The sequence below is a fragment of the Vipera berus genome (assembly GCF_964194415.1).
Source record: "Vipera berus genome assembly, chromosome: W".
NCBI classification, from domain to species: domain Eukaryota; kingdom Metazoa; phylum Chordata; class Lepidosauria; order Squamata; family Viperidae; genus Vipera; species Vipera berus.
Genome location: NC_138210.1, coordinates 2281744 through 2425922, shown reverse-complemented (window position 1 = coordinate 2425922; position 144179 = coordinate 2281744). Strand labels below are relative to the sequence as shown.

The window sequence follows — 144179 nt, the reverse complement described above, 5'->3', positions numbered from 1 at the left end:
TAACGACTCCTATGCAACGAATCAAACCTTATGCATTCTATAGTTCAATATGAGTTAGTGTTTGGGACACATCCTTAAAGCTATAGTTCTCTTTACATGTGCACACACCCCACTTGCATTTATCATACTGATACGCAGAGCTCTTTGTGCTCTGGGTCTCCTCTCTGGAGAAGCATCCCGGCCCGAGTCCAGCTGCATCAAAACAGCTGTGAGATTTAAAAACCCAAAATATGATACTCACAACTCAAAGACAAGTCTGGTTAACAAAAACAAAGATTTATTGAAAAGAAATTGAAAATAATAAAGAAAATAATAAAGAAAGCGTTTGCAAACGCGGCCTCTTAGACCCGTCCCAAGTTGGATTGGGTTCAAAGAGCGCGCTGAGCAAGTTTCAAAGCACGCGCTGAGCAAGTTTCAAAGCAGGCATTTATACTTTCTTTTCTTGATACATGCCCCCCTAAGAAACTTAAGTTAGTCTTTGAAGTCATTTACATTTCTAAAAGATCTTCTTTGAACTTTTACATCCAAAAGACTTATTGTAACAACTTCCTTACATCCCTTACTACATTATCTTGTTTTACTCACCACCTTGAGATGTTCCTATCCTTTTTAACATTTCAAAAGAGCTTTGTTGATTACCATGTGTGAATTCTCTGTCTAAGCAGGAAATAGATGGCCCCACATCTTAGTGTTACATTTGATACAATTCATTGGTGTTACATTTGGTGTTACATTTGGTGTTACATTTGGTACCATTTATAAAAGAATAACCTTTATTTATTTTCCTTTAATTCCACCCTTTTTCTCTTCTACCTGAATTATTCTTTTATACTTTTAGGAATTCATCATTCCCTATTTTTTTTTCAAATTCGTGTGGAAGCAAGTTATTATATTCTGAGTCTTCTTTTCCTAACCCTTGTTTTCCTACCTTCATTATTAACATTGTTTCTTTCTTCCCATTTTCAACTGAAGTTATTAAAGTCATACTTTTCATTGTTCGTCTTATTAGTATTTGTATGAGAGGAATCAAACATGGTAAAAACATAATAGCCAAGAATCCTAGTATTGCAAATTTTGCTAGTTCTTTCCAATTTGCAAACCACCCTCCGAACCAATTATTTACTCCATCTAAGGTGAATCCCTTCCAGGTTTGGACTGGGACATGAGCTAATTTTATCATTTTGTCTGTAATTTCCTTTACTACCATACCACTCTCATCTACTTCAATGCAGCAATTGCTCAAATTAAATTTTCCACACACACCTCCTTCTTGAGCTAATAAGTATTTATTTATTTATTATATTTTTATACCGCCCTTCTCCCGAAGGACTCAGGGCAATAAATATAAAGTATTTATTTATTTATTTATTATATTTTTATACCGCCCTTCTCCCGAAGGACTCAGGGCAATAAATATAAAAACGGAATACAAAAGTTAAAAAACGATTAAATATTATGCCCAAGTTTAAAACAGTAATTAAAAACATATTAAAACCCCAACCCTAACCCATCAAACCAGGTCAGACTGCTCGAATAAATAAGTTTTTAGATCGCGCCGGAAGGAGCGAAGGTCGGGGGCCATCCGGAGCTCAACCGGCAAGCGGTTCCACAGGTCTGGCGAGCCCACAGAGAACGCCCTCCCCCTAGGGGCCACCAATCGACATTCTTTGATCGGAGGCACCCTGAGGAGGCCCTCTCTGTGGGAGCGCACTGGACGGAGGGAAGTTGACGCCGGCCGCAGGTCTTGCCATAGGTAATCCGGACCCATGCCATGTAAGGCTTTGTAAGTCATAACCAACACCTTGAATCTCACCCGGAGGACAACCGGCAGCCAATGCAACTCGCGGAGCAAAGGTGTAACATGGGAGTATCGGGAGACTCCCAGCACAACTCGCGCGGCTGCATTCTGCACCAGTTGGAGCCTCCGAGTGGACTTCAAGGGCAGCCCCATGTAGAGAGCATTACAGTAGTCTAGACGAGAGGTCATGAGCGCATGAGTGACTGTACGCAAGGCATCCCAGTCCAGATAGGGTCACAACTGGCGCACCAGGCGAACCTGGGCAAAGGCCCCCCTAGTCACAGCTCCAATATGCTCTTCTAAAGAGAGCTGTGAGTCTAGAAGGACCCCCAAGTTGCACGCCCTATCTACGGGGGGGGTAATAGCTCACCCCCCATGGCAAGAGATGGAATAATCGGAATTTCCCGGGATGCCGGCACGAACAGCCACTCAGTCTTGTCAGGGTTGAGCCGAAGCCTGTTCCTCCCCATCCAGACCCGGACCGCCTCCAGGCAACGGGACATCACGTCGAGGGCATCACTGGGGTGGTTTGGGGTCGAAATAAAAAGTTGGGTATCATCAGCATACTGATGATACCCAACTCCAAAACCACGAATGATCTCACCCAGCGGCTTCATATAGATGTTGAACAGGAGAGGCGAGAGGACCGATCCCTGAGGAACTCCACAAATGAGAGGCCTCAAGGTCGACCTCTGCCCCGCTGCCAACACCGACTGCGAACATCCCAGAAGGTAGGAGGAGAACCACTGAAAAACTGTGCCTCCCACTCCCAGCCCCCTGAGACGTCGCAGCAAGATACCATGGTCGATGGTATGGAAAGCTGCTGAGAGGTCTAAAAGGACTAGGACAGAGGAGCAACCCCTGTCCCGAGCCCGCCAGAGATCATTCACCAGCGCGACCCATGCCGTCTCCGTGCTGTACCCGGGCCTGAAGCCCGATTGGTACGGGTCTAGATAATCAGCTTCATCCAAGAACAAAGGGAGCTGCTGCGCCACCACGCTCTCAACAACCTTCGCCAGAAAGTTGTTTAATATTGCTGGGTCCAAGGCAGGCTTCTTGAGGAGGGGTCTCACCACCGCCTCCTTCAAGGCGGCGGGAAAGCTACCCTCACTCAAAGAGGCAGTGATCACTGCCTGGAGCCAGCCTCGTGTCCCATCCCGGGCCGCATAAATCAGCCAGGAGGGACACGGGTCCAACAAACACGTGGTGGAGCTCAGCTTCCCCATGATCCTGTCCACTTCTTCAGGAGTCACAGGATCGAACTCCTCCCAGATAACATCGACAAGACTGCCCGTATCCTCATCGTCAGACTCTGCCCAGTCGGAGTCCAGACCGGTCCGGATCCGAGCGATTTTGTCCGACAGAAATCGACTAAACTCCTCGGCTCGACCCTGCAAGGGCTCCTCCCTCACCTCCTGATTAAGGAGGGAGCGAGTTACTCTAAACAGGGCGGCCGGGTGATTATCTGTGGACGTGATGAGGGTGGCAAAGTGATTAGACCTTGCCACCCTCATCGCTACGAGATAGGTTCTCGTGAACGACTTTAGTCGTAACCGGTCGGATTCGGATCGGCTGGATCTCCAACAGCTCTCTAGGCCCCGTCTCCGACGCTTCATCTCCCGGAGCTCCATGGAGAACCATGGAGCCCATTGGAATCTGCGCCGGGTCAAGGGCCGCATGGGTACAACTTGGTCGAGTGCCTCTGTGGCCGCCCTTTCCCAGGCTTCCACTAGGGCATCGACCGAGCTGTGGGCAAAGGAGGCAGGTGGGGGCCCAAGCGCCGCCTGGAACCGCTCAGGGTCCATCAGGCGCCTAGGGCGGAAACATCTCATTGGCTCAGCAACCCCACGACGGGGAGTGGCAAAACGGAAGACCAGCCGCAGGAGATGATGATCGGTCCATGACAGGGGTGAAATAATTGGGGAATCCCCCCCAAGATCATCTAACCACCGTCCGGATAGAAAAACCAAATCGAGCGTGTGACCCCCCCCCATGAGTTGGGCCCTGAATAACCTGCATCAGGTCCATGGCCGTCATGGAAGCCATGAACTCCCGAGCTAACTCAGATGATCCCCCCAGGGATGGTAGGTTGAAGTCACCCAAAACCATAAGTTTGGGGAACTCAACCACCAACCCTAAGAGGATATTGAGAAGCTCAGGCAGGGCTGCTGCTACGCGACTAGGCGAAAAGTAGTCTAAGGCTAAGGCTAACCGATTCTGCATAATGTAAGTTCGAGACTTTACACTTTCCTTAGCTAAATGCGTTAGAGTACTTACAGTGTCATTGGTAATTACTTCAAGCACTGCTTGTAGCCTAATCACCCTATTTAGAATATAGATGGGCTCTCTGGCACCTAAAGTGCCATCTTCCGCCCATGTAGCTGGTCCATAATAGTTGATGATCTTCTCTGGAGTCCAATCATCATCTTTCCAGATTCCAATTTTCATATTGCTTGCTTGTATGGCTCTTTTCTCTCAGACTTTATCTGATAAATCATCATATACAGTTAGTCCCAGCAATTGTTTTTGTTCGATGGGGAGAAGGAAAAAGCTTGGCTTTATTATTCCTAAGATACAAGATCCATACCACCCCTTGGGTAGATACCCATCGGCATATTTTCCACATATCCAATACATACCTTCCGGGGCTACCCAGTCCAGGGTGTCGTTTTCAGGATCTTTTAAATAAGCCATCTCAGTTATTTCACTTAATGTCTCTTTCTTTGATATTCCACTTCCTCCCCACCAACTGTCATTGTTCCATACAGTCAAGCAAATCATGTCTCCTACTGCTGCTTTCCTATTCTTTCTTTGTCTTTCATAACATACTTTCCCTACTAAATTTGTGGTTAATGCCCATGTTCCCTCTTTTCCTTTTGTGAACTTGAGAGTTTTATTTTTCCACATTTCCACCACAATTTCATGTTTTAATTCTTGAGCCTCCCATGGCCATTGTTCTCCCATATTTGTTCCTCCGCAAACAAAACAATTACTCACTGTTAGAGTCTTAGCAATTTCTTCAGCCAATTGTACAAACATATTCACTGTTTTCTTAGGAAATTCAGGTAATTCTAATTTTTCGAATTCCTGATAATATGACCAAAAGATACTTTTGCGTATTGGTTTTACTTTAGTGGTTTCTATTTTTAATACTAGCCACCCCCACGGGTCTTTTCCAGTTCCATCAATTCCTATTCCAAAGTTCTTATATTGAATTCCTTTTTCTAATGACTGATTTATATGTACACACATTGGGTTACATTTTCCTTGAGTGCAATCAGTCCTGGTACTCCCGATACTAATATTCACTTCCTTTGGACCTATACTTCTCTCATTTGGGACTGTAGTAGTGTACCAATAATCATAGCTTGGAGCAAAGGCAACAGGTCCTGTACTTAATATATGCGCTCTCTGAAATAAATACTTCCTTTCTTTTATATAACTTCTTTCCCACTCTAAGTTTTCTCATCTCACCCCAAATGAGTTATCAGATCCTTGTCCATTATTAATAGCTTGGCAAGCATCAAAGCACACACCCACACTAGTTTCGCCCCTGGTTTCATTATGGGCTATGTAACCTCGTCTGATTTGACTTAATGAGAACATCTGAAATGCATTTCCCCCTCCTTTATAAGCATACACCCACATTTTTGCAGTTACTGGTCCTATTGCTTTTGGGTCATAACATTCTACCCCTATGCTGGTGGGGCAATGCTTATATTGTGTGTCATTCTGAATGCAGTCTGTTAAGTCAGTTTGTAAACATTCAGGAATCATAGTATGGTATATCATTGTTTTCTCAATTTTCCCTTCCCTTTTTGTCATTTTTACACATTGCGTACATGGTTCTAGTGGTTGGACAGGTTTTAAGAGTATAATAATAAGAACTCTCAAGTACCACCCAGTAACGTTCCAATACATGTTCTATGCTCTTAATATCACACTCTTACACCCCGTACATAAAATGCAATCAATATAATGGGAGCAACAACAACATCCACAAAGGCACTTACTGTTGTGAGTCAGGGTCAGCCTGTGGGTTCGGCAGTTGGGTCGGACGATTCAGAGGAGGAGGAGGAGGGGGGTGTTGGAGAGCCTGCAGAGGACAGCCCTGAGGCTTCGCAGAGCCCTCAGCCAGGCCCCTCTCATCTGGTCACTACGCAGACCCAGCTGTGTGAGCCTGACAGCGTGGATGAAGATGACCCACAGCTGGCCCTGTTCAAGGACGCCCGACGCAGGAGGCAGTCAATCAGGAGTAAACAGAGGAAGGCAATGGGGCACCTCGGAAGGAGGCAGAGAGAAGCCACGCCTTGAACTGTTTAAAAGGGGAATGTGTGGGAGGGCTGGTTTGCTGAAGGCAACCGTTTGAATAGCTCCTGTTTCATGGTTCGTGTTTTGGTTTTGCTCTGTTTGCTTTGTTTTGTGTCAATAAATTTGGCAGGCTTAGTTCCAGCCTCTTGCCTTTTTGTAAAGGGGTTGTCCCTGCCTTTTCTGCAGGGCCGGTAGTAGGCTGGTACAGAACACTTACAAAACCAGCACCTCTTGGAGGTATTGGATTTTCTCAATCTTGGCTTTCTCTGGTCGGAGTGGAAGCATCAAAAAAATGCAATGTTTAGTCCTTATGCCTGTCTACCCCTCCTTCTGTCAAGAGTCCATTAGGTCCTTCGAAACTTTAACTTCAGTGGATCTCCTTGGTGAGATTCCACCTTCCACCTCTCTGGGACTGGCACAGGCCCTTTCACTCGGGAGTAATGAGTCCAACCTCTTTCAGCTGTCTGGATGGCTGTTTCAGTGGTTAACAAGACAATGTAAGGTCCCTCCCAAGTTGGAGTTAGTTTTTCATCTTTCCAGGCTTTTATCAACACCCACTGCCCTGCTTTGTATCAGTGTACTACAAAGTCCAAGGGTGGAGTTTGAGCAAGAATGCCTTTCTGTCGCAAGAGAGAAAAACATCTGGACAGCTCAAGTACATATTATCTTATTATTTTATCTTTCAGTTCAACTCGTGGCAATCCCTCCTTCCCCATATAAGGTACTCCAAACATGAGTTCAAATGATGACAATCCAATATCTTTACGTGGTTGTGTTTGTATCCTTAATAAGGCCAAGGGGAGGCATTTATTCCAGAGTAAATTTGTTTCCTCCATTAATTTAATCAAAGTTTGTTTTAATTTTTGATTTGCACATTCAGAAATCCCAGAACTACTGGGGTGCCAAGATGTGTGATAATCCCATTTAATTTCTACGGCCTCATTAATTTTACTACCCTTGCCGTAAAATGCGTCCAATGGTCACTATCTATTACTTCAGGAAGACCATACCTGGGTATTATGTTTTCTAACAATATTCTACCCGTGGTGCTAGCATTTGCATTCACACATGGAAAAGCTTCCACCCATTGAGTTAAATGATCCACTATGACAAGCAAAAACCTTATTTTTCCTGCTTTTGGTAATTCAGTATAGTCAATTTGAATTCTCTGAAAAGGTCGTATTGCCAACTCCCTTCCCCCCATTGGTTGTTTTCTTAGCACTGCTTTATTTGTTTTTAGACAGACCATACATTTTCTAACCATTTGTGTATACGTTACCACCTTCCTTTCCCAGTTCCTTCAGAGCCATTTTTAATGCATATAATTCACAAGTCTGAGCAGACCACTGACTTGGTAATCTCTCAGCTAGCACAGTTTCCCATGTTTCCCCTTCAACTATGGCATAGGCACTTCTTCGCTCCCCCTCTATTACCCTGGAGCTTCCATCTATAAACAAAGTCCTTAATCCTCCTATTCGACTTTCTTTCAGATCATCCCTCACTTTGGTCTGATAATCAATTGCTTCTAAGCAATCATGTTCTATTTCTTGTGAATCTCTTTCTCCACTTAGAAACTGAGCTGGGTTTACATTAGCTTCAGTCACGATCACTAAACTTGGATCTTCTAATAAAATGCTTTCATACTTCATTAACCTAGAATTTGTCATCCACTTTTGAGCTTGCTGATTCAAAATATTCCTTACTTGGTGTGGACTACTCACTACAATTGCCCCTCCAAAACTTATCTTCCTGCTTTCTTGAACTAGCAAGGCAGTAGCCGCAATTGCTTGTACACAGACCGGCCACCCTTTTATTACTGGATCCATCAGTTTTGATAAAAATGCTACAGGTTTCTTTAGTCCTCCCCATTTCTGGGCTAGAACCCCTTTGGCTACTCCATTCTCTACAGCGACAAAAAGATGAAATGTTTTTTCTAAGTCTGGTAATGATAGGACAGGTGCCTTTTCTAATTTCTCCTTTAGTTCCTGAAATTTCCCTTTCTCTTCCTCCGACCATTGGATTACCCATGGTTCGGAATCTATCAGTTTTGAGTACAATGGTTTAGTTGTTTTTGCATAATTTACAATCCATTGTCTACCATACCCTACTAATCCCAAAAATTCCCTAAGGGCTTTTTTATCCTTTGGCAGTGGTTGTGTTATTATTCCTTCTATTCTAGAGGGAGTAATTTTTCTGCTGCCTTTACTTATCAAGTGCCCTAAATATTTCACTTCCCTTTCGACATACTGGAGTTTGTTTTTAGATACTCTCAACCCTTGAGATGCTAAATAATTTAGCAAGTCGTTAGTTCCTTTCTCTACATCCTGTTTCTTTTCCACTGAGAGCAATAAGTCATCCACATATTGTATCAAAGATAATTTTGGATCTTTTTCAAATTTTTCCAGAATTTGTTCTAGGATTTGGCCGAATAAGTTAGGACTTTCAGTATACCCTTGGGGCAACACTGTCCATCTGAGTTGGCTGCATTAACAGAGGGATAGAATCAAGATCACGTGAAGTATTAATACCACTTTACAATGCTTTGGTAAGGCCACACCTGGAATACTGCATCCAGTTTTGGTCACCACGATGTAAAAAAGATGTCGAGACTCTAGAAAGGGTACAGAGAAGAGCAACAAAGATGATTAGGGGGCTGGAGGCTAAAACATATAGGGAACGGTTGCTGGAATTGGGTATGTGTAGTTTAATGAAGAGAAGGGTGAGGGGTGACATGATAGCAGTGTTCCAATATCTCAGGGGCTACCACAAAGAAGAGGGAGTCAAGCTATTCTCCAAAGCACCTGAAAGCAGGACAAGAAGCAATGGATGGAAACTAGTCAAGGAGAGAAGCAACCTAGAACTAAGGAGAAACTTCCTGACAGTTAGAACAATTAACCAGTGGAACAACCTGCCTCAAGAGGTGGTGAATGCTCCAACACTGGAGGTTTTTAAGAAGAGACTGGACAGCCATTTGCCTGAAATGGTATAGGGTTTCCTGCCTGAGCAGGGGGTTGGACTAGATGACCTCCAAGGTCCCTTCCAACTTTTTATTATTATTATTATTATTATTATTATTATTATTATTATTATTATTATTATTATTATTATTATTATTATTATTATTATTATTATTATTATTATTATTATTTTCTTCCTGTATCTGGATCTTCCCACTCAAATGCAAACACATCCCGAGATTCAGGATCAAGTGGACAAGCCCAAAAAGCATCCTTTAAATCAATTACACTAAACAATTGATGCTCTGGAGGGATTCTACTCAATAATGTGTAGGGATTAGCAACTACAGGGTGTTGAGATACAATTATCTTGTTGACTTTTCTCAAGTCCTCCACTAAGCAAAAATTTCCATCAGGTTTTTGAACTGCTAAGATAGGAGAATTATATGGAGACATGGCTGGTTCCAACAATCTGTCTTGTATTAATTCTTCTATTACTGGTTTTAACCCTCTTCTTCCTTCTAAACTAATCTCATATTGCTTCTGCCTTATGGGCTCTGTGTTTTTAAGAGTAATCTTTATAGGAGTTACTTGCAATCCTCCCCGGTTTCCCTTTGTGGCCCAAACTATTGGAGTTATTTCTTCCTCATTTTGTTCAGTCAATATTAACATCTGTTCCCTAAGTATTTGTATTCTCCACTCCCAGCATTTGAGTACGTCCCTTCCTAACAAATTTACTCCAGCCACTGGGACATATAATGGTTGAATCTTAGTTTCATAGTTTTTCCATTTAAGAGTTATTTCTTCTATTTGAGGGACTTCAAAAGATCGTCCGGCTACCCCCAAAATTCTTATTGTACTATTAATTAAATGGCAGCCTTGGGGTATATTTGTCAGAGATGTCCTAGAAGCCCCGGTGTCTATTAGGAATACTAATTCCTGTTTTTAGGGTCCCACTTGTATGTTTATCAAGGGCTCTTGGTAGAACCTTAATATCAAGGGCCCCTGACCCCCCTATTCTTCATCCTCATCCATTAGCCTATATACTTGCTGCTCTCTTTCCCTTTCTCTCATTAGCTGTGGGCAATTTCTTGCGAAATGCCCTTCCTTTCCACAACTGAAACACTGGTTCTTGCTACCTAATCCCATAGTTCTCCTGCCTTTTCCTCTTCCTCTCTCTTGATTCCCAAATTCTCTTCTTTGTCCCCTCTTATCTCCTAACTTCTTATCCATCATTTGTCCTACTGCTGACAATAACACTTTCTTATCCTCTCTTCGCTCTTGTATATCACGATTCACAAATACTTTCTGAGCCTCTGCTAACAAATCCATTATACTCTTTTCTCCCCATCCTTCCATCTTCTGTATTTTTCTTTGGATATCTCCATATGCTCCTATCACAAACTGACTCTTTAATAATTGTCTAAAACCTTCACTTTCTTCTCTCATTCCTCTGTATTTCCTCATCTGGTCTCTAAGTCTCTCTAAGTATTCTCCTGGTGACTCTTCCTTCTTCTGTTTTACATTAAAAGCTTTACTGATATTTTTGCTTTGGGGCACACAGTTCTGAATGCCCTCTATAATTATTTGTTTTAAATCATCCATTTGCTGCCTATGGGCGGGATTGTTATTATCCCAATCTGGTCTTTGTAATGGAAACCTTTCCTCAGGAGTTGGATCATTTGCCCCCGAATGATGGTCTTTCCAATATGCCATAGCAGCATTTCGGATTAGATCCCTCTCTTCCAGGGTAAATAGAAAACCCAGAGAATACTGGAGTTCATCCCACGTGTATGTATTGGGACCTAAAAAGGCAGAGAACTCCTCAGCTACTGTTTGGGGTTCCTCTTGAACCTTCTTTATTCTTTGCTTAAATTCTCTCAATTCAGTAGCTGTGATATTTACTGCTACATAACCCATTACTGGCTGTCCCTGTGCATTTATGCCCTGAGGGACTTGCCGCAAAGGATATAATTTTTCTTCTTTTTCATTTTCTCTCTCTCTCTTTTTTGTGTTCTTTCAGCTATAGGTTGTTCTTCAACTCCCCCTACTGCTCCTTGATCATCCTCTAAGGCTGGAGCATTTGGTATTACTTGTGGAGGGGGAGCAAGAGGAGGAGGTGAGAAAAGGAGGCATTCTAAAGGATCCCATCCTGGTCTTTCCTCCTTCAATTTAAAAATCTTATCTTCCTCTGGTGGTACTGGTCCTTCCCAATTCACAAAATACCATGGCTTTACGTATGGTATTTCACTGCTTAGGGTAGGTCTTTTAAGAATATATTGCTCTAACTTTCCTATCCAATATTTATTTGGCTCTCCCAACCGGTCCCAATGATAATCAGGTGGGCTAATTACATAATGAGGCCATTTCTTTAAACACAAAGTTATCATTCTGCTCTTTGTTATCTTACAAGTCCACGCTTCCAAATTTTCATCATCCCACTGACTTAGTAATTGTCGTAATGGACTATCAGAAGGAATTTCTATATCTCGATTAGTTAATTTTATAGTTTTTTTCTTTTTTTTAGGTTTGCAACAACAACTACAACAATTGCCCATCTTCTTTGAGAGTTTCCCTGATTATGGTTCTCGATTTTATGGCCACTCAAAATTTTCAACACCAGTTCGCTTCCCTTCAGGCTGTCCTTTCCCCTCGCGGGTTAAGGAAATGCAACCTTTCAGGTCCGCACTCGCTTTGGACTCACCAGTGTTCCCAGAACACAGCCCATCACACTCACACAGCCATTATCGCAGAAACCTCCCACAATCGCTCTCCTGACCACCCAGGTACAATTGCGTGTTTCCCTCCTTCGGGGCAAAAGTTTCTTACCTGGGCCAGTGCACTGGGTTACCTGGTCCTGGGCCTCAGTTGTTGACTCTCTTCCTTTTTCCTATTCTTTGATTTTGTAGACCAGAATTGTTAATTTAGTTTGGCTCGGAGCCTGCAATGGGAAGCTAGATCTCAGACAATTCCAGGCAGTTGAAATCAACAGGCGCACCCCTGGGCTTTACTGAGAACAGCTCCTCCCTAGAGGCTCTTTCAAGCCCCACGTTTGGTCACCAAGACTGTGAGATTTAAAAACCCAAAATTTGATACTCACAACTCAAAGATAAGTCTGGTTAACAAAAACAAAGATTTATTGAAAAGAAATTGAAAATAATAAAGAAAATAATAAAGAAAGCGTTTGCAAATGCAGCCTCTTAGACCCTTCCCAAGTTGGATTGGGTTCAAAGAGCGCACTGAGCAAGTTTCAAAGCAGGCATTTGTACTTTTTCTTGATACATGCCCCCCTAAGAAACTTAAGTTAGTCTTTGAAGTCATTTACATTTCTAAAAGATCTTCTTTGAACTTTTACATCCAAAAGACTTATTGTAACAACTTCCTTACATCCCTTACTACATTATCTTGTTTTACTCACCACCTTGAGATGTTCCTATCCTTTTTAACATTTCAAAAGAGCTTTGTTGATTACCATGTGTGAATTCTCTGTCTAAGCAGGAAATAGATGGCCCCACATCTTAGTGTTACATTTGATACAATTCATTGGTGTTACATTTGGTACCATTTATAAAAGAATAACCTTTATTTTCCTTTACAGCTATCTACCTTAGGGCCTCCTATGTCAAGACAACCACCTGCCACGCCCCTTTGCGACCGCAGAAGTCCCTTTTATGATTTATCTCCATTATGCACAGGTCGAGCCTTTGTTTTGCAACGACCACCACGAAAAAAAGGCGCTCCCGGGCCAGGCTTCAACCATCGAGGAAAAGAACCTGATTCCCCTTTTGACTTGGGGACGCGTCTCCCCTCGCAATAATTTCCACTAAAACAAAAATAACTCCACCGACCGGCTTAACTACTGCCCGTGTAACCAGCCATGCTTAACCCCATCGCCACACCCCATGCTTTTAGCACCTTCTTGCACTGACCTCTCCCCTCTCCCAACCTTTTCTCACCACGATGAACTTTCCCCTCCCACTCATGCAAATCTCGCGAGACAATACGCATTTTCACAAGCAGTGTTTCCGCCGTTTTTGCACAAATCGATACCGGGCTGGGCTTAAAAATGACTAAGTAAAGAGCGGGGGAAAGTGGAGGTGTAGCGAAGGGGGCGAGTGAAATGTGTGTGGAGGGTGCCCCTCCCCTATCGATCGCAACTTGCAATTTCTCTTCCCCCCCACACACACACCTGACTACCCTTGTTTTGTACTCCGCTCTCCCATCCCACCCCCTCCCTTTCCTTCTGTAGTCTGTTCCTTGGGGAAAAGGAGGTGAAGAGTTCCTCAGTCCTCGCGGGAGCGAAGCTACCTTTGCCGGGTACAGAATCTACAAGAGGCCGAGGATTTTGCGGCCTGTATTTCGGTCTCTTAAGAGGACACTGCAGCTGCTTCTCCCCCCGCAGTCCCCCCTTCTCTCCCTCACTATCTTCTAGTGGCAAAAATGGCCCCGCAGCCGGCTAGCTAGGAGTGAAGCCGAGCCACCACAGGTGAGACCGCGTACCGTGAATCCGTCCCTCGTTTCTACGTTGTTGGGAAACAAAAAGGACTCGCTTCTCTTCATAGCCATCAAGACCGAGGCTGGTGGGCGGGTGAGCAGGCCGGTCTCCTTTCTGGTCTTCCTAATAGGCCTAGGTGTTGGGGACGTGGTGCTCCTGTAACTACCGAGGTAACCCTCTTTGGGGGTGATGTGCGGTTTTTTTTCCCAAGGGAGGGGGACGCAGGCCTTAAGTTCGGTTTTTCTCCTATTGCACCCCGTTGCCCTATACCGGCAGGGACGAGATTGCTGCCCGACTGTCCAGGCTTCGGAACCCCTCGCCTGCTCGCTACGATAGTAGCTATGTGGAGGGAAGGGGTGTTCGCCCCCCCGTGCTGAGCCTCAGAAATGGGGTTCTCGTTGCTATGGTAACGTTATGGGGGCATACCAGCACACGCTTCTGTATTTTATAGGCCGCGGGTAGAGAAAAGCTTAAATGTGTTTTAAAAAAATCCATTGGAGAGGGGAATATTATTTGGGGGACGAGACTGAGAGGTATTCATGGCGGCCAAATTTGCCGCCCCGCGTGCGCTCCTTGGGGCGGGCCTACATTGCAGAATTAAAAGGGGTGCATCTGAGGGCTTGGAGAGGACGAGTTATGCGGGGCGAACGCAAGTGCCTGGTTGTTCCTGTGCAGGGGTCTTCAAACTTGGCCCTTTTATGACTTGTGGACTTCAACTCCCAGAATTCCTCAGCCAGGCATGCTGGCTGAGGAATTCTGGGAGTTGAAGTCCACAAGTCATAAAAGGGCCAAGTTAGAAGACCCCTGTTCCTGTGGGAGCGTTCTGATAGGTTGGGGTGGGGGAAGGAGAGACTAGTGTCATCACAATTATTTTCTCGGCGAAAGGCGGGGGATCGCTCTTACTCTTTGAGCGAATCGGTGTGTTTGTGTGCCGTTAAAGGTTGGCTGGGCCTAGGTTGAAGGATCGAATCATGGCCTAGAAGTGTGGGGCTGTTGGGGTGTGTGCTGTGGGTAAGGGATAGTTGCGACCACATCCTCGAGAGGGGAGTCCAGCAAGAGTGGCAGTCACTTCAGCTGGAAGTTTGGGTAGGTTTTTGGCCAAGTGTTACATAATTGAGGTTCAAAAAAGGGTTCAAAAAAGGGGTGAGACTGCCCCTCCGTTTCTAACTAGACTCTAGAGTTTTAAATTACATGGATTAATTCTCGTTTCAGTGTCGATGAGTGGATTTGGAACGAGCAATTTTAGGAATTGATGCACCCCTTGGTAACTTCTCCCTGTTAAGAATTTGGGGGAAGGGAGTGTGTTCTATTTTCTCTTAATGAAAATGATTTGTAGTGTAGTAGCCTAGTGTTTCCTACAGCTATATAAGTCTCAAAGGCCTAGCTTGTACAGTATTGTATTACCTTTAAGGTCAATCAGTACCTATGAGAAATTTGTAAGTGACACATGAATGGTATATCTTAGGAAATCAGGTGAAATGAATGTTTGCAACATATCTTTGGAAATTAAACATAAGAAATGGAAATGAAGAATACAGTAAATGTACTTAAGAAAAGAGCTGAAAAAGTTTGATGGCCAATTTTAAAGCTTGATAGGGATTGTGTTTTCTTATCAGTGCCTGAACATGAATCTACTAGCTTTCTTCAGCTTGGTACTCTCCAGAAGTATTACATTGGAATCCCCCAAATTCATAGAAAGTGTGGTATGCTGTTTGGAAATCTGAAGCTGTAATCCCAGCACATGTGGGATTACACTAAATTGGAGAATGCTGAAAGAATACACTCTTTTCCACCAACACACTGCCTACCCCCATCCTACAAACATACCATGGCTTCAGTTTCTCAAATTTTATTGTCACAGATTCTGATGGGGATGAAGAGGAATAATTGATTAGGTCTTAGGTCTCCTCAGAATAAAACATTACTGCAATTTAAGAAAGGATTTATTTAAATATTCTGTGATCCCAAATTTATTTATTTGGAAGTTATATACAGAAAAAATACCTTAGATAATTATGTTTATAAGGCTTTGTTCATAAATTCATTAAATGTTCCCCACACTATCACTGGTAGTATGTTCTGGTTTGTAATTATTTGTATCTGTTAAAATAGTTGAAGTGAATAAATTAACATAAAATATCAGACAATTCATTAGAGACCTGTGCCAGAAAATTTGGGAAACCAACACATGGCCACAGGACTGGAAGTGCTTAGTGTTCATTCCACTGCAGAAAAAGGGTGACTAAAGATTGCTCCAATTATTGCATAATTGTTCTCATCCCTCACATCAGTAAGATTCTGCTTAAAATTATACAACAATGTCTAGCACCAACCATTGAAAGAGACTTACCACATATCCAAGCTGGCTTCCAAAGGGGTCATGGCACCCACGACCATATAGCAAATCTGTGCTAGATCATAGAAAAATCTACTGAATATCAGAAGATCATTTACATGTGCTTCATCGACTACAAGGAAGACTTCGATTGTGTTGATTATGAGAAGCTATAGAGAGTCCCACAAGACCTGGGGGTACCAGCACATCTGGTCAAGTTGGTGCAGTCACTGTACACAAATCAGGAAGCCATGCTGCCGGCATCAACCTCCCTGTGCCCTGTGCGTTCCCACAGAGAGGGTCTCCTCAGGGTGCCACCGATCAGAGAATGCCGATTGGTGGCCCCCAGGGGGAGATCCTTCTCTGTGGGCGCTCCGGAACTATGGAATCAGTTACCGGTAGAGCTCCGGATGGCGCCCGATCTTCGCTCCTTTCGCCGCGATCTGAAGACGTTTTTGTTTGCACAAGCCAGCCTGGCCTGATGGGGGATTGGTGGGGTTTTTATTCTTGTATTTTTATTGTTGTATTTTTGGGGTTTTATAAATGTAGTTTATTAATTGTTTTAAAATCGGGCAACTATTTAATCTCCTTTTAATGTTTGTAACTTTGTATTTTATTCTTGCCCTGTGAACTGCCCTGAGTCCTTCGGGAGAAGGGCGGTATAGAAATATTAATAAAATAAAAAAAAATTAAAATGTGAACGCCATATGGAGACACTGATTGGTTTAAGATAAAGGAGTGCAACAAGGTTGCATTCTCTCCGCTTTCTTATTCAACCTGTATACTGAAATGATCATGAGGAAACTAGATCTTGAAGAATCAAAAATCAGGGTAAAGATTGGAGGAAGAAACATCAACAATCTTTGATATGCTGAAGATACAACTGTCAGAAAACAAAGGCCTGGAACCTCTGATCAAGAAAATCGAAGAAGAAAGTGAGAATTTTTGTCTCTTTCTGAACATCAAAAAGTCCAAGCTCATGGTCACTGCAAGGAAGGAAACATCAAAATACAAATTGACGGTGAAGATAGAATGTGTGGAAAAATTCACTTTCCTAGGATCGCAGATAGCTCAAAGTGGTAAATGCAGCACAGAAATAAAACATTGGCTTGCACTCAGTTGCACAGCAATGATGAACATGAGCCAAATATGGAAAAGCAAGGACATCAGCCTGGCAACCACATGTAGGTTAGTTCACACTATTGTGTTCCCCATAGCTACCTATGGTTGTGAAAGTTAGACCTTTAGATAGATAGATAACCTTTATTGTCATTTTTATTGTGAGCACACTGGCACACATTTAAAATAAAATTCTGTTTCCCTGCTGTCAAAAAAAAGTATACACCCATACATAACACACATATACACATGATATATATATATATATATATATATATATATATATATATATATATATATATATATATATATATATATATATATATATATATATATATATATATATATATATATATATATATATATATATATATATATATATATATATATATATATATATATATATATATATATATATATATATATATATATATATATATATATATATATATATATATATATTTTAAATGCTTGTTAACTATTTAGATTACCTTGCTAGGCCCCAAACATGGGACAAATCTTTATTTCCTGTTTCAGCCTAACCGAAGGCCATCGACAGGCAGTAGTCACAACAGTGACAGCTCATATTTGTGTAAATTTTTTTTTAGATTGCTAACAAAGAATTAAAGGGAGACTGATATGCATTTCAAACTTATTTGTTTTCATCAGTCTAAAAAAAATTTACACAAATATGAGCTGTCACTGTTGTGACTACTGCCTGTCGATGGCCTTCGGTTAGGCTGAAACAGGAAATAAAGATTTGTCCCATGTTTGGGGCCTAGCAAGGTAATTAAATAGTTAACAAGCATTTAACACATATCTCCCTTGCTTCTCAGCTAACAAAGTGAGATAGAGCTTGTGGCCTAGAGGTAAAAACAACTGCCTAATGTGCAATCAGCCCAGGTTCGAATATCAGAAGGGTATGGCTGACTGAGATATATATATACAGTTGCAAGAAAAAGTATGAACCCTTTGGGATTACGTGGAGTTTTGCATGAATTGGCCATAAAATGGGCTCTAAACGTCATGTAGGTCACAACAATAGAAAAACACAGTCTGCTTAATATAATACTACACAAACGTTAGCTGTTGTCATGTTTTAATTGAACAGAAGATGGAAACATAGTGCAGGGTGGAAAACGTATGTGAACCCCTAGCCTAATGACTTCTCCAAGAGTTAATTGGAGCCAGGAGTGAGCCAACCTTGACTCCAATCAGTGTGATGATATTGGATGTGTTGCTGACAGCTGTCCTGCCCTTTAAAAAAACACCTGTTTTGGGTTTACTGGTCTCAAGAAGCACTGTCTGATGTGAACCATGCATCGCAGAAAAGAGCTCTCAGAAGACCTACGATCAAGAATTGTTGACTTGCATGAAGCTGGAAAGGGTTACAAAAGTATCTCCAAAAGCCTTGATGTTCATGTGTCCACGGTAAGACAGACTGTCTACAAATGGAGAAAGTTTAGCACTGTTGCTACTCTCCCTAGGCATGGTCGTCCTGTAAAAATGACTGCAAGAGCACAGCGCATAATGCTTAATGAGGTAAAGAAGAATCCTAGAGTGTCAGCTAAAGACCTACAGAAATCTCTGGCACATGCTAACATTTTTGTTGACACATCTACAATAAGGAAAACATTAAACAATAATGGAGTACATGGGAGGACACCACGGAGGAAGCCATTGCTGTCCAAAAAAATATTGCAGCACGTTTGAAGTTTGCAAAAGGGCACCTGGATGTCCCACAGCACTACTGGCAAAATATACTGTGGACAGATGAAACCAAAATTGAGTTGTTTGGGAAAAACACACAACACTATGTGTGGAGAAAAAAAGGCACAGCACACCAACATCAAAACCTCATCCCCACTGTAAAACATGGCCGAGGGAGCATCATGGTTTGGGGCTGCTTTGCTGCCTCAGGGCCTCGACGGATTGTTGTCATTGATGGGAAAATGAATTCCAGAGTTTATCAGGACATTTTGCAGGAAAACGTACGACCATCTGTCCGCCAACTGAAGCTCCGCAGAGGATGGGTGATGCAACAGGACAATGACCCAAAGCATACAAGTAATTCAACAAAACAATGGCTTCAACAGAACAGAATACGCCTTCTGGAGTGGCCCAGTCAGAGTCCTGACCTCAACCCGATTGAAATGCTGTGGCATGACCTTAAGAGAGCGATTCACACCAGACATCCCAAGAATATTGCTACACTGAAACAGTTTTGTGCAGAGGAGTGGTCCAAAATTACTCCAGATCGTTGTGCAGGTCTGATCTGCAACTACAGGAAACGTTTGTTTGAGGTTATTGCTGCCAAAGGAGGGTCAACCAGTTATTAAGTCCAAAGGTTCACATACTTTTTCCACCCTGCACTGTGAATGTTTTCATCTTATGTTCAATTAAAATATGAGAACAGCTAATGTTTGTGTAGTTTTATTTTAAGCAGACTGTGTTTTTCTATTGTTGTGACTTACATGACGTTTAGAGCGCATTTTATGGCCAATTCATGCAAAACACGTAATCCCAAAGGGTTCACATACTTTTTCTTGCAACTGTACATACATATATACACACACATATCTTAATCATTGTCCTTTTTGAATATATAGCGGCAAGAGGAAACGAGAGTACATAAGGTTGATACTGTATGGAACAAAGCTGTGACTGAATCTAGATCAGGGGTCCCCCAAACTGTGGGACGTGGCCCGGTAGTGGGCTGTGGCCTACTGGCCACCGGTCCGCAGGACAGGCTGGCCAGTGTGCGAGCATGTGCGTGCACACCCCCTCACTTGTGCTACTGCTGCTGCTGTGGGGTGCAAAAACAGGATGTTGCACCTTGGGGTGTGAAAATGGGCCGCCACCATTCCGTGGGATGCCTAACTGGGTGCCTCTGCACCGTGGGGCACATAAACAGGCTGCTGCTGTGCTGCAAGGTGCTGAAATGGCGCTGCTGCGGGGCGCAAAAACAGGCCGCTGCCACGCTGTGGAGAGCAAAAATGGGTGCCGCTGGCCTGTGGCGCACAAAAATGAAGTCAAAAATACAAGAAGGAGCAAGACCGAGAGACCAGAGACAAGATCAACTAGAATATTGAGACCTGATGTCAGAATCCAGTTATATTTCATTTCTATCTATCTTCTCTGATTTAAAACCAATCCTTACTATCTCCTGGATTCTGTCATACTAAAAAAGGGGAGGGGGTATGCATGGGGGTTTTACTACTTTTACTACTTTCACTTTCTGTATACAATACAAAGTAACCTTTTGTTGATTCACTTCGGGTCTGCTAACCATAACAATGTAGCCATCTGCCTTTCATCCTATGCCTCTCTGAAGCTCTTCTCTTTACTGACAGTGAGAGAAAAGGGGAGGGGGAAAGATGAAACACTTGGAATCTGAGCAATAAGAGGATTGAATGATTGTGCCAATGGAGCTGGACTGATGTTATTTTTCCTGAAGTTAACACCTAGAAATCTGCCGGTTTGAATCGCCCGGAAGAACTGCGGGTGGGGGGGGGGGCTGCTTGGGAACACTTTAAAACATTGAATGGTGGGGGGGATCCCCCAGATCCTGTCTAGCATGCCTTCAGTTCATTTCTCTTAATAAAAATTCCTGTTGGAAGAAACTGTTTCCAAGAGTTCTGTTTTCTTAAGATGTAGATTGAAGTAGGTCCTTACACCTAGATATAATTGAAAGAGATGGAGGAGACTGGGTTTTTATCAATAAATATAAATGGACTAAATTCTCCTTTAAAAAGGAGAATTTTTTTTACAAGATTACAAAAATTAAAAATGGATATAATTTGCCTCCAAGAGACACACATTAAGAGACACTTCAATATCGTAGAACAACCGAAAATTGGCAAACTCTTATTTCGCACGTGCATCTCAAAAGAAAAGAGGAATAGCCCTTTATATTAAAGAAAAGATGAACCCTAAACAAATTTATGCAGATGAAGAGGGGAGAATACTAATGGTGGAAATTATGGTGGATCAAAAACAGATACTGATGGTAGCAATATATGCACCTAATGATAAGCAAGAGCAATTTTATCAACAACTACACAAGAAAATACTAGACTTAAATTAGCAAAATCTTTGTATAATGGGAGACTTTAATGCAATAGCAGATGCAACTTTGGACTAAAAAAGCCATAAGCAAGGGAGAAAAGGAGGAAATATACTACCTAAAGTGTTCTCAAAAATGAAAGAATTGTGTATTCAAGACATTTGGAGAGAGAAACCCAGAAAAACCACAATACACATTCTATTCAAATAGACATAAATCATGGTCTAGAATTGATATGATATGGACATCTTTCGACTTGAAAATGATAATACAAGATGTGAAGATAGAAACTAATGTTTGGGCAGACCACAACCCAATAAAAATGACTTGGAAAGGAACTAAGAAAAAACTAAGGTGCTCTCTGAATAAATCTATATTGAAAGAAAAAGAATTCTTGCAACTAGTGACAAAGGAAATGGAATTCTTCTTTAAAATAAGCAAGAAAGAAGAAACATCCCTTCAAAATGTATGGGATACGGCCAAAGCATACTTCAGAGGGTTGGCTATAACCTATGCTTCAAAGAATAAAGAAAAGCGATTACAGTTAAAGCTGAGAGAAGAACTTAAAAAATTGGAACTAGAGCTACAAACAGACCCACAAAAGAAAGCCCTTAAGAAACAAGTGGACATAATAAAGCATAAATTAAATTTGGCTGAGGCGGAAATAATGGCTCAACAGATTAAACGGACTAAACAGAACTTTTTTGAAAACGCTAATAAGCCAGGGAGATGGTTAGCATATAAATTTGAGGAAAGAAAAGGAAAAAAGAATGATAAATAAGCTACAAGATCTGAAAGGAGAATTACACTTCCAAAATGATGCAATGAAAAAAATTATCAAAGACTACTATGAGACACTTTATAAGGCAGAGGAAGTTCCTAAAGAAAAAATACAGTTGTATTTAAAAAGAGCAGGTTTGCCAAAAATCCCGGAGAATATCCAAAATATACTAAATGAAAAAATATAAATGATGGAGATTTATTTATTTATTTTATTAAATTTATATACCGCCCTTTCCTGAAGGACTCAGGGCAGTTTACAGGGCACTTAAAACAGCCAATACAAAAGTTAAAAACAAATTTAAAAAAAAGATTAAATCATCCCTAGAATTAAAAACCCCAGTTAAAAATTCTCAGCCTGGGCCGGAGAGCTCAAAGAGCCAGGTTTTCAGGTCCCGGCGAAATGTGCGGAGGTCGGGGGCAGTCCTAAGCTCCACGGGCAGCTGGTTCCAGAGGGCAGGCGCACCCACAGAGAAGGCCCTTCCCCTGGGTGTTATCCGCCGACAATCTTTTATCGGCGGCACCCTGAGAAGACCCTCCCTGTGGGAGTGCACTGGACGAAGGGAGCTTGATGCCGGCAGCAGGTGTTCCCTCAGATATCCCGGACCCAAGCCATTCAGGGCTTTATAGGTCATCACCAGCACCTTGAATCTCACCCGGAGGGCAACTGGAAGCCAATGCAGCTCGCCACTCAGTCTTGGCGGGATTGAGACGAAGCCTGTTTCTCCCCATCCAGACCTGAACCGCCTCCAGGCAACGGGACATCACGACGAGGGCATCGCTGGGTTGGTTCGGGTGGAGAAAAACAGTTGGGTATCATCAGCGTACTGATGATACCCCACCCCGAAACCACGAATGACCTCACCCAGCGGCTTCATATAGATGTTGAACAGGAGGGGCGAGAGAACCGACCCCTGAGGAACTCCACAAGCGAGAGGCATCGGGGTGGATCTCTGCCCTCCAGTCAACACCGAGTGCGAGCGGCCCAGGAGATAGGAGGAGAACCACTGTAAAACAGTGCTCCCCACTCCCAACCCTCTGAGACGCCGCAGAAGGATACCATGGTCGATGGTATTGAAAGCCGCTGAGAGATCTAATAGGACTAGGACAGAGGAGTAATCCCTGTCCCGAGCCTGCCAGAGATCATTCACCAGCGCGACCAATGCCATCTCCGTGCTGTACCCGGGCCTGAAACCCGATTGGTACGGGTCGAGATAATCAGTTTCCTCCAGGAACAGAGGAAGCTGATGCGCCACCACACTCTCAACAACCTTCGCCAAAAAGCGAAGGTTGGAGACTGGACGATAGTTATTTAAAACAGCCGGGTCCAGGACAGGCTTCTTGAGAAGGGGTCTCACCACCGCCTCCTTCAAGGCGGCGGGGAAGACACCCTCCTTCAAAGAAGCAGTTATTACTGCCTGGAACCAGCCTCATGTCCCCTCCCTAGCCGCATAAACCAGCCAGGAGGGGCACGGATCCAACAAACAGGTGGTGGAGCTCAGCCTCCCCATGATCCTGTCCACATCATCAGGGGAAACAGGATCGAACTCAGTCCAGATAACATGCTCAAGACCGTCCGATTCCACCACATCAGACTCCGCCCAGTCAGAGTCCAAGCCGGCCCGGATAATAGAAGCTATAAAAAGGCAAAAAAGAGATAAGACTCTGGGTCCAGATGGGCTCCCCGTAGAATTTTATATAGCATTACAAGATGTATTAAGCCCGACTTTGAAAGAACTGTGTAATGAAATACTTTTGGAGACTTAAATACCAAAGACATGGACCGAAGCTAATATTACTTTAATACCTAAAGAAGATACTGACCTTACATAAATAAAAAACTATAGACCGATATCACTATTAAATGTGGATTGTAAAATTTTTGCTTCAATAATGATTAAGAAATTTTTGACTGAATTTATACACACAGACCAAAATAGCTTTCTACCTAAAAGACAGATAAAAAATAATGATTCTGAACATTTTAGAATATTATGAAAACCACCCAGGGAAACAGATGGCATTAATATTTCTTGATGCACAAAAAGCTTTTGATAATTTAAACTGGCAATTTATGTTCCAGCAATTGGTAGAAATGGACTTTGGAAAATTTTTTATAAATGCAATTCAAACAATCTATTATAAACGGCTAGAATAATTTTAAACGGAGATTATACAGAAAACTTTGATATTGAAAAAGGTACAAGACAGGGATGTCCATTATCCCCGTTATTATTTATACTAACATTGGAAGTATTGACTAGAAATATCAGACAAGATATAGAAATTAAAGGATTGGAGATAAAAGACCAAAAATATAAATTACAAGCCTTTGCGGATGACTTGGTTTTTATTTTGGAAGAGCCACTTGAAACAACTACGAAATTATTGGAGAAAATAGAAAAGTTTGGAGAAGTGGCAGGCTTGAAAATAGAGAAAAGACTAAAGTATTAACAAAGAATTTAATAGACAAACAGAAAAGTCAACTTACAAAAAGATGCGCAAATAGCTAAAAACGTTAAGTACCTAGGAATCTACTTAACAGCAAGATGTGTAACACTGAAAGAAGAGAATTACGAAAGACTGCTAAAACAAATAAAACTGTACTTGGAAAAGTGGAAAAAGTTTCAACTGTCACTGTTAGGAAGAATAGCTACAGTGAAAATGAATATTCTACTGAAAATACTCTTATTTCAAACAATTACTGTAAAATTGGGAAAGGTCTTCGACGAGCTAAACACAACAGTATTGAGATTTATTTGGCAAGAGAAAAAAAACACGAATTAAAGTGAAAATGCTACAAGAAGCTAAAGATAGTGGTGGATTTGGATTCCCGGACTGGAGGCTATATTATCAAGCAGCCATCTTACCATGGCTTAAAGAATGGATAAGGACTAAAAAGGTGAAGATTTGTGCAAGAACTATCTCTGATCATAGTCCAGTTTGGCTAGAGATTGATAAGGAGAATAGAGACAGGCGCTCGTGGCGCGTAAATGAGAATTTGTTTAGAAATCAGAGAAATGTGGAAGAATGCAAACAGCGGATGAAGGATTTTTTCGAAATTAATATGAATAAGGGTACCTCTATGGATATGGTTTGGGATGCTAGCAAGGCCTACATGAGAGGGGTGTTGATATATATGAATAATAAACATAGACGTGCTGTGGAAGCTAGGAGGAAAGATCTGGAGAATGAAATAAAGGAAAAAGAAAAGGCTTTGATTTTGAATTCAGAGGATTTGAAGACTAAGGAGGCTATTAAACTGTTAAGAGGACAATTTGATAAATTAATGGCTGACCAAGTGGCAACCAATTTGCGGTTTGCCAGGCATAATACTTTTTGCAACGCTAACAAACCAGGTAGATGGTTAGCTTATAAATTGAGGAAAAAACAAAGGGCTTCTAATATAGACAAAATTGAGTATAAAGGAAGGGTTGTGTTTCAACAGGACCTTATCAAGGGTGCTTTTGTGGATTTTTATTCTAAATTATATGCTAAGGAGAAGATTAATGAAAAAGACATTGATATATATTTGGAGAATGCTAGCATCCCGGTTCTTACGCAAGTACAAAAAGAGGAGATTAATCAATTAATTACAGAAGAAGAAATTTTTACAGCAATTAAGGAATTGAAGGTGGATAAAGCACCAGGCACGGATGGTTTGTCTGCGGCTTACTACAAAAATTTACAATTAGAGATGATGAAACCGTTAAAGGAACTGTTCCAGACAATCCAGAGGGGGGGAAAGGTGCCACCGTCTTGGAGAACAGCTTTTATTTCTTTGATTCCGAAGGAAGACCAAGATGCTACTCAAGTTAAAAATTACAGACCAATATCGCTTTTAAATACAGATTACAAGATATTTGCTAAGGTTTTGGCTAATAGATTGATGAGGGTTCTGCAACAGGTGATTCATGGGGACCAAACGGGGTTTATTAGTGGTAGGCAAATGAAAAATAATGTGAGGCATATAGTTGATGTGTTAGAGTTTTTGGAAAGGAACAACCAGATCCCTGCGGCGCTAATTTTTCTAGATGCTGAAAAAGCTTTTGATCAATTGAATTGGCAATTTTTGATGAAAGTTTTAGATAAAATGGATTTTGGGGAAAATTTTCTACAACCGATTAGGGCATTATATCAAAAACAAACTGCCCGAATCATAGTTAATAATAGTCTGACAGAAGTATGTAATATTGAGAAGGGCACAAGGCAAGGGTGTCCGTTATCGCCCTTGTTATTTGTGTTAACATTAGAGATATTATTGGTTAAAATACGGAATTCGGAAAAAATTAAGGGGATACAAATTAGAGATCAGGATTATAGATTGAGAGCATTTGCAGATGATCTGGTTGTTACAGTGACCCAGCCAGAGAACTCTGTTGTGGACCTCATGGAGATAATAACACAATATGGGAAGGTTTCTGGATTTAAAGTTAATATACAGAAAACTAAAATTTTGGCCAAAAATATGACAGTTTCGCAAAAGGCTCTCTTAGAAGGATTAACTGGATTTGAGATTGTTAAAAGGGTTAAATATTTGGGGGTGCTTTTGTCGCCCTCTAATACAAAGTTATATAAAAATAATTATGAAAAATTGTGGGGGAAAATTCAAAAAGAATTGGAGAGTTGGGGAAAATTGCAATTGTCTTTGTTGGGACGGATTGCAGCAGTGAAAATGAATGTCCTGCCTAAATTTTTATTTTTATTTCAAATGATACCGATTCTTAAGAAAGATTCTAATCTGGAGGAATGGCAGCGAGGTATCAATAAATTTGTTTGGGCAGGGAAAAGGCCACGAGTTAAACTTAAGATTATGCAGGATACTTGTGAGAGAGGTGGTCTCAAAATGCCTAATTTTAAACTATATTATGAAGCTGCTGCATTAGTAGGAATAAGTGATTGGATTAATTTGTCACAAGAGAGATTATTAAATCTTGAGGGCCACGATTTGTTGTTTGGCTGGCATGCATATTTGTTGTATGACAAGAAGGTAGACAATGTGTTTAGAGTGCATATTTTAAGACAGGCATTGTTGAGAGTTTGGAAGAAGTATAGACATAAGTTAGACTGCAAGATACCATTGTGGGCAATTCCAAAACACGCAATAGAAAATATACATGCTGGCTTCAAACATGATGTGACTACGTACAAGGAGATCCTAAGCTTGGAAAGAAATGTTTGGTGTTTGAAATCATATAGCCTCTTGCGAGAAGAGAAGGTTGTTCAAAATTGGTTTCAATATACTCAGTTACGGGCCAGGTGGAAAGAAGACCAGAAAAATGGATTTACAATGACTGATGAAAACTTGATAAAGCAAATCAGAAATCAGGGACCAGCACATATTAAACGGATATATCTTGCGTTGATAGAGATTGATTCAGAAACAGAACTTGTTAAGGATTGTATGATAAAATGGGCCCAAAACATCCAGGAAGTTATTACAATGGACACATGGGAAAAGATTTGGGTGAGGAATGTAAAATTTACTCAAGCTCAAAATCTAAGAGAGAATTTTTACAAAATGTTTTATAGATGGCATTTAGATCCTAAAAAGCTTGCAAGTATGTATCCGAATTATCAGCCTAAATGTTGGAGGTGCGGTGATGAAGACGCAACATATTTTCACATATGGTGGACTTGTAAAAAGGTTAAGGCCTTTTGGATAAAAGTCTGGTGGAACATGCAGAAGATTTTTAAACAGAGGATAAAGTTTTGTCCGCAACTTTTTTTGTTGGGAATAATTACAGATGCTACAGTTGTGGACACTAAGTTGATGTTGAATTTAATTACGGCAGCAAGACTTTTGATAGGTCAGTACTGGAAGAAAGAGGAACTGCCGACCATAGAAGAGTGGACTTTAAAGGTTTCCGACCTGGCTGAGATGGCGAAGATTTCGGCCTATTTGAAAGATCACTCGCAAGAACGCTATATTATGGAATGGAGAAAATGGATTGAGTTTATCCAGAACAAGTATAGGGTTAAGAAGTTTCATGTAGCATTTGAATAAGTCTTCTTTCTTTTCTTCTTTTTCTATTTTTGTTTTTCTATATATATTTAATATATATATATATATTATCCTATATAAGCTAGAGAGTGATGGATTTTAGAGTTTATGGATGTTAGTATATGGTTGTTTATGATTGTTTTTTTTTATATACCTTGTATTTAGCTCTGGGAAGTCGGGGGGGAGGGGGGGAGGGGGGAGAGGTAGGGGGGGAGGGAGAAGGGAGGGGGAGGGGGGATTTTTAAAGGAAAAATTGTATGTTAAAACTTTTTAATAAAAAAAAAAGAATGGATAAGGCTGAGAAATAAAAGACTATTGTACCTCGAGGGGCACAACATACAAATTGGTTGGCATTCCTTTCCTGTGGTACGGTGTTGTGATTCAGGGTCAGCCTGTGGGTTCGGCAGTTGGGTCGGATGACTCAGATGAGGGGGAGGAGGGGGGTGTTGAAGAACTTGCTGATGATGGCTTTGAGGCTCTGCAGAGCCCCCAGCCAGGGCCCTCCCACCTGGTGGAGACCCAGCTGTGTGAGCCTGACAGCGTGGATGAAGATGACCCACAGCTGGCCCTGTTCAAGGATGCCCGACGCAGGCGGCAGTCAAGTAGGAGTAAACAGAGGAAGGCAATGGGGCTTCTCGGAAGGAGGGAGAGAGAAGCCACGCCCTGAACTCTTTATAAAGGACTTGTGTGGGGAGGGCTGGTTTGCTGAAAGCAACTGCTCAGATAGTGTTTCAAAGCTCCGGTATCTTGGTTCGTGTCTTGTTTGTTTTTGTAATAAATTTGGCAGACGTATTCCAGCCTCTTGCCGTCTGTAAAGGGGTTGCCTTTTCTGCAAGGCCGGTAGCAGGCTGGTACAGAACATACGGGAAGAATAAAACACATACTTTCAAAACCATTTTATAAGGAATGTACTTCTATTAGAATGGGAAAGAATACAGGAGAAAATTTATATTAAGCTGTGAATGGCTTTCAACAATGGAAGCTTTTGCTTACCCAAATTTAATTAACTATGATAAAGTTGTGACTTATAAAGATATCTTGGATAACAAAGGGAAATTGAAAGATAGGCAAGATTTACAATAACAAGGTAAGAAACTTTATAGAACCTGACGAAGGTTTGCCAAAACGTAGCCGTGAATTGCACCCCTGATCCGAAATGATCTGCCAGGGCATCCCATGTAGGCAGTATACATGCTGTATGAATATTTTAGATAACCTTTGAGCTGACGGTAGCCTCTTGCATTGAATGAAATGGGCTTATTTTGAGAACAGGTCCACACCGGTCCAGATTACCATGTACCCCCGACTCTGGTAGCTCTACAACAAAATCCATCCCAATATCTTCCCACGGCTGGGATGGGTTTGCCACCAACTGCACCAGACCAGCTGGTTTCCCCGTTTGGTGTTTTGTGGTGGCACAAATATGACAGCCCCAAACATACGCCTCTATGTCTGTTTTCATGTGCGGCCACCAGAACTGGCGTCGCACGAGGTGCAGGGTCTTGAGGAATCCAAAATGCCTGGCTTGTTTTGTGTCGTGGCATCGTTTTAGCACCCCTTCCCGTAAAGTTTGCAGGATGTACAGTTTATCTCCCTTCCAGGCAAGCCCGTCACGTCTGGTCAGGAGACCTGAGTGTTCCAGTACCCAGGGATTGCTCTGGACTGCCTCATGGAGTTCCTGAAGCATGTCAACAGCCAGGCTATGGGGTACTGCCCGTGCTTCTGTCTTGTCGGTGAGAAGGTATGAGTGTTTGCACCACCTCCTCCCGTTTACTTTTATATTGTGGCATCCGCGAGAGCGTCAGCAAGGAAGTGCTTGCCACCAGGTACATACCATAGCCGGAACCGGAACCGTTGGAAATATTGTGCCCAGTGGACATGTTTGGGAGAAAGGCGTCTGGGCGTTTGCAGCACCTCAAGGTTTTTGTGGTCTGTCCACACCTCGAACGGTTCTGCTGCCCCCTCCAACAGATGCCGCCAGGTCGATAATGCCCACCAAACCGCAAATGCCTCCTCCTCCCAAACAGCCCAGCCTGTCTCGGTGTTCGGCAATTTTCAGGATGTGTATGCACACGGTTGCAACATCCCCTTCTTGTTCCTTTGCAGTAAGACCGCTCCTACTGTAACATCGCTGGCGTCAGCCTGAACCACAAAGGGCTCTTCGGGATTGGGATGCAGTAAAACTGGCTCCCTAGCAAACAGGTTCTTCAAATCCTCGAATGCCTTTTGGCATGCCATGGTCCACTCTACCGGCTAACTGGGTCGTGGTTTTGTCACAACACTTTTTTTGCGGAGTAAGTCCGTCAGGGGCAGGGCCACTGCTGCAAATGATGGTATAAAGTGCCTATAAATATTAGCGAACCCCAGGAAACTCTGCAACTGGTGATGAGTTCGAGGGGCTTGCCACTCCAACACAGCTTTTACCTTGTTTGGGTCCATTTCTACTCCTGCCCCTGATATCCTGTAACCAAGGTAATAGAACTGGGTCTGGTGGAACACACACTTGGGGAGCTTGACAAACAGGCGGGCCTTAAGCAGTTTTTCCAGCACCTGTCTCACCAGTTTCACATGTTCGTCTAGGGTGTTAGTGTAGATTAGAATATCGCCCAGGTAAACAAGCACCCTGCGGTACAAATGCTCATGCAACACATCATTAATCAATTGCATAAACACCGCGGGGGCCCCCTGCAACCCAAAAGGCATCACCCTGAATTGATAACTCCCCAGTGGACAGTTGAAAGCTGTTTTCCACTTGTCTCCTTGCCTTATATGAACCCGGTAATACGCCTCCCTTAGGTCTAGTTGGGTAAACACCTTCCCTCTTGCTAGATGGGCCAGTAAATCTTTCATGAGAGGCAGGGGGTACAGGTTCTCCACACAGACGCCGTTCATGCCATGGAAATCCACACATAGCTGCAATGAGCCGTCTTTCTTTTCTCTGAAGACAACAGGAGCCGCTATCCGGGAACGTGCTGGCTGAATCTTTATCTTTATCTTTATTAGACTTATATACCGCCCTTCTCCCGTAGGACTCAGGGCAGTTCACAAGGTTTTTAAAATAACAATACAACAATTACAAAAATTGGACTTCTGGTGGCGACGCGACGCTGAAGACAGCCATCTCCGGGCTGTCCGCTCCGCGGCTTCGTAGAACTGCTGAAAACAGCGGCGATCAGCTGTTTCAGCAGTTCGGAAGCCCCCTCGGGAGAAGAGGAGGGGGTGATGCCCCAGGTAGGGGTTGAGCTCTCCGGGGCCGCCTGAGCTTCTAGTTCGGGGGGCTGAAGGATCGAGCCCCCCCGAAGCCTGGGTTTGCTCCGGGCTGTGCAGCGTTTCTGCTCCGTGCTTTTGGGAGCAGAACCAAGCGTTAGCAACCACCCCTGCCAGAAGGAAGGACTTTGGAGTGTGAAGAGGCAGGCAGAGCGATACAGGAGGTCAAGGTGAAGTGGATTTTTGTTCTCTAGTTCAATGGATTTTATGGACTTTAAAAGTGAAAGTGCGTAGCAAGTGAAAGTGGGGGAAGGTGGCGGCTAAAACTTCTAAAGTTCTCCGGAGTGCGGGGGCTTCCCAGGTGCAACAGTCCTCGCTGCAAGCCTTATTGCCTCCTGCACCTGCTCCGGCACTGACGGTTAAAGATTTACAGGATGCTTTGGAAAAGCACTCACAACAAATAGCAGATATTATAGATGAAAAGATGGAAAAGCTGGAGGAGAAGATGGAAAAGCTGGAAGAGAAGTTTACAGCAATGAGGGCAGACATCTTGCCTGCACTTCAAGGTGTGGCTTCATGTATTCAATGCTTGGACGAAAAAATGGAAGATCTTAGCCAGAAGAATTCCAGATTAGAAGCAAAAGTGTTAGAGAATGAAAATGTGATGGATAAAATGGACGGTGATTTGACTCTGGTCCAGTACCACCAGATGGAGTTTGCTATCAGAATCAGAGGTTTAAAAGAGAATCCTAAAGAAGATTTAAAGCAGATAGTCTCTGAGGCTTTGGAAGTGGTACTGGGACAGCCAGCAGCTGAAATTGAGGGAAATATAGACAAAATCTTTTGTGTGAATTCATGGATTGCAAGACAGAGGAAGCTACCTAGAGATGTGGTGGTTTATTTCACAAAGAGAGCAATCAGGAATGAAGTTATCCAAGTTTCTTATGATACTAAGCTTGTGGTTGCTGAGCAAGAAGTTTTGGTTTTAAAAGAGATTCCTCCAAGAATTTTAAGGAGAAGGAAAGATTTTGCTTTTCTGGCACAGGAACTTAAGAAACGCGACATCAAGTTTAGATGGGAGATACCAGTGGGCATGGTGGTGATGCATGAAGGCATAAGACACCGTTTGGTCACAGTGATCCAGGCACGTGATTTTTATAGCAATGTTTTAAAAGCAACCTCTTTACCACCTTTGGAATCTGCAAAGAAAAATGGCGAGGGAAAGCCTCAAGATGCTGAAGGAACACAGACAGATGAGAAAGCTACTGGAGGGGATCAAATTACAGCTTCATCGGAAGATGCCAGAGAGCAGAGGATGACGCGTGCTGCCTTGAGACGAGCGAGACAAGAGCAAGAGCAAGACCAGCAGAAAGTTATGGAACCTCCAAAGCGTACCTATAGCGAAGCTGTGGGAGGGGCGCGGCCTAAGGAAGTTAAGGGACTCTTGACAGACGTGCTCCAGAAGCTTCAGGCCGCTAAGGATGGCGACTAAGTTTCTAACTTGGAATGTCAATGGCTTAAACTCACCACAGAAGAGAAAGAAAGTTTTTCAATACTTAAAACAATTTAAGATTGATGTTATTTGCTTGCAAGAAACACATATTAGGGTTATGGACCAAAAGTACCTATTGAACTCTAGATTGGGTACACAATTTAGTGCTTCAGCAATGAATAAGAAAAATGGAGTGGTTATTTATGTCAAGAATACTGTGACAGCGGAGCTAATAGAAGCAGATAAACAAGGAAGATTTGTTATAATAGATTTGCTGTTAGAAGGCAAAAAAAACGCTTTTGGTTGGACTGTACGCTCCTAATCAACAACAAGCTGACTTTTATAGTTTATTACACAGTAAGATTACTCAGTTGGATTATAAATCTTTTATTTTTATGGGAGATTGGAACGGAGTCTTGGACGTACAACTGGACAAAGGTGGCTCTTTTAGGCATATTCGGAGCCACGCTAGATTACCTAAATCTTTTTTTGAAATGAAGGATGATTTGGAGTTGCGAGACATTTGGAGAGAAATACATCTACAAGAAAAGGATTATACTTTTTTTCTGATAGACATCAATCTTTTTCCAGGATTGATTTTATATTATTGACTAATGATTTTTTTTCCAGGATTAAAAAGATAAAGATTTGTCCAAGAACTATGTCTGACCATAGTCCAGTTTGGTTAGAGATTGATAAGGATAATAGAGATAGGCGCTCTTGGTGCTTAAATGAGAACTTGTTTAGAAATCAGAGAAATGTGGAAGAATGTAAAAAACAGATGAAGGACTTTTTTGAAACTAACATGAATAAGGGCACTTCTATGGACATGGTTTGGGATGCTAGTAAAGCTTATATGAGAGGGGTGTTAATATATATGAATAACAAATACAGACGTAACTTGGAATTTAGGAGGAAGGAATTGGAGAATGAAATTAGAGAAAAAGAAAAGGCCCTAATTCGGAATTCATCGGATGTGAAGATCAAAGAGGTTATTAATCTGTTAAGAGGACAATTTGATAAGTTGATGGCTGATCAGGTGGCAACTAATTTACGGTTTGCTAGGCACAATACTTTTTGCAATGCCAATAAACCAGGCAGATGGTTAGCTTACAGGTTAAGGAAGAAGCAAAGGGCTTCTAATATAGATAAAATAGAACATAAGGGTAAGGTTGTGTATCAACAGGATCTTATTAAGGAAGCCTTTCTGGACTTTTATTCTAAATTATATGCTAAAGATAAGATTAATGAAGCAGATATTGATGTATATTTGAGGAATGCTAACATCCCGGTTCTTACACAAGAACAAAATGAAGAGATTAATCAACTGATAACAGAAGAAGAAATCCTTTTAGCAATTAAACAATTGAAGATGGATAAAGCGCCAGGCACGGATGGACTGACTGCGGTGTACTACAAAAACCTACAATTGGAGATGATAAAGCCACTAAGGGAATTGTTTCAGACAATTCAAAGGGGACGAAGGGTGCCTCCGTCTTGGAGAACTGCCTTTATTTCTTTCATTCTGAAGGAAGATCAGGACGTTACTCAAGTAAGAAATTATAGACCAATATCACTTTTGAATACGGACTACAAGATATTTGCTAAGGTTTTAGCTAACAGATTGATGAGGGTTCTGCAACAGATAATTCATGGGGACCAAACTGGGTTTATCAGTGGTAGACAAATGAAAAATAATGTGAGGCATATAGTAGACTTGTTGGAATTTTTGGAAAGGAACAACCAGATCCCTGCGGCGCTGATCTTTTTAGACGCCGAAAAAGCCTTTGATCAATTGGATTGGCAATTTTTGATGAAAGTTTTAGATAAAATGAATTTTGGGGATAAATTCTTACAACCAATTAGGGCATTATATCAAAAACAAACTGCCCGAATAATAGTAAATAATAGTTTGACTGAAGTATGTAATATTGAAAAGGGCACAAGACAAGGGTGTCCGTTGTCGCCTTTATTATTTATCTTAACATTGGAGATATTATTGATTAAAATACGAAATTCAGAAAAAATTAAGGGAATTCAAATTAGAGATCAGGATTATAGACTGAGGGCGTTTGCAGATGATCTGGTTGTTACGGTGACCCAGCCAAAAAATTCTGTTGTGGACCTGATGGAGATAATAATGCAATATGGAAAGGTTTCTGGATTTAAGGTCAATATACAAAAAACTAAAATATTAGCCAAAAATATGACAGTATCGCAAAAAGCCCTTCTAGAAGGGTTAACTGGATTTGAGATTGTTAAAAGGGTTAAATATTTGGGGGTGTATTTGTCACCCTCAAATGCAAAGTTATATAAAAATAATTATGAAAAGTTATGGGGAAAAATTCAAAAAGAATTGGAGAGCTGGGAAAAATTGCAGTTGTCTCTACTGGGAAGAATTGCAGCAGTGAAAATGAATGTTTTACCTATATTTCTATTTTTATTTCAAATGATACCTATTCTTAAAAAAGACTCAAATTTGGAGGAATGGCAAAAGGGTATCAATAAATTTGTATGGGCAGGGAAAAGGCCACGAGTTAAATTTAAGATTATGCAGGATACGCGTGAAAGAGGTGGTCTTAAAATGCCCAACTTTAAATTATATTATGAAGCTGCTGCGTTGTCAGCGATAAGTGATTGGATTAATTTAACACAAGGGAGATTATTAAATCTGGAGGGCCATGATTTGTTATTTGGCTGGCATACATATTTATTGTATGATAAGAAGGTAGATAATGTGTTTAAAGTGCATATTTTAAGACAGGCATTGCTGAGAGTTTGGAAAAAGTATAGACATAAGTTAAACTACAAGATACCTTTATGGGCAATTCCAAAACATGCAATAGAAAACATAAATGTTGGCTTCAAACATGATGTGATTACATACAAGGAGATCTTAAGTTTGGAGAGGAACGTATGGTGTTTGAAGCCGTATAATTTTTTACGAGATGAGAAGATTGTTCAAACTTGGTTTCAATATGGTCAACTACGGGCCAGGTGGAAAGAAGACCAGAAAATTGGTTTCTCAATGATTGAAAATTTGGTAAAGCAAATTAGAAATCAGGGTCCAGCACATATCAAACGGATATATCTTGCATTGATAGAAATTGACTCAGAAACAGAACTTGTTAAAGATTGTATGATAAAGAGGGCTCAGAATATTCAAGAAGTTATCACAATGGACACTTGGGAAAAGATTTGGGTGAGGAACGTAAAATTTACACAAGCTCAAAACTTAAGAGAGAACTTTTACAAAATGTTTTATAGGTGGCATTTAGATCCTAAAAAGCTTGCAAGTATGTATCCGAACTATCAACCTAAATGTTGGAGATGTGGTGGCGAAGACGCAACGTATTTTCATATATGGTGGACCTGTAAAAAGGTTAAAGCTTTTTGGATAAAAATTTGGTGGAATATGCAGAAGATATTTAAGCAAAGGATAAAGTTTTGTCCGCAATTGTTCTTATTGGGCATAATTACAGATACTACTGTTGTGGACACCAAGTTGATGCTGAACTTAATTACGGCAGCAAGACTTTTAGTAGGTCAATATTGGAAGAAGGAGGAACTGCCGACTATAGAAGAATGGACTCTAAAAGTTTCTGACCTGGCAGAAATGGCAAAGATTTCGGCTTATTTGAAAGACCATTTGCAACAACGTTATATTACGGAGTGGAAAAAGTGGATTGATTATATCCAGAACAAATATGGGACCAAAAAGTTTCATTTAGCATTTGTATATGTTTTTTTTATGTGATATTAGTATTGCTTGTAGTCATTTCATATGAGCTAGAGTGCGATAGACTTAATAGTTTATTGTTGTTAACATATGGTTGTTTATGATTGTTTCTACTTTTATACCTTGTATTTAGCTCTGGGAAGTCGGGGAAGGGGGGGAGGGTTAGGGAGGGTTAGGAAGGGTTGGGTGGGGGGAGGGGGGAGGGATTGTTAAAGATAAAATGTATTGTAAAACTTCAATAAAAAAAACAATTACAAAAATTAAGAACAGTTAAAATGATTACATTTAGACCTTGAATAAATATAAAACCCCAATTAAAATCCAATTAAAACCCCAATTAATACTCTCAGTCCAGGCCAGAAAGCTCAAAGAGCCAAGTCTTCATGTCCCGGTGGAATGAGCGAAGGACAGGGGCAGTCCTAAGCTCTACGAGCAGCTAGTTCCAAAGGGCAGGCGCACCCACAGAGAAGGCCCTCCCCCTGGGTGTTATCCACCGGCAATCTTTTACCGGCGGTACCCTGAGAAGACCCTCCCTGTGGGAGCGCACAGGACGAAGGGAGCTTGATGCCGGTAGCAGGTGTTCCCTCAGATATCCCGGACCCAAGCCATTTAGGGCTTTATAGGTCATCACTAGCACCTTGAATCTCACCTGGAGGGCAACCGGAAGCCAATGCAGCTCGCAGAGTAGAGGTGTTACATGGGAGTATTGGGAAACACCCATCACAACCCGCGCGGCTGCATTCTGCACCAGCTGAAGCCTCCGAGTGGTCCTCAAGGGCAGCCCCATGTAGAAAGCGTTGCAGTAGTCCAATCGGAATGAACCCCCTTGCCATGTTCTGGTCTATGTACCGTTGTAGTTCCTCCAGTTCCCGAGGCATCATGGCGTACATACGTAGTTTTGGAAGTTTGGCACTGGGCACAATATCGATGGCACAATTGGTCGACCGGTGAGGCGGCAGGACATCGCATCTTGTTCGCTAAACACTTCTGCTAGGTCCACGTATGTGGCAGGATAGGAGCCCTTTTCCTCAACACCCCCCCGATTCCCATTGGCTACCTCCCCCTCTGTCATACCGTTCCTCTTTTATTCCTCGTTAGGGTGCTGGGGACCAGTCCTTATCCTCAATTTCCGGTACCCTCCCTCCCACCAAATGGTGGGGCCTCATTTATCCAACCATGCCAGCCCCAAGATCATGGCCTCAGTCATGGAAGGCACCACAACGAACTGGAGCACCTCCCAATGTTCCCCCATCTCCAGCCAAACATGGGTATCCGGAGCCCCTCCCAGAAGGGACCCATCCACCTGTTCGAATCTAATGGGGCTGGCTAGCTGGTTTACTCTGATCCCGACCTCTGCCACCACGGCCTGGCTGTTCAGGCAATGGGTGCATCCGGAATCAATCAAAGCCTTGTGTTCTACCTGCCGGCCTGTTTGCGGACTCGTCAAAACAATTGGTGGTGCAAAAGGGCCAGGACCCTTTCTGGCCAGGACCGCAGTCTACTGGTGGCTCATCTGAAGTCCCGTATGTACTCCGCCGCAGGCCAGCCTCGTTTTATCGTCAGGAGCTCCGCCTCAGCCCGCTGGACCCTTGAGACATCCTCGAAACGGGACCTCAGTGCTTCCAGGAAAAGCCCCATGTCAGCCATTTCCCTGGCATGTTCGGTATACAGGTCAGCCGCCCAGTCCGCTGCTTCGCCTTGCAAACCCATTGTTAGAGCCACAACCATAACGCATTGTGATGGGTAGAGGCTGGCGTACCGATCCAGGTGGTTGACAGCCTGGCTCAAGAACATCGCCAGGCAGTTTGGGTTACCATCAAATGTGGTTGGAATGCAGGGGACCCCAGGCCATCCCTGGACCCCATGGAACTCCATCCCCGGTCCCACAGGAGCGGGGTGTTGGCCTGTTGTTTGCTGGCCCGAAGGACCAAGGAATCTGGCTTTTGACCCCGTGGCCTCTCTGCCAGTCTCTGTCGCCATATTACCTCCCCACAAAACCCTTGCTTGTTCACTTGGGCCGCCTGATCCAGAGCCACCATGCTGGGGTCCAGTCTGAGCCTGGGGCTAGCCAAATGAAACCGGGATGGGCCTGACTTGGTTGATGGTGCTTCCAGGCTGGGCCATGAGGCCGTCCCATGCCTTGCCTCCCATCTAGTCCACGACGGTGGGTCCTGGAACCCAGCCTCACCAAACCTCTCTCTAATGATATCCATGGTGGTTTGGCCAGACGCTGTGGAATAACTCCAATCCCCATCGTCCTCGTCGGTGACTTGCCTCTCCACTCCATCAGGGGTCTTGGAGGGGCCGGCGTGTGGGTTTGGCCGCCGCCTGGGTTCGTGAGTGCCGATCTATGCCACCATTCACTGGATTGCCCAGGGGCACCTGCTCCCTGGCCCTCACCAGGGCTGCCGGTTCTACATCCTGGATTTTAGGCTTTACCACTGGCTGGGCCTCTCCTTCAGCAGGAACCGCAGGCTCAGTAACCTCAGTTGGACTGTTTTCTGCAACCACTGGTGTGGCCTCTTGCGTTCCCTCAGCCATACCTCAAAAAGAGAACTGGTAAGGGTAACAAGGTAGAGGTGAGTGCTAACTTTACTGTTATGTCCATAACAGTCCTGGTCTCTCCCCACACCAAACACAAGAAAGAAACACACAGGAAACCGGGAAACAGGAACAAAGTTTTAACAGAAGCTGAAAAAGCAAACGAAGTTAGCACTGGGAGTGGTTTGCTCCCAGTGCTCTAAATATCCTGCCCCTGCAGCTCCACCCAGCTCCACCCTTCCCTTCCCAACAAGCCAGCATCCTGGTGGGTGGGTATAAATCCCTCCCCCCTCCCTAGATACAGCCTTTGGCTGTCCCCTGCTGTCCATGCAATGTTCTATCCTGCCGTCAATTCCACCGCCCGGTGAGTTCCTTTATTGTCCCTTATTGTCCTCGGGAGCCAGCTTCAAAGGGAAGGAAAATCCAGTTCCAGTCTGCCCCAGGGAACACAGCTCCAGCCTGTCACCTCTGCATCTGTATTGCCTCTGTATCTTCGGAGCTTCACATGGCCGGCAAGTAAGGCGGCGGTGAGACGGACGGCTCCCCCCCAGCTGAATGTTGAGCCTGGAGCTTGACACTAAATTTAAAGATGGAAGAAGAACAAGTAAAAGAAACAATGATAACATGGGCAAAAAACTTTGGATATTCTATAGATTTGGAAGATTGGCAAAAACTATGGGACACAACTATTAAATTGACTAAAGCAGCCTCATACAAAGAAAATTTGTATAGAATGTTTTATAGATGGCATATGACACCAGTAAGATTAGCGAAAATGTTTAAAAATACTTTGAATAATTGCTGGAAATGTAAACAAAGGCCAGCTACTTACTGTCATATCTGGTGGACATGCCCTAAAGCAAAAAGGTTTTGGGTTAAGATACATGGTTGGAAAAGATGACTAAAAGACAGAATTTAAACCAAAATTGTTTTTGTTAGGAATATTAGGACCTAATTATGAGAAGGAGAATGAATATTTAATATTGCATGTACTAATAGCGAGAATAGCATTTGCCCAATACCGGAAAAATGAAAACTTACCAACTGAAGAGGTTTTAAGAAAATTTTAGAATGTGCAGAAATGGATAGTTTGACGTTAGGGATTAAAGAGAAAGAGGATTCCGTTTACTATAGAACATGAGATAATTTTAGCAATGGCTATGAAAACGAACTAGTGATAAATGAATGTGATATGTTATTTTGAATATATATGCCCTCGACGTGATGTCCCGTTGCCTGGAGGCGGTTCGGGTCTGGATGGGGAGGAACAGGCTTCGACTCAACCCTGACAAGACTGAGTGGCTATGTGTACCGGCATCTCGGGATATTCAGAATATTCCATCTCTTTCTATGGGGGGTGAGTTATTACCTCCCCGATAGATAGGGCTCGCAACTTGGGAGTCCTCCTAGATTCACAGCTTTCTTTAGAAGATCTTATAGTAAATGTGACTAGGGAGGCCTTCGCCCAGGTTCGCCTTTGCCCAGTTGCGGCCCTATCTAGACCGGGATGCCCTGCGTACGGTCACCCATGCGCTCGTGACCTTTCGTTTGGACTACTGCAACGCTCTCTACATGGGGCTGCCCTTGAGGACCACTTGGAGGCTCCAACTGGTACAGAATGCAGCCGCGAGAGTTGTGTTGGGAGTTTCCCGATACTCCTATGTTACACCCCTGCTCCGCGAGCTGCATTGGCTCCCAGTTGTCTTTTGTGTGAGATTCAAGGTGCTGGTAATGACCTACAAAGCCCTTCATGGCATGGGTCCGGAATACCTCAGGGAGCACCTGCGGCCGGCATCAACTTCCCTCCGCCCAGTGCGCTCCCACATAGAGGGCCTCCTCAGGGTGCCACCGGTCAAAGAATGTCGACTGGTGGCCCCCAGGGGGAGGGCGTTCTCTGTGGGTGCGCCGGATTTATGGAACCATCTTTCGGTTGAGCTCCGGATGGCGCCCGACCTTCGCTCGTTCCAGTGCGACCTAAACACTTACCTGTTCGAACAAGCCGGCCTGGCCTGATGGGCGATGGGTTTGGGTTTTTATTGCTTTTTATCTATTTAACTTATTGTTATAGTTCTTGGGCATCTTGTTTAATCTCTTTTAATTTTTGTATTCTTGTCTTTTAACATGTATTGCCCTGTTCACCGCCCTGAGTCCTTCGGGAGAAGGGCGGTATACAAACAAAATTATTATTATTATTATAAATTATTATTAGTAAGAAGAATGGTATGTATTGCCTGACTGATACTGTTTTTGATTATCGTTTATTACATTTACCATACTTATCTATTACTATATTAAGTATTGTTAATTGAACATATATACCCGGACAATAGCTTGTTTGTTAAAATTTGAAAATGTTTTTGGGGGATAACCCCAATGTTAACCCCAGCCCTGTCCTAATCCCAATCCTGATCCTACGCCACCCTAAACCTTATTCCCTATCCCAATCCTATTTTATCCCCTACCCTATAAAATTCAATAAAAAATAAAAAAGGGCGACTGCCACGCTGCAAGGTACAAAAATGGCTGCTGACATGCCGCAGAGTTAAAAAATGAGGTGCTGCACCATGTAAGAGCGGGGCAGGGTTAGTATCATGGCGCAAGCCCTGCCCTGTTTTCAGCACATGCATGCTCACAGCCCTGTGCACACGCGTACGCATGAGCACATGGAAAATGCTTCCCCTCCCTTTTCTTCCAGTCTGCCAACCGACAAAGGTTGGTGACCTCTGATCTAGATGTTCTGTTTCGTATACCACAAGGCCTCCTCCTGGAAGGTAACAGAGAAAACTGGTCATGGAAAGGATTTGTAGCGTCCCCGACAATACAGTGGACCCTACTCAAGTATCGCTTATGTGCTATGTCCTGGATAGAAGGAAGTGAACTACCAATAATCTTTTCTGCCATCCTCATCACTCTGTACCGCCTTCTTGTCCAAAGCACTAACGTTTCCAACCCAGACAGTAATGCAATATAACAGGATGCTCTCGATCATCCCTCTATAGAAAGTGGTAAGGACAAGGGAAAGAAGATGCACATTTCTTGTGCAATGCAGAAAGTGCAGGCACTGCTGTGCCCGCTTCACCAGTGTCACTGTTCAGTTTCTGAAGGGGTCATGGGGTCATAATTAAAGTAAGGAAAATCAACTTGTTTGAGCTGTGGTACTGGAGAAGGCTCCTGCATATTCCTTGGACAGCAAAGGTGACTAACAAGTACTGGAGCACATAACACCAGACATGTCACTAGAAGGCAAAATTATGAAACTGTATTTCACTCTGGCCATGTCATGTGGGGGAATTCACTGAAGAAAGCAATTATGTTTGGAACAGTTAGTGGTAAAAGGAAACCAGGCCATTGAAGAACACGGTGGCTGGACACCATCAAAGCTGACACCAGCCAGAGCATAGAACAACTCAACTAGTGCAAGATTGGACTCGACTGAATGGATAACATCAGCATCATCAGACAGAAAGACTAACAAGAGTAGAGGGAATAGAAAAAACTTCCAGTTTGGTTGACGGGACGACTGGAAAAAGCCAGTGCTCCGGCTTTCCAGTCTGTTTTCACCCAGTGACCCTTGGGTCGGAAAGTTGCCCTGCAGGGGCAATGAAGAAGGAGGGACACTCCAGGAGCTCAGATCAGGCGGTGGCCGATCGGAGCAGACTGAAGACCCCTCTGAAAAGGCGGAGGAAAGGCTGCCGGGTGAGGCAGCCCAAGTCATCTGCCGGAAGGGAAGCACCGCAAAACAGCTGACTGTCAACTGCGTGCTGAGGCTGGGTGAGCCAGAATTTTCTTTCCTTCTTTTTGTGGATTATAAAATGTTGAGCACCTGATGGGAAAGACCTGAAAAGTAAAGATCCCCAGAAGGACTAATTTAAAAGCAGCGAACAATTACAAAGAGGGGAAAGTGTTCTATTTAAGAGTATCGGACATTGTTAAATAAGCCGAGGAGGACATCTAGTGGCGAAAGAAGAAACGACAGCACTAATAGTGAGAAAAAAAGAAGGAAATGGAAAAAATGTTTTCATAACAATGACCTTGAAGAGACACCTGCAAATAACATGCCTTGTGAGATTGCAAGGGAAAAGACTTTTTAAAGTTTCCGCGGCCGCTCCGGTATGGTGACCATGGCCTGGTGGTGGAGTGCGGACGCTTATGCCTTGGATGTTTGCGAGGCACAAATTAGTTTCTGCGCTGCCAGAAATCGATTAAACCATGTTTTGTGGCCCTGTTAAAGTACTATGGGTCCTGGTTTCCTCCTCTATTGGCCTGACTATCATCTGGTCCTTCCCATGACGTGAAAATGAACTTTGTAACCGGAGCTTCTCTTACCATTTTGTGACTCTACAGGCTCTTTAGCCCTAACTTATCTCGCTGACTCTTTTGCCCTAACGCCCCCCTTTCCTCTCCCCTATGGTTTTGGAAGGCCCGGGTGTAAAACCACTGTGGGAGAGTGGTTAAAATTTTCCAGCTGCTACCTTCCTAGAGGTGAGAGCTCTAGGCGGTATTGCCTTCCCCGGTTGTATGTTCCATGCTGCTCCTCGGTCCTGACCGTCGTGAGAGGGTGGGGATTGATCTGTTCCGGGGTTACCCAGCTCTAGTGGCAGTGGAGCTGGGCTTGCAGTCTGGACACTCTCCTTCTATCTTAAGATCCTCCCGTTTCGATCTGGGTCTGCCTTTTTTTTTGCTGGATTTGCTTAACAATTACTATGCGCCTTAATTACCCTAGCACAGTTTTGTTTGCCCTCAGGGGGCCCCCCCATCCTTGGTGCGACCCGCCTCACTTTCCACTCTGCCTCTTGATGAAGGGCCCGATTGTTGGGACCCTGAGAGATGGCTGGGCAGGGACAGGGGCCTCCGGCATAAATTTAATAAGAGGCCCCTGGTTACTTTTTAGTCAATTTTTTGTGGGGTTAGGGAGGGGGGAGGGTTGTGGTTGGTTGGAAATGGGGGGTAATCCACCAACTGTTGTTCAGGCCAGGTCCGGGATCGATTGCGGGGGGGAGGAGCCGGGGTTGGATGTCTCCGGAGCTCTGCAGCGGGTCGTGGGACTACCTATTCCCACGACGTTAGGGAATGGCAGCAGGTGTATGAACAGAGGGCCGTATCGACATCCGGGAGGGCATCTCCGCTATTTACAAGCGGTGAGGCGCTCCGACCCTCTGCTTTCGCCCCGAGGTCCCGGGAGCGAGGATGTGCAGCCACCTGAGCTCTGGCTGGTGTACTTGAATGCCAGGTCCGTTGTCAATAAGGCTCCTCTCATCCGAGATCTGGTTGAGGGTGAGCATGCAGACGTGGCTTGCATCACGGAGACTTGGTTGGGCCCAGAGGGTGGTATCCCTCTGGTTGATCTTTGCCCACCAGGTTTCCGGGTGCTGCACCGGCCTCGGGCTCAGGGTAGGGGCGGGGGAGTGGCGGTGGTTATGAGGGAGACCTTGCGTCCGCAGGAGGCCACCGTTCTCCAGATAGTCGGGTGTGAGTCTCTCCTCCTGAGATGTGGTCCTAGGGCGCAGTTGGGCTTGCTGCTGGTGTACCTTTCACCTAGTCGCGCAGCAGCAGCCCTTCCTGAGCTTCTCGATATCCTCTCGGGGCTGGTGGTTGAGTTCCCCAAACTTATGGTTTTGGGTGACTTCAATCTACCATCCCTGGGAGGATTATCTGAGTTAGCTCGGGTGTTCATGGCTTCCATGACGGCCATGGACCTGACGCAAGTAATTCATGGACCGACTCGTGGGAGGCCACACCCTTGATTTGGTTTTTCTATCTGGACGGTGGTTAGATGATCTTGGTGGGGGCTCCCCAATTGTTATGCCCCTGTCATGGACCGATCATCATCTCCTACGGCTGGTCTTCCGTTTTGCCACTCCCTGCTGTGGGTGTGTGGAACCAACTAGATGGTTCCGCCCCAGGCGCTTAATGGACCCTGAGAGGTTCCAGGCAGCGCTGGGGTCCCCACCTGCCTCCTTTGCTCACAGCTCGGCGGATGCCTTAGTGGAAGCCTGGGAAAGGGCAGCCACGGAGGCACTTGACCGAGTTGTACCCTTGCGGCCCCTGACCCGGTGCAGATCCCAGCGGGCTCCATGGTTTTCCGCGGAGCTCCGGGAGATGAAGCGTCGGAGACGGGGCCTAGAGAGCTGTTGGAGATCCAGCCGATCTGAATCCGACCGATTGCGACTAAGAACCTGTATTAGGTCTTATCTCGCAGCGATAAGGGTGGCGAGGTCTAATCACTTCGCTACCCTTATCGCATCCGCAGATAATCGCCCGGCCGCCCTGTTCAGGTTGACCCGCTCACTCCTTAATCAGGAGGTGAGTGAGGAACCCTTGCAGGGTCGTGTCGAGTTTAGTCAACATCTGTCAGACAAAATCGCTCGGATTCGGACCGGTTTGGACTCCGACTGGGCAGAGTCTGACTGTTCTGTACCAGCCTGCTACCGGCCCTGCAGAAAAGGCAGGGACGACCCCTTTTTCAAGAAGGCAAGAGGCTGGAATTACGCCTGCCAAATTTATTACTACAAAAACAAACAGAACATGACAAACCAAGAAACCGGAGCTTTAAGAAACATGAACCATCCGAGCGGTTGCCTTCAGCAAACCAGCCCTCCCCACACATTCCCCTTATATAGAGTTCAGGGCGTGGCTTCTCTCTGCCTCCTTCCGAGAAGCCCCATTGCCTTCCTCTGTTTACTCCTAATTGACTGCCTCCTGCGTCAGGCGTCCTTGAACAGGGCCAGCTGTGGGTCATCTTCATCCACGCTGTCAGGCTCACACAGCTGGGTCTCCGTGGTGACCAAATGGGAGGGGCCTAGCTGAGGGCTCTCATCAGCAAGATCTTCAACCCCCTCAGCAAGGTCTTCAACACCCCCCTCCTCCTCCTCTGAGTCGTCCGACCCAACTGCCGAACCCACAGGCTGACCCTGAATCACAACACTATCCCGCACCGCAGGGCCCTTCCCCCGGGTCTGCCGATCCGGATGCGGTCGGGATGGAAATTGTTCATGAAAAGCGGTCACCAACGCAGGGGCATGAACGGCGGTCGCGTCTTCCCAGCTGAAGTTCTCTGGTCCGTAACCTTTCCATTCAATCAGGTACTGGAAACGACCTTTCAGCCAACGGGAATCCCTGATGCTGGCGACCTCGTACTCGGGGGTGCTGCCTCCATCACGAGGTCCTGATGGGGGAGGTTCTGCTCGGCGGAGTGGACAGGCCGGTTGCTCGGGGACCAACAGAGACCGATGAAAGACTGGGTGCACGCGCAGGGAACGTGGCAGAGTTAAGCGATAGGCGACCGGATTGATGACAGCCTCGACTGGGAACGGTCCTAAATATCGGTGATCTAACTTTCTCACCGGCCGTGTTGACGGTAGGTTCCTGGTGGACAACCAGACCCGATCTCCCACCGATAGTGGAGGCGTATCCCGTCTTGACCGATCAGCAAACCTTTTGTAATCGGCCTTGGCCTTCTCTAACTGACGTCGCACCAATCGATGGATCACCTGTAACTCTGCCATGAAGTCGTTCGCTGCCGGCTCCGGTGAGTCCACGGGAGAAAGGGGGAAAAACCGGGGGTGATATCCCACATTGGCCAAGAACGGTGTCATCTGTGTGGAGGTGTGCTGCGAATTGTTAAATGCAAACTCAGCTATGGCCAGATAGTCCACCGAATTGTTTTGCTGCAGATTGACGTAGCAGCGCAGATATTGTTCCAGGATACCAATGACCTTCTCGGTTCCCCCGTCAGTTTGGGGATGATGCGCAGACGAGAGGCAAATCTTGATATCCAACGCATGCATCAACTCCTGCCAGAAGCGGGCTGTAAACTGGGCCCCCCTATCAGAGACGACTCTATCAGGGAGGCCGTGCATCCGAAACACCTGCTGAATGAACATACGACTAGTGGCGCGGGCTGACGGTAAGCCGCGACAGGGGATGAAGTGCGCCATCTTGGTCAGCATGTCCACCACCACATACACTGTCGTAAAACCAGAGGATGGGGGTAAATCCGTCAGAAAGTCCATGGACACAGCCCCCCAGGGTCTTTTGGGTGTCGGCAAAGGCTGCAGTAATCCAGGTGGGGCCCCTGTCGCTGACTTGGCCTGCCTGCATGGGATGCAGGAGGTAACATAGGACTGGACGTCGTGTCGGACTCGGGGCCACCAGAAGGTACGGGAGACCAGGTTCAGGGTCTTGAACAGGCCAAAATGCCCCGCCGCCGGGTTATCGTGACACTGGCTGAGGATGAGTCCCCTGAGTGGCCCTCCCGGAACGTAGAGCCGGTCACGATAATACAAGAGTCCATCCGTGACCATCCAAGGAGAATCTGGCCCCACCTCCTCCTTCCGCTGAGCCACCCACACCTCCTGCTGCTGTGCCTCCCGGATCCGAGCCCGTATATCAACCGGCTCCCGTACCGCAGCAAAAGACTCGACGGGGATCACTGTCCTGGGCAGAAGCTTGTCTTCCACTCGGGAATATTCGGGCTTCCTGGACAGAGCATCCGCTCTTTGATTGTGCCCGCTAGGTATGTACCGAACCCGGAAGTCAAACCTCGCAAAGAAAAGAGACCACCGGATCTGGCGTTGGTTCAAATTCCGAGTGGTCTGCAGGCTTTCCAAATTCTTATGGTCCGTCCAGACCTCGATTTGATGCCGCGCTCACTCCAGATGATGCCTCCAGGCCTCGAACAACACTTTGATGGCCAGCAGCTCCTTCTCCCAGATTGTATAATTGCGCTCTGAAGGGTTCAGTTTTCTTGAATGGGAAGAGGGTACCGCAAGGGAAGAGGGTACCGCTGGGCGTCGTTGCCTGGAGTAACACCGCCCCAATGGCAATGTCGGAGGCGTCCGCCTCCACAACAAACGGCCGTTGCGGGTCAGGATGCTTCAAGATGGGCTCCTTCATGAAGGCTTCCTTCAAAGTCTGGAAAGCCTGTTGTTCTAGAGCGTTCCACTGGAACCGAGTCTTCTTCTGCAGGAGCCGGGTGAGGGGGGCGGTCAAGACAGCAAACCCAGGGATGAAAGTTCGGTAATAGTTGGCGAACCCAAGAAGTCGCTGAACATCCTTCACGCGACGCGGGGGTTGCCAACTCTGCAAAGACTCAACCTTACTCGGCTCCATGGCGATGCCCTCAGGAGAAATGCGGTGACCCAGGAAATCGATGGTCACCCGGTAGAACTGGCACTTCTCCAACTTGGCAAACAGCCGATGTTCTCGGAGTCGCTGCAGGACCTGATGGAGATGCTGATGGTGCACCTCACGCGACGGGGAGTAGATCAGGATGTCATCCAAGTAGATCACGACAAACTGATCCAACAAATCCCGGAAAATGTCATTCATGAAATGCTGAAACACAGCGGGGGCGTTGGTCAGGCCAAACGGCATCACCGTGTACTCAAAATGTCCATAGCGAGTACCAAACGCCGTCTTCCACTCATCACCCGGCCGAACCCTGACGAGGTTGTAAGCTCCACGAAGGTCCAGTTTCGTGAAGATCTTAGCCTCCCGGAGTCGGTCCAAGAGTTCGGGGATGAGGGGCAGCGGGTAACGATTGCGCACCGTAATGGCATTGAGTTTCCTATAATCGCAGCAAAGCCGCAATTCGCCCGACTTCTTTTTGACGAAGAGCACGGGTGCAGACACTGGCGAGGACGAGGGCCGGATAAAACCGCGAGCCAAATTCTTCTCCAGAAAGTCCCGCAATGCAGCCAACTCGGGGTCCGACATGGAGTACAAACGCCCCACTGGGAGAGGCGCATCAGGGACTAAATCAATGGGGCAGTCATAGGGCCTGTGCGGGGGTAATTGATCCGCCTCTGTCTCGCTGAACACATCAGCAAAGTCGGACAGTTCGGGAGGCAAGGAAACCCCTGGGGAACCCTCCACCTGGCCGGCACAGATATGGCGGGAGTGGTCCACACACTGCAAGCTTGGGAAGGTGACCAAGTTCTGTGACCAATAGATCTGTGGGTCATGCGCCCGGAGCCACGCCAGTCCCAAGACCACGTGGAAATGCAGATCTGAGGTGATATAGAACTGGATGGCCTCCACATGGGAACTGATGGCCATACATAATGGTTGCGTGGCGGCCGTAATTGGCCCAGACAGGAGCACTCGACCATCGATAGTCTCCACTAACATGGGCGGATCCACCGGGCACTGGGGAACAGTCCATTTGGCCACAAATGCTGAGTCCATAAAATTTGTGGTGGCCCCAGAGTCAATTAAGGCATGGACTGGAATACCCTCTGGCTTGCCAGGAAGGATCAGACTTGCCTCCAAAATCAGATGCCGTGGAGGTCCACAGGCAGCATCGGAAAGACGTCACTCAGTGTTGTTGTGGGATGCCCGATCTATTACACCGTCTAGATCGGGCTCGGGGCGTTTCCCGACAGAAAAGTAGGGGACTTTCTCGGGGCAGACTCGGTCACTGATGCCCGCTGTCGCTTCTTTGGGCAAAAAGCAGCCAAATGCCCAGGGTCCCCACAGTAAAAACACAACCCCCCCGATCGTCGTCTGTTCATTTCAGTCACCGATAGACAAGACCTGGCGGCACCCAGCTCCATTGGCTCCTCTCTTTGAACTGGGGGCTCACGCACAACAGGGGCTGCAGGGGTCTGTGGGGTGGCACGGCGACTCCTTCGCTGCTGCAACCGAGCATCGATCCGCAGGCAGAGATGGATCAGCCCATTCAGGTCTGAGGGAATATCCACACGGGCCAGCTCATCCAACATCTCCTCCGACAATCCATCCTGGAAGGCATCCACGAGCACAGCCTCATTCCAGGCGGAATCCTGGCTAAGCAGCTGGAAATCGCTGATATAGCCCTGCCTCAGAGCTTTCAGGCGTCGAGTAGCAGTCTGCATCTTAATAGGGTCCTCATACATCAGACGCATATGATCACAAAACCCCACAAAGTTGTCCAACAATGGGCTAGGTTGAGCCAGCAGAGGCGTGCCCCAACGAGCTGCATCACCCGAAAGGCTTGCTTAACACAAACCCCACCTTATCCCGGTCAGTGGGGAAATCAGCTGCTCTCATGCTGATAAAGAGCTGGCATTGTCCCAGGAAAGCAGGAAACAGTTCTGGAGTGCCTGTAAATTTATCCGGCATCGCAACTTGGCATTTTCTCCTGGGTGGGGGTGATGGTGGGGGTGCAGCATGAACCTGAGCTTGCAGTTGAGCCACCTGAGCTGCCAGCAAAGTGAGTTGCTGGGTGAGCTGGGCATTCTCAGCACGTAGCTGCTCCATAATATTAGCAAGGGGTGGGAGGCTGAAGGCAAACTGTTCTGTACCAGCCTGCTACCGGCCCTGCAGAAAAGGCAGGGACGACCCCTTTTTCAAGAAGGTAAAAGGCTGGAATTACGCCTGCCAAATTTATTACTACAAAAACAAACGGAACAAGACAAACCAAGAAACCGGAGCTTTAAGAAACATGAACTATCCGAGCGGTTGCCTTCAGCAAACCAGCCCTCCCCACACATTCCCCTTATATAGAGTTCAGGGTGTGGCTTCTCTCTGCCTCCTTCCGAGAAGCCCCATTGCCTTCCTCTGTTTACTCCTAATTGACTGCCTCCTGCGTCGGGCGTCCTTGAACAGGGCCAGCTGTGGGTCATCTTCATCCACGCTGTCAGGCTCACACAGCTAGGTCTCCGTGGTGACCAAGTGGGAGGGGCCTGGCTGAGGGCTCTCATCAGCAAGATCTTCAACCCCCTCAGCAAGGTCTTCAACACCCCCCTCCTCCTCCTCTGAGTCGTCCGACCCAACTGCCGAACCCACAGGCTGACCCTGAATCACAACACTGATGATCAGGACACGGGCGATCTTGTCGATGTTATCTGGGAGGAGTTCGATCCTGTGACTCCGGAGGAAGTGGACAGGATTATGGGGAGGCTGAGCTCCACCACATGTTTATTGGACCCTTGCCCTTCCTGGCTGGTTTTTGCGGCTCGGGAGGGGACACGTGGCTGGTTCCAGGCGGTTATATCTGCATCTTTGAGTGAGGGTAGTTTCCCCGCCGTCTTGAAGGAGGCGGTGGTGAGACCTCTCCTCAAGAAGCCTGCCTTGGACCCAGCTGTGTTAAATAACTTTCGTCCGGTCTCCGACCTTCGATTTCTTGTGAAGGTTGTTGAGAGTGTGATGGCGCATCAGCTCCCTCTGGTTCTGGATGAAGCGGATTATCTAGACCCGCACCAATCGGGTTTCAGGCCCGGGTACAGCACAGAGACAGCATTGGTCGCTCTGCTGAATGATCTCTGGAGGGCTCGGGACAGGGGATATTCCTCTGTCCTAGTCCTATTAGACCTCTCAGCGGCTTTCGATACCATCGACCATGGTATCCTGCTGCGGCGTCTCAGGGGATTGGGAGTGGGAGGCAAAGTTCTTCAGTGGTTCTCCTCCTATCTCCTGGGACGTTCACAGTCAGTGTTGGCAGGGGGGAGAGGTCGACCTCGAGGCCTCTCGCTTGTGGAGTTCCTCAGGGGTCGGTCCTCTCGCCTCTCCTGTTCAACATCTACATGAAACCGCTGGGTGAGATCATTCGTGGCTTTGGAGTTGGGTATCATCAGTATGCTGATGATACCCAACTTTTTATTTCGACCCCAAACCACCCCAGTGATGCCCTTGACGTGATGTCCCGTTGCCTGGAGGCGGTTCGGGTCTGGATGGGGAGGAACAGGCTTCGACTCAACCCTGACAAGACTGAGTGGCTGTGCGTATCGGCATCTCGGGATTTTCAGAATATTCCATCTCTTTCTATGGGGAGTGAGTTATTATCCCCCGTAGATAGGGCTCGCAACTTGGGAGTCCTCCTAGATTCACAGCTTTCTTTAGAAGACCATGTAGTAAGTGTGACTAGGGGGGCCTTCGCCCAGGTTCGCCTGGTGCGCCAGTTGCGACCCTATCTAGACCGGGATGCCCTGCGTACGGTCACTCATGCGCTCATGACCTCTCGTTTAGACTACTGCAATGCTCTCTACATGGGGCTGCCCTTGAGGACCACTCGGAGGCTCCAACTGGTACAGAATGCAGCCGCGAGAGTTGTGCTGGGAGTCTCCCGATACTCCCATGTTACACCTCTACTCCGTGAGCTGCATTGGCTCCCAGTTGTCTTCCGGGTGAGATTCAAGGTGCTGGTAATGGTCTTTAAAGCTCTACATGGCATGGGTCCGGAGTACCTTAGGGATCACCTGCTGCCGGCATCAACTTCCATCCGCCCAGTGCGCTCCCACATAGAGGGCCTCCTCAGGGTGCCACCGGTCAAAGAATGTCGTCTGGTGGCCCCCAGGGGGAGGTCCTTCTCTGTGGGCGCGCCGGATTTGTGGAACCGTTTGCCAGTTGAGCTCCGGATGGCGCCCGACCTTCGCTCCTTCCGACGCGATATGAAGACCTACTTGTTCGAGGAAGCCGGCCTGGCCTGATGGGTGATGGGTTTGGATTTTAATATTGTTTTAATGTATTTTAACTTATTGTTGTTAGTTTCTGGGCACCCTGTTTAATCTTTTTTAATATTTGTATTCTTGTACTTTTAGATGTTTGCCCTGTTCACCGCCCTGAGTCCTTCGGGAGAAGGGCGGTATACAAATAAAATTATTATTATTATTATTAAAGTAAACTTGAGAAAGTAAGTCGAGAAATCCTGGATATAAAGGCAAAATTTGAAGCTCAAAATCAAATGATAATTAAAAATGAACAAAGAATTCAGAAAGTGGAAGAAAAATCAGAGGACATTGATAAAAAGATGGAAATGATATTACAAGAAAACAAAAAATTAAAACAAGCAAACCAAGACTTAGAGGGGACAATTAAGATCCTAGAAATGGAAAAAGCGGAACACTATTTGAGATTTCAAAATATCCCTGAGGACAGAGAAGAAAACAGCAGTGGTGATTATTGACATCCTGGCAGAGGCTTTAAAGGCAGAAAGAGGAGAAATTCAAATGGAGGTCGATGAAACATTTCGCATGAACTCAAGCTATGCAAGAAGAAACAAACTGCCAAGAGAAGTACATGTAAGGTTCATAAAGAAAACAACGAGATGAAGTGTTGAGGAAAGTCAGAGATGAGCCAATACAATATAAAAATAAAGAAATTGTGGTTTTAAAGCAGATACCTAAGAGAGTAAGAGATACTCAAAGACTGTTCTGTTCCCCAACAAAGACATTACCATTTCTTAACTACAAAGCTGATTGCCAAAGGCATAAACTTCAGATGGCTGATGCTGGAAGGCATTTTAATAAATTGGAACAATACAAGACATCAATTGGATTCAGTCTGGAAAGCAGAAGATTTTGAAGTAAGGAATAGAGCAATTCTAGATGAAGGAGTGAAACAGACAAGGGGAGAGTAAGGAGCAGAAGCGAATTGTAGAGATGACTCAAGGAGCAACTGCACAAATAGAACAGAAAGAGAAAGATATATCAAGAGGGTGAAGGTGAAGGACTTGCCAGAGAACAGAGGATTACTAGATCGACTAGACCTAAATATAAATAATGGAAATGGACATGGAGAAAGAAAATGGAATTTTTTCAGTAAATATAAATGGACTAAACTCCCCATCAAAAAGAAACAAAGTTTTCAGGAAATTACAGAAATTGAACATAGATATAATTTGTCTGCAAGAAACACATATAAAAGAACAGCATTATAAATTATTGGAATATCCAAAAGTTGGGCAACTTTTATCACACATCAGCACATCAGAAAAAAAGGGGTTGCTGTATATATTAAAGAGACAATAGATTCTAAATTGGTATATTCAGATAAGGAAGAATCTTAGTGGTAAAAATATATCTGCACCAAAAGAAAACACTGCTAGTGGTAATTTATGCACCAAACAAGAATCAAGAAGAATTTTATAAAAACCTACAGAGAAAAATAATAGAAATGGAGTAACAAAATATTTGTTTAGTAGGAGGTTTTACCGCGATAGTAGATGGAAAAATTGACCATAAAAGTAATAAAACAGGAAAAAATGGAAGATGATTACCCAAGACATTTTTTTGATATGGCGGAGGAAATTGGAATCCAAAATGTCTGGAGGGAGATCAACCCACAATAACTGCAATACACCTTTTATTCAAACAGCCAAAAATCAATCTATATTGAAAGAAAGAGAATTCATAGAGCTAGAGAAAAAAGAAATGGAATTTTTTTCAAAGAAAATAAGATAAAACATTACAAAATGTATAGGATACAGCTAAAGCGTACTTTAGAGGCATAGCTATAACATATATGGCAAAGAAAAACAAGACAGCAATATGTATTACTAAAAGAAAAATTTGGAAAGTTAGAATCAGAACTGCAAAAAAATCCACAAAAAAGACTTTGATTAAGAGAAATGGACATAATAAAACATAAACTAAATCTGTTGGACTCAGAAAAAGAGGCAGAACAGATAGAGCGAAACAGAACTTTTTTGAAAATGCCAATAAACTAGGAAGATGGTTAGCTTATAAACTTAAAAAACAGAAAGAGAAGAAAATGATACATAACTTACTAGATGGGAAAGGCCATTTACAATTTAAAAATGAAGAAATAAAGATAATCAAAAAATACTACAAGGAACTGTATGATAAAGAGGAAACCTCAAGAGAGAGAATTGTTAAATATCTGGAAGAAAATAATCTTCCAAAAATCCCAGAGACATTTAAACTCTATTAGAAGAAAGTGTTACAATGATGGAAATACAGAGGCCATAAAAAGACAAAAAATGTGAAAACACTGGGTCCAGATGGGAGTTATATAAAAATCTTCAAGATACAATAAGTGAACTGCTGAAAAATGTTTGTAATGGACTTCTATTAGAAGCTAAACTCCCATCTACATGGATGGAAGCAAATATTACTCTAATACCAAAAGAAGACTTCAATTTGACCCAGCTTAAGAACTATAGACCAATGTCACTGCTCAATATGGATTATAAAATTTTTACATCAATAATGGCTGAGAGACTGAAAAAATACTTAGTTGAATTTATACATCCAGATCAAAATGGCTTTTTACCAAAGAGACAAAAACAACTTAAGTTATAATAGACGTATTAGAATATTATGAGCTACACCCAGGGAAACAATTGGCACTAATATTCTTAGACGCCCAAAAGACATTTGACAATGGTTCCTGGCAATTTATGACTCAGCAACTACAAATAATGGACTTTGGACAGAACTTTATAAATATGATAAAAACAGTATATAATCAACAGCCAAAGTGATTGTGAACAGAGATTGTACTGAGAGCTTTGAGATAAGAAAAGGCAAAAGGCAAGGATGCCCACTGTCACCTCTGTTATTCATCTTCACTTTGGAAGTTTAAAATAGAAATATTAGACAAGATACAGAAATTAAAGGGCTGGGGATAAAAGGTGAAACATATAAACTACAAGCATTTGCTGACAATCTAGTATTTATTTTGGAAGAACCTCTGGAGATGATCCCTAAACTGTGGGGAAAGATAGAACAGTATGGAGAAATGGGATTAAAAATAGAGGAAAAAACTAAGGTAATAGTTAAGAATCTTACAGATAAGCAAAAAAAAAAGAATGTCAGAAACTATAGAGGTACAGATAGTGAAAAAGGTCAAATACCTGTGTATGTACTTACCGGCCAAATGCTCAATAATAAAAGAAGACAACTAAGGCTATTGAAACAAAATTGGACTTGGAAAAGTGGAAGAATTGGCAATTGTCAATACTAGGAAGAATTGCTACAGTCAAAATGAATATATTGCCAAAGATTTTATTCTTATTCCAAACAATTCCGATAAAATGTGAGAAAAAAATCAAGATTTAAATTCATTAATTTTGAAGTTTGTTTGGCACGAAAAGAAAGCTAGAATTAAGATGAAAACGTTACAAGATGCTAAGGAAAATTGAGGTTTTGGGCTACCTGAGTGGGCTTTGTATTAACAAACATCCATATTAACATGGGTGAAAGAATGAATAACTCTTAGAAATAAAAGGTTGTTATATTTGGAGGGACATGACTTACAATTGGGATGGCACGCTTTCTTGTGGTATGGGAAAAATAAAATTCATAAGTATTTCCAAAATCACTATAAGAAATGCTTTGTTAATAGTATGGGAAAAAACCTAAAATATATGTAAAAATTCCAGGGTGGTTATGAACGATGGAAGCTTTTCTACATCCAAACTTGGTAGACTTCGAAAAAATTTGGACATATATTCGAAATACTGATGGGAATTTAAAATCGAAACAAGAATTGGAAAATCAGGGCATCAACCTGTCATGGTGGGTACAGCTACAAATACAAAATAGATATGAAAAAGAGGTGAAACTGGGTTTTATAAAGAACAAACTGTATTTGACAAGATATTGTTAAATTCTGATGAGAAATTAAGAAAATGTATAACTTTTTGTTAATTTTGGAGATGGAAAGTGAACAAGTTAAAGAATTATAAGGTCGGCAAAAACTTTGGTTATAGTATAGAACTAGAAAAATGGCAAAAATTATGGGAGAGAAATTATAAATTGACAATGTCAACTTCATATAAAGAAAATTTATATAAAATGTTTTATAGATGGCACTTGCCACCAGCAAGATTAGCAAAAATGTTTAAAAATATGTCAGATAGATGCTGGAAATGTAAACATAATTCAGGCACGTATTACCATATTTGGTGGACATGTGGCAAAGCAAAGGCTTATTGGAAAAAGATACATGTTTGGTTAGAAAAAATGTTGGGAGAACATGTTAAATTTAAATCTGAACTTTTCTTATTAGGTGTAATGCCAGAAAAGACTAAAAAACAAAGCTTATATTTGATTCTACACGTCACAACAGCAGCAAGAATAGTCTTCGCGCAATATTGGAAAAATGAAGGATTACCACCAGAGGAAGAAATAATTAAAAAAATATTGGAATGCGCAGAGATGGACAGATTAACTATGAGATTAAAAGATAAAGAAGAAACAGAATATTACCAAATCTGGGATTCATTCTACAAATGGTTAGAGGAAAGACCCAAGGATTAGGAATTGACTATGTATTAGCACCTTTGAATCCAGACAGCACGCTGGTTGAAAAATTAATATATGTATGTAAGAGAAAAACTTAATAAAATCTTTTTTTAAAAAATAGAATAATAGATGGTTGATGGGGAGAGGGAATTTTAATGCACCATTTGAAGTGCCAATGGGATGAGGTGAATCTTCTTAGGGAATTCCAAACAGACAGCATGATAACCCAGATTAAACGTAGCTCTGATGTTAACAGGTCTTATCTGTCCAGAAGATGTTAGTAAACAAGGGAGAAGATGGTCCATTAGGTGTTCTGTTTTACTGCTTTGTGTCAAATTATAAAGATATCTCCCTGTTTTTCTAATGGCCAGTGAACTTTAACAACATCCACAGACGGTTTTCTTCTACAGCAGTCTCCAGAGAAGTGATGTTAGGGTAAAATAGAGAACAATTGGTGTGATGTCAGTGTGCGTGTTTTTCCCCCCTCTAAAGGGCAGTTGCTGCCCTTCAAGAATATTTCTCCTAAGCATGTGCTAGATGCTGAATGATTCAGTGCCTTATCATTTGGTTGGGGCAATGAAAATAGAACAAAATATTCTGCAAATAAAGTGTTTGGAAATGTATGAATTAGTCAATCTGATACTTCTCAATTATGCCATTTTGCTTAAAATCAGCTGTTCACTTATTTCAATGAAACTAAGCAAAATTTTTCCAACATGTCCACTTGTTCAGTAACTAAGATGTTCTCTAAACTTTGCAATACTACAGTATACCCTAAAATAATACATTAATTTCTGTTATTCCCCATGAATAAAACTAAAAAAGATAAAAGAAAACCCTCTCATGATTGGTGAATTGTTCTGACAGATGGCTAGACCCACTGATTTAGCTATTCCTCAAAGCTTCCTCTGGGCCTTGCCTGTACAAGCAGTGATTACAATGCACTTCAGGGTCTGCTGCCTGCTTTGCCACTGCTCCCATTATTGGTTTGCCCAAGCAAAGCAGGAGTGACTTGACAGTGCTCCAGCTTTACTTGCATAGGCCTTATCAACTTTAAACTATTTGGTGCTTCCTTGTAAATTGTTGGCAACCCCATGAGGGTCTATGACAGGGGTGTCAAACTTGCAATGTCACGTGACGTGTTGTGACGTGTTGTGACTTTTTTTGCCATTGCCGGCAATGGGGTGGGTGCAGTTTTGCTATGATGCATCTGGCCTATGGGCCGGCAGTTTGACACCCCTGGTCTAGGACAACTTGCCATAGCCAACTCACTGTAACCAACTCACCATGATGAACTCGCCATGGCCAGCTTGCCATTCACGATGGCCAACTCGCCGCAGGACAACTTGCCACAGGACAAAAGTTATATATGAGGGCAATTCAGAAATAAACCTCCATTTGGTTACCAATGACAGACACAGATACAGAACTTTTATTATACACATTAGAAAACTACAACATTACATTACTTTTCGATATAATCATTCAAATTGAGGCACTTGTCATAACATCTTACAAGGTTTGAAATTCCTTACAGTGGTCACGGTGCCAAATCTGGGCTATGTGGGGGTGATCAAAAACATCCCAACAGAACTGCTTCAAAAGTTCTTGGGTGTGTCTAGCAGTGTGCAGGCAAGCATTATTGTGAACCAATACCACACTGGAAGTCAGCATGCCCTGACACTTGTTATGGATGGCTCGTCTGAGTTTTCATAACGTTTCACAGACTTCTGAATTGATGGTTGAACCACGCTCCATGAACTTCACTAGCAGTACTCCTTTGGCATCTTCACATTTGGTGGGATTTTCTATGGCACCACTTCCAGTGTGGTGTTGGTTCACAATAATGCTTGCCTGCACACTGCTAGATGCAACCAATTGGGATGTTTTTGATAACCCCATAGCCCAGATTTAGCGCTGAGCAACTACTAAGGAATTTCAAACCTTATAAGACGTTATGACAAGTGCCTCAATTTGGCGATTATGTCCAAAAGTAATGTAATGCAGTTTTCTAATGCGTATAATAAAAGTTCTGTATCTGCGAGTGTCATTGATAACCAAATGGAGGTTTATTTCCGAATTGCCCTCGTAATATTGAAGAAATGGTGAAATAGAATTATTAAAGGATGAAAAAGGAGGGACAAAATGAAATGTGAATGACAAAATATTCTTTTAATTATTTTAAATAATTAAATAAAATTGTGTTCTGTGGTGAGTTTTCCTGTGGCTGTGGTAAATTCTCTTGTGAGCTGGCCACGGCAAATTGGCCATAGTGAATTGGCAGCGGTGAGTTGGCCGCAGTGAGTTGTCCCATTCCGACCTCACGAAGAGTCACAAAACACAGTTTGAGAATCTGTGCTATCACTGTTTAATACTTTGGCAATACATTCTTGGTAAAGCTGACTGGAATTTCATCAGCTAGTAAGAAATGAAAAGTAAATGCTCCTTATTAGCCATTCATGCTTTCATTTATGTTGCACTTTGTAAAAAAATTAGAGGTTCCCAAATAATTACATAATGGAGGACATATGGTAACTACAGGTGAAACTCGAAAAATTAGAACATTGTGCAAAAGTTCATTTATTTCAGTAATGCAACTTAAAAGGGGAAACTAATATATGAGATAGACTCATTACATGCAAAGCAAGATAGTTCAAGCCGTGATTTGTCATAATTGAAAACCCCAAATCCACAATCTCAGAAAATTAGAATATTACATGCAATCAATAAAACAAGGAGTGTACATAGAACAATATCGGACCTCTGAAAAGTATAAGCATGCATATGTACTCAGTACTTGGTTTGGGCCCCTTTTGCAGCAATTACTGCCTCAATGTGGCGTGGCATGGAAGCTATCAGCCTGTGGCACTGCTGAGGTGTTATGGAAGACCAGGATGCTTCAATAGCGGCCTTCAGCTCTTCTGCATTGTTCGGTCTCATGTCTCTCATCTTTCTCTTGGCAATGCCCCACAGATTCTCTATGGGGTTCAGGTCAGGCGAGTTTATTTATTTTTATTTATTTTTATTACATTTATATCCCGCCCTTCTCTGAAGACTCAGGGCGGCTTACAAGCGTAGCAGTAGCCTTCATTCTATGTATATGCCTGCTTGTTAGGGCTTTCACACACACCCCAAGCGGCATTATTACAAAGTCAGCTTATTGCCCCCAACAATCTGGGTCCTCATTTTACCTACCTCGGAAGGATGGAAGGCTGAGTCAACCTTGAGCCTGGTGGGATGCAAACCTGCACTAATTGCAGGCAGCTGGTATTACTTAAGGAGGCATCAGCCCACTGCTCCACCAAGGCTCTTTGCTGGCCAATCAAGCACAGTAATCCCACAGTCATTGAACCAGGTTTTGGTGCTTTTGGCAGTGTGGGCAGGTGCCAAGTCCTGCTGGAAAATGAAGTCAGCATCCCCATAAAGCTCGTCTGCGGAAGGAAGCATGAAGTGCTCCAAAATCTCCTGGTAGATGGCTGCGTTGACCCTGGACTTAATGAAGCACAGTGGACCAACACCAGCAGATGACATGGCTCCCCAAATCAACACAGACTGTGGAAACTTCACACTGGACTTCAAGCATCTTGCAGTGTGTGCCTCTCCATTCTTCCTCCAGACTCTGGGTCCTTGGTTTCCAAATGAGATGCAAAGGTTGCTCTCATCAGAAAAGAGGACTTTGGAGCACTGAGCAACAGACCAGGTCTGTTTTTCTTTAGCCCAGGTAAGATGCTTCTGACGTTGTTTGTTGTTCAGGAGCGGCTTGACAAGAGGAATACAACATTTGAAGCCCATGTCCAGGATCCATCTCTGTGTGGTGGCTCTTGATGCACTGACTCCAGCCTCAGTTCACTCCTTGTGAAAGTCCCCAACACTTTTGAATGGCCTTTTCCTGACAATCCTCTCCAGGCTGCGGTCATCCCTGCTGCTTGTGCACCTTTTTCTTCCACACTTTTCCCTTCCACATAACTTTCTATTAATGTGCTTTGATACAGCACTTTGGGAACATCCAACTTCTTTTGCAATTAACTTTTGAGGCTTTCGCTCCTTATGGAGGGTATCAATGATGGTTTTCTGCACAACTGTCAGGTCAGCAGTCTTCCCCATGATTGTGATTCCTACTGAACCAGACTGAGAGACCATTTAAAGGCTCAGGAACCCTTTGCAGGTGTTATGGCTTAATTAGCTGATTAGAGTGGGACACTTTGAGCCTAGAATATTGCACCTTTTCACAATATTCTAATTTTCTGAGATTGTGGATTTGGGGTTTTCATGAGCTGTACGCCATAATCATCACAATTATGACAAATCACGGCTTGAACTATCTTGCTTTGCATTTAATGAGTCTATCTCATATATTAGTTTCCCCTTTTAAGTTGCATTACTGAAATAAATGAACTTTTGCACGATATTCTAATTTTTCAAGTTTCACCTGTATTTGGTCTATGAATATGTTTGCATTTTAAATTTTAAAAATGAATACTTGCTATATTGTAATTATTTCACAAGGATCATGTCAGTTTCAGAGGGGAATGTGATTAAGAATTGATTTTCTATTAATGTGCAATTGCTACTGTGTTTATAATGTCACTTTGTGGTTACACAGTTTCATATATCAGGTTGCTTATGTTCCTGGTGTTGGAACTTGTCCCTTCCAGTTAATTCTGAACAATGAATCTAAGGAACATAGCAGAAAGGAGTCCCTTCAGAAGAGATCTGGCTTTTTCTATTTATGAATATCTTGGATAGTAAAAGCAAGTCATGTTTTCTGTGAAGCATAGTTAATGATAAGCAGTATTTGATGCAAATGCAGAATCCTTAGTGTTCCCTTTTTGCAAGGGAATATCTGATAGGTACATTTTTTAGGAGACATTGAAGACATTTTAGAGTACATAATGGTACTCTGTATCTGTACAATTGTATCATTTCTCTGCAGTTATGCTATAGGTCTCTAATTAATGCTGCAGTATTTTAAGCCTCCTTTTTCTATACTATTTTTTTAACCGCATTGGTCTGCAGTTGGAATCCAATAGATCTCCATCCTTAATTTCCTAATAGAAAGTAAAGAGATGTTTGCCTACTAGAATAATTCTAATGTAAAGGATTTTATTGATATTGGATTCCAAAAAAACCACAGTACATATAATACGAAAGATAGAGGCTTGTTGGAGACAACAGTGTTGACAGTTCTAGAGAAGAAAATGCTGCTCTTATAGTCTTTTGCTATAGGAAAGGAGATTTAAGTCACTTTTAGACTAAGTTAGTTTGCTTTGTTTTACTATGCTGTGTGAACACAGCTGATGAGGTTTATAAACATGGCTTTTGGCTTAGCATGTAGAGCAAACCTGGCCAATGATTGTTTATTCAGTAAACCATATGTAAGTGAACCATGACTGAATTTTACAAATCCAGTGCAATTACGATTAATGAGCAAGGGAGTGATCTCATTCAAGGTACGAGATTCCCACGAGTTTTCAAGTTACGAGTGGAATGGGCAGGCTCCATTACACTCGTAACTCGAGGACTACCTGTATGTTCGTTTAAATGGAGATGGTAATTGTACCATATTCTTATACTTGTATAATGTATGCAAATTTATTCACTAAACTTGAATAAATGAATGTTTAACATAGAAATGCAAATGCTACTTTGATATATCTATTTTAGTGGTATCACTATAAAATAATATTTGGACCATGAAAAAGCCCTTGTGGGTAGTTTTGTAAACAAGTTCATATTAATACAACAATTCAGCAATCCCCAACCTTTCATGCTTTGTGGACTGGTGGGGGGGGAGGGAGAGGGAGTGGTTATGTGTGAGTGGCAGGTGAGCATGCACACGCAGCTCCATTTGCGCGACCACACAAATGGAGCTGTGCGTGTGTGCTCACCCATCACTCGCAAAAGTGGAGCTGCGTGCATGCATTCACCTGCCACTTCCCAGCCCAGTTCTGAACGGGCCAAGGCCTGGTAGTTGGGGACCCCTGCAGTAATTAGAAGAGAGATATTATTAATGAATTATTAATTTTGATAGCATTGACTGTTCTTAAAGTGTTCTATTTTCTTTATTAGCAGATATGGAAGAATTGCATAGCCTAGATCCACGCCGGCAGGAACTGTTGGAGGCCAGGTTTACTGGAGCAGGTGTTGCTAAGGTTAGTTATGTGCACAGCCAGTTGACTACATGTACACTTCTGTATGGATTTAGTAACATTTTATTAGATGGGAAGATTATGTCAAAAAACAGGGATATGGTCAAGATGTACACAATCATATTTCACACACAGGAATTGATTAAAGTCATATTACCAACCCTGTTGATATTTCAGTGATAAATATGATAATAATTGAACTTGCCTGAGCCGTATGAGTTGATGGTCTATTGAGTTGCATCATCAAAAGCAAGATAATTGTGACTGGCACTTTTAAATCATACTTTAAGCAGGCCTGTGCAATTAGTAAAAGGCCACATTCATCAAATAAAAATAATCAAAACATAAACAATGCAGCTAAAATTCAGCTAATAAATGCCAAAATTTAAAGTAAATAACTGCATTTCACAACCCTCTAAAAGTTCTGCTTTCTAACGTATTGACCCTGTTAATTTCCACCCAATATTCAAGCTTATCTACATTGTTTTCAGTCTTCTTTTTTATAAATATTTTATTCATTTTCTAATTTTACAATCGTAAGTACTTAATAAACAATGTGTTGTCTGGGTCCATTGGTAATTCAGTAGTACATAGTAGTACTTTCTCAGTCTAGTTCCAGTCTACACCATCCAGTGCTTCCTTGGTCCTCTTCCGGTGGTATGCATTTTTCCACACTGGGCAAATACAATTCTTGTTATTGTTAATACATTTACAATTAAATACAGACATCTTCATCACATTTTTCTGGTATTATACATAATATCGATAGTGTAGTTTATAATATCTTTTCTAGCCAGAACATATCTCAATTGCATTTCCACTTAAAATCCATTTATTCAATCAATATCCTGTTTTTTCTGCTTTTTTAAATTTTAATTTCCCATCAATGTTCAAAATAACTCTATCTCTTATAATTTTCCCATAATAAATTATATTTGGGTAACCAAAAGTTTCCCTTATTCAAACCCTTTTAGAATTTTCATATTTCCCATCTCATAACAAAGTATAATATTCTAGTTACAAATCCTATACTTCTAATTATAATACTTTTATTTCTAACAGTTACCCATTTTCTTACCCATATTCAAACATCTGTTTAATAGTATAATATCCCATCTAATAGGACAAAACCTCTATTTTCTTCAGTCTTACTCTAGCTTTCTTCCTTTGTCAATTAACTTTCTAAGTCAGTGCATTTGAATCATCAAGTAATTCTTCCTCTGTTTTTGTATATATTGTTTGGAATGAGGCAGAGAATTTGAAGTATTTTTGGAAGAACACTCAACCCATTTATATGTTTAGAGATATAGTAATGAGGCAGTATTGATCATGCTTGTGAATGACTCTGGTGAGTTTGGGATTGGGGGGGGAGGATCCATTCCTGGCCCTACTTGATCTCTCAGTGGCTTTCAATGCCATTGATCATGTTATTTTTCTGAGGGGGTTGGAAGTGGGAGGCATAGTTCTTCAGTAGTTCTTCTTCCTCCAAGGCTGGTTCCAGTCAGTTGCATTTGGTGTGTCTGTGTGTCTAGATGTAGGCCTATGCTTTGTGGGGTTCCACAGGGCCCACTCTCTCCCCACTCCTATTTAACATCTACAAGCAACTGCTGAGTGAGGTCATCTGTCAGTGCAGGGTAAAATATCAGTATGCTAATGGTGGTCAGCTGTGTTTCTCTGTCCCAGGCCATCAAATGGACACTGTGGAGGTGCTTTCTCTGCTCCTGGAGGTTGTATGGGTCTGGATGGGGAAGTATTGTCTTTGACTCAACTCTGATAAGACAAAGCAGCTATGGGTTTTAGGACTCCCTATATCTATGGTTTGCCATATTTAACTTGGTGTCACCACTCCGGCTGATGATCCCAACAAAGCAGACACACCTAAGACATTGCAATCTCTAATCCCAGACTTTATTAGGAAATACATACTGGCAGTAATGATCTCCAAGTCAGCTCTGATTAAATTGGCGTGAAAGCAGTATAAGCAAAGCATAGCAAAGCATAGCAACTCCCTTCCCCCCCTGACAGTGCAGGTCACATTACCCAATTAAGCATCAGACAATTATTATGAAAAAGAAACTTCAGTTTCCAAAACAATATCTACAGCTGCAGATACAACCCACGTTCCATTCTCCCCTTACTGTCTCTGTTGGCAAGTCAAGGAAAGAAAGAATCTGAAACAGCATGGAGTTTTTTCCCAAATTTGACAGGCTGACCCCCCAGAAGTTGGAAGGAACCTGGAAAACAGGATAGATATACATTATATCGTGTTACCTCATCCCCTGTGGGGCCCCAGGCTTCTGGAGATACTTAACGTGGAATCGCTTCACCAAACGATCCGCTTTTACATGATCAGCCTTTATCCATCTAACGTAGGGCTCAGCAACCTGAAACAGTGAAAGAGCCACTCGGAACCGGTTCCCTCACAAAAGGAAAAACTGGGAGCTGCAAAAAATGTGTGTGCATGTGCATGCGCAGAACAGGGTTTGACTGAAGAGTGGAGCCAAGGCGAGATATGCACCTACCCTGCATATTTGAATTGATTGGTTGAACATTTTTAGTCCCACTTTTTTTTTTGGACTGCACATGGCAGAGGAGTGGGAGCCGCAGGAGACGGCTGAAAGAGCCGCATGCGGCTCCGGAGCCGCGGGTTGCAGACCTGTGATCTAACGTCTGTCAATGGATAGCCCTTCCATTGAATCAGGTATTGTAACTTCCCTTTGTGGATTCTGGAATGCAGAATCCATTGGACTTATAGTGCATCTCCCCCCCCCCCACACACACACACACCATTACCCACCATTATTGGACCCGGGACTGCTGTCCCCACTGGCCTCATTGTGGAGTCTTGAAATGGCTTCAGCAGGCAACAATGGAACACTGGATGTACCTTGCCTAGTATTCTAGGTAATCTCAACTCCACTCTCACTGGGTTTATAACTTTCACAATAAAAAAGGGCCGATGTATTTTGGTCCTAGTTTTTTGCATGTTTGTCTCAATTTGAGGTACTTAGTAGATAGATACTGTGATGACCCAGGGCAAGGCACAGAGGCAACACAGCTGGCAGTTCAAACCGCCCCTTTATTGCTTCAAATGTTCCCCCAAATGCTCCCACGTTTCTGGCAAGTCTCAGAACAAGTAAACACACACACACACACACCCCTTCAGCAGCTTCTGACTGCAAGTCGTTTCAAAAGTTTTTAGAACAGCAATTTACTGAAGGCCAAGTAGAAAACAAATAGCCTTCAAGCCGTCCCAATCCTGAAAGGCCCTGGCCTGCCTCGGCCTGCTCCTTCCCATATTCCTCCAAAGTCAACGACACCTTCCCCTCGATCTCTGTCAGCTTCAGTTCCAGATCATCTTCCTCAGCAGATTCAGGCTCCGATGGGGCATGACACTATTCCCCCCCCGCAGGGCCCCCTCCTCTGGGACCATGCAGACTGGGACATTGCAGGAACTGGGCATGAAAGTTGTGGACCAGACAAGGGGTGTGGATGTCAGCGGCATCAACCCAGGTGAAGTCCTCTGGTCCATAACCTTTCCATGCCACGAGGTACTGAAACCGGCCCCAAAACCGGTGGGATTCCCAAATGCTGTCCACTTCATACTCCGCTTCTCCATGAGGGACTACCGGTCCCGGTGGCAGTGGAGCCAGCTGATGTGGACAGTCGGCCGCTACTGGTACTAGCAACAACCTGTGGAAAACCAGGTGAATCTGCATGGTCTGCAGCAAGGATAAGCAAAATGCCACAGGATTGATCACCACGTCGACCGGAAATGGCCCCAAGTAGAGATGATTGAGTTTTTTCGACGGCTGTGCTTTCTGCAGGTACCGCGTGGAGATCCAAACCCAATCGCCCACAGAATAACGGACGGACGTCTCGATGACGATCTGCGAATCATTTGTAGTCCTCCTTGGCTTTCTCCAGCTGGTTTCGAACCACTTGGTGCACGGCTTTCAGCTCTTGGAGGAACATATCCACAGCCGGAACCGGGAAGTCAGACGGAGCCAACAGGAAGAGCTGTGGATGGAAGCCGTAACTGGCAAAGAATGGCAACACATGGGTGGATGCATGCTGGGTGTTGTTGTAGGCAAACACCGCCACAGCCAGCACCTCCACCCAATTGTCCTGCTGGGTTTTGCTGAAACAGTGGAGGTACTGTTACAAGATGGCGTTCACCCTCTCTGTGCCCCTGTCAGTTTTGGGGTGATGGGTGGACGACAGACACACCTGTACCTGCAGTTCCGTGATAAGGACTGCCAAAAGCATGCCATAAATAGCACCCCCCCCGGTCTGACACAGTCCAGTAACCCATGCAGCCGAAATACCTGGGCGATGAAAAACTGGGCCGTCGTCCGTGCTGTAGGGAGACCCACATACGGAATAAAATGGGCCATCTTGGTGAGCATGTCCACCACCACCAAGATGGTTGTTGCACCCTTTGATGGGGGCAACTCGGTAATGAAGTCCAATGAGACCGCCCCCCACAGTCTTTCCGGCTGTTGTGATTCAGTGTCAGCCTGTGGGTTTGTTCTGAACCAGCCCTCTTCTGGCCTTGTAAAGGCAAACCCCTATTTAGAAAGAAGAGACTGGAGAGCGTCCAAGGCTAAAAGGCATCCGCCAAGATTTATTACGCAGTTAACAAAAACACTAGAGCTTGTCTTCTCAAGCGGAAAAGTTGCTTTCAGCAACCAGCCCCTCCCCAAACACTCCTTTTATAGAGAGCTCAGGGCGTGGTCTCCCTGTGCCTCCTCCCGAGGAGTCCCACATTCTTTCTTTGTTTGTTCCTGCTCGACTGCCTCCTGCGTCGGGCGTCCTTGAACAGGGCCAGCTGTGGGTCATCATCTTCCGCACTATCGGGCTCACGCAGCTGAGAAGAGGGCCCCGGCTGGGAACTCTGCCAAGCCTCCACACCATCATCAACCGGTTCGTCTCCCACACGGTCCTCCTCCCCCTCATCTGAGTCATCCGACACATCTGAGCCGGCTGCCGAAACCACAGGCTGGCCCTGAGTCACAACACTATCCCGCACCGCAGGGCCCTTCCCCCGGGTCTGCCGATCCGGATGCGGTCGGGATGGGAACTGTTCGTGAAACGCAGTCACCAACGCAGGGGCATGAACGGCGGTCGCGTCTTCCCATGTGAAGTCCTCCGGCCCGTACCCTTTCCACTCGATCAGGTACTGGAAGCGACCTTTCAGCCAGCGGGAATCCCTGATGCTGGCGACCTCGTACTCGGGGGTGCTGCCTCCATCACGAGTTCCTGATGGGGGAGGTTCCGCTTGGCGAAGTGGACAGGCCGGTTGTTCGGGGACCAACAAGGACCGATGGAAGACGGGGTGCACGCGCAGGGAACGTGGCAGAGTTAAACGATAGGCGACCGGATTAATGACGGCCTCGACTGGGAACGGTCCAAGGTAACGGTGGTCCAGCTTCCTCGCCGGCCGAGTGGATGGTAGGTTCCTGGTGGACAGCCAGACCCGATCCCCCACCGATAGTGGAGGCGTATCCCTTCTCGACCGATCGGCGAACCTCTTGTAGTCGGCCTTGGCCTTCTCCAGCTGCCGTCGCACCAACCGATGGATCGCCTGTAACTCCGCCATAAATTCGTTCGCTGCCGACTCCGATGAGTCCACGGGAGAAAGGGGGAAAAACCGGGGGTGATAACCCACGTTGGCCAAGAACGGTGTCATCTGCGTGGAGGTGTGCTGCGAGTTGTTAAAGGCAAACTCGGCTATGGCCAAATAGTCCACCCAATTGTCCTGCTGCAGGTTAACGTAGCAGCGCAGATACTGCTCTAAGATGCCGATGACCTTCTCGGTACCCCCGTCGGTCTGAGGATGATGCGCGGACGAGAGGCAAACCTTAATGTCCAACGCCCGCATCAACTCCTGCCAGAAGCGGGCTGTAAACTGGGCCCCCCTATCGGAGACGACTCTATCGGGAAGGCCATGCAGCCGGAACACCTGTTGGATGAACATGCGACTAGTGGCGCGAGCTGACGGTAAGCCGCGACAGGGGATGAAGTGCGCCATCTTGGTCAACATGTCCACCACCACAAACACTGTCGTGAAGCCGGAGGATGGGGGTAGATCCGTCAGAAAGTCCATGGACACAGCCCCCCAGGGTCTCTTGGGTGTTGGCAAGGGCTGCAGTAAACCAGGCGGGGCCCCTGTCGCTGACTTGGCCTGCCTGCAAGGAATGCAGGAGGTGACATAAGACTGGACATCGTGTCGGACTCGGGGCCACCAGAAGGTACGGGAGACCAGGTTCAGAGTCTTGAACAGGCCAAAATGCCCCGCAGCCGGGTTATCATGACACTGGCTGAGGACAAGTCCCCTGAGTGGCCCTCCTGGAACATAGAGCCGGTCACGATAATACAGGAGTCCATCCGCGACCGACCAAGGCGAATCTGGCCCCACCTCTTCCTTCCGCTGAGCCACCCACGCCTCCTGCTGCTGCGTCTCCCGGATCCGAGCCCGTATATCCACCGGCTCCCGCACCGCAGCAAAAGACTCGACGGGGATCACTGTCCTGGGCGGAAGCTTGTCTTCCGCTCGGGTGTACTCGGGCTTCCTGGACAGAGCATCCGCTCTCTGGTTGTGCCCGCTTGGTATGTACCGCACCCGGAAGTCAAACCTCGCAAAGAAGAGGGACCACCGGATCTGGCGTTGATTCAAATTCCGAGCGGTCTGCAGGCTTTCCAGATTCTTGTGGTCCGTCCGGACCTCGATCTGATGCCGCGCCCCCTCCAGATGATGCCTCCAAGCCTCGAACGCCGCCTTGATGGCCAGCAGCTCCTTCTCCCAGATGGTATAGTTGCGCTCCGAGGGGTTCAATTTCCGAGAGTGATACGCGCAAGGGAAAAGGGTACCGCTGGGCGTCGTTGCCTGGAGTAACACGGCCCCAATGGCAATGTCGGAGGCGTCCGCCTCCACGACAAACGGCCGTTGCGGGTCGGGATGTTTCAAGATGGGCTCCTTCATGAAGGCGTCCTTCAAAGCCTGGAACGCCTGTTGTTCGGGGGCGTTCCACTGGAACCGAGTCTTCTTCTGCAGGAGCCGGGTGAGGGGGGCTGTCAAGGCAGCAAAGCCAGGGATGAATGTCCGATAGTAGTTGGCAAATCCAAGGAGTCGCTGAACGTCCTTCACGCGACGCGGGGGTTGCCAACTCTGCAACGACTCGACTTTACTCGGCTCCATGGCGATGCCCTCAGGAGAAATGCGGTGACCCAGGAAATCGATGGTCACCTGGTAGAACTGGCACTTCTCCAACTTGGCAAACAGCCGATGTTCCCGGAGGCGCTGCAGGACCTGACGGAGATGCTGATGATGCGCTTCACGCGACGGGGAGTAAATCAGGATGTCGTCCAAGTAAATCACGACAAACTGGTCCAACAGATCCCGAAAGATATCGTTCATAAAATGCTGAAACACAGCGGGGGCGTTGGTCAGGCCAAACGGCATCACCGTGTACTCGAAATGTCCATAGCGAGTACCAAACGCCGTCTTCCACTCATCACCCGGCCGAACCCTGACGAGGTTGTAAGCTCCATGCAGGTCCAGTTTCGTGAAGATCTTAGCCTCCCGGAGTCGGTCCAAGAGCTCGGGGATGAGGGGCAGCGGGTAGCGGTTACGCACCGTTATGGCGTTGAGTTTCCGGTAGTCACAGCATAGCCGTAACTCGCCCGACTTCTTTTTGACGAAGAGCACGGGCGCAGACACTGGCGAGGACGAGGGCCGGATGAAACCACGAGCCAAATTCTTTGTCAGGAAGTCCCGCAATGCAGCCAACTCGGGCTCCGACATGGAGTACAAACGCCCCACTGGGAGAGGCGCATCAGGGACTAGATCAATGGAACAGTCATAGGGCCTGTGCGGGGGTAATTGGTCCGCCTCTGACTCGCTGAACACATCAGCAAAGTCGGACAGTTCGGGAGGCAAGGAAACCCCTGAGGAACCCTCCACCTGGCCGGCACAGATATGGCGGGTGTGGTCCACGCACTGCAAACTTGGGAAGGTGACCAAGTTCTGAGACCAATAGATCTGTGGATCATGCGCCCGGAGCCACGCCAGTCCCAAGACCACGGGGAAGTGCAGATCCGAAGTGACGTAAAACTGAATGGCCTCCACATGGGTACTGATGGCCATACACACGGGTTGCGTGGCGGCCGTAATAGGCCCGGACAGGAGCACTCGACCATCGATGGTCTCCACAAGCATGGGCGGATCCACTGGACACTGGGGAAAAGCCCATTTGGCCACAAAGGCCGAATCCATAAAGTTAGTGGTAGCCCCAGAGTCAATTAAGGCATGGACCGGAATCCCCTCTGGCTTGCCAGGAAGGATCAGTCGTGCCTCCAAAATCAAATGCCGTGGAGGTTCACAGGCACCGTCGGAACGGCGTCGCTCGGCGTGGTCGTTGTGGGTCGCCCGATCTTTCACACCGTCTAGATCGGGCTCGGGCCGTTTCCCGATAGCAAAGCAGGGGACTTTCTCGGGGCAGGCTTGGTCACTGACGCCCGCTGACGCTTCTTCGGGCAAGAAGCAGCCAAATGTCCAGGGTCCCCACAGTAAAAACACAACCCCTCCAATCGTCGTCTGTCCATTTCCGTCACCGATAGACGGGACCTGGCGGCACCCAGCTCCATTGGCTCCTCCCTCTGGACTGGGGGCTCACGCACAACAGGGGCGGCAGGGGTCTGTGGGGTGGCACGGCGACTCTTACGCTGCTGCAGCCGGGCATCGATCCGCAGACAAAGATGGATCAGCCCATTCAGGTCTGAGGGAATGTCCACGCGGGCCAGCTCATCCAACATCTCCTCTGACAAGCCATCCTGGAAGGCATCCACGAGCGCAGCCTCATTCCAGGCGGAATCCTGGCTAAGCAGCCGGAAATCGCTGATATAGGCCTGTAGAGGGCGCTGACCCTGCCTCAAAGCTTTCAGGCGTCGGGTGGCAGTCTGCGCCTTAATCGGGTCCTCGTACATGAGGCGCATATGGTCACAAAACCCCCCAAAGTTATCCAACAAAGGGCTAGGCTGTGCCAACAGAGGCGTGCCCCAACGAGCTGCATCTCCCGACAGAAGGCTCAACATGAATCCCACCTTATCTCGGTCAGTGGGGAAATCAGCTGCTCTCACGCTGATATAAAGCTGGCATTGTCCCAGGAAGGCAGGAAACAGTTCTGGTTTACCAGCAAATTTATCCGGCATAGCTATCTGACATTTCCTCCTGGGTGGGGGTGCAGCATGTACCTGAGCTTGCAGTTGTGCCACCTGAGCTGCCAGCAAAGTGAGTTGCTGGGTGAGCTGGGCATTCTCGGCAAGAAGCTGCTCCATCGTAGTAATAAGGGGTGGGTGGCTGAAAGCAAACTGTTCTGAACCAGCCCTCTTCTGGCCTTGTAAAGGCAAACCCCTATTTAGAAAGAAGAGACTGGAGAGCGTCCAAGGCTAAAAGGCATCCGCCAAGATTTATTACGCAGTTAACAAAAACACTAGAGCTTGTCTTCTCAAGCGGAAAAGTTGCTTTCAGCAACCAGCCCCTCCCCAAACACTCCTTTTATAGAGAGCTCAGGGCGTGGTCTCCCTGTGCCTCCTCCCGAGGAGTCCCACATTCTTTCTTTGTTTGTTCCTGCTCGACTGCCTCCTGCGTCGGGCGTCCTTGAACAGGGCCAGCTGTGGGTCATCATCTTCCGCACTATCGGGCTCACGCAGCTGAGAAGAGGGCCCCGGCTGGGAACTCTGCCAAGCCTCCACGCCATCATCAACCGGTTCGTCTCCCACACGGTCCTCCTCCCCCTCATCTGAGTCATCCGACACATCTGAGCCGGCTGCCGAAACCACAGGCTGGCCCTGAGTCACAACAGGGTTCGGCAGTTGAATCGGACAATTCTGAGGAGGAGGAGGAGGGGATTGGAGAGCCTGCAGAGGACAGTTCTGAGGTATCACAGAGCTCTCAGCCAGGCCCCTCCCGTCTGGTTCTTCCTCAGACCCAGCTGTGTGAGCCTGACAGCTTGGTCGAAGACGACCCACAGCTGGCCTTGTTCAAGGATGCCCAAAGCAGGAGGCAGACAAGCAGGAGTAAACAAAGGAAGGCAATGGGGCACCTCGGGAGGAGGCAAAGAGAAGCCACGCCTTGAAACTGTTTAAAAGGGGAATGTGTGGGAGGTGCTGCTTGCTGAAGGCATCCGTTTGAACAGCTTCTGATTTGGTCATGGTTCGTATTTGTTTTGCTCTGTTTGCTCTGTTTTGGATCTGTTTTGTGTAAATAAATTTGGCGGGCTTACTTCCAGCCTATTGACTTTTGAAAAGGGGTTGTCCCTGACATTTCTGCAGGGCCGGTAGTAGGCTGGAACAGAACAGCGGCATGGGTAGCAGCTGCAAGAGACCAATGGGTGCACTAGTAGTATACTTGGCCTGTTGAAAGATCCCGCACGATGCCACATATCCCGACATCATGCCGGAGTCGCGGCCACCAAAGTGTCCTGTAGACGAGGTGCAGTGTTTCAAAGTGGCCTGCCGCTGGGTTGTCATGACACTGTCGTAGAATGAGGCCATGAAGGGGTCCTCGAAGTATGTAGATGCGGTCTCAAAACTGCAACAAGTCCTCCGTATATGCCCAAGGGGTCTCCTGTCTCCCGTCCCCATCCAGCTCCCAATGACGAGCTGTCACGAAGGCATCCTGCCGCTGCACCTCCTGAATCCTAGCTCAGAGGTCCATGGGCTCCTCGGTGGCCGCAAACCACTCCAATGGAATCACCGTTTGAGGTGGGATTTTTGTCCTCTCTTCGGGTATACTCGGGCTTCCGGGACAGCGCATCAGCACATTGATTCCACCCACTAGGAACATAGGTCACTCGGAAATCGAATTGAGTGAAAAATAGTGACCATCACACCTGGCACTGTTTCAGTGTCTGGGTCATTTGTAAATGTTCTAGGTTGTGATGGTCCGTCCGAACCTTGACCTGGTGGCGAGCCCCCTCCAGATAGTGCTGCCATGTCTCAAAGGCAACCTTAACCACCAACAGCTCCTTGTCCCATATAGTGTAATTTTGCTCCAGAGCCGACAGCTTCCAGGAATAATAGGCACATAGGAACAAGATGCCTGCGGGGGCATAGGCTTGTAGGAGTACTGCCCCAACGGCCACATCCGATGCATCCGTCTTCACTACGAATGGCCAGAATGGATCAGGATACTTAAGGATGGGCTTGGAGGCAAAGGCGGCCTTCAGGACATCAAAGGCTCCCTGCTCCTTAGCACCCCAACAGAACTTTTCCCCTTTTATGAGCAGATTGGAAAGGGGAGCAGTCAAGGCAGCGAAGTGGGGAAAAAACATGAGATAATTCACGAACCCCAACAGTCGCTGCACGTCCTTCACCTGCCATGGAGGTTGCCATGCCTGCAGTGACTTCACTTTCTCCGGGTCCATATCCATACCGGCAGGCGAAATATAATGACCTAGAAAGTCAATCGTTTGTGCGAACTGGCACTTTTCTTGCTTTGCAAGTAGGTGGTTGTCCTGCAAGCTTTGTAGCACCAGCCACACATGTTTCCAGTGATCTTGCGGGGACGAGTAGATCAGGATGTCATCTAGGTAGACGACAAACTGATCCAGCCAATCCCTGAAGACGTCATGCATAAAGTGCATGAACACGCCGGGCACGTTGGTCAAACCAAACGGCATCACAGTATATTCAAAGTGGCCGTAATGCATCCGGAAGGCCGTCTTCCACTCATCGCCGGCCCGAACTCGAACCAGGTTATAGGCACCCCGCAGGTCCAGCTTCGTAAAGACTTTGGCCTGATGAAGCCGCTCGATCAGTTCAGGGATGAGAGGAAGTGGGTACCGCTTCCATACTGTGATTGCATTCAATTTCCGATAATCACAGCACAGTCGCAGCTCCCCCGACTAAGTCTTGACAAAGAGCACTGGTGCAGCCAACGGGGAGGTAGAAGGCTGGATAAACCTCTTCCGAAGATTCTTCGCTATGAAGTCCTGTAATGCCATCAACTCCGGTTCCGACAGGGAGTAAATCCGGCCGACTGGCAGTTTGGCATCGGGCACCAAATCAATCGGGCAGTCATAAGACCAATGCGGGGGCAACCAATCTGCCTCCTTTTCCCCAAACACATTGGCATAGTCCACCAACTCCGCAGGTAGGTCCAGGTCCACGTGTATAGCCACACCCCCTGCGCAGGCATGCAGTTGATGGGTGGCACACTTCTTGCCGGGGAACCGCACTGCCCCAGACGACCACATGATATGCGGATCATGAGCCCATAACCACTCCAGCCCCAGCACCACCGGGAAGTCAGGCACTACAGCAACATAAAACACGGCTTCTTCCACATGTGGCCCAATGTGCATCTGAAGGGGTCTGGTGGCAGGAACCACAGGGCCTGAACAAAGGGGCTGACCGTCAGTCGTCTCCACCAAGACCGGCGGTGACACCTGCTGCTGGGGAATGGACCATTGCACGGCAAAGTCCACCAGGGCTTGGATCTCCACCGCTCCCTGATCAGGCACGAACACACTTGCTGATAACATGAGGTGCTTCACAAGAGTTGACTGTGGTGGAGGTGGCTGGTTTGTTACCAAGTGAGCCCAACCTATGGAGCCCTCTAGGCCGGGCCCTGCCTGTTTCTTGCCGCTGCTTTGGGTGCCTTAACTGGACATTTGGCCACCATATGGCCTGGAAGTGGCTTTGCTCCATATCAGCGTGCCATCAACCTGCTCAAACTTGACAGGTTTCTTGAGCTTCCTCACATGTAATCCTAGTCTCTGCACCACGGCTTGATTAATTAGGCAACAGGAGCAGCCTGAGTCTACGAGGGCCTTCACCATCCCCCTCGCCCCTGAGCGGAATGCCTTGAGGTCTACCCTAACTTCAAGGTGGTTGACAGGTCCACTCACCATTGGGTCGTCCTCTCCCTCAGTTTCGCTGTCATAGAGGAGCATTGGCGGCTCCTTTTCGGTTGGAGTTCCATCCCCCTCGCTCTTTGAGGGGGAGACCTCAACAACCTGGGCTGCAGCTCACGATTTCTCGTTTCCTCTTTTCGGTGGCCTCTCAGGCTTCGGAGGGGGAGGGGCAGTGGGACCCGCTCTGGACATTGGTGCTGGGCATACCGCTGCCTGATGGCCCTCCTGGCTGCAGTGGAATTCGGAGCTTCAGCAGAAGCAGGGGACACCATGGCCAGCTGCTTTCCTCCTACCACGCGCCTTTCTTGCCCCCTTTTTGGCACGTCTCAAACCCTTTGTGATTTTTGTACAATGTGAGGTCTAGCTCCACAGTGGTGACCAGCTGGTACAATTGTTGAGCCGGTCCGGGATCCCTCGGGCAAGGCACAAGTGGAACAGGTCATGACTCAGCCTTTCTTGGAAGTACTGGGTTAGGAGTCCTTCAGGCCAGTGTCTTAGTCTCCCTTCCTGAACTCTGTGATGTACTCCGCTACGGTTCTGCTTTCCTGCCTGATGGTTCGGACTTCAGTCTAAGCATGTCAGGTTTGCGTGGGGTCGCCAAACAGGGCCCTGAGCTCTCCCAGGAATGCATCCGAGTCTCCCTGCTCGGGTGCTCCCTCGTCATGTAGGGCGACCACCCATTCCACGGCTTCTCCTTCAAGGCTTGCCACAGTAACCTCCATGCAGGCCTCGTTGTCAGGATACATCTGGCTGAACCAGTCCAGGTGTGACCACACCCAGTTCAGGAAGAAGGCCAGCTTCTCTGGAGTCCCATCAAAGGTTGCTTTTAGCGATGGGGGCTGCTGGGCTGTGAGCACAGGCCAATGTTCTGGGACCCACTCCTCTGCAAGGAGGAAAGGTCCAGGTTGAGTGGCTGGTCTCGGCAGTTGCAGCAATGGCTGGCTGGCTGTGCTGGGCAGTTTGGCGACAGTTGGTGGAGGGCCGGCAGCCCCAGGTTGCAGGCTCGCACTGGACTGAGAAGTGGCAATCCCCTGGGGGCTGGCTGCCTCCCCAGTTGCAGTACTTGCTGCCCTCAGGGTGGATCAAGATGACAGGCTCGGCATGACTGTCAGTAGTTGGCTGGACCTCGCCTGGGGGTTCCACTCCCATTCCCCAGCCAGCTCCTCTGCCTGCCATTCCAGGTCACACCTTCTCTTCCATGGCTGCTCAACTGGCTGACTGCTGCCTACTGCAAAATGCCTCCAGTCCACTGGTCCTTCCCATTCTGAAACTTGCCGCAGGTAGCTGGAGGGAGAGCCGAGTGAGCAAGTAGGCAGAGCAGTGGCGGCTTCCCATTTTCATGCCTCCCACTGCCACTGCCATCATGCCGAGCTCCAGACCAAAGAAGCTGGGAATAACAGGCAGTGGGGAGACGGTGGCTGGGGGCATCCCATTTTCACACCATTTGCTACTGTTGTACCGAGCTCTGGGCCGAAGAGGCCAGGGACAGTGGTGGTGGTGAGCGGAGCAGGTGGCAGGGAGGTGGTGGTGGGCGGAGTGTCTCATTTCCACACACACTGCCATTGCTGTGCCAAACTCCAGGCTGAAGAGGGGAGGCAGGGAGGTGGGGAGGAGGTGGCCAGGGCAGTCCCATTTTTGCACCCTTTGCCGCCACACCAAGCTCCAGGCCAAAGAGGCTGGGGATGGCATGTGTGCATGAAAATGGGATATCCCTAGCTGCTGCTGCTGCCTCCCCGCTGCCTGCCCTGCCCACCCCACAGTGTCACCTGGTGGGGCCTCGAAAATGTGTCTTCTCTGAAATGGTGCCTGCTTTGTGTAGCAGCTTCCACCTCAGAGATGGTCTCAACTTTGTTGACCTTCAGGAAAGCAGTAAAGACCTTATTTGACTCCCAGGCACTGGGGCTGGGATGTTGATGCAGCCACCATGTTGTGATCACTGGATTCAAGTTTTATTAGCGTTTCAATGTTTTAGTTGTTTTAATTATGATGTGGTTTTGATTCTCTAGGCAACTATATAAGTTTGTCTAATAAATACAGGTGAAACTCGAAAAATTAGAATATTGTGCAAAAGTTCATTTATTTCAGTAATACAACTTAAAAGGGGAAACTAATACATGAGATAGACTCATTACATGCAAAGCAAGATAGTTCAAGCCGTGATTTGTCATAATTGCGATGATTATGGCATACAGCTCATGAAAACCCCAAATCCACAATCTCAGAAAATTAGAATATTACATGCAATCAATAAAACAAGGAGTGTACATAGAACAATATCGGACCTCTGAAAAGTATAAGCATGTATATGTACTCAGTACTTGGTTTGGGCCCCTTTTGCAGCAATTACTGCCTCAATGCGGCGTGGCATGGAAGCTATCAGCCTGTGGCACTGCTGAGGTGTTATGGAAGACCAGGATGCTTCAATAGCGGCTTTCAGCTCTTCTGCATTGTTCGGTTTCATGTCTCTCATCTTTCTCTTGGCAATGCCCCATAGATTCTCTATGGGGTTCAGGTCAGGCGAGTTTGCTGGCCAATCAAACACAGTAATCCCACGGTCATTGAACCAGGTTTTGGTGCTTTTGGCAGTGTGGGCAGGTGCCAAGTCCTGCTGGAAAATGAAGTCAGCATCCCCATAAAGCTCGTCTGTGGAAGGAAGCATGAAGTGCTCCAAAATCTCCTGGTAGACAGCTGCGTTGACCCTGGACTTAATGAAGCACAGTGGACCAACACCAACAGATGACATGGCTCCCCAAATCAACACAGACTGTGGAAACTTCACACTGGACTTCAAGCATCTTGCAGTTTGTGCCTCTCCATTCTTCCTCCAGACTCTGGGTCCTTGGTTTCCAAATGAGATGCAAAACTTGCTCTCATCAGAAAAGAGGACTTTGGACCACTGAGCAACAGACCAGGTCTGTTTTTCTTTAGCCCAGGTAAGACGATTCTGACATTGTTTGTTGTTCAGGAGCGGCTTGACAAGAGGAATACGACATTTGAAGCCCATGTCCAGGATCTGTCTCTGTGTGGTGGCTCTTGATGCACTGACTCCAGCCTCAGTCCACTCCTTGTGAAAGTCCCCAACACTTTTGAATGGCCTTTTCCTGACAATCCTCTCCAGGCTGCGGTCATCCCTGCTGCTTGTGCACCTTTTTCTTCCACACATTTCCCTTCCACATAACTTTCCATTAATGTGCTTTGATACAGCACTTGGGGAACATCCAACTTCTTTTGCAATTACCTTTTGAGGCTTTCCCTCCTTATGGAGGGTGTCAATGACTGCTGTCAGGTCAGCAGTCTTCCCCGTAATTGTGATTCCTACTGAACCAGACTGAGAGACCATTTAAAGGCTCAGGAACCCTTTGCAGGTGTTATGGCTTAATTAGCTGATTAGAGTGGGACACTTTGAGCCTAGAATATTGCACCTTTTCACAATATTCTAATTTTCTGAGATTGTGGATTTGGGGTTTTCATGAGCTGTAAGCCATAATCATCACAATTATGACAAATCACAGCTTGAACTATCTTGCTTTGCATGTAATGAGTCTATCTCATATATTAGTTTCCCCTTTTAAGTTGCATTACTGAAATAAATGAACTTTTGCACAATATTCTAATTTTTCGAGTTTCACCTGTAGAGTGAGTGTTCTGTTTCTATCATATATTGCCCTGGAAATGATTCCAAGTTTATTTGCATCCCATATCAAAAGTGGTTTTTCTTTGGGTAATGACACACAAACCCATTATCCAATCACAACAGGGAAATTTAAATTGACTTAAAGTGTTTTACCTTCATTGGGTAAAAAGATTTTTTGATGAGCAGTTTGGGGTAATGAAAGAAAAAGTTTGGGAAACACTGATCTAAGGTTTTGAAAATGCTGGCCATTGTACTAGAACAGGGGTGTCAAACTGCCGGCCCGCGGGCTGGACATGTCATGCGGAAGCCGCACCCACCCCATTGCTGGCAATGGCAAAACATTCCCGATACGTTGCGCGATGTCACGTGACGTCGCGAGTTTAACATGTCTGTACTAGAAGGAGAACTAACAATCTGTATTGTCATAATTTATATTTTAATTATCAATAACTTTTATGCTCAGATGAATACAAATGTGCAGCTGATTTAAAGAAGACAACATTTCCTTCTGATAATACTCTTTCCTTTCCTTTACACTAGGGTCCCTTGAACAGTGAATCTTCCAATCAGAGTTTGTGCAGTGTGGGTTCTCTGAGTGACAAGGAGCTGGAGGTAACTTAAAGTGATATTTTCCAAACGCTCCTCATAGAGCTGTAAAACTTTCAAAGATTTTGAAACAAGGAAGGCAAGTTGTGACTTGGCAGGGAGGATCCCTGCAGAAAAGGAATATTTGGGAGAAAATTAAAGTATATGCATTATTATTTTAATATCTTATATAGTTACTTTGTTAATTTGAAAAAAATGTGTCATGCAAAACTTGGTTTCTCAGAAAGGTATTTTTTGAGACAATAATTAAAATTTTACTATTTGTATATAAGGACACTTTTTAGTTTTTTTAACAAATGGAGTTACAAATACATTTTCATTTTTGCCAAGTTAGAATAAGTAGGAAGGCAATAAAGCTAATACCACCCATATTATACTAAAACAGATTTATCTATTCTGAATAAAGGAACTGTTAATTTTTAGGAATATTTTGTGCAGAAACAAGTCTTATAGTAGTATCACTATCAACAGTTTCTGTTTATACAGCTTTCTAAAAGTGTGAATTTGCTAAAATTTAAACATTTTGTGACAGGCTTCTCTATTTCATTTAGCTTATTTTTTGAATTGTTATATTTTACATAAAATAAATTACAACTAATATAATTTATTTTGCATTTTTATCTTTTTTGTACCATTTAAAAAGGAAATATTAAATATTTCATAGTTCATTTTCTTCAGTTTTTTAAGGAGATTAGGAAAAATAAGAAAATATAGTTTTTGCCCCTAGGCTTTCACATCTTTAGGACTGATCCAATCTGACATAGTTCAAGATAGAAAAAATATGGAAAGGATAAGTGGGAAAAAAAAGAATTTCCTGGTGGGAGATGGGGCCCAAGTGTAGTTTACAGCCAGTTCAAATGATAGGAGAAAAACAATAGCATATGCTAAATTTTCTCCTTGATTGAGATAATTTTTCCTTTAATGTTGTCTGAAAACATTAGAATGAAGCAAAAAATTTAAGCAAGAAGGATAACTTACACTCCAGTTGTCTATGGAAATTCTCAGTCATCCAGTTCATAATTGTCTCAAAGATGCTTTTTCACGAGGCAATTGGACTTTCTTGTTTTTCTTTGAAGACGTTTCGCTTCTCATCCAAGAAGCTTCTTCAGCTCTTCAGCTTCTTCAGAGCTGAAGAAAATTCTTGGATGAGAAGCGAAACGTCTTCAAAGAAAAACAAGAAAGTCCAGTTGCCTCATGAAAAAGCATCTTTGGGTTACACTCCAGTTGTTTTCATCCATGTCAAAATAGTTAACACGTTTCTGTTATATCAGTTATAAATAAATAACTTTTTGAGCAATTTAATTTCCTGCTACATTTAGTCCTCAACTTATGACCACAATTGGGACAAGAACTTCACTCACTAAGTGATGTCATTAAGCAAGTCATCACTTGACCAGACCCAATTTTACAACCATTTTTACTGTGGTTGTTAAGAGAATCACTGTGGTCATTAAGTGAATCACACAGTTGTTAAGTGAATCCAGCTTACCCAATTGACTGCTTGTCCAAAGCTGGCTTGGAATGTCACAAATCTTGATTGTGTGAACACAAGATGCTGCAACTACAGGTAGACCTTGACTTACAGCAGTTCATTTAGTGACCATTTGAAGTTACAACAGCACTGAAAAAGTGACTTATGACCATTTTTCACACTTATGACCATTGCAGCATCCTCATGGTCACACAATCAACATTCAGATGCTTAGCAACTGACTCATATTTATGGTAGTTGCAGTTTCCTGGGGACATGTGATCCCCTTTTGCAACCTTCTGACAAGCAAAGTCAATGGGGAAGCCAGATTCACTTAACAACCGTGTTACTAACTTGAACTGCAGTGATTCACTTAACAATTGTAGCAAGAAAGGTCGTAAAATGGGGCAAAACCCACTTAACAAATGTTTCACTTAGCAACAGAAATTTTGTTCTTAATTGTGGTTGTAAGTTGAGGACTACCTGTATTTCAGATAACTTTGACCAAAAATGTCTTAATCTTTGGGAGTGAAAAAATATATGTTTAACTCAGTTCTGTTGCAGCAGCTTAACTAAATAATTAATTTACACTGTCCAGTAATTGGTTGTTTGTTGAGTATGGTGTTCCACAATTGCATCTAAAAATGCCAAAAAGGGAAATGTAACCTGTTTTGAAAGTTAAAATACCTGTGGAAGAGTTGCTGATAACCATATATCATTTTTTAAAAAGTTGCAACCTTAAATCCTTCAATGTTTGCAGAAATTCATTTGAGATTTTCTCTACTCTTCCCCCTTAAGATTACTGAAAAAAAACAGAATGAACAGCGCAACAGGAAGAGGAAAGGTGAACCCTTTGAGACCAGTCAAGGTAGAACCTGTAATTAGGATCTGTAATTAGAGTTCTCGAAAAAGTTGATGGTTTTCTGCAGGTATACACAGAACACATGCAACAATATTCTAATATATCATGAAATTATGTTATACAGTATTAGATAATAAAATTACATAATACACTATGCTATATTGTGTAATTTTTGTTTTCAGCATTTCTGGTAGAAGTTATATTAAAATGGGCTCTATTGAATATAGTAAATTAAAGAATGTTAATTTAAACTGTAATTAATAGTTAAGTGAATGTGTCTCTTCTGCTGCTTTTTTTTTGTAGCTATAGTATGGTTGGTAAAGATAAGCCAGAAGCTCTTAAATCCAAGAGTTGTATTCAGCAGCCTTTTCATGTTTCTATGGTCTGCCATTGTTGCTATTTTTTTAAGTTGTTTCCCTAATGCCTTCCTCATATGTCTCTTCATTATTTTTCTTTCCCCTTTCCACTGACCAGCTCTACATGAGCACACTCTTTATTCTTTCTGTTCTTGCGTGTGCCCTTCTTTTTCCTTTCCTTATAGAATTAGTCTTCTATTCCTTATAGCATTCTTCTAAGAGGAGGCTAAGGGAAACCATGAGAGGAAATTTTGTGTTTCAGTTTATCTCCTGGGAGCTATTTTTGGTTGCATGTTTCTAGAGTTAGTTTGATCCATGTGTACAGGCTTATGTCTCAAAATCGAAACAATTTCAGTAAAAAAAATATTCTAAAGTATTGTAGTGTTTTCAAGTTGTTTAATTTAATATCACTTGATTACGATAGTGCTGTTTGTTTTTTCTTCCAGGCAAAGTTACTCCAAGGGGGCATAAAATTAGTGACTATTTTGAGGTAAGCCAATTTTACAACTTATATCAGAGAATTTTGTTTTTCAGTGCCTGTATGTATATGTTAAACTAGTTTAAGAGACAGTCACTAAATTCTGTGTATACTCCTCAAGAGTAGGGCCTTGAAAATATATGATTAAACTTTCCAGGCAATTTGTCTTGATCATTTTGCTTACTCCCTTTGCAGGCATGATTTTGTTGTACTTCTACATTTGACTCGTTGTACAAAACTTTCCTGAAGTAGCTGATATTTTTCCTTCTTCCTTCTCCCTTTAGTTTGCTGGAGGAAGTGGTCCAGGAACAAGCCCTGGAAGAAGTGTGCTACCTGTTGCACGATCATCACCACAACATTCCTTATCTAATCCCTTACCTGTAAGTATTTGACAGAATAGAATAGTATCCTGAGAACTTTCTGAGCACATTTATACATCTGTTAATATACAGCAGGCGTGTCAAACTCGCAACGTCATGTGACGTCGTGTGACATCATGTGATGTGTGACATCATGTGACGTCGTGTGACGTATCGGAACTTTTCCCCATTGCCGGCAATGGGGTGGGCGCGGTTTCGGCGTGATGCATACGGCCATCAGTTTGACATGCCTGATATACAGTGAGGGAAAAAATTATTTGATCCCCTGCTGATTTTGTTCGATCTGTTCGATCTCCCACTTGATGCAGAGTTTGTCTCCCAGTTGATATCAGAGTAAAGTCTCCCATTACTACTGTTTCCTACAGTTCCATGTTTCTTCTGTTTGGTTGGGTAGCCTGTAGTATACGCCTATAACAATGTCATCCCCCCCATTATATTAACCCATATGGATTCTACTGTAGGAGGTTTTCATCCTTGGTTTTTGTATATTTCTGTAGAGATGCAGTGATCTTTTATATATAATGCAACTCCACCTCCTCTTAGGTGTGTTTCTTTTGAATGGTTTGTATCCTTCCATCAGTACTTTCCAGTCATGAGTTTCATCCCACCAAGTTTCAGTAATGGCAACTATATCATATCTACCTTCATGTACTAATACTTCAAGTTCATCCTGTTTGTTCCCTAAACTCTGAGCATTGGTATATAGGCATTTGAGTCCTTTATGGGTCTTGGGTATGTTTCTTATATCTCCTACTTTGTAACTGGGATTTCCCTCCTTCCCATCACTCTCTACTTTGTTACATTTTTCTTTTTTTCTTCTTTCACTTTACTCCCTACCTCCTTATATGATTGGTTATGTAGTGGTTTTTGTTTGGAATTAGGTTCTAAAGGTCGTGAAGATTGCCCCCCTCCCCCCTCAATTTTAGTTGTAAGCCCTTTTGATAAGATGAGCCAGTCGTTTTCCGAATATATTCTTTCCAGTTTTTGTGAGGTGCAGTCCAGAGAAAGAACAATATATACATACACGGCAAATACACAAAGGCAGTCAAAACCACTCAGAAGGGTTCAGACATGAGTAGATTTTCTGGATTTGCAGCTATACCGCAAATCGCTTTCTTGAGGAAGCCCCCATCATGTTTTTGTTATACAGTGAGGGGAAAACATTATTCGATCCCCTGCTGATTTTGTACGTTTGCCCACTGACAAAGAAATGATCAGTCTATAATTTTAATGGTAGGTTTATTTTAACAGTGAGGGACAGAATAACAACAAAAAATCCAGAAAAATGCATTTCAAAAAAGTTATAAATTGATTTGCATTTTAATGAGTGAAAAAGTATTTGACCCCTTCGCAAAACATGACTTAGTACTTGGTGGCAAAACCCTTGTTGGCAATCACAGAGGTCAGACGTTTCTTGTAGTTGGCCATCAGGTTTGCACACATTTCAGGAGGGATTTTGTCCCACTCCTCTTTGCAGATCCTCTCCAAGTCATTAAGGGTTTGAGGCTGATGTTTGGCAGCTCAAACCTTCATCTCCCTCCACAGATTTTCTATGGGATTAAGGTCTGGAGACTGGGTAGGCCACTCCAGGACCTTAATGTGCTTCTTCTTGAGCCACTCCTTTGTTGCCTTGGCCATGTGTTTTGGGTCATTGCCATGCTGGAATACCCATCAATGACCCATTTTCAATGCTCTGGCTGTGGGAAGAAAGTTCTCACGCAAGATTTGACGGTACAGGACCCCGTCCATTGTCCCTTTGATCCGGTAAATTTGTCCTGTCCCCATAGCAGAAAAACACCCCCAAAGCATAATGTTTCCACCTCCATGTTTGACGGTGGGGATGGTGTTTTTGGGGTCACAGGCAGCATTCCTCCTCCTAACAAGGCGAGTTGAGATGATGCCAAAGAGCTCAATTTTGGTCTTATCTGACCACAACACTTTCACCCAGTTCTCCTCTGAATCAGTCAGATGTTCATTGGCAAACTTCAGACATGCCTGTACATGTGCTTTCTTGAGCAGGGGGATCTTGCGGGCACTGCAGGATTTCAGTCCTTCACGGCGTAGTGTGTTGCCCATTGTTTTCTTGGTGACTGTGGTCCCAGCTGCCTTGAGATCATTGACGAGATCCTCCCATGTAGTTCTGGGCTGATTCCTCACCATTCTCATGATCATTGAAACTCCTCAAGGTGAGATCTTGCATGGAGCCCCAGACCGAGGGAGATTGACAGTTATTTTGTGTTTCTTCCATTTGTGAATAATCGCACCAACTGTTGCCACCTTCTCACCAAGCAGCTTGTCGATAGACTTGTAGCACATTCCAGCCTTGTGTAGGTCTACAATCTTGTCCCTGACATGCTTGGACAGCTCTTTGGTCTTGGCCATGGTAGAGAGTTTGGAATCTGATTGATTGATTGCTTCTGTGGACAGGTGTCTTTTATACAGGTAACAAGCTGGGATTAGGAGCACTCCCTTTAAGAGAGTGCTCCTAATCTCAGCTCGTTACCTGTATAAAAGATACCTGGGAGCCAGAAATCTTGCTGATTGATAGGAGATCAAATACGTATTTCACTCATTAAAATGCAAATCAATTTATAACTTTTTTGAAATGCATTTTTCTGGATTTTTTGTTGTTATTCTGTCTCTCACTGTTAAAATAAACCTACCATTAAAATTACAGACTGATCATTTCTATGTCAGTGGGCAAATGTACAAAATCAGCAGGGGATTGAATAATTTTTCCCCTCACTGTATTATTTGGTGGAAACAGTGCAGATAGATTTTCAAGGGTTACTATAGTAGGATCTCTTTGCCTTCCTGTCCTGTCCTTCTCTTAATTCTCAGCTTTCACTATCTGTATAACAATAGCAGCTCTTGTATGTGTGTGCTATGTACAGGTGAAACTCGAAAAATTAGAATATCGTGCAAAAGTTAATTTATTTCAGTAATGCAACTTAAAAGGGGAAACTAATATATGAGATAGACTCATTACATGCAAAGCAAGATAGTTCAAGCCGTGATTTGTCATAATTGTGATGATTATGGCTTACAGCTCATGAAAACCCCAAATCCACAATCTCAGTAAACTAGAATATTGTGAAAAGGTGCAATATTCTAGGCTCAAAGTGTCCCACGCTAATCAGCTAATTAAGCCATAACACCTGCAAAGGGTTCCTGAGCCTTTAAATGGTCTCTCAGTCTGGTTCAGTAGGAATCACAATCATGGGGAAGACTGCTGACCTGACAGTTGTGCAGAAAACCATCATTGACACCCTCCATAAGGAGGGAAAGCCTCAAAAGGTAATTGCAAAAGAAGTTGGATGTTCCCAAAGTGCTGTATCAAAGCACATTAATTGTCAGGACCCACCCCAAACCACGTCTTAGGAAGACAAAATTCTTGGAGTAAAATCTATTCCAAAAAGAATCTTTACTATGACATGCTTGGTTGTAGGAAACGAGACAGGACTTAATATTTCCACGAAGTAAACCCTTATAAAGAGTTCCCGGTTTAACCCCCCCTTAATCCCCATTTGGTCAGTCCCCCATCCTTCCTCTCGTATCATCCATCTCGTGGGAAAAAGGAAGTTAGGACCCTTCATGTTTATTGCTCTCTTCCGTGACAAAAGCCAGATGCTAGCCCCCCCCCCTTTTGTTTCCCCAGTTCAAAAGGCTTCTCCTTTCCTTTGAAATGCCTATTGCCGGTTCAATACACATTTATTCTCTTCTCTTCGGGAGATGGCAGAATCCATGGGATAATGTTTGAAACATTCCATTTATGAATATGATATAAATGGATTCTGACAGTCCGCTCTCCTTAGAAAAAAGATGTGTCCGATACGTCACACGGGGGAGAAAAGAAAAGAGAAGAAAAAAACATATGTAAATGTTAACTCGGTTTGTTTGGATATTCTGTATGAAATCTCTTAAGCAGCTTTGGTGCTTTAACGTGGTGTTTGCTGACCCATTCATTTTCTGAGGAGGGGAGGTGTTTCCAAGCCACTAGATATTGAGTTGTTCCATGATGTTTCCTGGAATCCAGAATTTCCTTCACCTCGAAACGTTGTTCTCCTTCCACCATGATGGGAGGTGGTGGTGGTGGAATTTTTGTTCGTAGGGGAGATTGTTGTTCTCTCTTTATTAGACTGCAGTGAAAGATTAGGTGTATTCGTCTAAGATTTTTAGGTAGTTCTAATTCAACTGTTCCTGGGTTTATGATTCTTTTAATTGGAAAAGGTCCAATGTATTTTGGTCCTAGTTTTTTACAGGGTTGGAGAGACTTAAGGTATTTTGTAGACAGATATACCATCTCTCCCACCTTGAACGGTGTGGGATCAGCTCTTTTCTTGTCTGCCTGTGTCTTGTGTGCTAATCTAGTCTCTGTTAATGCTTTTCTGACAATAGGCCAGGTGTATTGTAACTGAGCAATCCATTCCTTTAGTTCTGGAATTACCGGTTCTTTTGGAGTTAGATCAGGTATGGGGTTGAAGCTCTGGCCTGTGGCTACTTGAAAAGGAGTGTAACCTGTGCTGGAGTGAACTGCGTTGTTATATGCCACTTCTGCAAAAGGCAGTAGATCCGACCAGTCCGACTGTTGGAAGCTTATATAACATCTTAAATATTGCTCAAGTACAGAGTTAGCCCTTTCCGCTTGCCCGTTACCCTGAGGATGATGACTAGATGTCAGTCCTTGGGTAGTTCCTAACAGAGATAAAAATTCCTTCCAGAATGCTGAGGTAAATTGCACCCCCCTGTCAGATATGATGCGTTGTGGTGCCCCATGCAATCTGTAAATATGTTGTACAAAAAGTTTTGCTAATGCTTTTGCAGTTGGAATTTTTGGGCAAGGTATGAAATGGACTTGCTTAGAGAACAGATCAGTAACAGTCCAGATAACGGTGTTTCCGTTGCTTTCTGGTAGTTCCACAATAAAATCCATGGCTATTTCTTTCCATGGGGCTGAGGGATTCGCCACTGGTTGTAACAGTCCTGGCGATTTCCCTTGTAACCTCTTGGCCATTGCGCAAATTTGACAACTACCCACATAGCTTTCTATGTCCTTTTTCATAGATGGCCACCAAAATTGCCTTTTAGTTAAGTGTAAAGTTTTTACAAAGCCAAAGTGTCCTGCTGATTTTGTATCATGGCACAGTTGCATGAAATTGATTCTCTGTGTGGCCGGTATATATAGCTTCTCCCCCACCCATGGCAGTCCATCTTTAATTGTGCACACATGTTTATTTTTCTGGAACCATTCATCACTTTCCAAAGATTTCCTGAATTCTATTCCAGTTTGGCTATCTACCTTCGGCTTCATTTTTTCTTGTGCCCTGCCAGTTGTTGTTCCGGTACAAGTGGTTTAAAGTCAGTAACTCTTGTGCTGTTATATTGGGGCATGCGGGATAATGCATCTGCCAGGAAGTTCTTTCCCCCCGGTAAGTGTTTGAGAGTGAAATTGAATCGGTGAAAGTGTTGGGACCAGCGGGCTTGCTTAGGAGTGAGCTTCCTGGGCGTTTTTAGTGCTTCTAAATTTTTGTGGTCAGTCCAGACCTGGAAAGGTATTTTATTTCCTTCCAAAAATTGACGCCAAGTTAATAATGACCACCTTAATGAGAATGCTTCCTTCTCCCATATTGGCCATCGTTGTTCAGTTTCTGTAAGTTTCCTGGATGTATATGCGCAAGGTTGCAACGCCCCCTCATCATTTTCCTGTAGTAATACGGCTCCGACTGCTACGTCGCTCGCATCTGCCTGTATTACAAAAGGTTTGTTGGGATCTGGGTGTTTAAGTACAGGTTACGCAGAAAAGAGTCTCTTTAGCCTCTCAAATGCTGCTTGACATTCCATTGACCATTTTAGAGGCTGGCTGGGTTTCACGGGTGACCCCCCCTTCGTTTTCAACAAATTTGTGAGGGGCATGGCTATTTGGCCAAATGCGGGGATGAATTGGCGGTAGAAATTTGCAAACCCCAGGAAACTTTGCAATTGCTTCCGTGTGCGGGGGGGTGCCCACTCTAGTACTGCCCTGACCTTCTCAGGGTCCATTTCGATGCCCTCTGGGGATATGCGATATCCCAGGTAGTCGATTTTTTCCTGATGGAATTCACACTTCGATAATTTAGCATATAAATGGGCAGCTCGCAATTTCTTCAGGACTGCTCTGACTAGTTTGATATGTTCCTCTTTGATTTCTGTGAAAATAAGGATGTCATCGAGGTAAACCAGGACCCCCTTATATAGGTGCTCTCTCAGTACGTCATTAATTAATTGCATAAAGACTGCGGGGGCCCCTTGCAGTCCGAATGGCAATACTTTGAATTGATAGCACCCCATTGGGCAGTTGAATGCAGTTTTCCATTCGTCTCCTTCCTTAATCCTAATACGGTAGTATGCTTCCCTCAGGTCTAGTTTGGTAAAAATCTTTCCTTTCGATAGGTGGGATAGCATATCCTTCATTAGGGGAAGGGGGTACAGATTACATTCACTAATTGTATTTAGGTTCCGGTAATCTACGCACAAGCGAAAAGACCCATCCTTCTTCTCCCTGAACAGAACCGGGGCGGCTACTTTGGGTTTGGCGGGCTCAATAAATCCTCTTTCTAAGTTTTTCTTTATGAATCTTTCCATTTCTGCCATTTCCCTTGGGCTCATGGCATACATCCTGGGTTTTGGGAGTTTTGCCCCAGGTTTGAATTCTATGGTGCAGTCTGTGGGGCAGTGGGGGGGGGAGCTCATCTGCTCTTTCCTCACTGAAAACCTCAGCCAGGTCCCTGTATTCCTCCGGTATCTCTGGTAGCCCCTTCTCTTTCCCCACCGCTGCTGTCTCCTCCCTCTGGGTTGGGGGGGTGTTTGGGGGTTTTACGTTTTCCTGTTCCCCTTTTGGGAAGTTGAGTTCTGCAGTCCTCCAGTTTATCCCGGGGTTCCATTTCTTCAGCCATTCCAGTCCTAAAATCATTGGGCATTCCATGCCTGGGGCCACTATAAACGTTATGTCCTCCTCATGGGACCCCAGGGACATGTGGATTGATAGAGTGGCTAGGGTAGCTGGTCCCCCCCCTGCTATAGACCCGTCTAGTTGACTGAAGGAGATTGGTTGTTTTAGCCTCCTCACTGGGATGCTCAGTTCCTCCACCAGCGTTGGGCTGATGAGGCAGCGGATGCAGCCAGAGTCTATCAGAGCTTTTATTTCATTGGCTTTTGGTGCAGAGGAAGCTAATATAGTCACTGTCTTAAGTATGGGTGGAAGAGGTCCACTTACCAAAGGTTCTCCCTCTGAGCTGTCTTCCGAGGTGTCCACCGCCCCTGCAGTGTAGGCCGGAGTCCAATCCCAGGTTTTGGCAGGAATTGTGGACTCTACAGCCTCTGTCCCCTTCATGGAAGATTCCTTTGGGTTGCCTTGAGACTTCCCCAGCTTTTTGGAAGATGGTGCCTCTGTTTTGCATGGAGGGGCTTTCGAACGACATTCTGCAGCATGGTGGCCCTCTCTCCCGCAATTGAAACATCCCTTTGATTTTTTAGCCGTGGCCGGTGGGTTTTCCCCCTCACGTGTTTGCTCGAGTGGCGGGCGGCCCCAAGGTTTTCCTCTGTGTTGTCTCTTCAATAGGTCTATTTCCACTTCCTCTGCCAGGACATACCAGTCATCGAGATGGTAGGGGTCTCCCCGAGGCAGGCAAGCGTCATACAGGTCGTAGTTTAGACCGTCTTTGAAATGGCTGAGGAGGATGTCTTCTGGCCAGTTCAGCTTACTGGCGATGGCTCGGAATTCTTGGGTATATTCGGCCACTGTTCTCCTGCCCTGCCTCACCGTCTTGATTCTCTCCTGGGCCTTCCGGTCAGCCAAAGCGTCCTCGAATCGTCGCCTCAAGGATGACATGAATCGGTTGAAGTCGTTGAGTTCTGGGGCGTTGGAGTCATGCAGGTTCACCACCCAGTCTGCAGCCGTCCCGTCCAGGGCAGATTGCACAATTCGGATGCGTGTTTTGTCACTGGGAATGTCCCGTCCGTACTCTTCCATGTAGCTGAGGACTTGGGTTAGGAAAAATCCCAGTCGTGATGGCTCCCCCTTGAACTTTGCTTCCAGGGGTGGGAATCTTTGGCTGGATCGTTGTCTGCGCCGCAGAGTGTATCGCTCCTCATCTCGATCCCCGTCTGTGGGTCTGGGGGGGGTGGGTACCGCTGAGTCAGCGGCTCCTGTTCCATTGGACGGCCCTGGGGTTTCAGGTGTTGGATCCCTTCCGTTACCCCTCCAGTTGCGACCCCAGGTGTTGTGGTTTCCAGCTCTCTCCTCCTTTAGTGAGCTCAGGGTTGTTTTCATCAAGTCAAGAGCTTTTTCCAGAATCCGCTCTTCCTCACTGGCGTGCAGGGAGTTCTCCATCTCTTGTTTCCATTCCGGTTGGTGGTCGCTCCGTCTCAGGGTCACTTCTCTGGAAGCCTTTTCCCACTCACTTTTCCTTCCAACGCCCATCGACCACCGGGGTTTTCGTTCGTGCTGCTCCGCCGTTTCCTCCCAGGAGGAATATGATGCTTCAGCTTCCCAATGTTTCTGGGAATTCGGCTGGGAGGAAGGCTCCTTCTCCGTGGGGCTTCCTTCCCTTCTTGCTTCATCGTCAGACATCATATTTATTTGCAAAGTCCCCCGGTAAGGTTCTTCTTCCCGGGTTGACTTTCAGTGCAAGTCCTGTCTAATGTCAGGACCCACCCCAAACCACGTCTTAGGAAGACAAAATTCTTGGAGTCAAATCTATTCCAAAAAGAATCTTTACTATGACATGCTTGGTTGTAGGAAACGAGACAGGACTTAATATTTCCACGAAGTAAACCCTTATAAAGAGTTCCCGGTTTAACCCCCCTTAATCCCCATTTGGTCAGTCCCCCATCCTTCCTCTCGTATCATCCATCTTGTGGGAAAAAGGAAGTTAGGACCCTTCATGTTTATTGCTCTCTTCCGTGACAAAAGCCAGATGCTAGCCCCCCCTTTTGTTTCCCCAGTTCAAAAGGCTTCTCCTTTCCTTTGAAATGCCTATTGCCGGTTCAATACACATTTATTCTCTTCTCTTCGGGAGATGGCAGAATCCATGGGATAATGTTTGAAACATTCCATTTATGAATATGATATAAATGGATTCTGACATTAATAGAAAGTTATGTGGAAGGGAAAAGTGTGGAAGAAAAAGGTGCACAAGCAGCAGGGATGACCGCAGCCTGGAGAGGATTGTCAGGAAAAGGCCATTCAAAAGTGTTGGGGACTTTCACAAGGAGTGGACTGAGGCTGGAGTCAGTGCATCAAGAGCCACCACACACAGACAGATCCTGGACATGGGCTTCAAATGTCGTATTCCTCTTGACAAGCTGCTCCTGAACAACAAACAACATCAGAAGCATCTTACCTGGTCTAAAGAAAAACAGACCTGGTCTGTTGCTCAGTGGTCCAAAGTCCTCTTTTCTGATGAGAGCAACTTTTGCATCTCATTTGGAAACCAAGGACCCAGAGTCTGGAGGAAGAATGGAGAGGCACACACTGCAAAATGCTTGAAGTCCAGTGTGAAGTTTCCACAGTCTGTGTTGATTTGGGGAGCCATGTCATCTGCTGGTGTTGGTCCACTGTGCTTCATTAAGTCCAGGGTCAACGCAGCCGTCTACCAGGAGATTTTGGAGCACTTCATGCTTCCTTCCGCAGACGAGCTTTATGGGGATGCTGACTTCATTTTCCAGCAGGACTTGGCACCTGCCCACACTGCCAAAAGCACCAAAACCTGGTTCATTGACCGTGGGATTACTGTGCTTGATTGGCCAGCAAACTTGCCTGACCTGAACCCCATAGAGAATCTATGGGGCATTGCCAAGAGAAAGATGAGAGACATGAGACCGAACAATGCAGAAGAGCTGAAGGCAGCTATTGAAGCATCCTGGTCTTCCATAACACCTCAGCAGTGCCACAGGCTGATAGCTTCCATGCCACGCCGCAATGAGGCAGTAATTGCTGCAAAAGGGGCCCAAACCAAGTACTGAGTACATATGCATGCTTATACTTTTCAGAGGTCCAATATTGTTCTATGTACACTCCTTGTTTTATTGATTGCATGTAATATTCTAATTTTCTGAGATTGTGGATTTGGGGTTTTCATGAGCTGTACGCCATAATCATCACAATTATGACAAATCACGGCTTGAACTATCTTGCTTTGCATGTAATGAGTCTATCTCATATATTAGTTTCCCCTTTTAAATTGCATTACTGAAATAAATGAACTTTTGCACAATATTCTAATTTTTCAAGTTTCACCTGTATTCTGACTTGCTTAAAAAGATTAATCTTGGAAGTACAACTAGGAAGTATTTTCATTGCTTATTCAAAGAAATGAATTGAAGAAGAGTGTTCATCTTCATCACCTTTTAAGCAAAATGTTACAACACTGGAGGTATATAAGTACACAGGTCTATAGTTGCAAAAACACGCCAACTTGTATATGTATCATGATATTGCAGCTATCCTTCATGGTTATTGTCAGGTTTTTTGCATGTAATTTCCTATATCTGCCTCTTAAGCAGGGGATACCACTGGCAGATTATGCCACCCAGATTCACCTTATTGGGGAGATGGGTAGCATAAAAATGTAATAAATAATTTCCCAATATTTTGTTTAAGTACAGGTTTGTTTTTCTCAGGGTCCAGGATGTGGCCCTTTACTAAGCCTATTACTATGAGAAAAAAAATGAGGTGATAGATGGTATTTGAGGATGCTTGTCTAAACATTTTTTTTTAATCTAAATCATTTACCATGTGGTCTTTTCACATCCCCAGAGAATGCTCGAGTCCAGTAGAAGATCCAAAGGATACAGGGGGCAGTAGAGTCTAAGAGTTTTTGTTTGCTATACTCATGTACTCTGTGTGTGTGTTAAAAAAACACAAAAGTATAAAGACATTTTAAAAATTCAAAATTGAAGAATTCCAATCAAACCTTTGTTTTGTAAAAAAGAAAAAAGTATTTTCTCATCGTTTTCTCTCAGTAGATATAAAGGACAACAAATTCTTTCAAAGGTTTTGCTTCCTGAAAAAAACTTAGTTATCATGACAAACCCCTTCAAACTGAACACAAATATAATTTTAGAATAACTGTATCATGTAGGAAAGGGACGCAGTGGCTCAGAGTGAGCGCCTGTTACTCGTCCCAGCTTCTGCCAACCTAGCAGTTCGAAAGCAGGTAAAAATGCAACTAGAAAAATAGGGACCACTACGGTGGGAAGGTAACAGCATTCTGTGCACCTTTGGTGTCTAGTCATGCCGGCCACATGACCACGGAGACGTCCTCGGACAAGCGCTGGCTCTTCGGCTTTGAAACGGAGATGAGCACCGGCCCCTAGAGTTGGAAACGACCAGCACACATGTGCGGGGGAACTTTTACCTTTACCTTTATCATGTAGGAATCTTGAAAAATATGAAATTTAATGACTGTAATGTATTTAATTGCATAATGTTTCCATCATGCTGCATGAGTTCAACGGGGCTAAGAGTGTTTTGTTGCTGATTTTTGTTTGTACTTAGTGTCCGATGCATATCACTGCAGTGTCTTCAACAGTAGTCAGCCAGCATTGATGGTACCAGTTACCCTGATACTGTTTTTCTGTTGTAGCAATGTCCTGGTGAAAAGTTTCACCTTGCTCGTCACTGACTGCACCTAGATTTTGGAGAAAGAAGTCCAAGTGTGAATGCAGAAAATCTTCAGTTATATGTTGCACTTCATGGTCTTGTATGCTGTAAGACTTTTCTCAACCAGCTGAAAATTCTCAACTACATCCTTGAATGCTTTCCAGGAAATTTTCTCTGGCCTCACTAACACATCTTCGAACCACTTGTCATTGATGATGTATCTGATCTGTGGTTCAATAAACTTGCCTTCCTTAACCTTGGCATCAGTTATTCTTGGAAAGAATGTGTCTTGAATAACAAAAAGCTTCACCTTCCTTGTTCATTGCTTTCACAAAAATTTTCATCGGTCTGTGTTTTATATGAAGCGGAGGCAAAAATATCTTTACTGGGACAAGTGCTTCATATGCCCCATTTCTTCTGTCCTGGAACCAAATTCTTTCGGCATGACCATTTCTTTTTAATGTAGTGTGACTCTCTTGCACAGCTGTCCCATTTGCATATGTAACAGCAGTACTTGGCACATCCAAGTTGCATTCGAAGCAGCAGAGCCACTACTTTCAGTTCTCCACAGATATTCCAGTTTTACTTGGTGCACTGGATTTGCTTCCAGAGTTCCATGTTTTCATATGTTTCTTCCATGTGTGTAGCATAGCCAATAGGTACGGAAGGGTGTACATTTTCATTGTGTAACAAGACAGCCTTGAGGCTTAAATCTGATGAATCAATAAAGAGATGCCATTCTAGTGGGCCATGGTCACAACCCAAAGCTGTGAACAAACTGTCAATGTCAGTATAGAAAACAAGGATGTGCAAAGAAATTTGTTAAATCATGTTGGCAGCTTCGAAAGACAGAAATTTTCATACCTGGTGAAAGCAGACACCATCCTTGCAGTCTTGAACCCAATAGATTTGATTTTGACAAACCTTAGTCCTTGATCAAGTCATTTAATTCTGCCTTGTGTCACCAAACATACACACTTCAAAAACCAGATCATTGTCACTGTCCGTGCCTAGCTGGTGCATTACAGTATTTTTGTTTCATCTAAGCTCCATTTGTGGCTTTGGTACTGGCAGATTGTCATCACGTGATGCTAATCTCATGTCTGAAGGCAGATTGGGGCATTTAATTGATTTCTTATTTTTAGCAGAGAAACCAGCGACATTAATCAGACAGAAGTAACAGAAGTGTGGCAGGGACTGCAGCACCTAACCAACCACAAGGGCAATACGAGGAACACGGTTAATACCAGTGCCTCATTGGAAGAGGAGCTGAATATCTTCTTCACTCGCTACGAGGTGAAAAGGCCAGACCCCATAGCCTCTGCTGGCCGGCCTTCTGATTCTCAGCCACTCACCCTGTGTGTACATCAAGTGAAAGCTGTACTGAAGGCTGTGAATCCCAGCAAAGCTGCAGGCCCAGATGGGGTGCTGGGGATAGTGGTTAAGAACTGTGCCGATCAATTAGCAGGGGTCCTGACAAGGATCTTTAACATCTCCTTGCAAACAGCCTGTGTACCATCATGCTTGAAAGCAGCTACCATTGTCCCAGTCCCGAAGAAAACAGCAGTTGAGTGCCTGAATGACTACAGACCTGTTGCATTAATGTCTGTAGTGATAAAATGCTTCGAAAGACTGGTTCTTCAACATCTTAGGACATGCCTCCCACCGGACTTCGACAAACATCAATTTGCCTACAGGGGGAACAGGTCGACAGACGATGCCATAGCTACTGCTCTACACTCTGTAGCAAGCCATCTAGAGAAATCTGGAAGCTATGTCAGGATGCTTTTCATTGATTACAGCTCAGCTTTCAACACCATTCTGCCAAGCATCCTTATTGAAAAGCTGACTGACTTGAAATTTTCCCCCTCCATCTCCGATTGGATTAAAGACTTTCTAAGGGACCGGCTACAAACATTGACGGTCGGGTCTGTTTTATCCACCCCCCTGAAGCACTGCACGGGATCGCCACAGGGCTGTGTGCTTAGCCCCTCCCTGTACTCATTGTACACATACGATTGTGTATCGTCCGACCCATCTACTGCGATAATTAAGTTCGCAGATGATACCACCATAGTGGGTCTTATTACAGGTGGAGATGAAACAGCGTACAGTGGGGAGATACAAAAACTATTCTCATGGTGTCTAGCAAACAACTTGCACCTGAACATCAGCAAGACAAAGGAGATGGTGCTAGACTTCCGGAAGAAAAGAGAGGAACCTGCCCCACTTTACATTGGGGGGGGCTGTGTGGAGAGAGTTTCCTCCTTTAAATTCCTGGGAGTCTACCTCTGTGAAGATCTTAACTGGAAAGCCAATACAACCCAGGTGGCCAGAAAGGCCCAACAGAGACTCCACTTTCTCAGGGTCTTGCGGAAGAACAGGGTAGAACAACGGCTAATGACCTTCTTTTACCGGTGTACTATAGAGAGCGTCCTCTTGCATTGTATTGTGGTTTGGTATGCTGGCCTGACAGCCGCGGATAGGAAAGTATTACAGAGGGTGGTTTGCACAGCACAAAACATCATGGGCTGTCCCCTGAAACCACTGGATGACATCGCCAGGGCTCGCTGCCTTGGAAGAGTGAGGAAAATTCTCAGGGGCGACTCACACCCTGGTTGGTACCTCTTTACTTTCCTACCATCGGGTAGGAGATACGGGAGTATAGCCAGCCATACCAACAGGCTGAAGAACAGCTTCTATCCATGGGCTGTTAGGCTCTTGAACGGGAAATAACTATGTATGATTGACTTGCGAGGCCGGTGTGTTGTGTGCTATTAGCTCACATGGTGTAACAAGATGGTGGATTTGTTGCCACTGTGAGTTGGGGGGGGCACGGAGGGAGGCTCAGCCAATGTCAATGTATACATGGTTGAACTTTGACAATAAAGGTTCAATTCAATTCTGTTGGGTGATCATTCTGTTCTCACCATATCATTGGAACAGGAAATGGCATTGACTTCCAAGTTCCTCTGAGCCAAGCTCTAAGATCAGCAGCACATCTTGTACAACAAAATGTGAGGAGCTCAAGCCTTGTCTTGATCACCAATCTTACAACCAAAGTACAGGTCATACGCTTTCTTAACAAGTCCAGTCACTGTGTGTCTTTGAGGCATTAAGCGTGCACTCACCACAAATGTAGGAGAACACCTGATTTTTCTATCTGGACAATGGTTGGATGATTTGGGAGGGGGCTCGCCATCTGTTGTCCCCCTGTCATGGTCCGATCATTATCTCCTGCGGCTGGTCTTCCATTGTGCCACCCCCCGCTGCCGGGCTGTGGAACCGACCAGATGGTTCCGTCCCAGGCGCCTAATGGACCCAGAACGGTTCCAGACGGCGCTTGGGTCCTTACCTATCTCCCTCACTCACAGCCCGGTCGATGCCTTGGTTGATGCCTGGGAAAGGGCGGCTACCGAGGCACTCGACCGTGTTGTACCCTTGCGACCCCAGACTCGGCACAGATCCCATTGGGCTCCATGGTTTACTGTGGAGCTCCGGGAGATGAAGCGTCGGAGACGGGGTCTAGAGAGCGGTTGGAGGTCCACCCGGTCTGAATCTGACCGATTGCGACTAAGAGCCTTCACAAAGTCTTACCTCGCTGCGATGAGGACGGTGAAGTCTAATTACTTCGCTGCCCTCATCGCGTCTGCAGATAATCGCCCAGCCTCCCTGTTTAGGGTGACTCGCTCTCTCCTTAATCGGGAGGTGAGGGAGGAACCCTTACAGCGTTGGGCTGAGGAGTTTAGTCATCATCTGGTGGACAAAATCGCTCAGATCCGGACCGGTTTGGACTCTGACTGGGCAGAGTCTGGCATGGAGGATTCAAGCGGTCTTGAGCATGTTATCTGGACTGAGTTTGACCCTGTTTCTCCCGATGACGTGGACAGGATTATGAGGAGACTGAGCTCCACCACTTGTTTACTGGACCCGTGCCCCTCCTGGCTGGTTTATGCGGCTCGGGAGGAGACACGAGGCTGGTTCCAGGCAGTAATAACTGCTTCCTTGAAGGAGGGTATCTTCCCCGCTGCCTTGAAGGAGGCGGTGGTGAGGCCCCTCCTCAAGAAGCCTGCCCTGGACCCGGCTGTTTTAAATAACTATCATCCGGTCTCCAACTTTCGCTTTTTGGCGAAGGTTGTTGAGAGTGTGGTGGCGCATCAGCTTCCTCTGTTCCTGGAGGAAACTGATTATCTGGACCCGTACCAATCGGGTTTCAGGCCCGGGTACAGCACGGAGACGGCATTGGTCGCACTGGTGAATGATCTCTGGCGGGCTCGGGACAGGGGATGTTCCTCTGTCCTAGTCCTTTTAGATCTCTCAGCGGCTTTCGATACCATCGACCATGGTATCCTGCGGCGTCTCAGTGGGTTGGGAGTGGGAGGCACCGTTTTACGGTGGTTCTCCTCCTACCTCCTGGGCCGCTCGCAGTCAGTGTTGACAGGAGGGCAGAGGTCCGCCCCGAGGTCTCTCGTTTGTGGAGTCCCTCAGGGGTCGATCCTCTCTCCCCTCCTGTTCAACATCTACATGAAACTGCTGGGCGAGCTCATTCGTGGTTTCGGGGTGGGGTATCATCAGTACGCTGATGATACCCAACTTTTTCTTTCCACCCCGAACCAACCCAGTGATGCCCTCGACGTGATGTCCCGTTGCCTGGAAGCAGTCGGGGTTTGGATGGGGAGAAACAGGCTTCGACTCAATCCTGCCAAAACTGAGTGGCTGTGCATATCGGCATCTCGGATAAACCAGGTTGTTCCACCACTAATGATGGGGGGTGAGCTGTTACCCCCCGTCGATAGGGCTCACAACTTGGGCGTCCTCTTGGATTCACAGCTCAATTTTGAAGATCATATAGGAGCCGTGACCAGGGGGGCTTTTGCCCAGCTTCGTCTGGTGCGCCAGTTGCGGCCCTATCTGGACCGAGATGCCCTACGCACAGTCACCCATGCGCTTGTGGCCTCCCGGCTAGACTACTGCAACGCTCTCTACATGGGGCTGCCCTTGAGGACCACTCGGAGGCTTCAGCTGGTGCAGAATGCAGCTGCGCGAGTTGTTATGGGAGTTTCCCGATACTCCCATGTAACACCTCTTCTCTGTGAGCTGCATTGGCTTCCGTTTGCCCTCCGGGTGAGATTCAAGGTGCTGGTAATGACCTATAAAGCTCTAAATGGCTTGGGTCCGGATTATCTAAGGGAACACCTGCTGCCGGCATCAACTTCCCATCGTCCTGTGCGCTCCCACAGGGAGGGCCTTCTTAGGGTACCGCCGGTTAAGGAATGCCGGTGGGTTATCCCCAGGGGAAGGGTGTTCTCTGTGGGCACGCCGGCCCTTTGGAACCAGCTTCCCACGGAGCTTAGGACCGCCCCCGACCTTCGCTCATTTCGTAGGGACTTGAAAACTTGGTTTTTTGAGTTGTCTGGCCCAGACTGAGGGGTTTTAATTATTTAATTAATGGGGTTTTAGTTAAGTTCAGGGATTAATTTAATCTTAGTTTTAATCGTTTTTAATTGTATATGATGTATTTAACTTTTAATTTTCCCTGTAAACCGCCCTGAGTCCTACGGGAATAGGGCGGTATATAAATTTAAATATAAATAAAATAAAATAAATAAATATCACGGCTGTTTGGACATTGGCTTGAGATTTCTGCTGTCACCAGTCATCCTATAGCAAGTCTATAACTGGGTTACTTGTTAGGTAAATTACATGTACTGTACATAGGCAGTGCTATGCCTTGAAACAATTGTATCAAAATACATGGACATTGATATCAACCAAATGAATAGCATTTGTGCATGCGAGCTGCTCTCATAGCGTTTCGACGCAGCATCCATCCAGCCCAGCCCAAGCATGTCTAGGCATGCCCAAATTGTACCAGTTCCACATGTGTTATGCAATATGCCCTGAGTGCATGCCTGGACCTGCATGAGCTACACAAAGCATCTTACAACACAAGTGAAAATTAGTAAAATTAAGTAAAATTTACACAGCTTAAAATGTTATTCCTGGCCTCTTAACGGGCCTTTGGGTGTAGAACTAGTAAAGAATTGGGTATAAAACAACCTCTTAAGGCTGACCAGATTCAGCTAGTTAGCTTAAAGCCTTTTCTTTCAAGTAACAGTGGAGAAGAATGTGTTTTGTAAAATACTGTACCTACAGATTATATGCTACATCTTTTCTTATTACAGGCCCAGCAAGTCAATCCTTCATCAGCAGTTTCAGGGAACACAGAGCATTCCTGCACCTCTCAAAAACAGATTTCCATCCAGCACAAACAGACACAGGTACAAGGCAACTGAATAACATAGTGCAAAATTCTATCTTACTAAAATCAAATATATTGTCCATCTGAGAAAGAAATGGAAGTATACTCTGGTTTCTCTTCAGATCATGAAAATCTTTTGCCTTTTACTAGAGAAAGAAATGAAAGCTTATGAAGTAAGGACATAACACTGCCAGAAGAAACTTCAAACTTAGTAATTGATCATTTCTTCCAAGAATGCTTAGCTTTAGGGGGCATTGTTGAAGTAAAACAGTCTCCATTGGATAACAAATTCCAGAATATTTTTGATGTTGTTCCTGCCTCAACCTTCCAACTTCTATTTTATTCTGTAATCAGCGGCTTCTGCCCTTTAAACAATAAATAAAATCTTTTGTTTTTCTTTAGCAATGAAAATATTGTTAGTCCTGATTTTTCCCCTTTGTAAAATGGATATTCAGTTCAATTATGTCCTAAAGATTTTCTCATTCTTTAGTATGCATGATGTATTTCTACTTAGGCTTCTCAGTTTTTTAAAATATTCATTCTTGCTAAGAACACCTGGATCAAGACAAACATTGAACATCTTTTAAAATTCAAGGAACCCAGGAAGTTCCTTCACTTTTGTTTTTTGCTGTTGATTGCTTTAAATTATAAATTTAAATTCCAATTCATGTAAGGCTCCATTATAGCCTTATGTAGCTGAGGAGATGCAAGGCACATTTTTCTGTCAGAGGACAATGTGTTTTAGGAAACCAAGCTAACTATTTTCAGAATATTTAAAAATTACTTGCTTTTGTAAGTGAAAGCCTGGGTCTATTACATATTGTTTAACTTTTTCTCTTTTCCCAAGGCTAGAACTTGTATCAGACTTTGTCCTTTGCTCTTTTCTTTAGATTGTTCATTTGTTTGTTTTTAATGTTAGCTGTGTTTCTTTAAACCTCCTATTTCTTTTTTCCTCTGTCTGAGGCATCTGGCTATTTGGAAGCATTTAAATCCCCAAATGTCTAAAGTATATCCCTCTGTCACTTTTCCAGTGAACACTAATGTTGCTTTTTTGGGACAGGTTAATTGTGAGCTCACCTCAGCCACTCCACCAGAAAAGAGCAGAATTTCATGTGCTAGTACTCATTGCCATGTGTACAAAAATGAAGATTCAAATCCCAGTTCAGCCTACATTTAGGTTAGCTTGGTGAAGAATATTATCAGTGATCTTGTAGTACTGTAGCCTAGACATGCTGGCTCATACTGCCACCAGTAGGGCTTCTAATTGGATCGAAGTGATCAAGTCTTTCACAATTTTATCTGCTTGCCAAGTTTTCAAGAGATACTGTTTTATCTGTAAACCACCCAGAGGCATGCAAGTGTAATGGGATAGATAGATAGATAGATAGATAGATAGATAGATAGATAGATAGATAGATAGATAGATAGATAGATAGATAGATAGATAATTATGAACCCGAGATATCAAGATGGTGATGCTTGTACCTCAGCTTTTTCCTGTCAAACATGGGCCTTCTCTACTTCAACTCCAATGTGCTCTTATTTAAATGCATAGGGAAACTGAAGAACATGTTCACAGGCAAATTGTAGACACTGAGTGATAGTTCCATTTTTTTAAAAAATTTTTTTGAAACATCTGTGGCATCCCTCTTATACAGACGGAATCTTCTGGGAGATAATTATTTAATTCCCTTTTTTCACAAGTGAGTCTGTGGGTATTCAACCCATTTCTTTCAAGTAGACCAGATAAGGCATTTTTTTTTACAAAGTTGAGAAGACCAGGCTTAGTTATACTTTTCATCAGATGTTTTGACTTCGTTTAAAAATAATCCTCCTGGTTAATTGTAAGACATTCCACTCATTTATTGTGTTGTTTCACACAATGGAACTATATGCTAGCTTTTGTGTTCATAACATATTTGACTACTTTGTAGATTATTTCTTAAGAACTCTTTTTTCCCTCTCAAGTCTGATCTTACAGTGGAGAAATTATCTGCACTAGAAAACAGTAAGAACTCTGATCTGGAGAAAAAAGAAGGCAGAATAGATGATTTATTAAGGGTAAGTAGTTGTAAATTCAAAATCCCATATTTAAATTTCTAGCCATAGAATATATCTAATATAAATGTAGGCAAGAGGTTAGTGATATCATTTAATGTTTATGTCAATGGAAACAAATTATCATGGAGAAAATCTTAAGTAATCACTGAGAGTTGACACTGACTTGATGGCATATAACTCTATGTAACACAATTTTTGTTCCTGGCTTCTAAGTGTTATATTTCAACTGCTTATGTCTAAAGCCTATGTAAAAGCAGCTATATTCATCACAATCTTAGATTTTGTGACCACAGCCTACAAATGTTTCATATTTGAGGGGTCCTTGGTGCTCTCTGAGCTTGTTTTCTTGCAGATGTTTCATTACCCTAACTAGGTAACATCATCAGTGCTAGTAAGGAGTGCTGTTTGCTGTCAGTTTATATTCTGGTGTCTTGCCTGTCTGTGTGGGTGGGGGTGGTCTTAGGGATTCTTTGGTTAGGCTTTTTACTAATGGTTCTTTGGCAGTTCCTTGATTGGGGTATTTCTTACTTGATTGTTGGTCTGAAGGTGACCTTGGAGCTAATCTATGCTGATCTGAATGCTGATTACTGGTGGCGAGGTGCTGGAATCTTTTTCTCTTTTGGGCTGGTTGATTGGGGAACTCAGGCACCACACAGGTTATATAGAAAGTAAACACAGGGTCAATCATGGACTCAAATGTCTATACAACCAAAGGAGAAAGCATGAGCAATAAACAGGGTGAATTAGAAATTCACATAAAAGAGGGCAGATTTAATTTAATTTTAATTTTAATTCCATTTATATCCCGCCCTTCTCCGAAGACTCAGGGCGGCTTACAAGCTTAGCAGATATGATATTGTTGCCATTATGGAAACATGGTGGGATGAAACCCACAAATGGAACACACTGCTAGAGGGATTTAAATTATTCAAAAGAAACAGACCAAATAAAAGAGGAGGTGGAGTTGCTCTCTATATAAGAAATAACTACATCTCTAAAGAATTAGAGCAAATCAATGATGAAAACTGTCTTGAATGCATTTGGGTGGATATACAGTAAAAGGGGGGAAAATGACATTGCCATAGGTGTATACTATAGGCCACCCAACCAAACAGAGGAAATAGATGACCTTTTTGCTAGTCAGTTAACTAAGGTATGTAGGAAGCACATCAGAATAGTAATGTGGGACTTGAACTACCCTGACATCAACTGGGAGACAAACTCTGCACCAAGTGGAAGATCAAACAGATTCCTGACAAACCTAGCAGACAACTTTTGTCTCCCAAAAAGTAGACAAAGGAACTAGGGGATTAGCCATATTGGACCTAATTCTCACTAACAGGGATGAAATGATAGAAGGTGTTGAAGCCACAGGAACCTTGGGGGGGAATGATCATGCAATACTGGAATTCAACATTATGTAACCACAAGCAATAACACACAGTCAAACTAGAGTCTTGGAGTTCAAGAGAGCTAATTTCAATAAACTTAGAGCTTGGGAAGGATTCCATGGATGAGAATCCTCAAGGGGAAAACAACTCAAGAAGCTTGGGAAATTTTGAAAAGTGAGATAATAAAAGCCCAGTCTAGCACAATACCAACAAAGAAGAAAAATAACAGCTCTCAAAAGAAACCAGCATGGCTGCATAAAGAACTCTGATAAATTGACAGATAAAAAGGACAAGTATAAAAAGTGGAAAGAGGGGCACATAACTAAGGCAGAATATGAGCAAATAGCCCGAGCCTGCAAAGATGAAGTGAGGAAAGCTAAGGCTCAAAATGAACTAAGGCTTGTGACAAAAGTGAAAAATAACAAAAAAAAGCTTCTTTCAACATGTAAAAACAAGAAAAAAGTCAAGGAAATGAAGCAGGGCACAGGCTGATAGAATTTTGTCAAGAGAATACGATGGTCATAGCAAACACTCTTCTCCAACAATGGCTGTGGGCCTTAGAAAAGCTGAGCAACAACAAAGCTAGTGGAGGTGACAGTATTCCAGCTGAGCTATTCAAAATCTTAAAAGACGATGCAGTAAAAGTGCTACACTCAATTTGCCGGCAAATTTGGAAAACTCAACAGTGGCCACAGGATTGGAAAAGATCAGTTTACATTCCAATTCCAAAGAAAGGCAGTGCCAAAGAATGTTCAAACTATCGCACCATTGCACTCATTTCTCATGCTAGTAAAGTAATGCTTAAAATCCTACAAGCTAGACTCCAGCAGTATGTGGATCGAGAACTACCAGAAGTACAGGCAGGATTTCGAAGAGGTAGAGGAACTAGAGATCAAATTGCCAACATACGCTGGATCATGGAGAAAGCTAGAGAGTTCCAGAAAAACATCTACTTCTGCTTCATTGACTATGCTAAAGCCTTTGATTGTGTGGATCATAACAAACTGTGGCAAGTTCTTAAAGAGATGGGCGTACCAGACCATCTTATTTGTCTCTTGAGAAACCTATATGTGGGCCAAGAAGCAACAGTGAGAACTAGACACGGAACCACTGATTGGTTCAAAATTGGGAAAGGAGTCCGGCAAGGCTGTATACTGTCACCCTGCCTATTTAACTTATATGCAGAGCACATCATGAGAAAGGCAGGGCTAGATGAATCAAAAGTTGGAATTAAGATTGCCGGAAGAAATAGCAACAACCTAAGATATGCAGATGATACCACTCTAATGGCAGAAAGTGAAGAAGAACTAAAGAGCCTCTTGTTGCGGGTGAAGAAGGAGAGTGCAAAACTTGGGTTGAAACTTAACATTAAGAAAACCAAGATCATGGCATCTGGCCCTCTCAATTCCTGGCAAATAGATGGGGGGAAAATGGAGGTAGTGACAGATTTTATTTTCCTGGGCTCCAAGATCACTGCAGATGGGGACTGTAGCCAAGAAATTAAAAGACGCTCCTGGGGAGGAAAGCCATGGGAAATCTAGACAGCACACTAAAAAGCAGAGACATCACCCTGTCAACAAAAGTGCGTATAGTCAAGGCTATGGTCTTCCCAATTGCAATGTATGGCAGTGAAAGATGCACCATAAAAAAGGCTGAGCGCCTTTGAACTATGGTGCTGGAGAAGACTCCTGCAAGTCCCTTGGACTGCAAGGCGATCAAACCGATCAGTCCTAGAGGAGATCAACCCTGACTGCTCTTTAGAAGGCCAGATCCTGAAGCTAAAACTCAAATACTTTGGCCACCTAATGAGAAGGAAGGACTCACTGGAGAAGAACCTAATGCTGGGAAAGATTGAGGGCAATAGAAGAAGGGGGCGACAGAGAATGAGGTGGCTGGATGGAGTCACTGAAGCAGTAGGCGTGAGCTTAAATGGACTCCATAAGATGGTAGAGGACAGGAAGGCCTGGAGGAATGTTGTCCATAGGGTCGTGATGGGTCGGACACGACTTTGCAGCTAACAACAACAACAAATACCACTTTACAATGCCTTGGTAAGGCCACACTTGGAATACTGCATCCGTTTTTTGTCACCACGAAGTAAAAAAGATGTTGAGACTCTGGAAAGAGTACAGAGAAGAGCAACAAAGATGATGAAGGAACTGGAGGCTAAAACATACAAGAAATGGTTGCTGGAATTGGGTATGTCTAGTTTAATGAGGAAAAGGACGAGGGGGGACATGATAGCAGTGTTCCAATATCTCAGGGGTTGCCACAAAAAAGAGGGAGTCAAGCTATTCCCCAAAGCGCCTGAAGGCAAGACAAGAAGCAATGAATGGAAACTAACTAAAGAGAGAAGCAACCTAGAACTAAGAAGAAACTTCCTGACAGTTAGAACAGTTAATCAGTGGAACAACCTGCCTCCAGAAGCTGTGAATGCTCCATCGTCATCATCATCATCATCATCGTCGTCGTTGTCTCTTTTGCATAGTCTATAGATGATGTTGTTGTTGTTGTTAGCTGCGAAGTCGTGTCCGACCCATCGAGACCCTATGGCCCACTTCACTTCACATTCTAGGATGTCTGGCTCGAGGTCAGTGACCACCTCATCGTGGTTTTCAGGGACGTTAAGCTCGTTCTTGTATAGTTCTTCTGTGTAATTTTGCCACCTCTTCTTAATCTCTTCTGCCTCTGTTAGGTTCCTGCCATTTTGGTCCTTTATCGTGCCCATTTTTGCATTAAACGTTCCCTTCATCTCTCCAATTTTCTTGAAAAGATCTCTGGTCCTCCCTATTCTATTGTTTTCTTCTATTTCTTTGTACTGTTCATTTAAGAAGGCATTCTTATCTCTTCCAGCTATTCTCTGGAATTCTGCATTCATTTGGGCGTATCTTTCTTTTTCTCCCTTGGCTTTCGCTTCCCTCCTTTCCTTAGCTATTTGCAAAGCTTCCTCAGACAGCCATTTTGCTTTCTTGCATTTCTTTTTCTTTGGGATGGTTTTGGTTGCTACCTGTTCTACAATGTTGCGAACCTCTGTCCATAGTTCTTCAGGCACTCTGTTTATCAGATCTAATTCCTTAAATCGATTTGTCACCTCTACTGTATATTCAACAGGGATATGATCTAATTCATACCTGAGTGGCCTAGTGTTTTTCCCTACTTTCTTCAGTTTAAGCCTAAATTTTACAACGAGAAGCTCATTGGTCTGAGCCACAGTCAGCTCCTGGTCTTGTTTTTACTGACTGTATAGAGCTTCTCCATCTTTGGCTGCAGAGCATATAGTCAATCTGATTTCTGTGTTGACCGTCTGGTGATGTCCATGTGTAGAGCCGTCTCTTGGGTTGTTCGAGAAGAGTGTTTGCTATGACCATCGTATTCTCTTGACAAAATTCTATCAGCCTGTGCCCTGCTTCATTTTGTACTCCAAGGCCAAACTTGCCTGTTATTCCGGTTATCTTTTGGCTTCCTACTTTAGCATTCCAATCCCCCATGATGATAAGGACATCATTTTTGGGTGTTAGTTCTATAAGGTGTTGTAGGGCTTCATAGAACCGGTCAATTTCATCCTCTTCAGCACTGGTGGTTGGGCCATAGACTTGGACTACTGTGATATTGAATGGTTTGCCTTGGATTCGAACTGAGATTATTCTGTCATTTTGAGGACTGTATCCCAGTATTGCTTTACCTACTCTTTTATTGACTATGAAGGCTACTCCATTTCTTCTGAGGGATTCTTGCCCGCAGTAGTATACCTGATGGTCATCTGAATTAAATTTACCCATTCCTGTCCATTTTAGTTCACTGATACCTAAGATGTCGATGTTCAGTCTTGTCATCTCTTGTTTGACCACATCCAGCTTTCCTTGATTCATGGATCTTACATTCCAGGTTCCTAAGGAGAAAAAGTCTTTACAGCATCGGACTTTCCTTTCACCACCAGACACATCCACAGCTGAGCATCCTTTCGGCTTTGGCCCAGTCGCTTCATTCTTTCTGGCGCTACTAGTACTAGCCCTCTGCTCTTCCCCAGTAGCAAATTGGACGCCTTCCGACCTGAGGGGCTCATCTTCCAGCGTCATATCGTTTTGCCTTTTGGTAATATCCATAGGGTTTTCATGGCAAAGATACTGGAGTGGGTTGCCATTTCCTTCTCCAGTGGATCAGTTTTTGTCAGAACTCTCTGCTATGACCTTTTCGTCTTGGGTGGCCCTGCATGGCATAGCTCATAGCATCAATGTATTACGCAAGCCCCTTCGCCACAACAAGGCAGTAATCCATGAAGGGGAAAGTGGCATTAATACTTCACATAATCTTGATTCTGTCTCTCTGTTAATGCAGCTTAGAACTGTGTGGCTTTTTTGGCAGCTGCAGCACACTGCTAGCTCATATTGAAGTGATTGTCCACTAGGACTCCAAGATCCCTCTCACAGTTACTACTATTGAGCAAGGTACCACCTAAACTATACCTGCGCATTTGGTTTTTCTTGCCTAAATGTAGAACCTCACTTTTTCACCATTGAATTTCATTTTGTTAGACAGTGCTCAATGTTCAAGTCTCTCAAGATCCTCCTGTATCTTAAGCCTGTCTTCTGGAATGTTGGCTATTCCTGCCAGCTTGGTGTCATCTGCAAATTTGATGAGTTCCCCATCTATCCCCTCTACCAAATCATTGATAAAGATGTTGAAGAGCACTGGGCCCAGAACAGAGCCCTGGGGCACCCCACTACACACTTCCCTCCATGTAGATCCGGTTCCATTGAGGACCACATGCTGACTACGGCTGGTCAGCCAGCTACGACTCCATCTGGTGGTGATGCTGTCTAACCCACATTTTTCTATCTTATCAAGTAGTAGGTTGTGATCTACTTTATCAAATGCCTTACTGAAGTCCAAGTAAATTATATCCACAGGATTCCTCTTGTCCACTAATTTTGTCACTTGGTCAAAGAAGACAATAAGATGTGTCTGGCATGATCTGTTTTTGATAAACCCATGTTGGCTTTTGGTAATGAGTTTGTTTGCCTCTAGGTGTTTGCTGATTTGCTGTTTGTCTTTTCCAGAACCTTCCCAGGTATTGAGGTCAGGCTGATTGATCTGTAATTTCCTGGATCCATTTTTTTTTCTTTTTTGAAGATGGGAACTACATCAGCTCTTTTCCAGTCCTCTGGTAGTTCCCCAGTGCTCCAGGATCTTTGAAAGATATAGTTCAGTGGTTCTGAGATCACATCTGCCAGTTCCTTGAGAACCTTGGGGTATAATCCATCTGGTCCTGGTGATTTGAACTCGTTTAGGCTGGATAGGTGCTCACTTATCATTTTCTTAACTTTTATTTCTAATCTGTCTTTTACGGTACTGTTTTTGATAGGTTGGTCTTCCCCCCCCCTTTGTGTAAAGACAGATGCAAAAAACTAGTTAAATAGTTCTGCTTTCTCCCTGTTGCTTGTCACCTTCTTGTCACTTTCTCCCACTAATGGGCCAATCATTTCCTTGACTTTTTTCTTCGCCACGACAAGGTAGTAATCCATGAAGGGGTTATAGATGTTATTAATGTCTATGTGTCTATTGATGGCTGATTTGTCAGAGTGCCGGGCTTCTAGAAATTTCCTGGCATTTTTGGATTCGGCCTGGTCTAGCATTGTCTCATTTTCCCAATTGAAACTATGGTTAAATCTGTCTATATGTTGTGAAATTAAAGAATTTTCAGCATGCCTTCTGACTGCCAGTTGGTGTTCATGGATGCATTCTGTTAGTCTTCTGCCTGTTTGTCCTATATACAGGTAATTCCCCAGGTACGAGTGTATATTTAGCACGTTTTCACAAAAATAAATTAATTCAGAAAGGGTACTTAAATTAGAAATTCAAAACTGTAACCAAAAAGAGGCCTGTGTAGCCATGTGACTTGATTTCAGTTTCTACTGCAGTGGTGGCCATTTTTATTTCTGTGACTTGCCTGGGCTGTTCTTGTCCCTGGTCACATGGCCAAATGAGTTGAGCCGGCACCAGTTTTTGCTTTTGCTGCAATCTGCTACTGCCTGAGCTCAAGGGCTAGAATTACTTCTATGTATTTTAAAATATTTTTTTGTTACTCTATATACTTTGCAAACACAACAGTTTGCAAAGTACAGTACTTAAAAAGCAGAGCAATTCCCAAACTGCTTGCAAAATGTTTGCAAGCAGTTTGGGAACTGCTCTGCTTTTTAAGTACTGTACTTTGCAAACTATTGTGTTTGCAAACTATTCAGCTTTTATTTTGGAAATTAGCATATATTACTGTAGTTTGCAGGTTTTAAATTTAAATTGCCTCCTGAAGTTGTGGGTGGCCCATCCCTTTCATCCACACCTGGAATACTGCATCCAGTTTTGGTCACCACGATGTAAAAAAGATGTTGAGACTAGAAAGGGTACAGAGAAGGGCAACAAAGATGATTGGGGGACTGGAGGCTAAAACATATAGGGAACGGTTGCTGGAATTGGGTATGTGTAGTTTAACGAAGAGAAGGGTGAGGGGTGACATGATAGCAGTGTTCCAATATCTCAGGGGCTGCCACAAAGAAGAGGGAGTCAAGCTATTCTCCAAAGCACCTGAAAGCAGGACAAGAAGCAACGGATGGAAACTAGTCAAGGAGAGAAGCAACCTAGAACTAAGGAGAAACTTACTGACAGTTAGAACAATTAACCAGTGGAACAACCTGCCTCCAGAAGTGGTGAATGCTCCAACACTGGAATTTTTTAAGAGGAGACTGGACAGCCATTTGCGTGAAATGGTATAGGGTTTCCTGCCTGAGCAGGGGGTTGGACTAGATGACCTCCAAGGTCCCTTCCAACTTACTTATTATTATTGCAAGCCCAGAGTTCTGCAAGTCCCTCCCCTCCCCTCCCGTCCCCCCCTCCTCTCCCTCTGGGTGCCTGGCTGGCTCTTAAGCTAGTGGTTTTTATTAAAGTAATGAAACAACCCCCCCACCCCCCCACCCCCGCTGAAGACACTTGAGCTGGCTAGCAGCAGTTGTTTTTTTTAAAAAATAATTGTGATGGCTTGCAAGCCCTGCTTGGAGGCAATTTAGTTCCTGAGCCAGCTCACCGGAAACAGTTAATCACCGGCTGGCGGGAAACCCTCCCAGTTCAGTTAACATGTCAGCTATTGGAGGAAATAGTAAGTCAGATCTTCATTCATTTAACAACCTATTTGATTTAATGAATTTGATTTTAAAAATTTGTAAAATTAAGTCTGATTCATTTGACAATTTTTTGATTTAAGAGCCTATTGGCCATGCTCCATTAGGTTCATACCTCGGGGACTACTTGTAGTGGTTGTTGCAGTTCTTACATTGTATTATTGAAGGAAAAGTCTTCATCATGGTTCAGTCCAAGCCGGCAATAAACAACATGGCGACTGTTTTAGAAAGAAGGTTGCAGTTTATTGAAGAAGAGAGCCAGACAGAAAGATGGCTCTGGAAGAAAAGAGAGCGAGCACATGTAGGGAGTGGGTTTTTATACCCTCTGGAGCCTTTTGTTTGGAGTTGTTCCTGTGGCATGAACTTTGACCTGAGTCTGAGTGTGCCCTTTGGCATCTGTGGGTTAATCCTATTATGTCCTGTCTTAGAGTTTGGGTGGGGTATGTAGATTTTAGGTGTCTTTGTCTTCGTAAGCTTCTAGCTGGGGGCCTCCAACCTTCCTGGATTATTTACATCTGCATTTCTACAGAGCTGGTTTCTGCTTGGTGGAGGGAGACTTGGGGCTATTAAAAAACTGGGCATGCTTTTCTGCCTCTTTTAAGATGCTTTGAAGAAATATAATATTCTGCCCTTTTAATATTTCCTTCTCGGGGTGTGTGTGACTTCCTACAGTATGTTGTAGATTACTCCTGGTTTTTTTCCTGGGGTTGCTGGGTTTTTTGGTCTGCTTAGGATGTTTTGAACGGCTTTAGTTGGCTTGTGTGCTATGCTGATTCCATGTGGCTGTAGTAGTCTGTTGGTGGTTTCTGAGATATTCTTGATGTATGGCAGTGTAATTCTTTTTAGGGTTTGTGTTGGTTGTGCTGTATTGGGTTGAGTGGTCAGGGACATTTTGATAAAGTTGCGTGGATATCCATTTTGTTGGAATGTGTTGTATAGATGCTCCATTTCCTTTTTCTGCTATTCTGGGTTGCTGCAGTATGTTTGCACTCATTTAAATAAAGTCCTTACATAGTTTGACAGAAGCATGTAATATTGAGAAGGGCACAAGGCAAGGGTGTCCGTTATCGCCCTTGTTATTTGTGTTAACATTAGAGATATTATTGACTAAAATACGGAATTCGGAAAAAATTAAGGGGATACAAATTAGAGATCAGGATTATAGATTGAGAGCATTCGCAGATGATCTGGTTGTTACAGTGACTCAGCCAGAGAACTCTGTTGTGGACCTGATGGAGATAATAACACAATATGGGAAGGTTTCTGGATTTAAAGTTAATACACAGAAAACCAAAATTTTGGCCAGAAATATGACAGTTTCGCAAAAGGCTCTCTTAGAAGGACTAACTGGATTTGAGATTGTTAAAAGGGTTAAATATTTGGGGGTGCTTTTGTCACCCTCTAATACAAAGTTATATAAAAATAATTATGAAAAACTATGGGGGAGAATTCAAAAAGAATTGGAGAGTTGGGAAAAATTGCAATTGTCTTTGTTGGGACGGATTGCAGCAGTGAAAATGAATGTCCTGCCTAAATTTTTATTTTTATTTCAAATGATACCGATTCTTAAGAAAGATTCTAATTTGGAGGAATGGCAGCGAGGTATCAATAAATTTGTGTGGGCAGGGAAAAAGCCACGAGTTAAACTTAAGATTATGCAGGATACTCGTGAGAGAGGTGGGCTTAAAATGCCCAATTTTAAATTATATTATGAAGCTGCTGCATTAGTAGGAATAAGTGATTGGATTAATTTGACACAAGAGAGATTATTAAATCTTGAGGGCCATGACTTGTTGTTTGGCTGGCATGCATATTTGTTGTATGATAAGAAGGTAGACAATGTGTTTAGAGTGCATATTTTAAGACAGGCATTGCTGAGAGTCTGGAAGAAGTATAGACATAAGTTAGATTGCAAGATACCACTGTGGGCAATTCCAAAACACGCAATAGAAAATATACATGCTGGTTTCAAACATGATGTGACTACGTACAAGGAGATCCTAAGTTTGGAAAGAAATGTCTGGTGTTTGAAATCATATAGCCTCTTGCGAGAAGAGAAGGTTGTTCAAAACTGGTTTCAATATACTCAGTTACGGGCCAGGTGGAAAGAAGACCAGAAAAATGGTTTTACAATGACTGATGAAAATTTGATAAAGCAAATTAGAAATCAGGGACCCGCACATATTAAACGGATATATCTTGCGCTGATAGAGATTGATTCGGAAACAGAACTTGTTAAGGATTGTATGATAAAATGGGCCCAAAACATCCAGGAAGTTATCACAATGGACACGTGGGAAAAGATTTGGGTGAGGAACGTAAAATTCACACAAGCTCAAAATCTAAGAGAGAACTTTTACAAAATGTTTTATAGATGGCATCTAGATCCTAAAAAGCTTGCAAGTATGTATCCGAATTATCAGCCTAAATGTTGGAGGTGCGGTGATGAAGACGCAACATATTTTCACATATGGTGGACTTGTAAAAAGGTTAAGGCTTTTTGGATAAAAGTCTGGTGGAACATGCAGAAGATTTTTAAACAGAGGATAAAGTTTTGTCCGCAACTTTTTTTGTTGGGAATAATTACAGATGCTACAGTTGTGGACACTAAGTTGATGTTGAATTTTATTACGGCAGCAAGACTTTTGATAGGTCAGTATTGGAAGAAAGAGGAACTGCCGACCATAGAAGAGTGGACTTTAAAGGTTTCCGACCTGGCAGAAATGGCGAAGATTTCGGCCTATTTGAAAGATCACTCGCAAGAACGCTATATTATGGAATGGAGAAAATGGATTGAGTTTATCCAGAACAAGTATAGGGTTAAGAAGTTTTATGTAGCATTTGAATAAGTCTTCTTTCTTTTTTTCTTTTTTTCTTTTAGTTTTTTTATATATATTCAATATTACTAAGGTTTGTTTTATCCTATATAAGCTAGAGAGTGATGGATTTTAGAGTTTATAGTTGTTAGTATATGGTTGTTTATGATTGTTTTTTTTTATATACCTTGTATTTAGCTCTGGGAAGTCGGGGGGGAGGGGGGAGGGGGGAGAGGTAGGGGGGGAGGGAGAAGGGAGGGGGAGGGGGGGTTTTAAAGGAAAATTGTATGTTAAAACTTTTCAATAAAAAAAAAAAAAAGTCCTTACACAGCTTCTCTTGTGGGAGGTTGGGTTGTTGCTTTGGTAGTGGAGCACCTGGTTAGTATGGGTGGTTTTTCTATAGACTTGTGTTTCTAGTTTGCTATTGTGGTCTCTGCTGGTCAGGATGTCCAGGAAGGGTAGTGAGTTGTTTTCTTCTTCTCTAGTAAACTGGATTCCTTTAAAAATGTTATTGATGGTTCTGTGGGTGTTCTCTAATTGGTCCTTTTTTATTATGGTGATGGTGTCATCTACATATTTGATCCATGTTTTCCGTGCTGGCTTTTATAACTGTATTTGTTTTTAGATGTTCGCAGATCGGTTTTTTATTATCTTTTCCAGTATCTTCCCAGTTATTAATATCAGGCTGATTGATCTTTCCTGGGTCTGTTTTTTTCCCTTTTTTGAAGATGGGAACCACATCAGTTCTTTTCCAGTCCTCCAGTAGTTCCCCGGTGCTCCAGGATATTTGAAAGATATGGTACAATGGTTCAGAGATAACATCTGCCAGCTCTTTCAGAACTGTAGGATATAATCTGTCAGGTCTTGGTGATTTATATTCATCAAGATCAGACAGATGTTCTCTTATCATTTTCTTGCTTATTTCAATTTTTATTTCTTTGCAGTTATGTTTTTGGTAGGTTGGCCTATAGTTTCTTTTTGCGTGAAGACTGATGCAAAGAATGAGTTAAGCAGTTCTGCTTTCTCTCTGCTGCCTGTTACTTCCTTGCCATCTTCTCTCTTAAGTGGACCAACTGTTTCGTTGACTTTTCTCTTGTTATTTATATGTAGAAAGAAACTTTTTTTATTACATTTTGTTCTGTTCCAGCCTACGACCGGCCCTGTTTGTGTATCAGGGACAACCCCTTTTTTATTTTTACAGTCAATAGGCTGGAAAAACCCAACCCAAATTTATTTACAGTTCAAACAAAAAAGCAACAGAATATTTCCTTCAATAAATGAATCAAAATATCAAACAAGAATCAACAAACGAGTTAAACAGAAGTATCAAGAACAGACCAGGATTTGCTTAGAATGTCTCCAAACAGTTGCCTTCAGCAACCAGCCCCGCCCACACCTTCCCCTTTTATTATCAGTCCCAAGGTATGGCTTCTCACTGCCTTCTCCTCCTCTCACTGAGTTGCCTTATTGATTTTCTCTTCTCTGCTCTGCTGGATTGCCTTCTGCTTCTAGCATCTGAACAGATTCAGCTGTGACTCCTCTAGGTCCGACACCACCTACTCACACAGCTGAGCCTCATGAGGAACATGACTGGAGGGGCCAGGCTGAGAGTCCTGCAGTGCATCAGAGCCTCCCTCTGACACCAAAGGCTCTCCAAACCCCTCCTCCTCAGATTCATCGGACTCAGCTGCTGGGAGCACAGGCTGACACTGAATCACAACACCTTTGACTTTTGTTGCAAGTCTGTTCATTCTGAACCTTTGCTTTCTTGACTTCATCTTTGCAGATTCGGGCTATCTGTTCATATTCATATTATTGGAGCCTTGGTGGAGCAGTGGGCTAATGCCTCCTTAAGTAACACCAGCTGCCTGCAATTAGTGCAGGTTCGCATCCCACCAGGCTCAAGGTTGACTCAGCCTTCCATCCTTCTGAGGTAGGTAAAATGAGGACCCAGATTGTTGGGGGCAATTAAGCTGACTTTGTAATAATGCCGCTTGGGGTGTGTGTGAAAACCCTAATAAGCAGGCATATACATAGAATGAAGGCTACTGCTAAGCTTGTAAGCCGCCCTGAGTCTTCGGAGAAGGGCGGGATATAAATGGAATTAAAATAAAAAAAAATAAAAAAAAATTATACCTTAGTTATGTGTCCCTCTTTCCATGTTTTGTACCCATCCTTTTTGTTTTTCAGTTTATCAGAGATATCTTTGTACAACCATGCTGGTTTCTTCTTGGATTTCTTGTTTTTCTTTTTCAGTGGTATTGTGCTGGACTGGGCTTTTATGATAATATTTTTCAGAGTTTCCCACACTTCTTGAGTTGTTTTCCCCTTTAGGATTTTCATCGATGGAATTTTTCTTATGGTCTCTGAGTTTGTTAAAATCAGCTCTTTTAAATTTTAAGACACTGGTTGGATTATATTCTATTGCTTGTGTTTGCATTACATTGAATTCCAATATGATGTGGTCACTCTCACTCAAGGTTCTGGCAACTTCAACTTCTTCTCTATTAGTAAGAATTAAGCCCAGCATAGGTTTTCCTTTAGTTCCCTCCTCTGCCTTTTGGATGACAAAGTTGTCCTCTAAGCTGTTTAGGAATCTGTTCAATCTCCCACTTGATGCAGAGTTTGTTTCCCAGTTGATATCAGGGTAGTTAAAGTCTCCCATTACTACTGTTTCCTACAGTTCATCTGTTTCTTCTGCTTGGTTGGATAGCCGGTAGTATATGCCTATAGCAATGTCATTTTCCTCCCTATTATATTAACCCATATGGATTCTACTGTAGGAGGTTTTCATCCTTGGTTTTTGTATATTTCTGTAGAGATGCAGTGATCTTTTATATATAATGCAACTCCACCTCCTCTTTTCTTAGGTGTGTTTCTTTTGAATGGTTTGTATCCCTCCATCAGTACTTTCCAGTCATGAGTTTCATCCCACCAAGTTTCAGTAATGGCAACTATATCATATCTACCTTCATGTACTAATACTTCAAATTTATCCTGTTTGTTCCCTAAACTCTGAGCATTGGTATATAGGCATTTGAGTCCTTTATGGGTCTTGGGTATGTTTCTTATATCTCCTACTTTGTAACTGGGATTTCCCTCCTTCCCATCACTCTCTACTTTGTTACATTTTTCTTTTTTTCTTCTTTCACTTTACTCCCTACCTCCTTATATGATTGGTTATCTAGTGGTTTTTGCTTGGAATTAGGTTCTAAAGGTCGTGAAGATTGCCCCCCTCCCCCCTCAATTTTAGTTGTAAGCCCTTTTGATAAGATGAGCCAGTCGTTTTCCGAATATATTCTTTCCAGTTTTTGTGAGGTGCAGTCCAGAGAAAGAACAAGATATACGTACACGGCAAATACACAAAGGCAGTCAAAACCACTCAGAAGGGTTCAGACATGAGTAGATTTTCTGGATTTGCAGCTATACCGCAAATCGCTTTCTTGAGGAAGCCCCCATCATGTTTTTGTTATACAGTGAGGGGAAAACATTATTCGATCCCCTGCTGATTTTGTACATTTGCCCACTGACAAAGAAATGATCAGTCTATAATTTTAATGGTAGGTTTATTTTAACAGTGAGGGACAGAATAACAACAAAAAAATCCAGAAAAATGCATTTCAAAAAAGTTATAAATTGATTTTCATTTTAATGAGTGAAAAAGTATTTGACCCCTTCACAAAACATGACTTAGTACTTGGTGGCAAAACCCTTGTTGGCAATCACAGAGGTCAGACGTTTCTTGTAGTTGGCCACCAGGTTTGCACACATTTCAGGAGGGATTTTGTCCCACTCCTCTTTGCAGATCCTCTCCAAGTCATTAAGGGTTTGAGGCTGACATTTGGCAACTCGAACCTTCAGCGCCCTCCACAGATTTTCTATGGGATTAAGGTCTGGAGACTGGGTAGGCCACTCCAGGACCTTAATGTGCTTCTTCTTGAGCCTCTCCTTTGTTGCCTTGGCCATGTGTTTTGGGTCATTGCCATGCTGGAATACCCATCAACGACCCGTTTTCTTTCTTGCTTTCTTTTTTTTTAAAAAAAAATTTATTAGTTTTTATAGGGTTGGGAATAGAGTGGGATCAGGGTTAGTATTAGGGTTAGGGTTGGGGTCAAGGGGAGGTTGGGTTCAAGGTTGGGGCTGGGGCTGGGGTTTCCCCCAGGAACATTTTCAATATTTGGCAAACAGGATATTGTCTGGGTACATTTATGTAAATAACAATAATAGATATAATAGTTGATAATAATATGATTAATTATCATAGACAGTGTTAATTAATCTGTAAGGTTTTACACCTAGCCTCACAATTGCCCCAGCATTACTCAGGAATTTAAAAGAGCCAAAAGAAACTCCTGAGCCGAGGTTTCAGCAAGCAAACAACTTTTATTTTGATCAAAATAGAGTTGGGTGGCCACATCTCTCTTCGTGGCTGGTAGAGAGATGAAGGCAACAACCAGAAAAGATGTCTTCCACCTTTTATACCTTTCCAGAAGAAAGAGATCTGGTCTTGGTACTAGGAACCAAAAGGTACAGAAAAATAATTCCTAGATGATGACTCATACACAACAACCCAGGCTCCACCACGGCTCCTTTTGCCCCTCCCCTTTAACATGAGGCTTTTACTTTTCCAAAATACATAAAGCATCTGACTACAAAATAATGATTACAAAGTAACAAAACAATGATTACATAATAACAATACAAATATCAATATAAAATGTTTACTAATTGTTACTACAGTATATAAAATAGCTGCTAATGTCAAACTTATACTAAAATCATAAGCACAATAAAATCCCTTCAAATCCATAGTGTTCTTCTTACTAATATATATTCAAAATTACATATCACATTCCTTTCTCTCTAATTTGTTTTTCTAGCCATTGATAAAAATTATTCCATGTTCTAAAGTAAACTGAATTTTCTTTCTCTTTAATCTCTAAAGTCAATCTATCCATTTCTGTGCATTCTAAGTTTTTCTTAATTAGTACCTCTTCAGTTGGTAAATTTTCATTTTTCCAATATTGGGCAAATACAATTTTCGCTGCTGTTAATACATGTAATATTAGATATCTGCTCTCCTTTTCATAGTTAGCTCCTATCATTCCTAACAAAAACAACTCTGCTTTAAATTCAATTTGTTTTTTAGTCATCTTTTCCAACCATAAACATATCTTAGCCCCAACCCTTTTTGCTTTAGGGCATGTCCACCAAATATGATAATAAGTGCCTGGCCTTTGTTTAAATTTCCAACAATTATTTGAAGTATTTTTAAACATTTTCACTAATCTCACCGGTGTCATATGCCATCTGTAAAACATTTTATACAAGTTTTCTTCATATGGCATGGCTTTCGTTAATTTAATATTTCTGTCCCATAGTTTTTGCCACTCTTCTAATTCTATAGAATGTCCAAAGTTCTTTGCCCATGTTATCATTGTTTCTTTTACTTGTTCTTCTTCAATGTTTAGATTAAGTAGAAATCTATAAAGTTTCTTGATCAACTTTTCATCTGTTTTTAACAGTATTTGATCAAATTCTGTCTGTTCTTTATAAAATCCCATTGTTTTAAATCTTTTTCATATCTCGTTTGAATTTGCTAATATGGCCACCATGCTAAATCAATACCTTGTTGTTGTAAATCTTGTCTATCTTTCAGTTTTCCTTCATTATCCAATATATCTTTATAAGTTACAACTTTATCATAGTTAATTAAGTTTGGGTAAGCAAAAGATTCCATTGTTGAAAGCCATTCAGGTATCTTAATATAATTTTTTTCTTTTATTTTTTCCCATTCTAAAAAAAGTGCATTCCTTATAAAATGATTTTGAAAGTATCTGTGTATTTTATTCTTTCCATACCACACAAAGGAATGCCAAGCAATCTCCAGGTCATGCTCCTCTAGGTACAATAGTCTTTTGTCTCTAAGCATTATCCATTCTTTAAGCCATGTTAAAACAGTTGCTTTTTAGTATAACCTCCAGTCCGGGAGACCAAATCCTCCACTTTCTTTAGCTTCTTGTAACATTTTCACTTTAATCTGCGCTTTTTGCCCTTGCCAGATAAATTTCAATATTATTGCATTCAGTTCGTCAAAAAAAAAGCTTTTCCTAATCTTACCGGAATCGTTTGGAATAAGAAAAGTATTTTCTGTAGAATGTTCATTTTTACTGTAGCTGTTCTCCCCAGAATTGACAGTTGAAGGTTTTTCCACTTTTCCAAATCCAATTTTATTTGTTTTAGCAATCTTATATAGTTATCTTCTTTTACTGTTATACATCTTGCTGTTAAGTAGATTCCCAAGTACTTAACATTTTTAACTATTTGAAGATTTGTCTTTTTTGTAAGTTGAGTTTTCTGTTTTTCTGTTAAGTTCTTTGTCAACACTTTAGTCTTTTCTCTGTTTATTATTAAGCCTGCCACTTCTCCAAATTTTTCTATTCTCCCCAGCAATTTCGTGCTTGTTTCACGTGGTTCTTCCAATATAAAAACCAAGTCATCTGCAAATGCTTGTAATTTATATTTTTCATCTTTTATCTCCAGTCCTTTAATTTCTGTGTCTTGTCTAATATTTTTATTCAGTACTTCCAACGTTAATATAAATAGCAGTGGGGATAGCGGACATCCCTGTCTTGTACCTTTTTTAATATTAAAATTTTCTATATAGTCTCAATTTACAATTATTCTAGCAGTCTGTTTGTCATAAATTGTTTGGATTGCATTTATAAAATTTTTCCCAAAGTCCATTTCTGCAAGTTGCTGAAACATAAATTGCCAGTTTAGATTATCAAACGCTTTTTGTGCATCAAGAAATATTAACGCCATCTGTTTCCCTGGATGGATTTCATAATACTCTTAAGACATCAAGGATCATTCTTAAGTTATTTTTTATCTGCCTTTTGGGTAAGAAGCCATTTTGATGTGTGTGTATGAATTCAATCAAAAATTTCTTAATTCTTTCTGCCATTATCGAGGCAAAGATTTTATAGTCTACATTTAATAATGATATTGGTCTATAGTTTTTTATTTGTGTCAAATCAGTATCTTCTTTAGGTATTAAAGTAATATTAGCTTCAGTCCACGTCTTTGGTATTTTAGCCTTCAAAAGAATTTCATTACACAGTTCTTTCAAAGTTGGACTTAGTACATCTTGTAGTGATGTATAGAATTCTGCAGGTAGACCATCTGGACCTGGAGTCTTATCCTTTTTTGTCTTTTTATGGCTTCTGTAATCTCCATCATTGATATTTTTCCATTTAATATGCTTCGAATATTCTCCAGAATTTTAGGTAAGTCTGCTTTTTTTAAGTACTGCTATATTTTTTTCTTTTGGAATTTCCTCTGCCTTATAGAGTGTCTCATAGTAATCTTTAATGATTTTTTGCATTATATCATGTTGGAATTGTAATTCTCCTATTGGATCTTGTAGCTTATTTATCTTTTTTTTTCTTTTTCTTTTTTCAGTCTATATGCTAACGATCTTCCTGGCTTATTAGCATTTTCAAAGAAGTTCTGTTTAGTCCGTTTAATCTGTTGAGCCATTATTTCCATCTCGGCCAAATTTAATTTATGCTTTATTACCTCAATTTGTTTCTTAAGTATTATCTTTTGTGGATCTGTTTGTAATTCTGATTCTAGCTTTCTGAGTTCTTCCCTCAGCCTTAACTGTAATTGTTTCTTTTCTTTATTCTTTTTAGGAGTGTAGGTTATAGCCAACCCTTTGAAATATGCTTTAGCCGTGTCCCAAACATTTTGAAGTGATGTTTCTTCCTTCTTATTTATTTTAAAGGAAAATTCCATTTCCTTTGTCGCTAATTGTAAAAATTCTTTTTCTTTCAATATAGATTTATTCAGGGACCATCTTGGTTTTTTTCTTAATTCCTTTCCAAATCATTTTTATTGGGTTGTGATCTGCCCAGACATTAGTTTGTATCTCCACCTCTTGGATCATCGTTTTCAATTCCAAGGAAATCCATATCATATCAATTCTAGACCATGATTTATTTTAATGCCAGGTATATTTTAATGCCAGGTCCGTAGCTTATAAGGCTCCTCTCATTCGTGAGTTGGTTGAGGAGGAGCATGCGGACCTGGCTTGCATTACGGAGACCTGGTTGGGCCCAGAGGGCGGTGTCCCCCTGGTGGATCTTTGCCCATCAGGTTTCCGGGTGCTGCACCAGCCTCGGGCTCAGGGTAGGGGCGGTGGAGTGGCAGTGGTGGCGAGAGAGACCTTATGTCCGCGGGAGGCCACAATGGTCCAGATAGTCGGGTGTGAGTCCCTCCTCCTGAGATGTGGCCCTAGAGCTCAGTTGGGCTTGCTGCTGGTGTACGTTTCACCTAGTCGCGTAGCAGCAGCCCTGCCTGAGCTTCTCGATATCCTCTCAGGGTTGGTGGTTGAGTTCCCCAAACTCATAGTTTTGGGTGACTTCAACCTACCATCCCTGGGGGGATCATCTGAGTTAGCTCGGGAGTTCATGGCTTCCATGACGGCCATGGACCTGATGCAGGTTATTCAGGGCCCAACTTATGGGGGGGGGTCACACGCTCGATCTGGTTTTTCTATCCGGACGGTGGTTAGATGATTTCGGGGGGGTGTCTCCAATTATTACACCCCTGTCATGGACCAATCATCATCTCCTGCGGTTGGTCTTCCGTTTTGCCACTCCCCATCGTGGGGTTGTTGAGCCAATCAGATGGTTCCGTCCAAGGTGCCTGATGGACCCTGAGCAGTTCCAGACGGCGCTGGGGCCCCCACCTGCCTCCTTTGCTCACAGCTCGGTCGATGCCCTAGTGGAAGCCTGGGAAAGGGCAGCCACAGAGGCACTCGACCAAGTTGTACCCATGCAGCCCTTGACCCGGCGCAGATCCCAATGGGCTCCATGGTTCTCCATGGAGCTCCGGGAGATGAAGCGTCGGAGACGGGGCCTAGAGAGCTGTTGGAGATCCAGCCGATCCGAATCCGACCGGTTACGACTAAGGTCGTTTACGAGAACTTATCTCGTGGCGATGAGGGTGGCGAGGTCTAACCATTTCGCCACTCTCATCGCGTCCGCAGATAATCGCCCGGCCGCACTGTTTAGGGTAACTCGCTCTCTTCTTAATCGGGAGGTGAGGGAGGACCCCTTGCAGGGTCGAGCCAAGGAGTTGAGTCAATTTCTGTCGGACAAAATCGCTCAGATCTGGACCGGTCTGGACTCCGACTGGGCAGAGTCTGACGATGAGGATACGGGCGGCCTTGTCGATTTAATCTGGGAAGAGTTCGACCCTGTGACTCCTGAAGAAGAGGACAAGATCATGGGGAAGCTGAGCTCCACCACGTGTTTGTTGGACCCGTGCCCCTCCTGGCTGACGTATGCAGCCCGGGATGGGACACAAGGCTGGCTCCAGGCAGTGATTACTGCTTCTTTGAGTCAGGGTAGTTTTCCCGCCGCCTTGAAGGAGGCGGTGGTGAGACCCCTCCTCAAGAAGCCTGCGTTGGACCCATCAATTTTAAACAACTATCGTCCGGTCTCCAACCTTCGCTTTTTGGCGAAGGTTGTTGAGAGCGTGGTGGCTCAGCAGCTCCCTTTGTTCTTGGATGAAGCTGACTACCTAGACCCGTACCAATCGGGTTTCAGGCCCGGGTACAGCACGGAGACGGCATTGGTCACGCTGGTGAATGATCTCTGGCGGGCTCGGGACAGGGGTTGTTCCTCTGTCCTAGTCCTTTTAGACCTCTCAGCGGCTTTTGATACCATCGACCATGGTATCCTGCTGCGACGTCTCCAGTGGTTCTCCTCTTACCTTCTGGGACGTTCGCAGTCGGTGTTGGCAGGGGGGCAGAGATCGACCCTGAGACCTCTCATTTGTGGAGTTTCTCAGGGATCGGTTCTCTCGCCTCTCCTGTTCAACATCTATATGAAGCCGCTGGGTGAGATCATTCGTGGTTTTGGAGTTGGGTATCACCAATATGCTGATGATACCCAGCTTTTTATTTCGACCCCAAACCACCCCAGTGATGCCCTCGACGTGATGTCCCTGTCAAACCCTCGTCTCCGCCGGGAATAACAGGCACTCAGGAAAAACCATGACGAAGTACGGATGACTGCAGAGAGCACCTTTAATATCAGGATCTCCAAGCATTAATAAAGTCAGCGTTGAGAGCCACACGCTCTCAACGCACCTTTTATTCCAAACCTGTAACTAGGTAGCAGCCCCACCCCTAGGCCCCACCCCTCCCCCGTGCAGACCAGCATCCGCCTGGCCTGCGTAAATACTCCACCCCCCTACTCCTTCAACCCACGCCCAGCTCCCTCCACCGGCACCGTGCTTCCCAGCGTGAAGGTAAGTACAAGCCCACCCCCCTCCTAACATCCTGAGCGTGCGCCCCGCCACCACTGCATCTCCCCGCGCCACACCCATAACCCCTTGGCAGCCCCCAAGGTCCGGGCGCAGCTGTTCAGCACCCCGCGTCGCTGCCGGCGTGCCCGAAGTAACAGCCACCGGGTCTGTAAAACCATCGCCCATAGCCACAACCGCCAGGCCGTCGTCAGCTCCAGAAAGTGTTGTGCTGCTTCTGCGGGCGTCCATAGATGTTCTGGGCCGTCGCTCAGCTGACCGAGCTGCGCGACCATCAGCGGTGTTGTGACTCAGGGCCAGCCTGTGGGCCCGGCAGCCGGCTCAGATGTATCGGATGACTCAGATGAGGGGGAGGAGGAGTGTGTGGGAGATGAACCGGCTGATGATGGCTTGCAGGCTTGGCAGAGCTCCCAGCCGGGGCCCTCTTCTCAGCTGCGTGAGCCCGATAGTGCGGAGGATGATGACCCACAGCTGGCCCTGTTCAAGGACGCCCGACGCAGGAGGCAGTCGAGCAGGACCAAGCAGAGAAAGGCTGCGGGTCTCCTCGGGAGGAGGCAGAGGGAGGCCACGCCCTGAACTCTGAATAAAAGGAGTGTTTGGGGAAGGGCTGGTTGCTGAAAGCAACCCTTCCGCTTGAGGATTCAAGTTCCAGTGTTTTTGTTTCTTGTTCTGTTAATTGACTAATAAATCTTGGCAGACGCTTTTCACCCTTGGACGCTCTCCAGTCTCTACTGTTTGAATAGGGGTTTGCCTTATTACAAGGCCGGTAGTTGGCTGGTTCAGAACAGTTTGCTTTCAGCCTCCCACCCCTTATTACTACGATGGAGCAGCTTCGTGCCGAGAATGCTCAGCTCACCCAGCAACTCACTTTGTTGGCAGCTCAGGTGGCTCAACTGCAAGCTCAGGTACATGCTGCACCCCCACCCAGGAGGAAATGTCAGATAGCTATGCCGGATAAATTTGCTGGCAATCCAGAACTGTTTCCTGCCTTCCTGGGACAATGCCAGCTTTTTATCAGCGTGAGAGCAGCTGATTTCCCCACTGACCGAGATAAGGTGGGATTCGTGTTGAGCCTTCTGTCGGGGGATGCAGCTCGTTGGGGCACGCCTCTGCTGGCACAGCCTAGCCCTTTGTTGGATAACTTTGGGGGGTTTTGTGACCATATGCGCCTCATGTACGAGGACCCAATTAAGGCGCAGACCGCCACCCGACGCCTGAAAGCTTTGAGGCAGGGTCAGCGCCCCCTACAGGCCTATATCAGCGATTTCCGGCTGCTTAGCCAGGATTCCGCCTGGAATGAGGCTGCGCTCGTGGATGCCTTCCAGGATGGCTTGTCGGAGGAGATGTTGGATGAGCTGGCCCGCGTGGACATTCCCTCAGACCTGAATGGGCTGATCCATCTTTGTCTGCGGATCGATGCCCGGCTGCAGCAGCGAAAGAGTCGCCGTGCCACCCCACAGACCCCTGCCGCCCCTGTTGTGCGTGAGCCCCCAGTCCAGAGGGAGGAGCCAATGGAGCTGGGTGCCGCCAGGTCCCGTCTCTCGGTGACGGAAATGGACAGACGACGATCGGGGGGGTTGTGTTTTTACTGTGGGGACTCTGGACATTTGGCTGCTTCTTGCCCGAAGAAGCGTCAGCGGGCGTCAGTGACCAAGCCTGCCCCGAGAAAGTCCCCTACTTTGCTGTCGGGAAACGGCCCGAGCCCGATCTAGACGGTGTGATAGATCGGGCGACTCACAACGACCACGCCGAGCGACGCCGTTCCGACGGTGCCTGTGAACCTCCACGGCATTTGATTTTGGAGGCACGTCTGATCCTTCCTGGCAAGCCAGAGGGGATTCCGGTCCATGCCTTAATTGACTCTGGGGCTACCACTAACTTTATGGACTCGGCCTTTGTGGCCAAATGGGCTGTTCCCCAGTGTCCGGTGGATCCGCCCATGCTAGTGGAGACTATTGATGGTCGAGTGCTCCTGTCCGGGCCTATTACGGCCGCCACGCAACCCGTGTGTATGGCCATCAGTTCCCATGTGGAGGCCATCCAGTTCTACATCACTTCGGATCTGCACTTCCCCGTGGTCTTGGGACTGGCGTGGCTCCGGGCGCATGATCCACAGATCTATTGGTCTCAGAACTTGGTCACCTTCCCAAGTTTGCAGTGCGTGGACCACACCCGCCATATCTGTGCCGGCCAGGTGGAGGGTTCCTCAGGGGTTTCCTTGCCTCCCGAACTGTCCGACTTTGCTGACGTGTTCAGCGAGTCAGAGGCGGACCAATTACCCCCGCACAGGCCCTACGACTGCTCCATTGATCTAGTCCCTGATGCGCCTCTCCCAGTGGGGCGTTTGTACTCCATGTCGGAGCCCGAGTTGGCTGCATTGCGGGACTTCCTGACAAAGAATTTGGCTCGTGGTTTCATCCGGCCCTCGTCCTCGCCAGTGTCTGCGCCCGTGCTCTTCGTCAAAAAGAAGTCGGGCGAGCTACGGCTTTGCTGTGACTATCGGAAACTCAACGCCATCACGGTGCGTAACCGCTACCCGCTGCCCCTCATCCCCGAGCTCTTGGACCGACTCCGGGAGGCTAAGATCTTCACGAAACTGGACCTGCGTGGAGCTTACAACCTCGTCAGGGTTCGGCCGAGTGACGAGTGGAAGACGGCGTTTGGTACTCGCTATGGACATTTCGAGTACACGGTGATGCCGTTTGGCCTGACCAACGCCCCCGCTGTGTTTCAGCATTTTATGAACGACATCTTTCGGGATCTGTTGGACCAGTTTGTCGTGATTTACCTGGACGACATCCTGATTTACTCCCCGTCGCGTGAAGCGCATCATCAGCATCTCCGTCAGGTCCTGCAGCGCCTCCGGAAACATCGGCTGTTTGCCAAGTTGGAGAAGTGCCAGTTCTACCAGGTGACCATCGATTTCCTGGGTCACCGCATTTCTCCTGAGGGCATCGCCATGGAACCGAGTAAAGTTGAGTCGTTGCAGAGTTGGCAACCCCCGCGTCGCGTGAAGGATGTTCAGCGACTTCTTGGATTCGCCAACTACTATCGAACATTCATCCCTGGCTTTGCTGCCTTGACAGCCCCCCTCACCCGGCTCCTGCAGAAGAAGACTCGGTTCCAGTGGAACGCCCCCGAACAACAGGCGTTCCAGGCTTTGAAGGACGCCTTCATGAAGGAGCCCATCTTGAAGCATCCTGACCCGCAACGGCCGTTTGTCGTGGAGGCGGACGCCTCCGACATTGCCATTGGGGCCGTGTTACTCCAGGCAACGACGCCCAGCGGTACCCTTTTCCCTTGCGCGTATCACTCCCGGAAATTGAATCCCTCGGAGCGCAACTATACCATCTGGGAGAAGGAGCTGCTGGCCATCAAGGCGGCGTTCGAGGCTTGGAGGCATCATCTGGAGGGGGCGCGGCATCAAATCGAGGTCCGGACGGACCACAAGAATCTGGAAAGCCTGCAGACCGCTCGGAATTTGAACCAACGCCAGATCCGGTGGTCCCTCTTCTTTGCGAGGTTTGACTTCCGGGTGCGGTACATACCAAGCGGGCACAACCAGAGAGCGGATGCTCTGTCCAGGAAGCCTGAGTACACCCGAGCGGAAGACAAGCTTCCGCCCAGGACCGTGATCCCCGTCGAGTCTTTTGCTGCGGTGCGGGAGCCGGTGGATATACGGGCTCGGATCCGGGAGGCGCAGCAGCAGGAGGCGTGGGTGGCTCAGCGGAAGGAAGAGGTGGGGCCAGATTCGCCTTGGTCGGTCACGGATGGACTCCTGTATTATCGTGACCGGCTCTATGTTCCGGGAGGGCCACTCAGGGGACTCGTCCTCAGCCAGTGTCATGATAACCCGGCTGCGGGGCATTTTGGCCTGTTCAAGACTCTGAACCTGGTCTCCCGTACCTTCTGGTGGCCCCGAGTCCGACACGACGTCCAGTCTTATGTCACCTCCTGCATCCCATGCAGGCAGGCCAAGTCAGCGACAGGGGCCCCGCCCGGTTTACTGCAGCCATTGCCAACACCCAAGAGACCCTGGGGGGCTGTGTCCATGGACTTTCTGACGGATCTACCCCCATCCTCCGGCTTCACGACAGTGTTTGTGGTGGTGGACATGCTGACCAAGATGGCACACTTCATCCCCTGTCGCGGCTTACCGTCAGCTCGCGCCACTAGTCGCATGTTCATCCAACAGGTGTTCCGGCTGCACGGCCTTCCCGATAGAGTCGTCTCCGATAGGGGGGCCCAGTTTACAGCCCACTTCTGGCAGGAGTTGATGCGGGCGTTGGACATTAAGGTTTGCCTCTCGTCCGCGCATCATCCTCAGACCGACGGGGGTACCGAGAAGGTCATCGGCATCTTAGAGCAGTATCTGCGCTGCTACGTTAACCTGCAGCAGGACAATTGGGTGGACTATTTGGCCATAGCCGAGTTTGCCTTTAACAACTCGCAGCACACCTCCACGCAGATGACACCGTTCTTGGCCAACGTGGGTTATCACCCCCGGTTTTTCCCCCTTTCTCCCGTGGACTCACCGGAGCCGGCAGCGAACGAATTCATGGCGGAGTTACAGGCGATCCATCGGTTGGTGCGACGGCAGCTGGAGAAGGCCAAGGCCGACTACAAGAGGTTCGCCGATCGGTCGAGAAGGGATACGCCTCCACTATCGGTGGGGGATCGGGTCTGGCTGTCCACCAGGAACCTACCATCCACTCGGCCGGCGAGGAAGCTGGACCACCGTTACCTTGGACCGTTCCCAGTCGAGGCCGTCATCAACCCGGTCGCCTATCGTTTAACTCTGCCACGTTCCCTGCGCGTGCACCCCGTCTTCCATCGGTCCTTGTTGGTCCCCGAACAACCGGCTTGTCCACTTCGCCAAGCGGAACCTCCCCCATCAGGACCTCGTGATGGCGGCAGCACCCCCGAGTACGAGGTCGCCAGCATCAGGGATTCCCGCTGGCTGAAAGGTCGCTTCCAGTACCTGATCGAGTGGAAAGGGTACGGGCCGGAGGACTTCACATGGGAAGACGCGACCGCCGTTCATGCCCCTGCGTTGGTGACTGCTTTTCACGAACAGTTCCCATCCCGACCGCATCCGGATCGGCAGACCCGGGGGAAGGGCCCTGCGGTGCGGGATAGTGTTGTGACTCAGGGCCAGCCTGTGGGCCCGGCAGCCGGCTCAGATGTATCGGATGACTCAGATGAGGGGGAGGAGGAGTGTGTGGGAGATGAACCGGCTGATGATGGCTTGCAGGCTTGGCAGAGCTCCCAGCCGGGGCCCTCTTCTCAGCTGCGTGAGCCCGATAGTGCGGAGGATGATGACCCACAGCTGGCCCTGTTCAAGGACGCCCGACGCAGGAGGCAGTCGAGCAGGACCAAGCAGAGAAAGGCTGCGGGTCTCCTCGGGAGGAGGCAGAGGGAGGCCACGCCCTGAACTCTGAATAAAAGGAGTGTTTGGGGAAGGGCTGGTTGCTGAAAGCAACCCTTCCGCTTGAGGATTCAAGTTCCAGTGTTTTTGTTTCTTGTTCTGTTAATTGACTAATAAATCTTGGCAGACGCTTTTCAGCCTTGGACGCTCTCCAGTCTCTACTGTTTGAATAGGGGTTTGCCTTATTACAAGGCCGGTAGTTGGCTGGTTCAGAACAAGCGGGCATCCCTGGCCGCCTCTCAGCTGCTTGAACGATACGAGCCCCGGTAACAGTTTCTGCCCGCCTGTCAGCTTACTGTGCCGGCGCGGACCATCTCCCGGCTGGCTGCCCCGGCGTAGCCTTCCTGCAGCCACTCACGACTGCCCTCAGCCGCCTCTCAGATCGCAGCACGCCCGCGGGTCCGGCGCTCGCCCGCCGGACAGCTGGAGGGCGTGGGCGTGGCTGGGCTCTCGGCGTCGCACGGCTACTCGCCCGCCGACCAGCTGGGGAGCTTGGAAGCGGCTGGGCTCTCGGCGTCGCACGGCAGCTCGCCCGCCGGACAGCTGACGAGTGTGGGCGTGGCCGCTGCTGTTGCTGAGGGCTGCGGGCTGCGGCTGAATCCCTCTCCCGGTAAGTATGTCGAACCCGAAGGGCTCGACAGTCGGCCCCTCCTACCAAGGCTCCTCCTGGAAGGCAAGATATAGAAGTCATACAAGTACTAAGGAGAGCAGCAGCTTCCCCTCGACCCCCTCCCGAGGGTTTACCAGGGTGCTTCTGGTGGAACACCTTAACCAATCTAGGGGCCTGAACGTTTGATTCCGCCACCCAGGATGCCTCAGTAATCGGGTATCCTTTCCACAGCACCAGGTATTGCAGTCGCCCTCTCCGCATCCTGGAGTCTAGGACTTCTTGTACCTCATATTGCCCATCACCCACGGGCCCCGGCCCTACTGGCTCCCCCCGAACAGGAACAGGGGCTGGTTTTAGCAAGCTGCCGTGGAACACGGGATGCACTTTGCCCAGGAATTTAGGCAGCCGAAGGCGCACCGTGACCGGATTGATGATCCCAGCTTCTTACTAGGTATTTGTAACCTCAGGTATTTTGTAGACAAGTACACCCAGTCCCCAACCCCTGGGGTGTAGAACGGTTGGCGCTTCTTGTCTGCTTGGGCCTTTACGATACTGGCTTGCTTGTTCAGGGCCTCCTTGGTTGCTGCCCATGCCTTTCTGATTTGTAGCATCCACTCCTGGGGTTGACAAGGGGAAGCCGATCCCTGGTCGCACTCGGGAACAGGAGGGAAGTCGTAGCCAGACACCACTGTGTACGGTGGGAGACCAGTGCTACTGTGCACCGCGTTGTTGTGGGCGATTTCTGCAAACGCCAGTAGGTCAGCCCAATCTGCCTGCTGGTACGAGACATAACTGCGTAGGTATTGCTCCACTGCCGCATTGGCGCGTTCAGCAGCACCGTTCGTGCAAGGATGGTACCCCGAACTCAACCCCTGGGATAACCCGATGAACTGGAGGAATTCACGCCAAAACCTGGCGGTAAACTGCACTCCTCGGTCCGAGATAATGCGTCTAGGCGCCCCGTGTAAGCGGTACACGTGGGTAATGAATAGCCAGGCCAGTCGCCGGGCCGAGGGCAAGCCCCTCAATGGAACAAAATGGGCCTGTTTAGAAAATAGATCAACCACGGTCCAGATAACAGTGTACCCCCGGCTCTCTGGTAGGTCCACGATGAAATCCATCCCGATGTCCTGCCATGGCCGGTTAGGGTCCGCCACCATCTGTAAAAGCCCCGCTGGCTTCCCGGACTGGGGTTTGGCCATAGCACACGTGCGGCAACGCTGGACATAATCTTTGATCTGCCGCCTCATCCCGGGCCACCAGAACTGACGTCTAGCTAGGTGCAGGGTTTTCAGGAACCCGAGGTGCCCGGCCTGCTTGGCATCATGACACCTATAAAGCACAGTCTCTCGCAGGGTTTGCGGCACATACATCTTACTTCCATACCAGGCCAGGTCATCCCGTTGGGTTAGGAGCCGCGGGTGCTGCTGTAGCCAGTCATCTCCTACCAAAGCTTTTTTCAGCTGTTGTACAAGGTCACCCACACCCGTGTTCTGTACAGCCCGCACCATCTCTGGGCCGAGAGGAGGGATAAGAGCTTGCACCACCTCCTCCCGCTGGTTGTCATACTGCGGAAGCCGCGAGAGGGCGTCCGCCAGGAAATTCTTCCCCCCTGGAACGTATTTCAGGGTAAACCTGAACCGCCTGAAATACAGGGCCCACCGCACATGCTTAGGGGCCAACGTACGTGGGGTTTGTAGGGCTTCTAAGTTCCTGTGGTCCGTCCACACTTCGAAAGGCTTTTCTGCCCCCTCTAGGAGATGCCGCCACGTCTCCAATGCCCACCGAACGGCGTAGGCCTCCTTTTCCCAGATAGCCCAGGCGCGTTCGGTGGTCGATAGCTTTTTGGACGCATAAGCACAAGGTTGCAATGCGCCTTTACTGTTGTGTTGCAATAGAACAGCTCCGACCGCCACGTCGCTAGCATCTGCTTGCACAACGTATGGCGCTGCTGGGTCGGGATGCAAAAGTATGGGCTCTTGGGTGAACAAACCTTTTAAGGTCTCGAAAGCCCGTTGGCATTCTACAGTCCACATTACACGCAACCCTGGCCGTGGTTTCACCGCTAACTTCTTAGTTTTCAGCAAGTCTGTTAATGGAAGAGCTACTGCAGCAAAAGATGGTATGAATTGGCGGTAAAAATTGGCAAACCCCAAGAAGCTCTGTAGCTGTCGTCTGGTCCCCGGAGCTTGCCACTGCAATATAGCCTCCACTTTCTTTGGATCCATTGCAATCCCGGCCGCCGAGACCCGATAGCCCAAGTAGTCCAGTCGAGACGCGTGAAATTCACATTTTGATAATTTCACATACAACCGTGCCTCTAGGAGTTTCCGCAGAACTTGGCGTACAAGGGCAACGTGCTGGTCCAATGTCTCCGTATATATAAGGATGTCGTCAAGATATACGAGCACCCCCCTATATAAATGTTCATGCAAAACTTGATTTATTAGTTGCATGAACACGGCGGGGGCCCCCTGGAGTCCGAATGGCATTACACGGAATTGGTAGCTGCCCAATGGGCAGTTAAACGCCGTTTTCCACTCGTCTCCTCTCTTAATACGCACCCGATAATAGGCTTCGCGTAAGTCCAAGCGGGTAAACACCTTCCCCTTAGCCAGGTGGGACAACATGTCCTTCATCAAGGGCAGTGGATATAAATGTTCAACACACACTGCGTTGACCCCCCGGTAGTCCACACAAAGACGCAGCCCCCCGTCCTTCTTCTCCCTAAAAAGAACTGGTGCTGCCATCCGCGAACGAGCTGGTTGTATGAACCCCCGTGCAAGATTCTTGTCGATATAACTCCGGAGTTCTGTCATCTCCCGCGGGGTCATGGCATACATCCGGGGCTTAGGGAGTTTGACCCCCGGCTCCAGCTCAATCGCGCAGTCCGTCGGTCGATGGGGAGGCAGGAGATCGCATTCTTGCTCACTGAAAACCTCGAGGTATTCGGTGTACTCTGGTGGCACGTGTACCTCTGCCCCAGCCCTGCAACTCTCCTCCGACTTCCCTGGCGGGCCAGTCGTGCCTGGCTGCTCATGATCAGGGGGCTGTGGCCCAATCCCTAAACGCAGGTGTCGACAACCCCCCTCCCACCAAATGGTCGGCCCCCACTTGTCTAGCCACGTTAGTCCCAAAATCACCTCCTCCGTCATGGAGGGCACCACGATGAACCGCAACCGTTCCCAGTGCTCCCCCATATCCAGCCGCACGAGTTCTGTGACATGGGTGATAGGCACCCCCCCCCAGAAGAGACCCATCCACCTACTGGAAACGTATTGGATTCCTCAGCCGTACCACCCCAACACCCAGTTTGGCCACCATCTTCCGGCTAATGAGACACCTCGTGCTACCCGAATCAATTAAAGCCTTAAACTCCATCACCTCCCCCGTGGCGGGGTTTGTTAACATAACCGGGACTGAAAATGGGCTAACCGGAGCACTTACCATGGGGTCCTCCTCTGGCCTGTCCCCATGCTCGTAATACTCCACGTTCACATCGATGGCGCTGTCCCCCTCCGTCTGGCCGCTTCCCCCTGGTGTTGACTCCACAGCTTGCCGAGAAGCCCGGGAACGCTCTGCCAAGTGCCCGGGGGTTGTGCCCCTTGCTGGGGTTGCTGCTGCAACCACCCGGGATGCAGGTATAGGGCAGGCGGCCACGCGGTGCCCTGGCTGATCGCACCTGAAGCAACGCAGAACGGACCGTGGTGGCTGGATGGCAGGACCCAGCGACGATGGTGGCGGCTTCTGCACTTGGCCCTGCGATCTCGGCGGGACCTGACGGGAGTCTCCTACGGGCCGCACACGCCGTTGACAAACCCGTAAGGCCACATCCAGCTCGACCGCGACCCGCAGCCACTCTTGGAGCCTAGGAGGGATCCCCCGGACGATACAAGCTCGTAGGAGATAATCGTCCAGTCCGGCCCGGAAATGGTGAATCAGCATTCTCTCTGGCCAGGAACTGAGCCTGCCGGCCACTTCACGAAAGTCCTGCACATAGGCTGTAACTGGACGGCCGTTCTGCCGCAAGCCAACGATCTCAGCCTCCGCTCAGTGCGTGCGCGTCACATCCTCGAATCGTGTACGCAGAGCTTCAAGGAGAAGGCCCACATCCCCCAGTTTACGGGCACGGTCACCGTAAAGGTTCGCCACCCAGGCCGCTGCCTCCCCTTGTAAAGCCGTTGTGACAGCCATCACCATTCCCCACTGGGAAGTATACAAAGGACCATACTGGTCCAGATGGTGGATGGCTTGTCCGAGGAACAGGGCCAAACGATCGGGATTGCCGTCGAAGGTCACAGGCAGCGGTGGTGGGGCCCAAACCGCAGGCCCTCCCCAGGGACCCGCCGGGCCTCCCAGCCTCTGTGCAACCCCTGGTTGTTGCCACCCCAGCACCCCGGCTGGTACAGCACCCCCCGGCCTTGTTCCACCAGGTCCTGCGGGGCCCAAGTCGGGAGCAGCCGCCGGTCCCGGCGATGGAAGGCCTGGGACCTGCGGGGCACCAGGGGCCTGCGGGGCCCGAAAACGGGGACTTGCCAAACGGAACCGGGTTTGACTCCTACGCTCTGGGTCGGTCCTGGTTTGTGTCCATCTACCAGTCTCCAGGTCGGCATCAGTAGGGGTCCACGGCCTGGGTTCTCCAAAATGGTCCCTCAGGACGTCCATAGTATAACTGCCAGGAGCCGTGGTGTAGCTCCACTCCTCTCCGCCCTCATCGGTGGCACGACGCTCTCTCCACTCCCAGAGGGACCCCTTCCCTCTAGATGGTTGGTTTTGTCCAGCCACTGGCTGGCTCAAGACAGGACTGAGCCACCACTCCCCAGGCTTCTCCTGGACAGCCGGCTCCGAAGCCTCAGCTCCCTTTGGTGATGGTCCAAGGTCCCGGACCTTAGGCCGAACCACTGGTGGGGCCTCTGCCAATTCCCCCACCTCAAGGGGCACAGCAACCCCAGCTGGTTCCTCCCCTCCTGCCACGGGCACACCGCCCTGGGTCCCCTCAGCCATGGTGGCAGGCAAAAACCCAGAACCCAGCAAAAAGAGCACTGTGCTGTTTGAACGCTGACTTACTGTCAAACCCTCGTCTCCGCCGGGAATAACAGGCACTCAGGAAAAACCACGACGAAGTACGGATGACTGCAGAGAGCACCTTTAATATCAGGATCTCCAAGCATTAATAAAGTCAGCGTTGAGAGCCACACGCTCTCAACGCACCTTTTATTCCAAACCTGTAACTAGGTAGCAGCCCCACCCCTAGGCCCCACCCCTCCCCCGTGCAGACCAGCATCCGCCTGGCCTGCGTAAATACTCCACCCCCCTACTCCTTCAACCCACGCCCAGCTCCCTCCACCGGCACCGTGCTTCCCAGCGTGAAGGTAAGTACAAGCCCACCCCCCTCCTAACATCCTGAGCGTGCGCCCCGCCACCACTGCATCTCCCCGCGCCACACCCATAACCCCTTGGCAGCCCCCAAGGTCCGGGCGCAGCTGTTCAGCACCCCGCGTCGCTGCCGGCGTGCCCGAAGTAACAGCCACCGGGTCTGTAAAACCATCGCCCATAGCCACAACCGCCAGGCCGTCGTCAGCTCCAGAAAGTGTTGTGCTGCTTCCGTGGGCATCCATAGCTGTTCTGGGCCGTCGCTCAGCTGACCGAGCTGCGCGACCATCAGCGGGCATCCCTGGCCGCCTCTCAGCTGCTTGAACGATACGAGCCCCGGTAACAGTTTCTGCCCGCCTGTCAGCTGACTGTGCCGGCGCGGATGCAGCCTGGGCTGGGCGGTGGTCGTCGGAGCAGGTGGTAGGCGTCGGGCCAGGCGCCGGGAGATGTCGAGCCCGCGGTGCCGGTGAGCATCGGGGCCGCGCGACATGCCCCTCCTACCAGTGGCCCTCCTGAAGGGGAAGACATAAGAGGTAAGCAACTGTCCACCCGGTTCATGGCTTCCACCCGTCCCCCCCTCGGTTTGCCGGGGTGTAGTCGGTGGAATGCCCGCACCAGCCGAGGGGCATGTACATCAGCTTCCCCTACCCACGTTGCCTCCTCCAAGGGGTATCCCTTCCACCTGATTAGGTACTGGACAACCCCCCTATGGATCCTGGAGTCAAGGACCTCCTGGACCTCGTAATGCTCGCCGTGGACGGGCCCAGGCCCACCCTCTCCTGCCGCTGTTGACGCTGTGGTGGCCGGTTTTAACAGACTACTGTGGAACACTGGGTGGAGTTTGCCTAGGATCTTTGGCAATTGTAGTCGTACCGTGACGGGGTTAATTACCTGTACCACCCGGAATGGCCCGATGTATTTGGGCCCTAGCTTCTTACAGGGGATATGGGTACGTAGGTACTTGGTGGACAGATAGACCAGATCCCCCACTTTTGGGATTGCGAACGCTTTTCGTTTTTTATCGGCCTGCTCCTTATACGTTACCGCAGCCCGTTCCAGTGCCTTTTTCGCTGCACCCCAGGCCTCCTCGATCTGCCTCATCCACTCCTGAGGCTGACAGGGGACCCCGTTCCCCGGGCTGCACTCAGGGATGGGAACGAACTCGTTGCCCGTCACCACCTTGAAGGGGGAAAACCCCGTACTACAATGAACAGCATTATTATACGCCACTTCCGCAAACGCCAGAAGGTCCACCCAGTTGGTTTGCTGGTACGACACGTAGCAACGTAGATAACGCTCCACAGCAGCATTGGCCCATTCTGCTGCGCCATTGGTGCTTGGGTGGTATGCCGTGCTGAGCCCCTGTGTTGATCCGATAAACCGAACAAATTCCTTCCAGAAGCGCGCTGTGAACTGCACACCCCGGTCCAAAATGATACGGCGCGGCACCCCATGCAAACGGTAGATGTGGGTTATGAAGAGCCAAGCTAATCGACGTGCTGAGGGTAATCCCTTACAAGGAATAAAATGGGCCTGTTTAGAAAACAAGTCCACCACTGTCCAAATGACATTATGGCCTTTGCTTTCGGGCAACTCGACAATGAAGTCCATGGCGATGTCCTGCCATGGACGGTTAGGGTCGGCCACTGTCTGTAGAAGGCCTAAAGGTTTTCCTACCATGGGTTTAGTAGTGGCACAAACGTGGCATCGCCGTACGTAATCCTCCACCGTCTTCGCCATGTGAGGCCACCAAAATTGTCGACGTGTCAAATGCAGGGTTTTCAAAAACCCATAGTGCCCGGCTTGCTTGGTGTCATGACACCGATATAGCACTCGTTCCCGCAAAATGGCAGGTACATAAATCCGGGTCCCGTGCCAGGCCAAACCATCACGCATGATCACGAGCTCCGGGTGAGTCTGCAACCAGTCGTCCCCCTGAAGGGCTTTCCGAAGGGCCTCACCGAGCTCGTCCTGCGCTGCAAGGGCAACATCCCCTTCCCGAGCTGGACCCTCGGTGGGCACAAGCGCCTGTACTACGTCCTCCCTTTTACCTTCAAACTGCGGCATACGCGACAGTGCGTCTGCCAGGAAGTTTTTCCCCCCCGGAACATACTTTAACGTAAAGCGGAATCGCCGAAAGTACAGCGCCCACCGTACATGCTTGGGCGAGAGCCGTCGGGGTGTCTGCAAAGCCATCAGGTTTTTGTGATCTGTCCACACCTCAAATGGGTGGACAGCCCCCTCCAAGTGATGTCGCCAAAGTTCCAGTGCCCAGCGCACTGCGAAAGCCTCCTTCTCCCATATTGCCCAGGCGCGCTCTGCGGGAGACAGTTTTTTCGACGCATAGGCACACGGTTGAAGCGGCCCGTCCTTGTTTCGCTGCAGAAGGACGGCTCCGAGAGCAACGTCGCTCGCATCTGCCTGGACCATATAGGGCAGGGCAGGGTTTGGGTGTTGTAGGACCGGTTCTTTAGCGAAAAGAGCCTTGAGTGTATCAAAGGCCCGTTGGCACTCTGCAGTCCACCCCACCCGTAGTCCGGGACGCGGTTGTACTGTCAGCTGTCGTGTACGGAGGAGGTCCATGAGTGGCAGGGCTATGGCCGCAAAACATGGTATGAATTGGCGGTAGAAGTTCGCAAAGCCTAAAAAACTTTGCAACTGACGCCGCGTCTGCGGGGCCTGCCATTGCTGGATGGCCTCTACCTTTTTTGGGTCCATTTCCACCCCCCCCTGCGGAGATCCTGTATCCTAAATAATCGAGCTGTGTTCTATGGAACTCGCATTTAGACAGCTTGACAAAGAGTCGTGCGTCCCGTAACTTGGTCAACACCCACCTGACCAAGGCGATGTGCTCTTCCAACGTCTCTGTGTAGACCAGGATGTCGTCCAGATAGACCAGGACCCCGCGGTATAAGAATTCATGCAGGACCTGGTTAATCAATTGCATGAAGACAGCAGGGGCTCCCTGTAACCCGAACGGCATCACCTGAAACTGGAAACTCCCCAGGGGACAGTTGAATGCCGTCTTCCACTCGTCCCCGGCCTTAATTCTGATTCGATAGTAGGCCTCTCTGAGGTCCAGTTTGGTAAAGATCCGGCCTTTAGCTAGGTGGGCCAGCAGGTCTTTCATTAACGGGAGCGGGTAAAGGTGTTCAACGCACACTGGGTTCATACCGCGATAGTCCACGCACAGCCTAAGCCCACCGTCCTTCTTCTCGCGGAACAGCACGGGCGCCGCCATCCTGGAACGTGCTGGCTGAATGAACCCCCGCTCTAGGTTTTTGTCGATGTACCGCCGGAGTTCCTGCATTTCTTTTGGTGACATAGCGTACATCCGGGGTTTTGGCAGCTTGGCACCGGGTTCCAGCTCGATGGCACAATCCGTGGAACGGTGGGGTGGCAGCGTGTTGCATTCTCGCTCGTTGAACACGTCCAACAAGTCGGAGTATTCTCGGGGTACCTGAGCTTCTTGCACTAACCCACCCGCACAGACCCTCTCTCGTTCCCCCGTGTGTGATGGTCCTAAAAACGTGTGCTCTCGTGGAGGCTGTGGGCCCAACCCCAACCGGAGATGGCGGCAACCCCCCTCCCACCAGATCGTAGGGCCCCACCGGTCCAACCATGTGAGCCCTAGAATGACCGCCTCGGTCATGGATGGTACCACTATAAACCGCAAAGTTTCCCAGTAATCACCCATCTCCAACCGGACCGGCTCGGTGACATGAGTAATGGGTGCCCCCCCAAGAGAGACCCATCCACCTGTTGAAAGCGCAGGGGGTTGGCCAGCCGCCTTACCGTGACCCCTAGTCCAGCCACCACTGCTTGACTCATAAGGCACCGAGTGCTACCTGAATCAACGAGGGCCTTGTATGCTCTCTTCTGACCCGTACGGGGACTGACTAGCACTACAGGGAACACAAAGGGACAAACCGGAGCACTCACCATGGGGTCCTCGTCTAGGTCCTGTTCCTCCGGACTCTCATACTGTGCGGGCTGTGTTTCCGCCGGCGTCTCCACCCGGACAGGAGCGGTTGGCCTGGAGACATCCCCGCCCAGCCGGTGAGCAGCTCGTGTCCGCTCCGTGGTCCTTCGGGTTCCGGTCCCTCGTGCTGAGGAGACAGAGGGGGCTGCCTGGGCAGGAGGCAGTGGGCACTCGGCTGCCCGGTGCCCCGGTTGGTCACACCTGAAACACCTCAGGACGGCCCATGCTGGCTGGGTGGGAGGCCGCGTAGACGCCCCCACAGGCCGCTCGTCCACTTTTCTCTTCTCGGTTGGCCGTCGGCTTCCAGAGGGAGGCTCGAACCAACCCCGTATGTCTTGCAGGCCCACATCCAGCTCCACGGCCACCCGGTACCACTCCTGCAGCCGCGCCGGGATGCTGCGCACCACACAAGCCCGGCGGAGAGCCCCGTCCAGGCCAGCCTTGAAATGGTGGATGAGGAGACGCTCCGGCCATGAGCGCAATTTCCCCGCCACCTTACGGAACTCCCTCACGAACTCCACCGCAGGCCTGCCTCGCTGTCGTAGGGAAAGGATGTCGGCTTCAGCCCGCTGCACCCGGGAGATGTCCTCGAAACGGGCCCGTAATGATTCCAAGAACAAGCCAACATCCCCCAGCTCCCGAGCGTGGTCACTGTATAAATCGGCTGCCCAAGCCGCTGCCTCTCCTTGCAAGCAGGATGTTACTGCCACCACCATAGCCCGCTGGGACACGTAAGCCTGGGCGTACTGGTCCATGTGGCCTATCACCTGGCCCAGGAACATCGCCAGGCGGTCGGGGTGTCCATCGTAGGAGACTGACAAAGGTGGTGGCCCCCATACCACTCCGGGTGCCCAAGAACCCACCTGCGGCCCCAACATGGGAGAGGCTCCAATTAGCCGTGTTGTCGGTTGGCCAGGTCTATCCTCTATCCCAGACCACATCCCCACAGCACCTCGGCCGAGGCCTGCAGAGCCCTCACGGGGCACGCCAGGCCCAGGTTGGTTCTGGAATGGTGGTGCATCAGAAGGCGAACGGGTCGGCCCGGCCCGTCCTGCTGGAGCCCCAGCAGGGGACCATTGGTGGCCTGGATCCTGGCCATCAGCCTCTCCAAACCTGGTCCGCAGTATGTCCATAGTCCGATTGCCTGGGGTGGTGGAATAACTCCACTCCTCCCCCTCGTCCTCCATAAGGCACCGCTCCCTCCAAACCGACGAAGGTCCCCTCGGCCGGGGTTCGTGGGCCTCCTCAAAACCTTTATGGCCCAGGGCAGGGCCCAGCCACCATCCTCTGCCGTGGCCTTGGCTTCCAGCCTCCCTCGGCTCCACTGCGCCGTCCTCAAGCAACGACAGCCGCTGTTTGGGCCGAACCGCTTCTCCCACATCCACCGTCCTGGAGGAGGCTACTTCAGCCCCGGCCCCCGTCTCAGGCCCGACCCCCTTATCAGGACCAACCGCTGGGGCGGCCCCCTGCAATCCCTCCGCCATGACAACTCACCCACTTGTCGCTCGGAAGGCAAGATGTAAGGGTGAAGGAACGCTGGCTTTCTCTCAAGCCTCGTCCGGAGAGCAGGAAAACAAGCAACCGAGACGAATGCTGAGTTCTTCAGGAACAGTTTATTGCAAACGCGAACAAACACCAAAAGGAATGAAGCCAGCGTTGGCTGCTACCGGCACCCAACGCTGTTAAATGCATATTGCATGTACACGCCCACGGCCCACCCAACCGCGCCCACATCCGCCCCTCCCTTACTTAATGCCCGTTCCTCCCAGGCACCTCCCTTTGTAATGCGTCCCGACACCCGGCACCCTCCACCCCCCAGGTGAGCACCCTCGCGTTTACTCGCCCCGTCGTCTCCAGACGCCACCCCCACACCCGTCCCCAGGATCACCACCGCTTTCCCCGACGCTTTCAGCGTTGCCCCTCCCTGCTGCTTGGCCCCCCTTCGCAAAGCCAGCGAGCCGCTGGCCGGGCTCCGCTCCCCTGACTTAGCTTCTCCGCGCTTCTGTTCTAGCAGCTCCCGAGGCCCGGACGCCCGCGTCAGGCCTGCCTTCGGCCCAGGAGTCGAGCGCACAGCGGCGTCAGGCCCAGTCTGCTGTTCCAAGCCCGCTGGCGGCCCAGGAGTCGAGCGCTCAGCTGTGGCAGGCCCGGTCTGCTGTTTCCAATCTGCCGGCGGCCCAGGCGTTGGGTGCTCAGCTGCGGTGGGCCCAAGGCCCTGCGAGACCACCGTAGCCGGCAGGGCGGGACCGGGCTGCAGAGCGCACGCGCGCACCTCCGGAGCTTCAGCCGAGACGCTGGCACAGCTGCTAGCAGGCCGCCGTCGCCGCCGCAGCCGTTGGAGAGCGGATGCAGCCTGGGCAGGGCGGTGGTCGTCGGAGCAGGTGGTAGGCGTCAGGCCAGGCGCCGGGAGATGTCGAGCCCGTGGTGCCGGTGAGCGTCGGGGCCGCGGGGCGCGACATATGACTTACAAAGCCCTTCATGGCATGGGTCCGGATTACCTACGGCAACACCTGCGGCCGGCGTCAACTTCCCTCCGTCCAGTGCGCTCCCACAGAGAGGGCCTCCTCAGGGTGCCACCGATCAAAGAATGCCGATTGGTGACCCCCAGGGGGAGAGCGTTCTCTGTGGGCGCGGCAGACCTTTGGAACCGTTTACCGGTTGAGCTCCAGATGGCCCCCGACCTTCGCTCCTTCCGGCGCAATCTCAAAACATTCTTTTTCAAACAAGCTGGCCTGGTCTGACGGGATGGGGTTGGGTTTTTAAAACTAGTTTTAACTTTAATATGTATTGATTATATGGGCATGATGTTTAATGATTTTTTAATTTTTGTATTCGATTTTATTGTGTATTGCCCTGTTCACTGCCCTGAGTCCTTTGGGAGAAGGGCGGTATAGAAATCAAATTATTAAATTAAATTAAATTAAATTTATGTCTATTTGAATAAAATGTGTATTGCAATTTCTCTGGGTTTTTCTCTCTCCATATATCTTGAATACAGAATTCTTCTATCATTTTTGAAAATGCTTTAGGTAGTAAATTTTCTCCTTTTGTCCCACGTTTGGCGCTTTTATAGTCCAAAGTATCTACTATTGCATTAAAATCTCCCATTATACAAAAGTTTTGATAATTTAGGTCTAGTATTTTCTTATATAGTTTTTTGGTAAAATTGCTCTTGTTTATCATTAGGTGCATATATTGCTACCATCAGTATCTGTTTTTGATCCATCATAATTTCCACCATTAATATTCTCCCCTCTTCGTCCGCATAAATTTGTTTGGGATTCATTTTTTCTTTAATGTAAAAAGCTATTCCTCTTTTCTTTTGAGACGCCAATGCAAAGTAGATTTTGCCAATTTTCGGTTCTAGCATTTTAAAATGTTGCCTCTTAATATGTGTTTCTTGGAGGCAAATTATGCCCATTTTTAATTTTTGTAGTCGTGT

General features: G+C 45.9%; 1 protein-coding gene across 1 annotated transcript; it reads left to right on the top strand.

The window, feature by feature from the left end:
* Positions 1-56619: 56619 nt before the first annotated feature.
* LOC308676839 (serine/threonine-protein kinase tousled-like 2) lies at positions 56620-131114 on the top strand (the record flags this gene model as incomplete). The annotated part of the gene is made up of 8 exons (XM_081342874.1): positions 56620-56890; positions 62883-62965; positions 80057-80128; positions 82392-82461; positions 83258-83301; positions 101496-101591; positions 103541-103633; positions 131067-131114. The coding sequence occupies exons 2-8, from the start codon at positions 62888-62890 to the stop codon at positions 131112-131114; spliced, it is 501 nt and encodes a 166-aa protein (XP_081199000.1). The 5' UTR covers positions 56620-56890; positions 62883-62887.
* Positions 131115-144179: the final 13065 nt, after the last annotated feature.